The sequence below is a fragment of the Macaca mulatta genome, chromosome 2, assembly GCF_049350105.2.
Source record: "Macaca mulatta isolate MMU2019108-1 chromosome 2, T2T-MMU8v2.0, whole genome shotgun sequence".
NCBI lineage: Eukaryota > Metazoa > Chordata > Mammalia > Primates > Cercopithecidae > Macaca > Macaca mulatta.
Genome location: NC_133407.1, coordinates 115856028 through 115985988, shown reverse-complemented (window position 1 = coordinate 115985988; position 129961 = coordinate 115856028). Strand labels below are relative to the sequence as shown.

Genomic DNA, 129961 nt, shown 5'->3' with positions numbered 1-129961 from the left:
AGCTGGGTAATTTAGGACAGCTGCCTCATTGCTGGGGAACAAGTGGAGAGAGGGGACACTCTAGCTCTGTGCTTTCAGCCAAGCCTCCTGCTTGGAGGCCAGCCATGACCAGGGGGCCTTTCTTGTAACCCATTGTCTGGGAAAGACTGTCTAGCCTTAGCTGCCAAGGAGTGCAAGACCCAGCCTGGGAGCTAGGTGGTTCCCACCCCAGGGTTGGAGGAGACCGAAAGCAGGGGGGCAATGACAGGTCCTGGTCCACCCCACCCACGCTGAGACCCTTCTCCTTCCCCAGGTGCCAACAGCTATCACTGAAATGGAGATCTCTGTCAAAAGGGTAAGAGCAGCTGCTACCCTCCTCTTGGACCCCTCTTCTGCCCCTGCTCCACAGCCTCCTCCTCTGCCCCTGCTCCACAGCTTCCTCCTCTTCCCCTGCTCCGCAGCCTCCTCAAGCTCCACTGTAGTCTGGGGAAAGCTGTGCTGAGGCAGGCCTGATTAGCCCCTGCAACAAGTGGCCAGTGGGCATTGGAAGCACCGAGTAAGTGGGGCTGCGTCCAGATAAGGGGATAGCCACAAAGCCCAGTTCCTAAGGGAGGCAAAAGTGTGCCTGAAAACAAAATCCAGATGTTAAGTCCAACAAGGCCACTTTTTAGAGGCCTGCTATATTTGCCAAGTGGCAAAACCCATCTCCCCGTGTTTATCTGCTTCAGTGTATCTTTGTGCAAATACTAACTTTTGTGCAAGGATTGCTTAAAGCAAGGTGCACCTCTAAAGTCAGGGACAAGTCAGGATAAAGGCCCCTGGGATAGAGGGCAAAGGTCAGCAGCTGGGAGGGCCTGGAGAAGTCCCTTAGAGAAAACATCCCAGGTCTTGGTTCTCCTCCATCCCTCTGTGTCCTGGCACAGAATCTGGTATGCAGCAGGTGGGTGATAAACACTTTTTATTTTTTGAATGAATCCAAGAGGTTCTGGAAGACTTCCTGCAAGTGGCAGGGGTCTCAGGAAGCCAAGGGGCTGAGAGCCTGGCTGCGTGTGGGCGAACCCCGGGCTCACCTCAGGCTCTACTTCCGTCCCTCCTCAGCAAATGCTGTATGTGGGCTCTCGGCTGGGTGTGGCCCAGCTGCGGCTGCACCAGTGTGAGACTTACGGCACTGCCTGTGCAGAGTGCTGCCTAGCCCGGGACCCATACTGTGCCTGGGACGGTGCCTCCTGTACCCACTACCGCCCCAGCCTCGGCAAGCGCCGGTTCCGCCGGCAGGACATCCGGCATGGCAACCCTGTCCTGCAGTGCCCGGGCCAGAGCCAGGAAGGTGAGTGGTGGCAGGTGGGAGGGCCCAGGCTGAGCTGGAACTCACCCCTGTGGCTCGGCTCCACCCCTGCAAAGTGTGTTCTCAGAATGGTCTTCTTATGACGGATAGTCCTGTTTCCCTCTCTGTGTAGCTCCTGCTAGTGCATGGAAGCAGAGCCTTTGGACACAGTGGCTGGCTTAGGGATCCATGGATACCTAAGTTCTTGTCATACTAGTGGGGCTTCTGAACTGTGGTGAACTGAAGGTGGTGGCACTGGGATCTGGGTCCCATAGTTCCCAACCTGAGCCAACCTCTGCCTCTCTCCAGAGGAGGCAATGGGACTTGTGGCGGCTACCACGGTCTACGGCACGGAGCACAACAGCACCTTCCTGGAGTGCCTGCCCAAGTCTCCCCAGGCTGCTGTCCGCTGGCTCTTGCAGAGGCCAGGGGATGAGGGGCCTGACCAGGTGAGTGAGAAGACCCCTGCCTCCAGCCTCCATGTCCTGAGGTCACTTCCCATCCTGAACCCCAAGACCTGAGCCCTAGAAAGGGGTTCTGGGGAAGCACCTGCCAAGATCAACCTAAGAAAAGTGTGTATTAGGCTCCTGAGGTGCCTAGATGGACGTGCCCTATGTCTGCCTTCTGGGAATGCCCAGGCCAGATGTGGCTGGAATTCCCCCAGTCTGGCAGGTGGGTGGTGGAAGAGAGGGAAGAGGGTCTGGGCTGGCCAGTAAGTCTTCCATATTTACACACATGGCTCATCTTTGAAGGTTTCTCTTCTCCAGGGGTTCTTGGTTCTCTTCTGCCCCAGGCAGGGGAGGGGGCTGTGCCCTGGGCCCAGGACTAGGCTTCAGAACCTCCCTATGCTACACACACACACAGCAGAAGAGAACCTTCTGGGTCCTTAACCACTGGTTCTTGCCCTCCACCTTCAAAGCCTGGCCACACACTTCCTCCCTGGAGTCCAGCTGTCTGCTCAGGCCCTCTCCTCCCCCATCCGGAAAGGTCTCTCAACCCCAGGGATGGTTTAAGTCTGGGGCCTGAGGATGGGCATTGGCTGGGGCAGAGAAGGGGAGGGGCAGGAGTGGATTGATTACAGGAGGGGCTCTCCCTCCAGCCTGGGAACTGGGGGAGGCCAGCCTTGGGCCAGCTGTTGGGCTGGGCACTGAGAAGATTCCCCAGGGGAGGAGGGGAGCAGCAAGATGGTGTTTCACAACACTAGCTGACGGCCCAAGCAATCCACCCTCAACACACAGATGTGCAGACTAAAGCCCACACAGGGTCCAGGCCAGAGGCCAGCTGGGATCAGAACGGCACTCCCGCTTCCCACGCTGTGATGGGCGCTCAGCCCACCCTGGGCTGGGGCTGTTAGCTCGCACCGTCGGGGTGTGAACAGTTCAGACCAGGATGGGAAGGCTGCGTGTGTGTGTGTGTGTGTGTGTGTGTGTGTGTGTGTGTGTGCGCGCGCGCGCGCGCGCGCGCGTGCATGTGCATGTGTGCAGTATAGGGAGGTTCTGAAGCCTAGTCCTGGGCCCAGGGGCACAGCCCCTCCCTTGAGAAAAGCCTGTAGATGGGATGGTACCTCCAGAAGGGCTAAGGGGATAACATCTTAGCCCCTCTGTTCCTTGGGAATGTGTGCCAGGGCCCTCCGAGGCCAAGATTGGTGTCCTCTGACTAAGAGAGAAACTAGCCAGTAAAATCCTTGAGGAGGCCCCTTCCTGGGCTACGGGAAGGTGAGGCCCCACCTGAATTAGCTCGTGGTCTAGAGGAGGCCCACATTGCCAAGCTGCTGGTCCTCTCCTGGGAAGGGGAGAACAGGGCAAGAAGTGGCCAGGCACTGGGCCCCAAGGATGGCAGAAAAGCTGGGGCAGAGAAGCTGATGGTACACTCCCACCTCGCACCACACTCACGCCCTCCCACCCGCCTGGCAGGTGAAGACGGACGAGCGAGTCTTGCACACGGAGCGAGGGCTGCTGTTCCGCAGGCTCAGCCGTTTCGATGCGGGCACATATACCTGCACCACTCTGGAGCATGGCTTCTCCCAGACTGTGGTCCGCCTGGCTCTGGTGGTGATTGTGGCCTCACAGCTGGACAACGTGTTCCCTCCGGAGCCAAAGCCAGAGGAGCCCCCAGCCCGGGGAGGCCTGGCTTCCACCCGACCCAAGGCCTGGTACAAGGACATCCTGCAGCTCATCGGCTTTGCCAACCTGCCCCGGGTAGATGAGTACTGTGAGCGCGTGTGGTGCAGGGGCACCATGGAATGCTCAGGCTCCTTCCGGAGCCGGAGCCGGGGCAAGCAGGCCAAGGGCAAGAGCTGGGCAGGGCTGGAGCTAGGCAAGAAGATGAAGAGCCGGGTGCATGCTGAGCACAATCGGACACCCCGGGAGGTGGAGGCCACGTAGAAGCGGGCAGAGGAGGGGTGGTCAGAATGGGCTGGGGGAGCCCACTAGCAGCCCCCAGCATCTCCCACCCACTGGCTAGGGCAGAGGGGGTCAGGACATCTGTTTACCTCTTAGAGACGGGTGTCTCTGCCCCCACACTGCTACTGGGCCACCTACAGAAAAGACTGGGGTCTGATGGAGGGGTCGGCTGCTTGAGGCCTGTTCCCTGCCCCTCTCTGTGCTCTCAGACCCAGCTGGAGCCAGCACCCTTTGGCCGCTGGCAGCCCCGAGGGATCTGCCATTTGTTCTCAGAGATGGCCTGGCTTCCGGAGCACATTTCCGGGTGTGCCCAGAGGCAAGAGGGTTGGGTGGTTCTTTCCCAGTCTACAGAACAATGGCCATTCTGAGTGACCCTCCGAGTGGGTGTGTGGGTGGGTCTAGGGGGTGTCCCGGTAGCGGGCTCTCAGGGAGCCAGAGGAGGGAGGAAATGGCCTCTAAGCTAGCACCCCGCAAGAAGAGCCTACCTGACCGACTTGGGGAGGGAACATGGAGGTGTTAGGAAGGTGGAGCAACAATGCACCTCCCCTCCTGTCATGCCCTGATATCTTGGTGGCTCTCTGCCACTGCCCACCGCCTCTTCTCCATCTGAGAATCAGAGAGAGGCATAGATAATCTAGAGGCATGGACTGCTAGAGTCCCCAGGGATCTGGGTTGGTCAGGGCTCAGGCTTCACTTTGTAAACCAGGTGGGGGCATCTCACAGCCTGACTTCCTTTCCCCAGGCCAGGGTTGCTGGGATACCTGCCCCTCCTGAGAGGACCCCCTCCCCACTGTCAGGCTCTCCATTCCCACGAGCGGGGAGGGGTGGGTTTTGGGGGATTGTTGTCCCTTGTGTCTGTGGACTAGAGATAGGGTGGGGGAGCTGGGGAAGGGTGCAGGCGGGAAGAGTGGGCTGTCTTTCCCATGGTGATGCAAGCATGCCGCAGCCCTGGAGGCTGGGAATGTGGAGGCTCTGTGAGCCCTGCAGTCCTCAGAATCAGGGCCAGGGATGCAGAAGATTGAGAGGATATGGAGATGGACAGAGGGCAGGAGACCCTTAGGATAGACTGTGGGACCCAGGCAGGAACAGGTGTCCACAAGGACTCAGGATGGCATCAGTTAGCTCAGAAGCCACCTGTAAGACCCCGTGTTTCCATCTCTGGAATCTCTGTTTTATGCTAAATGGATTTAGGAAGACTGTTTTTCTTTTAAGGGGGAAACAAGGTAGAGAAAAAAACGAAGTGTAAGTCCTGCTGATTCTTGGGGGGAAAGATCGGACGGCAAGGATGCATTCTGCCGGGGCATGTAGCGGAGGTGTTTTTGCCATCAGCAGTTTCTCAGGCTGGGGAGCACAGAGCGGAGGAGGAGGACTAAATGAAAAGTTGTTCCCAGCCTGCACAGGAACACGTTCATGATGCACAAAACTGACTGGAAAGAGATAAGACCACCGGGTTTGAGATTCCCTCCATTAAAACAACCAAGACAAAGAAAGGAGGGGAAAAAAAGATAAAAAGCAAGACAGGGTTCCCTGCCCCACTGAAACTCAAACCCAGACTGCCTACCCCTGGCACCTCCAGAGAACTGGGACCTGAAATACCTGCTCCTTTCTCCCCTTTGACCATGTAGTAAATGAACCAGAAGCAGAGATTAACCTATCAACGCCCTGAGAAGCCTTCCAGCCTGCAGTGCTGTCTGCTGGGAGGTCAGCTGGTCAAAGCAGAGGAGGAGAGGAGGAAAGGATAGGGGCTGAAGAGCAGAAGGGAGGGGAGACAGAGGGGATTAAAGAGGGGAGGAGAGAGTGCGGAGCTCCAAGAAAGGGTGTCAGAGCTGCAGCCAGCTCTGCCCTCTACCCTAGGGAGGCCAGAAAGAAACAAACAGCCCTCTGGGCCTTTAGGCTAGACTCTGGCTTGGCAGGCTCCAGGCAGGGTCCTCTGGGAAGTTACTCTAGAAAATGAAGGGAGGAGGAGCACAAGGTCCTCAGCAACGAACACCTGCACTTGGAAAAAGTGGACAGCTTCTGCCAACTGCACCCCACCCATGGTACTGTATGCTACTAACTCCTGGAAACGCCCTGTATGTGCGAGTTCTATTTTTGTATTTGTATGTTGAGATGGGCTTTGTGGTTTCTCTGTTCTCAGAGCATATTTCTTGTAATTACTATTGTTATTTTTATTGTCATGACTGCCCCTGAGCTCTGGTGAGAAAAGCCAAATTTATAAGGAAAGGGATGAAGTTAATATTTGCATCATGTAATTATATCATTACTGTGTATCTGTGTATTGTACTAAATGGACTGATGCCAGCACATGAGCTGAAAATGAAGAGCCCTCCCATCCATTGCATGAGAAAGAAGGTCACCCTGAGTGACCTCTGTTTCATGATTTCCCAAACAGGTTTTAGAGCTGGAAAAGGACTTAAAGAAAGAGACTGGGTGGTGCTTTCTAGAAAGGAGGAAGATGGGTATCAGGGGAAGGAAGGAGTTAGAGGGCTTTGTCTATGAAGCCGAGATTGCTCATTAAATGAGGAACATCCTGGCCTGTGGGCTTGTAAGACTGACCTTCTTGGGACTTCAGGAGGATCTTGAACCAAAAGAGAAAAAAAAACATTGGCAAAGGGCAGCTGGGCACGTAGGCAGCTCTGCTCCTTTTTCATAATAACACTTGACATTTGTCACAGTGACACTTGGCATGGTTCCTGCCTTCATCCCAAGCCACATACCAATGGATATTAAGTCCTCATGGCTGGGGGACTGGGGCTGTGCTGTGGGGGCTGTGGCTTCTGGAAAGGAGGGGAGGCCCCGAACATCTGACCTATTGGGCACACTGCAGGAGGTCCGTCTGGGCATGGCTCCCACTCCCCAGTGACAACAACACCCCAGCCCAAAGAGCAGACTCCACTGCTGCTGGAGGAAGATTGAAGGGTCGTAACCCTACCTTCCCAGGGAGACTTCCCTGGGCCTCTTGCTTGAGCAGGCCCCTCAATCCATGCTGTAGACTAGGGGTCTTAACAGGTCAGTCATAAGTCTCATCTTGCAGCCCGGGCCCTGGAGCTGGCCTTTCCTTTTGTTCCTTGCGCCCTCCACAATCACTTAGGCCTGACAGAGCCTGAAACCCTGTCACCCCACCCCAGGAAGCATCATCACCTCTGACTGAGAAGTGTCACCAGGGCACCCACCTGGCACAGTGTGCTGGGCTGGGAGGGGTGTGTGAAGGCGGGCTCCAGAGCCCCCTTCTTCCCTCATGCACCACTCTCCCCAGGGTGGCCCGGAAGAACCCTCTGGACCAGACCCCTCCCTGGTCCACACCACCTCCCCCTCCCATCTCGAGCCCTATTTCCTGCCTCAGTGATTTCAGCCTCTCTCTAGTCTTGTCAAAGCTCTTTCCTCCGCGTCTAAAGCTTCCTCTGTTCTTGGGGCCTCTGTTCCATGACTTCCCAAACAGGTTTAGAGCTGGAAAGGTGCTTAGAGAATGAGACTAGCCCAGTGGTTCCAAGAGATAACTATAATCCCATGGGACCCTCCACGATCTCGTGGTCCCCATGTTCTGCCCCTTTGGCCCTGACAGAGCTGAAATGCTGCCTGCTGGCTTGCCCTGTGAAGGCCCTGAGAAGTCCTGTGATGATCTCTTGCTAATGTGCATGCCTACTATGTGCTATGTGCTTTTCCAAAACATTTGGTTCTCTCTTTTTTCCCATGGAGCAGCTAACATCTCATGTTTCTAACATTTTGAAGAACATATTTTGGAAAAATGTTGATTAGGTTAATTCCCTCCCTTAACATGTGAGCTTGATTAATTAGTAATTGCCTTCCCAGCCTGTAGGCTCTGGAAGCCCCAGCCTTCTGCTGAAATAGCCACATCTTGGTTCCCTATGACCCTTGCCGGAGTAGACTCTGCTACCCCAGGACAGGGCTGCCAAGTGGCCAATCTGCTGCCCTTTGGGCCTGGACTGTGCTCTGTTCCTGGCTCTCGTCCTCCCATACCCAGCCTACTTCTGGCTCCTCCTGTGTCTGGCATGGTCCTCTGTGGAGGGCTAGCATTCACCCCTAGACTGTGGCTGTCCTGCCATCCAACAGAATCGTTTCTAAGAAGGTAGGGGGCAGGGAGGAGTCAGAATAAGAGGAAAACAGCAGTTTCCACTTTCTCAAGTGACTCCTGGGCTTTTCTTTCATTGGCTAAGCTCGGGGTCAGGCCCTAGACAGCCCTCGAATCCCTTGCTTGGAAGAGTGGTCAGGTAGCAGCCCCCAGGAACCTGGTGTACCTCCCGCCAGCCTGTCCTCTTCATGGGCTGGCAGGGGGTCCAGCTGCAGCTCCAGCCAGGTGGGCCCCAGAAGACTGGCTCACATGCCTCTGGAAATCCAGCAAACAGAGGCGCCCCTGGCCAACCACATCTTAGAGCTAGGAGGTAGTTGCTCAGAAATAGCCCAGTTTCCATCCCAGTTAAGGTCCCATCCCAGCCTCACGTAAGTCTTGGATTGCAGTGGGTTCTACAAGAAGGAAGTTCAACATACACCAAGAAGAAATTCCCAGGGTCTTCTAAGACTTTAAACTTGGAGAGAGGGACAGTGGGTAGGGCTAGGTTTGGACACAATATCTGAAAAGGTTGCCAGGCACGATGGCTCACACCTGCAATCCCAGCACTTTCGGAGGCTGAGGCGAGTGGATCAGCTGAGGTCAGGAGTTCGAGACCAGCCTGGCCAACATGGTGAAACCCCTTCTCTACTAAAAATACAAAAATTAGCTGGTGGCACACACCTGTAATCCCAGCTACTCAGGAGACTGAGGCACAAGAATAATTTGTACCCAGGAGGTAGAGGTTGCAGTGAGCCAAGATAGTGCCACTGCACTCCAGCCTGGGCAACAAAGCAAGACTCTGTCTCAAAAAATAAATAAATAAATAAATAAAAATCTGATAAGGTGCCTGGGAATTGTTGGGCCCCACCCTGGCTCTCCTTCCATACTCAGCCATCCCTCGGGTGTACAGGAGACAAGGCAAGGCAGCTGTGGCCCTGTGCCCATTCTCACTGCCCAGTCCCTGGCCGCCTTTGCTGTGGGTACCACTACTGGGCCCCTCTCCCTTAGAGACTGCGTCCTAATGAAGCCTTTCACTTTCCTTGCTGGATTTCCATTAAGGAAACTCCTGGTTCCTCATGAAGCCTTTAAAAAAATCACCCTCCACTGAGGACGAGGGCTGCTGCAAAGTCTCCAGGGAGGCCATGTAAGGGATATGGGGCTGTCTTTGGGCCAGGCCTCCAGTGGCTAGCTAACAGCCTGCATGCAGGGACACTGCTGATGGGAGGACTCAGCTGACCAGTCTTGACCTCTTTACCCCAGAGAGGATGATGACCAGAGTACCCCCTAATCCACCCAAAAGGGCCTGTTTCACTGCTGTGAGGAATGACCAGGGCAAGGAGACAGTTGCAGGCTGATAGGATTCCAAAGTAACTCAACAGAGGCCTGGAACAGAGTCCAGGTGTCTATCACCAAATGGAGGGGACTGGACTCAGGACACATGAAGCCCAGATTGATGGAGGGCGAGGCAGGCTCTGCTCTCACAGATGAAGGCATAGGGGAATGACGTGGTACACCAGCCACTTGCTCTGTGGACATGATCTCATCTGTTCACCCCCCTACTCCTGCCCCCAGCTGATAAGAATCTGGTGATGTTTCCTGTAGTCCAAGGGTCTCAGACAATGGTGTGAACGGCTGGCCCTACTGGAAAGGACATTGTTCAGGGAAGAAAAAACAACACACCAGCACAAAGCCAGGGCAGGACCTGTCGAAATGTAAGGGGCTGTTTACAAACCCATGATTTCTAAGGGGAAGAACACAATGGAGAATTGTTTTGGCAAGGCTGGTGTCTCCTCCAGTATGCTCCCGGGGGCTGGAGATGGCTTTGATGGTCCAGACAGGTCTCAGATGCTCTGAAAAGGATGGACACTAATGGCGCAGATGCCTTCCTGTTTATTAGGGGTATGTGCAGGGCAGGGTCAAGAAGCCAGTTTACACCAAAGACTAGGGGAAGGGGCTCCTGGGGCTTACCCCATCCATCTGGACCTCATGCTGTCAAATTGCTCAGGGATCCCAGGATTAGAGCAGGTTTGCTAGGGAGAAGTGAGGGCACAGGTTTTTTGTTTTGGGGAAAAAAATCAGTTCTTCAGTTTTTCTGTCGTTTTTTGGAAAAATGTACAAGCCATGACACCTTTGCAAATAGCCAGCTTCTTTGAAATGGAGCTTCCTGGCTTAGTCACTAGGGAGACTTCTTTTTGAGACGGAGTCTCGCTCTGTCCGCCAGGCTGGAGTGCAGTGGTGCGATCTCGGTTCATTGCAAGCTCCGCCTCCCGAGTTTACGCCATTCTCCTGCCTCAGCCTCCTGAGTAGCTGGGACTACAGGCGCCCGCCACCGCGCCCGGCTAATTTTTTGTATTTGTAGTAGAGATGGGGTTTCACATTGGTCTCGATCTCCTGACCTTGTGATCTGCCCGCCTCGGCCTCCCAAAGTGCTGGGATTACAGGCGTGAGCCACCGCACCCGGCTCACTAGGGAGACTTCTCACACCTGGGGGCCCCCATGATGCTGTGACTGGGGGCACCTGGGAAACTGATGCAGTCTCCCTGGGGTCAGGGCCAGTGGAGGTGCTGCTTCTCACAGCATCCTCCCACCCCACCCATAGAGGCTAGAGCCTTTGAGCCATCACCCAGAGATCCTGATGTCAGTGAGTGTGCATTCGGGTGGACACGGACCTGTGCATGTGTGCACTTGGGAGGAGGGTGGGGCAGAAAAGGAATAGAATCATATCCCACATTCCCCTTGGGACTGGCAGTCGCCATTTTTGGTGGAGGAGAGGGCAGCGGGATGCCTCTCAGTGAGTAACTGGGAGACATTTTTGGTGGGTCAGGAGAGCCACTTTGGATCTGGAGGGACTATGAAGGAGGTCTTGTCTGAGGATTTGACCTGTGAGGGGGAACCGTCATTAGTAGCTTTCAAACTCATCTCTAATCCCAACAGGAACGTGCCTCATGAATAAATTCAAACAGATGTGTTTAGAACAATTGAAGTGCAATAAGTCTCAAGCAATCCTGAAACAGAAGCAAGATTTTCATAAGCCATTCCCAGCCTTCCAGGTCTGGGGTTGGGGCGGGGTGGGTCATAATCATCTTCATCAACATGCTAACACTGCCCTCTGGTGTTTGGCAGCAAAACACAGGCTTATGAATACGGGGTACGGAGCATCCATCAATTCTGTAGACATTAAACTGCCTCTGAACGTGGAGTCCTGGGCCAGGCATCATGAGGGGAAGAAAGGTTAATAAGACAGACAGGTCCCTGCTGATAAGGAGCTTCTGATCTAGCAGGAGAGACAGACCCACAACTGTAGGACAGACAGAGAATGACATGGGCTATAACAGGGGTACAAATAGAGCCAGTAAGAGTGCCTAGAGATGAAGAAGTAGCCCTTAGGCTGTGTTTAACAGGCTGAAGATGGATGCCAGGATTCTCCAGGCTGAGAACCCCAGGCCCAGGGCCCAGTATTCTGAGGCAGCCAGAGCAGAACGCCTGTGGGTGGGGTGTCCTGGGAGATGCAGCTATGGAAGGCCCTATTTGTAGAAGGTCTTGAATGCCAATCTCAGCAGGGCCATCCTGAGCAAAGAGTTAGCAGATGTTTTGTGGCAATTGGCAGAAGGGAAAAGGGTGGATGTGTCAGAGAAGCAAGTGGACACAGGAAACCATGCAGACAGAAGACTTTTGCTGCCCATCCTATGAGGCACCAAAGTCTGAGCTGAGCACTGACAATGGGAAGGAGAGGAAGGCAAACATTTGAAAAACAGTCAAACTGACAAAAAAGAGGTTGGCTGAGCAGAGAGGGAAGCCGAAGGAAATTGTGAGGTTTCTGGCCTTAGTTTATGGTTCCTGTAAAGGTAACGATTAGAGGAAGGGGAGCAGGTGCTTTGGGAAAGTTTTATTTAACATCTATTTCTACTATCCATAAGTGAACTAATTTGTCCCAGCTCCTAAGTTATGAAACAGTAATTAATTCTAATAAGACACATCAGTTATGAAAATAGGTATTAAAAATTTTAAACATGTGTTTGTAATGAAACAGGCATTTAAAAGAAGATGAGCTTGGGGCATCTTGTAGTGCCAGAAAGTAAAAAAGTGCTCAAAAACAAAACCAAACCAAACACACAGTGATGGGGATGTGTGAAAAGGTCACATGAACACCCAATGGCGAATGCAATTTGAGCAACAAAATAAAGTATTATTACATTGTAACCCAAAGTATCAAGTACATGTCTAGGAGTCCATACTAAATGATTGAACAGGCTGTGCACGGTGGCTCACGCCTGTAATCCCAGCATTTTGGGAGGCCGAGGCGGGTGGATCACCTGAGGTCAGGAGTTCGAGACCAGCCTGACCAACATGGTGAAACCCTCTCTCTACTAAAAATACAAAATTAGCCGGGCATGGTGGCTGGAGCATGCCTGTAATCCCAGCTACTTGGAAGGCTGAGGCAGGAGAATCACTTGAACCCGGCAGGCGGAGGTTGCAGTGAGCTAAGATTGCGCCACTGCTCTCCACCCTGGGCAACAAGAGCAAAACTCCGTTTCACAAACAAACAAACAAACAAACAAAAAGATTGACTAAATAAATGAACAGGAGAGAATAGGTAAATCTCCCATGCAGAACCATTCCAAATAATTTATGTAGATACTCCATCCTCAAGGAGTTGCATAAAAATCCCTACTTAACTGTAGGCTCCACATAGTGACTTCCCTTTGGAAGGTGTAGTATGAAAAGAGGAAAAGCCCGGGCACAGTGGCTCACACCTGTAATCCCAGAACTTTGGTAGGCTGAGGTGGGTGGATCTCAAGGTCAGGAGTTCGAGACCAGCCTGGCCAACATAGTGAAACCCCATCTCTACTAAAAAATAATTAGCTGGTGTGGTGGTGCACATCTGTAATCCCAGCTACTTAGAGACTGAGGCAGGAGAATTGCTTGAACCCGGGAGGCAAAGGTTGCAGTGAACCAAGATTGTACCACTGCATTCCGGCCTGGGCAACAGAGTACAACTCCATCTCAAAAAAATAAAAAAAATAAAAAATAAAAAAAAAAGAAAGAAAGAAAAGAAAAGGGGGGAAAAGGGTAACTTTACAGTGGAGAAATCTGACAAAACCTTCCTCAGCCAAATGATCAAAGTCAACCTCAGTAGTGACAGGTCATGTTGATACTATGTAACTTTGATATGATGTGATGAAAATGACACTTCATCCGTATCTTCCTCCCCAAAACCCATAACCCCAGTCTAATCATGAGAAAAACATCAGAACAATCCCAGTTGAGAGACACTCTGCAAAATACTTGACCAGTACTCCTCAGAACTGTCAAGGTCTTCAGAATCAAGGAAAGTCTGCCACTGTGTCACAACCAAGAGGAACCTAAGGAGATATGACACCATGCAATGTGGTATCCTGGAACAGAAAAGACAAGAAAATCTGAATAAAATTTGGGCTTTAGTCAATAATGATGTATCAATATTAATTCTTTAATTGTGACAAATTTGCTGTACTAATGTGTTAATAGTAGGAGAAAGTAGGTTTGGGATATATGGGACTCTATATTATCTTTACAATTTTTCTGTAAGTCTAAAACTATTCTAAACTAAAAGCCTATTTAAGAAAGAAGCTGGCTGGGTGTGGTGGCTTACGCCTGTAATCTCAGCACTTTATGAGGCCAAGGTGGGCAGATCCCTTGAGCCCAGGAGTTCAGGACCAGCCTTGGCAACATGGTGAAACCTCATCTCTAAAAAAAAATTTAAAAAATTAGCCAGGCATGGTGGTGCGTGCCTGTAGTCTCAGCTACTTGGAAGGCTGAGGTGGGAGGATTACCTGAGCCCAGGGAGGTAGGGGCAGTGAGCCATGATCATGCCACTGCAGAGAGTGAGACCCTGTCTCAAAAAAAAAAAAAAAAAAAAAAAAAAAAAAAAAAAAAGGGCTGGGCATGGTGGCTCATGCCTGTAATCCCAGCATTTTGGGATGCTGAGGCAAGCAGATCATGAGGTCAGGAGTTCGAGACCAGCCTGACCAACTTGGTGAAACCCTGTCTCTGCTAAAAATACAAAATTAGCCTGGCATAGTGGCATGTGCCTGTAATCCCAGCTACTCAGGAGGCTGAGGAAGGAGAATCGCTTGAACCCGAGAGGCAGAGATTGCAGTGAGCCGAGATTATGCCACTGCACACTAGCCTGGGCAACAGAGTGAGACTCCCTCTCAAACAAAAAAAAAAAGAAAGAAAGAAAAAGAAAAAAAAGCAAAAAGAGGCCGGGCACGGTGGCGGGCGCGGTGGCTCACACTTGTAATCTCAGCACTTTGGGCGGCCGAGGTGGGCGGATCACGAGGTCAACAGACTGTCTCAAAAAAAAAAAAAAAAAAAAAGAAAAAAAGGGAAAAAAGAAGTAAACCAGTTATTTGGTGGAGAATGACTGATTAGGCCCAGATGAAGAATAGAACATTTCAAAGTTGGACTTTCCAGCCTATAAAAATAGGCTATTAACATCAGTGGAGACTAAAAACACAAAGAGTAAGAAATGTTAATAGGTGTGTGTGTGTGTGTGCATGCACTGTTCTGTTAGCTAAGCAAGTACCCACAACGCCAACTGTACACAGAGGTAGGGGCAGCTGACATCTGGGTGACAAAAACTACCCCCTTCCAAGCTCCCCTTCCGCCCACTGAATCTGAAGTTGAGAGGGCACTGTTAGGGGCCATTACTCTCAGTTTAGATAGTGTTTCTCACACTTGAGTATACAAATAGACTCCTTAAGAAAATATATTAATACTACCACAGATCCCTAAGAATTTGCCTAGTGACCCAAGTTACAGAAACTCTAGGTTTAGAACTAAAGTCTTAATCTAGGGAGCATCTTTCAGTTATGAATTGTCACTGCAAGAGTTGAATCTTTAGAATGGGTTAAATATTGTGTTTTATATGAAAGCTCACAATTAAAAAATGTTCCTGTTACTTGTAGAGCTCTGACAAAATTTCCCTGGATAGCCAGATAAGCAAGGATAGGATTGAGTGGTCAAACCCAAGAGAAAGGAAATGAAGAAAAAGGGCATAATTGTGGGGAGCCCTAGGAGGACAGCTGTGCAGGAACTCTAGGAGCAGCCAGCCCAGGAGCAGGTGGCTCTGGGAGGCAGGTCTTCAGGAAAAGAAGTGCAGCTGATAGTGATCTGATGCCTGGCCTATGAGGAAAACTGCATTTTGAGACATTTTGTTGATCATTTGCAACATTTGAGAAGAATGAGCAATAGGTATATACCAAAAAAGCAGCAGTTATTACTGTCAGAAAAAAAAACTGTACAAAAGAAGAAAAGTATAGTGTACTGCTTGGCTCAGTGTGAACAGTATTTCTAGCATCATAATAATATAAACACTGAAAGTTAACGAAAATTGTGATACAATTATCTGAGGCGAATGAAGATGGGAAGATTATGTTTTTTTAATTTAATTTTTTTTTGAGACAATCTTGCTCTGTTGCCCAGGCTGGAGTGTAGTGGCGCGATCTCGACTCACTGCAACCTCTGCCACCCAGGCTCAAGCAATTCTCCTGCCTCAGCCTCCCGAGTAGCTGGGATTATAGGCACCCACCACTATGCCCAGCTAATTTTTGTATTTTTAGTAGAGATGGGGTTTCACCATATTGGCAAAGCTGGTATTGAACTCCTGACCTTAAGTGATCTGCCTGCCTCGGCCTCCCAAAGTGCTGGGATTAACGGGCATGAGCCACCATGCCCAGTCAAAAATGAGAAGATTGTAAAAGTGCTAACTCTTTATGTAACATAATAGAAAGTCAATAATGTCTAAGATTAATAAATTAAGAAACAGCTTTAAAAAATGGGAAGTAGTTGCCTTTAGAGAGTAGGAATGGAAGTAGGGAAGGGTAAATCAAAACTGTTTTTCATTATAATCCTTTTAGTACTATTAGACTTTTAAAAGTCTGTGTTACTTTGCGTGTATACTTTGATAATAACAGAAAGACACAGCCAGCCTCCATTTGATTTCAAGTGAATTTGCTCAAATCTGAAGACACTCATTGCATACACACCTTGGATATAAGTCTTCAGGGTCTACAACGTTTGGAATGAGAACATCGTCTTCCTCTGTTAGTGGCGATGATACAGTGGCAAGATGTTGAGAACTATCTGGTTCTGAATTCTCCCCACTAACCAAATCCCATGAAATCATTAAAAATATAAAAATGTAAGATAGGCTTTGTTCAATTTCTCGCTAGGCCTTCTGCCAGATTCCCATCCTAGTTGTCTTGCCTGTTTTTGTTTGAGATGGAGTCTTGCTCTGTCACCCAGGCTGGAGTGCAGTGGCACAATCTCCGCTCACTGCAACCTCCACCTCCCTGATTCAAGTGATTCTCCTGCCTCAGCCTCCCAAGTATCTGGGATTACAGGCGCCTGCCACCATGCCCAGCAAATTTTTGTATTTTCAGTAAAGATGGGGTTTCACCATGTTGGCTAGGCTGGTCTCGAACTCCTGACCTCAAGTGATCTGTCTGCCTTGGCCTCCCAAAGTGCTGGGATTACAGGCATGAGCCAGTGCGCCCGGCCACCTTGCCTAATTTGAATGTCCTGGCATGCAAATTCATAGTTAAACTCTGGACGGAAATGCTCAAACCACCAGGCAGTGAGGGTTTGACTGGGCTCACTCATGCTGTGGAAGTATGCTGAAGCCCACACCAGTCTGGAAAGAATGGAGTCCCTTATGCCCCATGTATAAGCATGGCAGTCCCTGACTTGTTTGAGTCCAGGGCCCCAAGCCTTGCAACAAGGGCCTATTCTCCATCCAGTGTGGACTGCTATGCTGGCTCACCTCCCTAAAGAGAACCTGTGTACTTATTATTTGCACAATGATTGATGAAGATTCTCTGCCCCTATAATGCCAATTTCTGTATAAACAGGTTTCCTTCCCTCCAAAGAAACATGTCTATATTCTAAGCTAAAAGTTCTACATTAATTCCCTGAATTTTACGGATTAGGAGGGTGAGTTTTCTTATTCTTGTACTCTACCCCCTAGAATCTTTACTACCCACGCAAATTTCAGAATGAATTTATAAGGAGACACCAATGGAGAGAACACCTTTATTGCAAAACAACAAACATGGGTGAAGAAGAGGCATGTGAAAACCAGATTAAGGTGGAAGAATCTTGGTGGGAGGAGAGGAGGAGAAAGCAGAGGCACTCTTGTAGCCATAAACTCATTTCCTTGTTGGCATCTGGGCTGCTCCCTCCTCATGCTCCCCTGAGACTTCTCTTTGCTTGGCTCATAGACTCACTGCTGGTCCTGCTTCCTTGTCTCACAGTCCCAGAGTGTTCCCTCCCCAAACCGGATGGAGGAGCACAGCTTCATACCCTATTGTGCGGGATAGCAGCTACTCAGAAGGTGTTACTTGGATTTTTTGCAGCTGTTAGTGATTCTGACACCCTTGGACCTCCAGGAGTGGCTCCTCCTGCCACGAGAGGACTCTGGCTTTTCTAATAAGGAAGGTTCTGGCCAATCTGTCCAAGAAAGGCCCGGATTCTCTTCCAGGGTGTTGTCTCTGCAGAAATGCTCCTCAGGGTGGAAGGTGCTGCTGCAGCAAGGGATGTCCCCTGAGTTTTCAGGTATGTAGTCTGTGGTGAGAGAAAGGCAGGAGAGGAAAACTCAAGCTTCTGCTTCTCCCAGGCACAGGTCCTTAAGTTCCTCTCTAGCCACTTTCCTTCCAAAGTCAAAGGCATTAACTATTAATCCCTCTCTGGTGGGATGCCTTCCTCCTTCCCCAGGCACCACAAGTCCCTACAGCCCGCTCCTTGCTCTGAGGCTGGCCCATCCCTCCAGCCTCACCTGTGGCTGCAGCAGGTGAACACTCCTCACACTCCCATTTCTTACTGTTGGATCTAAGAGAGGAGCAGTCCCTGTGGGTTCCGTGGGATCCGCATGTATCACACAGAATGAGGCACCACCTCCTACAGGAAGAGCCCAGGAAGGATTGTGGAGACATACAGAACACTAACTGCCATTCTTGGATGTTTGCTATGGGCCAGGCATTTTTTACGGCACATTTTACCCACCATGAATGTATAGCTCAGAGGGGATGAGTGCTGATCCCGGGAGCCTGCCATCAGTCATAACCCCTTGAAAGGTAGATTAGGAAAGGAATTGGCTCTGAATGTCTCTCCACTGGGCACAAGGTGAGTGGATCTTGCAGGGGAGACCTGTTCACTTGCACACAAGTGAGTCAGGGGCTGGTCAAGAATGAGACTTAGCAATTGTGTTTATCCTAAGGTCTGCATACAAGAGTGAATTTCTTACTTCTAGTAACTGTGCCAAGGTCTAACTCTAAGATAGCACTGATGAGAGCTCTTTCTAGCCAGAATCCTTCTCCTACCCTTCATCCTCAAAGCTGTCTCTGCCTTGTTCATACAGACAGATGGGGGCATCACAGTGCTGATAGCGCTGATATAAGTCTGAGAAAGCCCCTGGCTCGAGTTCCCAGGCAGCATCTCTGCAGTGGGAGAAAAAACAGTGAATAAGAACATAACGGGTTGGTGAAACTTTTGTCAATCAGGGAGGAATTAGGAAGAACCCCGAGCTAAGCACAGTAAGAGTTCAGTAGGCTGCCCGAACACTTCCAACAAGGCTGGTCAAGTGGCCTGGCAGTGGGAGAGGGTTGAAGCAGGATGAATGGAACATGCATGCGGGTTCCTTAGTTCCACTGTGGAATCCAAGAACTCAACCACCCAGGGAATTCTGATTCCCCAAATGCCCTTTTTATCAACAAGCATCCGCTTCCCCCACAAACTTCTTTCCCCTCCCTTGTTTTGATAATTGAAAAGCACTCCCTCCTCCCCTTCCTTCTTCACTATCAGTGCCTCTGCTGCTCTCATTCTCTGAACTATCCTCTCACTCACCTCCTCTCTAGAAATCTAGGCAACCCTCTCCCTGGCTCAGTTTCTGCTCTGGGGTTCCCACTACCTGTCTGGAATATGAATTCCCATTCTCAGCATTTCTTGAGGAAATTCTTTTCGATTGTTACACTGTGGACATTTGAAGAAATGCTTTGCTGATGTGTGGGCATATTTCTGTAAGAGAAACAGGTAAGAGCTTTGTGTTTATAAAAACCCTTTGACTACCTTCTTTCCCCTCCCACCCTCACCCCCACAAAGAGGATGTTGCTAAGAGAGTTTGACTGACGGTACAGGAAAAGGAGTTTGGGTGGGCTAGGGTGAGGACTGCAAATCCAGGTGTCAGACCTGGGACCAAAATACTTTCAAGAGAATTCCCAGGAGTGCCTCAGCCGTCATCTCTGGCCATGGGGCTCGGCAGTACTAAGTAGGGGTCAGGTACCTGGATACACATTTGCCTTTTCTTTCATCCCAGGAAGTGAGGCTGACAGGGAGGCTCCTCAGCGCATTCTGGGATGAGCCCATTTGCTCTAGCAATGCCGAAGATTTTGCTTATTCTAAATCTTATGTGTGAGGTCCTATAGGTCAGGAATGACCACAGACTGGACTGACTTTCTTCTAACTGCCTGAAACCAGCCCTGAATACAGGCCTCCAGCATGGAGCACCAAAGCTGAGGCACGCCTGAGGCACGCCCAGGGTGCTCTGGTTCCAGGCAGAGAACCAGGGCAATGGTGGAAGGGCCCCAGGGCAGAAAAAGCCCCACCTGTATGCACTTGCGGTGGTAGATGGCTTGACTACAACATGGGCTCTGGATGTTCTCAACACTCTGTTGGGATAGGTCTTCACAACACAAGATGCAACTTTCCTCCCCCATATTCCCATGTTGGATGTTCTGTGCTGGGCGATGTTTGTCACAAAATGATCTGTGGCAGGTAAACAGACTTGGTTTCTGGTTTGTCATCGATGCAGTTTCCCAATGGCCCACTCTAGGAGGGGCAGCCAGCCACCCAGGTTGGTGCCCAGTGAACCTCCACACTCATGGGGAAGAGGAGAGGCAGGGTGAAGAACAGCCACATGCCTTCTCATGGCTGCTCGCCTACTGAGCAAAGTTCCCAGAACTGTCTCCATAGCCTCTTGTTCCTGAAAGCCCCACTTAGTGCTGAGCAACTGTTTAAGTACCCCAGCTGTTTGTAATTTAAGGAGGGGGCAGGAAGCAAGAAGAAACCCCTGTGAAATCTCCAAGTCAAGACACTGTTTCTTATTACTGAATGGAGGGACAGATTCACTGGTGAATCAAAACAGGCCTGCTTGTGAGAACTAGACTCTGATTTCATTAGTGGCTGAAAAACAAGTTGCAAAAAGGAAGCCGGACTTTTCCCCTTCCTCACTCACTTGTACTCTCCAAAAAATTGTGAAAGGCAACCCTTTTCTTGGCCACAAGGCAGATGGAAGTTTCTGATGCACTGATCCTTCTGGCAGTTGATAGCAGCTCCCTTTTTCTTGCACACAAAGCAGATCTGCAAATGAGTTCCCAGACAGTGCTCAGGACCCCAAGAAAGGCAAATAGACACAGTGTGGGACATTTTTCTATTAAATGGAAGTTTTGTGAAATAATAGCCATTCCCTTTCCTCGGTGGTCCTGAATGCTCTGGGGCACCTGGAAGCTGAGCTTCAAGCAGCACTGAGTTCTTCCCTGTTTTCTCAAGATGTTTCTCCCTCTTCTCACTTAGGACACCATACCCCAGAGGAATATGGGACTTAAGGACTAGTTGGAAAATCCAAGAGTCCTTTGATGTCTAAACTAGGAAGTGGGGAAGAGAATAGAAACAGGAATGATGGGTGAGGTATGAAAAGAGGCCTACCCCAAGGTCCTCACTTCAGGGGATTCTAACCTTCCTAGAAGCCCGAGCTGCCTCCTTTTTGATATCTTCAGGCAGGAATCCATGGAAACCTCTGTTGGACTGGCCCCTCTGAGGCAGCTTACTAGATAAGATCTGGGGGGCAGTAGAACCAGGCTGTTAATATTGATCAGTGAAACAGTGCAGTGAGGGTGAGGAGAAAGACAGGGTAAGAGAGCTAAAGAATAGAGATTGGGCTGAGCGCGGTGGCTTACGCCTGAAATGCCAGCACTTTGGGAGGCCGGGGCGGGCGGATCACAAGGTCAGGAGATGGAGACCATCCTGGCTAACACGGTGAAACCCTGTCTCTACTAAAAATACAAAAAAAATTAGCTGGGCGTGTTGTCACGCGCCTGTAGTCCCAGCTACTCTGGAGGCTGAGGCAGGAGAATGGCGTGAAACCAGGAGGGCGGAGCTTGCAGTGAGCCGAGATCGGGCCTCTGCACACCAGCCTGGGCGACAGAGCAAGACTCCATCTCAAAACAAAAAAAAGAATAGAGCTTGGTGTGGAATATATATGCACTGACAGGGTAATTTATTTAGTGAAAGCTTACATAGCACCAACCATGTGTTGAGTAGTCTAGGCGGTTTCAAATACTAACTCATTGAATCCTCCCAACAGCCCTAGGAGGTAGGTACTATTATTGTCTTTATTTTATAGGAGAGATGATGCGACTTGCTCAAGGCCACAGGACTCTGGAACCTGGACTCTTACTTTTGCTCTAGGCTGCCTCTCATTTACTGAGGGCTGCTATTGTGTGCTGGCACTTTGGGGGAAACATTTCCTTTGTATTTACTTATTTTATGCTTACAATCCTTGGCCAGGCACGGTGGCTCACGCCTGTAATTCTAGCACTTTGGGAAGCTGAGGCAGGCAGACCATCTGAGGTCAGGAGTTTGAGACCAGCCTGGCCAATATGGTGAAACCCTTTCTCTACTAAAAATACAAAAACCAGGGCATGGTGGTGCGCATGGTGGTGCGCACCTGTAATCCCAGCTAGTCTGAGGCAGGAGAATCACTTGAACCTGGGAGGCGGAGGTTGCACTGAGCCAAGATTGTACCACTATACTCTAGCCTGGGCAACAGAGTGAGACTCCGTCTCAAAAAAAAAAAAAAAAAAAAAAATCCGGCCGGGCGAGGTGGCTCAAGCCTGTAATCCCAGCACTTTGGGAGGCCGAGACGGGCGGATCACGAGGTCAGGAGATCGAGACCATCCTGGCTAACACAGTGAAACCCCGTCTCTACTAAAAATACAAAAACTTAGCCGGGTGAGGTGGCAGGCGCCTGTAGTCCCAGCTACTCGGGAGGCTGAGGCAGGAGAATGGCGTGAACCCGGGAGGCGGAGCTTGCAGTGAGCTGAGATCCGGCCACTGCACTCCAGCCTGGGTGACAGAGCGAGACTCTGTCTCAAAAAAAAAAAAAAAAAAAAAAAAAATCCTGTAATGGCAGATGCTATTATGACCCTTATCTTACAGAGGAGGCCACTGAGGTGCAGTGTGGCAAGTGACACTGCCCGCCGGGGTTATAGGGCAAGGAGGAACAGAGCTGGCTATTCACACCCAGGCCCATGGAATCCACACTCTTACCCTTCCTGCTGCATCACCTCTTTTTTTTTTTTTTTGAGACGGAGTCTCGCTGTGTCGCCCAGGCTGGAGTACAGTGGCGCGATCTCAGCTCACTGCAAGCTCCACCTCCCGGGTTCATGCCATTCTTCCGCCTCAGCCTCCGAGTAGCTGGAACTACAGGCGCCCGCCACCTCGCCCGGCTAGTTTTTTGTATTTTTAGTAGAGACGGGGTTTCACCATGTTAGCCAGGATGGTCTCGATCTCCTGACCTCGTGATCCACCCACCTCGGCCTCCCAAAGTGCTGGGATTACAGGCTTGAGCCACCGCGCCCGGCCTGCATCACCTCTTAGTAAATACTCTTCTTAGAGTAATACAGGAAGAAAAACAGGGTTTTAATATCTCTTGATGTTGTCATTCTGTTGTCATTCATTCTAGTCAAATGATAGGGGAAGGAATTGGACTTTTGAAACATATATTTTAAAACTAATTATCCCAGGGCTTTGGGATAATATGAGTGATTTGTTTTCTTTATACTTTTAAGTATCATTCATGTTTTCTGCAATAAGCATGTATTGATTCTATAAACAGAAAAATCAATAGTGAAAGATCAGAAACAATCTAAATGTCCTTTAATTGGGATTTGTTCTGATACTTTTTGGCATACCTATAGCATGAAATACTAATTAGCTACTAAAAAGAAAAAAACTAAACCTATATGTTTTATATAGAAAGATGTCCGAGATATATATGATGGAAAAAAGCCAAGATACAAAGCACTCTGTATAATGTTTAATTTTTATGTAAAAAATGTATATGCTTGTAAATGCATCAAAATTACAACTAAGCCCTGACACCTGATAGGACTTCCAAGAAAGGAAAATCACAGACCAATCTTTCTCATGAGCACAGATATAAAAATCAAACAAAACAGATGCAAACTGAATCCAGCACTGTATAAAAAGGACAATACATCATGACCAAGTAGGGTTTATACCAAGAATGCAAGATTAGTTTAACATTAGAGCATTTAGTTGATGTAACAAACTACATTAACAAAATTAAAGAGAAAAATCAAGATAATCTCAATAAATACAGGAAAAGTGACAAAATTCAACACCCATTCATGATACTCTGGGCAAACTATATATGAATAAAAGGGATCTTCAACCTGATAAAAACATCTATAAAAAAACCCACAGCTAACATACTTTTATAGTGAAAAATTAGATGCTGTCTCCTGATGTTGGGAACAAGACAAAGATAACAACTCACACCACTCCTATTCAACATTAGGTTGAAGGTCCTAGCCAATACAACAAGGCAAGAAGAAATAAAAGGCAAAGATTGAGAGGAAGAAGTAGAACTGTCTTTATTCACACATGACGTGGTTATGTGCATAGGGAATCCTGTGTACACAAGGCATTTACAACAAAATAAAAACAACTAACCAAACTGAATTTAACAAGATTATAGGATACAAATCAATATACAAAAATAAAATGCATTTCTATATGCCAGCAATAAACTTAAAAATGAAATAAAAATACTATTTACGATAGCATAACCACAAAATATTTAGGAATACATTTAACAAAAGATGTACAAGACTTCATCACTAAAACTACAAAATATTGCTGAGATATATTTTAAAAGACCCAAATAAATGGAGAAATATACCATGTCCATGGATTGGAAGGTTCAATATTATTTGTCAATTCTTCACAAATTGACCTATAAATTCAATGCAATCCCAATCACAATCCCAGTAGATGTTTTTTTAAAGAAAAATTCACAAGCTTAATATAAACTTTATAAAGAAAGGACCTGATAGTCAAAACAATCTTGGAAAAGATTATAGAACTTAACAATACTGAATTTCAAGACACTACAAAGCCACAATAATGAAGATAGTGGGGATTGGTGTAAGAATAGATACACAGATAAATGACATAAACAGATCATCCAGATCCACAGACTGATTTTGACAAAGGCACCAAGGTAGTTCTATGGGTAGGCAAAGATTTCTTGTGACACACAAAAAGCACTGACCATAAAAGAAGAAATGGATAAACTGGGCTCCATTACAATCATTGTTCTTTGAAAGACACCATTAAGAAAATGAAAAGGCAAGCCAAAGACTAGGAAGAAAATAGTCTTAATACATACATTTGAAAAAGAATTTGTATCCGAAATATGTAAGCAATTCTTACAACTCAATAATAAAACCACTCAATTTTTTTTTTTTTTTTTGAGCCGGAGTCTCGCACTGTCACCCAGGCTGGAGTGCGGTGGCGTGATCTCAGCTCACTGCAAGCTCTACTTCCCTGCTTCATGCCATTCTCCTGCCTCAGCCTCCGGAGTAGCTGGGACCACAGGCACCTGCCACCATGCCCGGCTAATTTTTTGTATTTTTAGTAGAGACGGGATTTCACCGTGTTAGCCAGGATGGTCTCGATCTCCTGACCTCAGGATCCACCCGCCTTGGCCTCCCAAAATGCTGGGATTACAGGCATGAGCCACCATGCCCAGCCCGGCCCACATATTTTCTTTTGTTAAGTATCTGTACAAATATTTTTGCCCATTTAAAACATTGAGTGGTGGCCAGGCGCGGTGGCTCATGCCTGTAATCCCAGAACTTTGGGAGGCCAAGGTGGGTGGATCACGAGGTCAAGAGATCAAGACCATCCTGGTTAACACAGTGAAACCCCATCTCTACTAAAAATACAAAAATTAGCCACGTGTGGTGGCGGGCGCCTGTAGTCCCAGCTACTTGGGAGGCTGAGGCAGGAGAATTGCTCCAACCCAGAAGGCGGAGGTTGCAGTGAGCTGAGACCGTACCACTGCACTCCAGCCTGGGCGACAGAGCAAGACTCCATCTCAAAAAAAAAAAAAGAAAATATGTGAATGGCCAATAAGCACATGAAAAGAAGCCTTAGTTATCAGAAAAATGGAAATTAAAACCACAATGAAATACCAATACACACCTAGAATGGCTAAAATTAAAAACACTGACAAAACAAAGTTTTGGCAAGAATACTGTGCAACTGGAATTCTTTTTTTTTTTTGAGACAAAGTCTGGCTCTGTAGCCCAGGCTGGAGTGCAGTAGCACGATCTCGGCTCACTGCAGCCTCCGCCTCCCGGGTTCACACCATTATCCTGCTTCAGCCAGTAGCTGGGACTACAGGCGCCGCCATCACGCCTGGCTAATTTTTTTTGTATTTTTAGTAGAGACGGGATTTCACCGTGTTCACCAGGATGGTCTCGATCTCCTGACCTTGTGATCCACCCGCCTAGGCCTCCCAAAGTGCTGGGATTACAGGCGTGAGCCACCGCACCCGGCCACAACTGGAATTCTTATAAATTGCTGGTAGGAGTGTAAACTGGTACAACCACTTTGGACAGTGATGTGGCAACCTCACATAAAGTTAAATATCTAATTAGCATACAACTAATAATTCCACTTCTAGGCATTTGCACAAAAGCAGTGAAAGCACATGTTCACAAAAAGACTTGTACACAAACGCTTAAAGTAGCTTTATTCATAATGGTCCTCAAATGGAAACAATTCACATGTTCATCAACAGGTGAACAGATAAGCAAATGGTAACTTATTCATGCAACCGAATACTACCAGGTAATAAAAAGGCACAAGCAACGAATACATGTAACAATATGGATGAATCTCCAAAACACCGTGTTGGGAGAAAAAAGCCAGATACAAAAGATTATAAACTGTATGATTTCATTTATATCAAGTAAAAGAATAGCCAAAAATAATCCATGGATCAGAACAGTGATTACATCTAGTAGGATTGACTGGAAAAGGAGGCAGGAGTGAACTTTCTGGGATGATGAAAATGTTACTTATTTTGATTGGGGTGGTGGTTATGTGGGGACATACATTTATAAAAACTTATCAAACTGTGTCCTTAAAATTAGTGAATTTTATTTAAGACCAGCCTGGCTAACATGGTGAAACCCATCTCTACCAAAAATACAAAAATAGTCAGGCGTGGTGGCAGGTGCCTGTAATCCCAGCTACTTGGGAGGCTGGGGCAGGAGAATCACTTGAACCCGGGAGGCAGAAGTTGCAGTGAGCCGGGATTGCGCCACTGTACTCCAGCCTGGGCGAGAGAGTGAGACTCCATTCTCAAAAAAAGAAAAAAATTGGTGAATTTTACAGTATGGAAGTCATACCTAATAAAAAAGAATATTAAGAAAAAACAATTAGAAAGATGTTACAACTTTGATAGCATTTGTTTCTGAGGAGAGGGAGAAGGATTGGAAACATTGTTTAGGGAAGAGACTTTTTTACTGAACTTACTTTATACTGTCAGGATTTTATACCAGACACATATATTTTTGTTTTTTTGAGGCAGGGTCTTCCTCTATCACCCAGGCTGGAGTGTGGTAGTGTGATCACCGCTCACTGCAGCGTCCACCTCCAGCGCTCAAGTGATCCTCTTGCCTCAGCCTCTGGAGTTGCTAGGACTACAGGTGTTTGCCACCCTGCCCAACTTTTTTTTTTTTTTTAATTTTTTTTGTAGAGACACGTTTGCCCAGTCTCAAACTCCTGGGTTCAAGAGATCCTCCTGCCTTGGCCTCCCAAAGTGCTGGGATTACAGGCGTGAGCCACTGCGCCCAGCCTAAAAATAGATTTTAAAAGAAAAAAGCTATTAAGAAAAACAAAAAAACAAGTCTGTGGATCTGAGGATGGATGTAACAGAGAACAGTCAGTACATCAAAAGCCATAGGATATTCAAAGCAAAGGAGGTCTCATACTCACAAGACAGAAATAATGCACGCTGATATTGTCTTTCTGAAGAAATTCCCCTAATTTTTCGGGATCCCCAGGTTCTTGAAGGCATAGCCAGCAAACTGGAAGAAAGGACACTCAGAATTTGGCTCAAGTTGACCATTAAGAATGGAAGGGAAGGGTGAGAATGTAATCATTCCTCTAAGTCAGGAAGGAGTAGAATACTAGGAAAAGGGTCACTTTGGCAAGAAGGCAGGTTGGGAGGAGGTCTTATTTGGTATCAATTAGGCTGTCACATAATTCTGGTTACAATGAACAAGTTGGCCACAACTGCTCACTTCACTTTTTTTGTTTTGTTTTATTCTAAAGTGACTTGAATAACTTGTTTCTTGAACTTCAAACATGGTAATTTAAAATGACAGTTCCTGAGTCCTCAAGATCTTAAGAGAATCTGGGAAAGAACTAGGGCTGGGAGAAAGAGAAGCAGCAAGTGTACTGCCCCACACAGGTGGCCTTCTTTGCTGAGGGCTGGAGGCAGTGGCTGAACACAAGCTCCAGTCTTTCTTACCAGGCCCTGAAGACGGTTTCCTCTGGGTTACCCTCCTAGTCTTGGCAGATTTCCTATACAAGAGAAATAAGAAGCACGAGGTGTTCTTTGAGGACCTTGTTGATAACCTTTTTAACATTTCCCTTTTTTTTTTTTTGAGACGGAGTCTCGCTGTGTCGCCCAGGCTAGAGTGCAGTGGCCGGATCTCAGCTCACTGCAAGCTCCGCCTCCCGGGTTTACGCCATTCTCCTGCCTCAGCCTCCCGAGTAGCTGGGACTACAGGCGCCTGCCACCTCGCCCGGCTAGTTTTTTGTATTTTTTAGTAGAGACGGGGTTTCACCGTGTTAGCCAGGATGGTCTCGATCTCCTGACCTCGTGATCCACCCGTCTCGGCCTCCCAAAGTGCTGGGATTACAGGCTTGAGCCACCGCGCCCAGCCAACATTTCCCTTAAAATGCCATTCATGGGTCTGATGAAGGACCAAAATATCTAAAGCCTAAGACATCAGCTTATTTTCCTATTTCATATATATATATAAATATGTATATATATATATATATATTTTTTTTTTTTTTTTCTTGAGACAGAGTCTGGCTCTGTTGCCCAGGCTGGAGTGCAGTAGCACGATCTCAGCTTACTGCAACCTCCGCCTCCTGGGTTCAAGCAATTCTCCTGCCTCAGCCTCCCGAGGAGCTGGGATTACAGGCACCTGCCACCACGCCCAGCTAATTTCTGTATTTTCAGTAGAGACGGGGTTTCACCATGTTGACCAGGCTGGTCTAGAACTCCTGACCTCAGGTGATCCACCCGCCTCGGCCTCCCAAAGTGCTGACATTACAGGCGTGAGCCACTGTACCCGGCCATATTTCGTATTTTTTTTAAAGTGCAAAACATACTCTCACTGAGTTATTTGAGGGCAGGAACCAGACTGTAAGCATCTCTCTCTCCCCAGTGCCTGTTCTGCCTATGTTGCAATTAATGCAAGAGTAAACCCCCTTTTACTTTTTTTTGTTGTTGTTGTTGAGACAGAGTCTCGCTTTGTCGCCCAGACTGGAGTGCAGTGGCCGGATCTCAGCTCACTGCAAGCTCCGCCTCCCGGGTTCACGCCATTCTCCTGCCTCAGCCTCCCGAGTAGCTGGGACTACAGACGCCCGCCACCTCGTCCGGCTAGGTTTTTGTATTTTTTAGTAGAGACGGGGTTTCACCGTGTTAGCCAGGATGGTCTCGATCTCCTGACCTTGTGATCCGCCCGTCTCGGCCTCCCAAAGTGCTGGGATTACAGGCTTGAGCCACCGCGCCCGGCCCCCCTTTTACTTTTTTACTGTTTCTTCTGCCAACTATTCTGAATCTCAGGTGGTACCAGCTTTACAAAGCATACTAAAATGAACCAAAATTGATAAAAGTATTTCCCGTTGTGAGGCACTATGCTTAGCACTTTACATGTATTGGCTCAATTAATCTACAGTAGCTCAATGAATCTACAGAACACTCTAAATACCATTATTATGTACATTTTCCAGATGAGGAAACTGAGATATAAAGAAACGAAGTGACTTCTGTCACAGTTGTTAGCAAGTGGCAGAGCTAGGATATGAATCTGGGTAGTAAGGTTCCAGAGTCAGCATTTTGCTACTAGGGACAGCACTGATAAGACAGGTATGACAGCTCCCAGCTCCCAGTGTATGCTTCCACACTGTCCAACCCCAACCCCCAAGACTATGACAAAGGGGGCAAAAAGTGCAACCTATACCACAGGCCATTGGACAGTTTCTCCCAAACTCTCTATGTCAACTCCTTCTACCTCAATCTTTGGCGTTCCTTCTTTTCTTTTAGAGTCTTCATTCGCTGCTGTCTCTTTCTCCTATCTTGAATTCTTCTATATTATTTTGAGGACAACACAGGCTCTTCCAGCTATAAATATAAATGGGGTTTGGTAAGCAATTTAATTCTGTATTTGGTTATCAAGTTCCCCAGGGTCAAGGCAATGGTGCACTTCACCTCCCAACCCATGTGATGGAATAAAAGGGACTGTTCTAGGTACTTGACGTGTTAAGTCACAAAAACGCCATGCAATAGGTACCATTATTATCCCCATTTTCAAGATGAGGGGACTGAGACACAGGTTTAAGTATCCTGCCCAAGGTAAGAGTTAGTAAGTGATATAGGTAGGATTTGAACTCAAGTAGCCTGGCTCCAGAGGCCAACACTAACTCTCATGTTATACTGCTATCACACAGTAGCAAAAGAACTTAGAACCATTACTTGACCTAGCTAAATGGTTCTTTGTGCCTACAAAAGCACACATGAAGTAGCACTCAGGAAAAAAAGGCTCCTTTTGCACCTAAGTATGGGTGCCTTAATTCTACCCAGTAAAAGCTAGATAAGGTAGCTTTTTCCTAGGCAAAGGAGCCTGTGAGATTCGGGCTGCCTAAAAGCAAGAACTCCCTCTAGTGAGAGACAAGAGGTAACACTGACAAATCTAGGCTCTATCATTATTTATTTTTTATTTTTTATTTTTTTTTGAGACAGGGTCTCTCATTGTTGCCCAGGCTGGAGTGCAGTGGGTGAGTGCGGGAAAGTGCCACTTTCCTAGGCTCAGATGATCCTCCTGACTCAGCCTCCCAAATAGCTGGGACCACAGGTGCCATGCCACCGCACCAGCTAATTTTTTTGCAGAAACGGGATTTTGCCATGTTGCCCAGGATGGTCTCCAACTCCTGGGCTCCAGCGATCCTCTCGCCTCAGCCTCCCAAAGTGCTGGGATTACAGGTATGAGCCACCAGGCCTGGCCTCTCCTATCAATTCTTTTCACCTAGGCTCAGGTGGCCACTGAGATATGGTTTGTTCCCAACTTTTGTCTCCATCTGAGCCGAGTACAATAGCCAAAGTGCAGAAGGTACCTTGTCTATTTCCAATATCAGCCAACTCCGGCTGTTACCTGTTTTCATTAGTAAACAAACTGTAAAACAAATGTACAGTTTCACCGGTTAAGGGGGAGATCCCTGAAAGTGAAGGGGAACTAAAGAAAGAAAATCCACTGCTGTGAAGAAAGGACTGTCTAGTCAGGGGAGAGGAGAAGGACAGCATTTCTTAGAAGGAGCGCTGGGTGAATCAGGTCACTCCAGAGACACTCCAGTATCCATGGCCTCCGATCACCACTGGAGATCGGGAATATCTTCAGGGACTGTATTCTGCATGAATAAGGACGACTGAGAAAATTACTGTTCAAGAAACCAAAGCCATCCTGCCCTCCCCTTCTTTGTGCTTGTTCTGTCTCCTCCTCTAATCCATGAGTTGCAGAAGCAATCACATCTGATGGCTTCTTCCTCAAGGAAAACATTGGACAGGCTGGAAGAGGAGAGAGAAGAGCATGTCCTGACCTTGCTATTCCCACAGGGGTCCATGTGAGCGGACTACGGAGCAGTTCCCAGTTACTGGGGCTACCCCGACCATCCAGCAATAGAAATAAAACCTTGAAACTTCAGTTCTTTGCATCGCTGGGCCAAGACGTTCCTTGAGTAGGATTCTGTGCACACACTGCTAGTTACAAGACGTTACGATCATCTGAAGGGGGGCGTTGCAAATACGGCTTCCACGAGCTGCCAGGCAGTGGCCTCCTAAACCGGCGGACGCTCCTCGAAACGCTTATCAAGTTGTTTCACTGGACAGGTGCTGGGTAAATGCTTGTTGAGAAAATAAAAAATAAATAAACGCGTTCGACTCGCCGCGGCAAGAATGATTTATTTGTAAAATACGTGTCGGTGTGATCACAACCGTTCCCGAGGTTCACAGCCGGAGAAGGGGCTCAAGGAGCATCCCGCGGATGCCAGACCAGGCTCATGTCGCGCCTGCCGGACGGCTAGTGCAGGGCCGGGCCGAGGTCGCCTCCGCCGCTCCTCCTCGCGGTAGCTCACCGGCCGCCGCTCCCGGCCAGAGCCACCCTCCCAGCTGTCTCTGAGGGCGCCGCTGTACCGGAGCTTTAGTCGTTGACACAGGCCGTGGTAGCTACCTCTGGGCGGCCGCCCTGCGCGGTGACTGCGCCGGCGAAGACGGCGAGATTGCAAACGGGGGCGGGTCACGCGGACTGTGACCCTCGGGAACCGCGGCAACGCCTACCGTTGGTAGAAAGGGACCGCTAACGGCCGCGCGCTAACGGCCGCGCGCCCGCCCCGCCCCTCCTTCCGCGCCTCAGCGCCCACACCACCCGCCCCCGCCCCTTCCCCTCGCCGCCCCCGCCCCTTCCCCTCGCCGCCCCCGCCCCTTCCCCTCGCCGCCCCCGCCCCTTCCCCTCGCCGCCCCCGCCCCTTCCCCTCGCCGCCCCCGCCCCTTCCCCTCGCCGCCCTCGCCCCTTCCCCTCGCCGCCCCCGCCCCTTCCCCTCTCCCGCGCCTAGCCCCGCCCATCTCCTCCTTTTCCCTAGCCTGCCCCGCCCCTCCTCTCGCACCACCCGCGCCCAGCACTTCCCGGCCCCGCCTTTTCCCTTCGCCCGCCCTCGCCCCTCCTCTCCCTCCACCCGGGCCTAGTACTGCCCGGCCCCGCCCCTTGCCCTCGCCGGTCCCGCCCCTCCTCTCGAGCCTCAGCGCTCAGCATCGCCCGGCCCCCCTCTTCCCCTCGCCCGCCTCGCCCCGCCCCTCCCCTTCGCCTCCGTCCCTCTGCGCGTGCGCGTTCGCCTTCGAGCGCGTGCCCGCGTCTGAAGTCCGGCCGGCGGAAGACGAGCCCAGAGGCGGAGCAGGGCCGTCGCGCCTTGGTGACGTCGTGCCGCCGGCGCGGGCGGGTGACGCGGCTGGGCCCGTTGTCTGTGTGTGGGGCTGAGGCGCCCCGGGGGCAGTGGGGGCTCCCGGTGGGGGCAGCGGTGGGGCGGGAGGGCCTGGACATGGCGCTGAGGGGCCGCCCCGCGGGAAGATGAATAAGGGCTGGCTGGAGCTGGAGAGCGACCCGGGTGAGGAGGGGACCGGGAGGGCCAGGGGCTGGGGAGGCCGGATGGGCCCGGAACGCGCCTGCCTGACCATCACCCCCTCCTCTTGTCGCCCCACCCAGGCCTCTTCACCTTGCTGGTGGAAGATTTCGGTAAGAGCCTCTTCTGCCTGCCTAACCGGGGATGTGGGGGCCCACCCCTGCGCCCTCACTCACCAGAGTCTGTCCTTCCCTACTGCTTTCCTTTCCTCATCGCAGGTGTCAAAGGGGTGCAAGTGGAGGAGATCTACGACCTTCAGAGCAAATGCCAGGGGTAAGTGGCTGTACACCAGGGCTATCCCTTACACCCAGAGTGCTGGGGAAGGTCCCAGAGAACAGGCCCCTTAGGGAAGGCAGTGCCAGGAACCCTACGTTATAAAATCTGACATAAAGAAGCAGCCTTGCTCTCTGAGTGCCCGCCTCCTGATCAAACTGATACTTTCTTTTCTCCCAATCTTTCCTTAGCGCTTCCCTTTTTGTAGCAGCCCGCTCCCTACCCCTAACCATCCTTTGGTTCAGCTGCTTTCTTGGCCTTGCAGCAGGAATACCCAGGGCACACAGTGCCTTTTGTGCGGTTGTGTAATGTATTAATTTCAGTGTGTCCATGTGTGCCTGGCTTTAATCCTGACACAAAGTCATCCTGTATTGATTGGTTGGGGTGACAAGGCCCCTCCTGGGTGCCCACACTTAGGATCTTGTCCCAGTGGGCCTGCAGAATAGAGATGTAGGAGAGTAGCAATAGTAGCAACAGTAACTGAACCAAGAAGTCTGCTTTAATTTCCTGGAACAAAAGAGACTGGTGTAGGTGTTCATTTGCTTTCCTGACTTCATTGGGGCCCACAAGTGAGAATTAGTGCCTCAGTTCCTCATCAGAGTTTTTGTTCTTGTCTTACTTTGTGTTCTTTGTCCCATCCTTGACCCTCAGTTCCAGCTTTTCTTCTCTTACCCTGAACCATAGACTTCATAAGGAGACTGGGTGGACTCCCGGAGCATCACAGCCAGAAGCTTATGCTTAGCTCTGCCTGTGGCAGGCCTTTGGTGTATGAGAGCACAAGGCCACTTCAGACACAGTATTGGGAAGAAGCCAGGGGAGAGGTGGGATCACAGCAAGGACACCTGAGTGATGACGCAGTGCAAAGGCTTAGTGGGAGAAATAAGGGAATGCTGATTGCCTTCTCCCCTTTGGCTGATTTGGCTCTGCTTCTTACTTCCCCCAGCCCTGTATATGGATTTATCTTCCTGTTCAAATGGATCGAAGAGCGCCGGTCCCGGCGAAAGGTCTCTACCTTGGTGGATGATACGTCCGTGATTGATGATGATATTGTGAATAACATGTTCTTTGCCCACCAGGTCTGCTGGACTCTGTGCTTTGTTTGGAGGTTGGGATGCTGCCATTTTTTTGCTTGGGAAGTGGAAATGGAGGAAGACAGAAGGAGGAGATAGGCAGATTCTAGGGGCGGTGGCTACAGAAACCCTCGCAGAAGGAACTGAGCTCTAATTCATTAAAGGGAACAGCTTCAGAGTAGGGGGGTGTGTGAGTCCACTCTCTGTGTCCTCAGATACCCAGTGCGTATTTGGTAGGTGCTTGTTAAATAAATAAACATTAGGCAAAGATGGAGCTGAGAAGGGGAGTTGTCCAGATATGACTGACCTGCTTTGGATCCCCATTCTTGATGTATGTGGGCTTGTGGTTTGCAGTGAGGGGTACTGTGTATGGGTGACTATTCTTGATTTCACAGCTGATACCCAACTCTTGTGCGACTCATGCCTTGCTGAGCGTGCTCCTGAACTGCAGCAACGTGGACCTGGGACCCACCCTGAGTCGCATGAAGGACTTCACCAAGGGCTTCAGCCCTGAGGTAGGCTGCAGTGCCTTCATCCTGGCTCACAGCCAACTGGGCAGATCTGACCCTGAGGGCCACTGGGAATGCTACCACATGATACTGGGTACTATTAGGCTGGGTATTTTTTTGGTTCTTTTTCAAATGATCATTTATATTACATTAGACTCTTAAATAAATTGTGTAAGGCCATTGTTTTTAGGCACAGTTGTGGGGAAAGGAGACAGGCTTAGGGAAGGAGGAGACTTTCCTTAAGTCACACCATGTCAGAATCTTCTCTGTCAGGACTTTTCCTCTCAGGCCATGTTGCTTCCTAGTATCCACGAATTACCATGCAAGGCCAGCACAGTCCATCTCTTTGGGACTCCAGAGCTCTTTTCTGCCCTGACAAACCTTTTAAGAAAGTTCATCTGGAATGCCTCCAGGCTGCTCTCTGAAGCTTTGCCTTCCAACCATAGTCCTACCTGAGGAGAAATTATTCTGATACAGCCTTATTTTCTTCCCCGTAGAGCAAAGGATATGCGATTGGCAATGCCCCGGAGTTGGCCAAGGCACATAATAGCCATGCCAGGTGTGTGGGAGCTGTGGGAGCTGATGTGGGGTGCGAGTAGGGGGAGTATCATTTTTTGGGTCTTGACTCTGTCCTTCCCCAGGCCCGAGCCACGCCACCTCCCTGAGAAGCAGAATGGCCTTAGTGCAGTGCGGACCATGGAGGCGTTCCACTTTGTCAGCTATGTGCCTATCACAGGCCGGCTCTTTGAGCTGGATGGGCTGAAGGTCTACCCCATTGACCATGGTAGGCACCATGAGCTGGAGGCCCATTGGGTGTCTCTGCCTACCTCCTAGGGAGCTGGGGCTCAGGGCCCTCTGGTATGTGGGACCCAGTGGCAGGGGTTGTGGGTACCGACACCTGGCCCTGGCTGGGGTTTCACTCTGCACCATATTGCCTGACCAGCTCCTGACTTCCTGGCTCAACTGCTCTCCCATGTCTTCCTTCCCACTGCTGGCCTGCCCAAACTCAGGGTTTCCTTCTCGCTGATTCCTTGTCTTGGTCTCCACCAGGGCCCTGGGGGGAGGATGAGGAGTGGACAGACAAGGCCCGGCGGGTCATCATGGAGCGTATTGGCCTCGCCACTGCAGGGTAAGGGCCCTGCACCTGCCCTGTTCTACCTTCTGGAGCTGTACCTACTTTGGGAGGGACAGAGAGTATCCAGGTGATTTGTAAATTGCAAGGCCATATGGTGAATCTGGCAAGATCAGGCTTAGATCATGGGCTCTCAACTCCTTGTCCTATTTCCTGCCTGGGCTGCCTGTGGCCTGCTCCTCGTTGGGCTGAGGGAGGGGCAGGCCTTGGTGGAGCCTTAGGCAGCCCAGGTCTGCTAGTTCACTTCCTGATAGGCCCCTCATACAGTTTGTTGGAAGGTACCAGCTCAGGTGCCTGGTGTGTATGGCTAGTCGCTGCCTGCCTGTTGGGGTGGGGCCTATACCTACAGCTGCAGGTGTGACTGCAGGGAGCCCTGCCAGGATATCTGCCTCAACCTGATGGCGGGGCCGGGGCAGGAGCTGCTCTCACGGCTGCGGCTGTGACTGCAGGGAGCCCTACCACGACATCCGCTTCAACCTGATGGCAGTGGTGCCCGATCGCAGGATCAAGTATGAGGCCAGGTTGCATGTGCTGAAGGTGAACCGTCAGACAGTACTAGAGGCTTTGCAGCAGGTAGGTGCCCTTTCTCCCTGGCCCCTGCCCAGCCCAACCCTCCCTGCATTCCTCCTCCCTTCCCCCACAACATTTGTCTCTGATTCCCGAACACACTCTTTTGTAGATCTGGGTTTCAGCTAACCACATCTTTTCTTTGCTCCCTTTATGGGAAAGGTGGGACTTGGAGTGGGGAGGGAGAATAGCTTCTAAAAGGAAGTTTGCATTTGGGTGTTTTATTTCCCTGTGAGTGAATGGGTAGAGCCAAGGCCATTATTCCTTTAGGTCCTCAGCCCTTAGCTGTTCAAGGTAGAAGCCCGGGTCTACCCTTCCTCCTCTGAGCCTTGGATTCTGTTGTTAGCTGATAAGAGTAACACAGCCGGAGCTGATTCAGACCCACAAGTCTCAAGAGTCACAGCTGCCTGAGGAGTCCAAGTCAGCCAGCAACAAGTCCCCGCTGGTGCTGGAAGCAAACAGGGCCCCTGCAGCCACTGAGGGCACCCACACAGGTACTAGGGGGTTTGGGACCTCTTGTGGGCCTCAGAGCCACCCCCTAATGTCTGACCTGGGAGGCCTAAGCCGGGCAAGTCTTTTTCTGGGGATGTCCTTGGGCAGTGTTCTTCCCCTGGCAGAAGGTAGAGGGAGAGCAGTCCTTCCCTAAAGAAAGGCACCTGTAGGCCGGGCGCGGTGGCTCAAGCCTGTAATCCCAGCACTTTGGGAGGCCGAGATGGGCGGATCACGAGGTCGAGAGATCGAGACCATCCTGGCTAACATGGTGAAACCCCATCTCTACTAAAAAATACAAAAAACTAGCCGGGCGAGGTGGCGGGCGCCTGTAGTCCCAGCTACTCGGGAGGCTGAGGCAGGAGAATGGCGTAAACCCAGGAGGTGGAGCTTGCAGTGAGCTGAGATCCGGCCACTGCACTCCAGCCTGGGTGACAGAGCGAGACTCCGTCTCAAAAAAAAAAGAAGAAAAAAAAAAGGCACCTGTAAAGGGCTGCTATTACCACAGGCCCCTGGGCCCTTCTGTGTAACGTACACTCCCTTTCTAGTTTTCTCTAGAGGCATTTTTTTTTCTGCCTCTTTTTTTTTTCCATCTCATTCTTTTCCCTGTCTCATTGCGGGATCATGACTTAGAGCTTGCTGACTTCCATTCCACCGGCTGGCTCGGCTGTTCTTCCCTGGGAAGTGCTGTTCCACAGGGCTGGGGAGACCGTGAGCTTTTCTTGGAGATCCTACTGGAGGTCCTGCCTGTGTTCTTGCCCTGTCTCAGATGGTGCAGAGGAGGCGGCTGGTTCATGCACACAAGCCCCATCCCATAGCCCTCCCAGCAAACCCAAGCTGGTGGTGAAGCCTCCAGGCAGTAGCCTCAACGGTGTTCCCCCCAACCCCACTCCCATTGTCCAGCGGCTGCCAGCCTTTCTAGACAATCACAACTATGCCAAGTCCCCCATGCAGGTAAGCTGGGAGCACCCTTGCAGGATTCTCTACTTGATTCTCTTGAGAGGCTGCAACAGGCAATTTCCCCATGTGGTTCCTTGGTGTTCACCCTTGGCATGGCTGGGTCAAGCTGCCTGGGCCTGGGATGCTAGATTCCTCTGCCTGATACAAAAAGGCCTCACAACAGGAGGGGCTTAGGGAGGCAGGGAGAATTCCTTTGAATTTAATCTATTTACGTGACTGTGGGATTAAATGTTTAGGTCACGTTCCTTGGTACAACTTTATGGGTTGGGTTTTACTGGCAAAATAAAGGCTTGTGTTTCAGGGCACTCTGTTTCTCTTAGAACCCCTCCGTGGGTTTCTATGCAGTGTAAGTGGGTGGCAGCCACCCCACAAGCCAAGGACAAGCCGTGGAACACCTGGAGGGGTTCCGCTGACTCAGTCTGGAAAACCATGTTTGGCTTTCTCTCTGGCTGTGAGTGTCTAGGCTCAGCCTGGGCTGAGCAGTGCTTGTTTGTAACTGCCCTGGTCTTTGTCCCAGGAGGAAGAAGACCTGGCGGCCGGTGTGGGCCGCAGCCGAGTTCCAGTCCGCCCACCCCAGCAGTACTCAGATGATGAGGATGACTATGAGGATGACGAGGAGGATGACGTGCAGAATACCAACTCTGCCATTAGGTCAGCCCCAGCTTTCTTTCTTTTTTTTTTTTTTTTTTTTTTGAGACAGAGTCTTGCTCTGTCGCCCAGGCTGGGGTGCAGTGGCCGGATCTCAGCTCACTGCAAGCTCCGCCTCCCGGGTTTAGACCATTCTCCTGCCTCAGCCTCCTGAGTAGCTGGGACTACAGGCGCCCGCCACCTCGCCCGGCTAGTTTTTTGTATTTTTTAGTAGTGACGGGGTTTCACCGTGTTAGCCAGGATGGTCTCGATCTCCTGACCTCGTGATCCGCCCGTCTCGGCCTCCCAAAGTGCTGGGATTACAGGCTTGAGCCACCGCGCCCGGCCAAGCCCCAGCTTTCTAAGGCTACCAGGCTCTGGGTGCTTCAGATCTCATTCTGAATATCTCAGTCTGTGTCTGAGAATGCCCTGCAGCAGATAATGTTGAGCACCTGCAAAATTTGGGGCCCTGGGGGAGGCTGGCACGATGGGGCTGACCCCAAGTGTCCAGGAAGTTTTTGGTGGACTGGGGGGTAAGCATATAAGCATAGATCATGTCCTGTTGGAAGTGGCCTTTTAGCCAGGCCTTGAAGGATTGGTTGCAGGGATGGAGATGTGGGTGGTGGGGAGGCAGCTTTGCTGGAACACAGGGCATTGGCAAAAGGCCAGGAGTGAGATGGCTGGAATAGAGGAAGTGTCTTTTGAGGACACTTGGCTGCAGCTGACAGAACTTGATGCCAGGCTTAGCAAGGCTAGTTCGAGCTGCTTAGACCAAGTATAAGGAGTTTTAGGGTCAGCCCCTGGAGGTCAGGATGTGTTTAAGCCATTCTGGGTACTGCTGGGTATGGTCACCTGGCCCGTTCCCTTGCTTCACATCTTCTCCGGCCCCACAGGTATAAGCGGAAGGGAACAGGGAAGCCAGGGGCATTGAGCGGTTCAGCTGATGGGCAACTGTCAGTGCTGCAGCCCAACACCATCAACGTCTTGGCTGAGAAGCTCAAAGAGTCCCAGAAGGACCTGTCAATTCCTCTGTCCATCAAGACTAGCAGCGGGGCTGGGAGTCCGGCTGTGGCAGTGCCCACACACTCGCAGCCCTCGCCCACCCCCAGCAATGAGAGTACGGACACGGCCTCTGAGATCGGCAGTGCTTTCAACTCGCCACTGCGCTCGCCCATCCGCTCGGCCAACCCGACACGGCCCTCCAGCCCTGTCACCTCCCACATCTCCAAGGTGCTTTTTGGAGAGGATGACAGCCTGCTGCGTGTTGACTGCATACGCTACAACCGTGCTGTCCGTGATCTGGGTCCTGTCATCAGCACAGGCCTGCTGCACCTGGCTGAGGATGGGGTGCTGAGTCCCCTGGCGCTGACAGGTGGGCCTTGGACTGGCTCACTGGCCACTTGGTGCACCCAGGAGGGAGAAGGGAAGTGGCCAAGTGACCACAAAGTGTCCTGCACTCTAATGATTTTCTTGTGACCTCTCTTCCCAGAGGGTGGGAAGGGTTCCTCGCCCTCCATCAGACCAATCCAAGGCAGCCAGGGGTCCAGCAGCCCAGTGGAGAAGGAGGTCGTGGAAGCCACGGACAGCAGAGAGAAGACAGGGCTGGTGAGGCCTGGCGAGCCCTCGAGTGGGGAGAAGTACTCACCCAAGGTGAGCCTCCTTTGTGGCTTTCTCCTTTAATCCTGGAGGAGGGTAGGGCCTGAGCTCCTCCTGCCCGGGTGCCAAGTTCTTGATGGGAACTTTGGTGTGAAGATTGGCTGGAGCCATGTGCCAGGAAGACTTTCTGGGTTGGGTGGTGGCAGGGGCCTCTGTAGGCATGGACTCGCTGCTCATCCTTGCCTCTAGCTGCCTATTGCTCGTGGGGCTTTGTTGCTGGCCAGCCCCCATCAGAGGTGCAATGCTGGGTTTTGGCAGGAGCTGCTGGCACTGCTAAAGTGTGTGGAGGCTGAGATTGCAAACTATGAGGCGTGCCTCAAGGAAGAGGTAGAGAAGAGGAAGAAGTTCAAGGTGGGTGATCTCTCCAGTTGCCTGATCTGGCCTCTCCCAAGGTCCGCGGTGGCTGCTCTGGCAAGATTGGCTCCAGTGCTCTCAGCCTTCTCCTCTCCTACAGATTGATGACCAGAGAAGGACCCACAACTACGATGAGTTCATCTGCACCTTTATCTCCATGCTGGCTCAGGAAGGTGAGGCGATGTGCTGCTGGCTTAACTGGAATGCCCTGCCGAGGGCCATGTCCTTCAGCTTCCCTCCCCTGGCCTCTCCTGAGGCTTGAGCAGACCTTGGGGCACAGGGAGGGCCATGAGAGCCTTAGCTCCTGGCCTGAGGCAGCCAGCACCTGCTCAAGGGTCTCTGCCTCTCCATAGGCATGCTGGCCAACCTAGTGGAGCAGAACATCTCCGTGCGGCGGCGCCAAGGGGTCAGCATCGGCCGGCTCCACAAGCAGCGGAAGCCTGACCGACGGAAACGCTCTCGCCCCTATAAGGCCAAGCGCCAGTGAGGACTGCTGGCCCCGACTCTGCAGCCCACTCTTGCCGTGTGGCCCTCACCAGGGTCCTTCCCTGCCCCACTTCCCCTTTTCCAAGTATTACTGAATAGTCCCAGCCAGAGTGTCCAGGCCCTGGGAATGGGAGGAACCAGGCCACATTCCTTCCATCGTGCCCTGAGGCCTGCCACAGGGCAGATCAGCCCCATAGTGCTCAGGAGGCAGCATCTGGAGTTGGGGCACAGCCAGGTACTGCAGCTTCCTCCACAGCCGGCTGTGGAGCAGCAGGACCTGGCCCTTCTGCCTGGGCAGCGGAATATATATTTTACCTATCAGAGACATCTATTTTTCTGGGCTCCAACCCAGCATGCCACCATGTTGACATAGGTTCCTACCTGACTATGCTTTCTCTCCTAGGAGCTGTCCTGGTGGGCCCAGGTCCTTATATCATGCCAGGGTCCCAACTACAGGGTCCCAGCTGGGGGCCTGGGTGGGCCTTGGGCCCTGCTGCTCTAGCCCCAGCCACCAGCCTGTCCCTGTCGTAAGGAAGCCAGGCCTTCTCTCTTCGTTCCTCTTAGGAGAGTGCCAAACTCAGGGACCCAGCACTGGGCTGGGTTGGGAGTAGGGTGTCCCAGTGGGGTTGGGGTGAGCAGGCTGCTGGGATCCCATGGCCTGAGCAGAGCATGTGGGAACTGTTCCGTGGCCTGTGAACTGTCTTCCTTGTTCTAGCCAGGCTGTTCAAGACTGCTCTCCACAGCAAGGTTCTGGGGCTCTTCGCCTTCAGTGTTGTGGCCCTAGATATGGGCCTAAATTGGGCTCTAGGTCTCTGTCCCTGGAGCTTGGGGCTCAGAGGAGCCTCTGTCCAGCCCCTCAGTATTACCATGTCTCCCTCTCAGGGGTAGCAGAGACAGGGTTGCTTATAGGAAGCTGGCACCCTCAGCTCTCCCTGCTACTCCAGCTTCCTCAGCTTCTGCAAGGCACTCAGGGTGGGGACAGCAGGATCAAGACAACCAGTTGGAGCCCCTGTGTTCCAGAGGGCCTGATGCCAAGGGGTAATGGGCCCAGCAGTGCCTCTGGAGTCCAGGCCCCAACACAGCCCCATGGCCTCTGCCAGATGGTTTTGAAAAAGGTGATCCAAGCAGGCCCCTTTATCTGTACATAGTGACTGAGTGGGGGGTGCCGGCAAGTGTGGCAGCTGCCTCTGGGCTGAGCACAGCCTGACCCCTCTAGCCCCTGTAAATACTGGATCAATGAATAAAACTCTCCTAAGAATCTCCTGAGAAATGAACCCTCCTGTGGTTGCTGGCCTGAGATGTGGAAGCTGGGCTATGTGTGTGTGGTGGCAGGGGGGCCTTACTAGACCTCGTGTGCTCAGGGCCCTGGGACCAGAAAGGTAAAAGTATATGATCTTTGAGCGTCCAACTGTCTTGGGCCAGAGATCCTTGGGATCCTAGGCCTGGGATTTGGACCTGAGCTGAGGAGGGCTTCAGGTGGACTGTAGACAGGGTGTACTTTCTGGGGAGAGGGCCATGGCTTTCACCAAATCTGTGGCTTTGCAACCTGGAGAGGTGCTGGGACTCTGGGTCAAAGAGGCAGGGCTGCCTCTAATCTTGCCTGGTGTGTTCTCCCTGGGAGGGCGCTGGGCATCTCTTCCTTGTTGCGTTTGGACAGGTAAAGCAGGTCAAAGCTGCTACCTCTGTCCCGCTCTCCTCTGCCAACTGCATCATCTGCTGAGGCTGCTGCAGCCCCTCACTACCCCACTGGCAATGAATCCTGCAGAGGGGTCCTCATGCAAGCAGCTAAGGCACAGCTGGACTGCTTAGAAAATTCAGCTTTAATGGCCTCAGCCCTTCTGTCTCAGTCTAGTAGTCCAGGGCACAGATGAGGGCCACACCACGCTTTATCCAGTGTCGCTGGGGCTGATGGGTGGGGATCTCCACAGCGATGACATAGTTGGTGGAGTGTCCTGTGGTTGATAGTGTTCCTGGAATGGGCAAGGAGGGGGACGGGTTAGGTCATGCCCTATTACTACTAGAGCAGGGATAGCGTAGGGGCAGGGCAGTGGGCAGGCTAAGCTGAGGACAGGGAGGGGGCCCTGACCCAAGAGGAAGCCTGCCTGGTGAGGGGGTCTGGCCAGGGTTCAAGCTTGCCCAGGGTTACTGTATTGGGGACTGAAGATAGGGATGGCAGAGTTGATGCCACTTTTCATTCTCCAATGGACCCAGTCCAGACAAGCTCCTGCTCTGGGCCTCAGTTACCCCTCTGAACTCCCAATGACAGCCTGGGGCTTGTAGGCTCTTGGGGCCCAAGGTGGGCCTGCTGAGGGAGGCATGTAGGATAGGAGCTCAGGGGTGCTCCCCACAGCCAGATGGCAGGCCTTGGGCATTAACCTGCCTGCTGCTTGCTGGCCTGGCCCAAATCTCTGTTGTCCTTCCTTGTTCAGCTAACCTGGATCAGTCTGACTGGCTTGGGCTGGGCCGGGCTGGGTTAGTCCTGGCCCCCCCCCCCCCATAGTGTAGGCTCCCACCCCAGGCCTCATACCAGCACGAGTCAGTGTCTTGTAGATGGGGCACAGGTAAAAGTCCTGGTCCTGAGCCATGCGGTTGGGTGTTGGCAAGAGCCAGATAACGGCCATCTCTGTGTACAGCTCCTTGGGCTGAGACTCGGCCAGCTGGAAGGCCTCTGGATCCCAGCGGGCACCTTCCAGGAATAATCCATGGATATAGCACCCTACTTGGGGTCTTTGTGTTAACTCCGATGGTGTCTCAAGCATCACCTGTGGGTAGACACAGACACACCCCCCACACACAACAATACCCAGAATCTGGGTTAGGAGGCACAAAACTCCCTTCTGAGCTCTGCCTAATGCTGCCTGCCTGCCCATCATCATGTACCTACCACGTTAGCCCACGGCCTGTGGTCTGTGCCCTGCCTCTGTGGATTTCTGATGGACCCAGGCCAGACCCGTTCCTGGGACTCATGGCCTCTTCTGGCTTGGGTCTTTCCATGCCCTGGCTTAGGGAGCCCCCAACTGCCAACCAACCGTGGCCTCAGAGCCTCTCCTCCTTGGGCTGTACCCTAGCCTGTCACCTGACCCGGCCCTGGCTGTGCCCAGACCTTGAAATCAAAGGAGATGGTGTCGATGGAGATGACAAATTTGCGGGCAAAATTCTGCAGAGTGCCTGTTAAGAAAGCCTGGGGGAAGAAGAAGCCACTGATCCAGAAGACAGCTGGGATGCCACCTTGGATCCAGGCCTGCAGGAAGTCCAGGCGTTGCAGCAGGTCCATGACCCATGAGGACAGAGGCTTGAGCGATGGGTAGGCCTTGGCACTCCAGAGCTGAGGCACAGTATTGTTGTACAGGCTGGCAGCCATCAGCTCCAGCTGCGAGGACATCACCACCAGCCCCTTGAGTGCCTTGAGTAGGTCTTGCAGTGTCTGTGTGATCACCTGCAGCAGCCGATTGTACCTGTGAGGCCAATGGCAAGAGAATAGGTAGTGGGCTGGGGTCGCGTGGCAGTAGCTCAAGGCCCCAGCTCAAGGCCACAGACTGAAAAGTAGCGTGGCCCCAGCTCAAGGCCACAGACTGAAAAGCAATGGCAAAATACAGAGACTAAGAGCAGAGAACTGGGTCAGGTGGCCTGGGTACAAATCCCAGCTCTGGCCCTTAGCAAATGTGTGAACTTGGACTGGGATAGCTTACTGAATATTTTGGGGGCACAGTTTACTCGTCTACAAAATGTGAATAATAAAAATATGGCTGAGTTGGCCAGGCGCGGTGGCTAACGCCTATAATCCCAGCACTTTGGGAGGCTGAGGCAGGTGGATCATGAGGTCAGGAGATGGAGACCATCCTGGCCAACATGGTGAAACCCCGTCTCTATTAAAATACAAAAATTAGCTGGGTGTGGTGGTGCACGCCTGTAGTCCCAGCTACTCAGGAGGCTGAGGCAGGAGAATCGCTTGAACCCGGGAGGTGGAGGTTTCAGTGAACTGAGATCACACCACTGCTGGCAACAGACAGAGACTCTGTCTCAACAACAAAAATGGCTGAGTTAGAGGTGTAGCACTTGGCATGGCACCTGGCCCATAGTAACTCCTGTTGTTATTTCTCTACAGTCCAGTGGCCGCTGACTTGGGGCGGGGGTGTGGCGAGGTGATTACCTAATGACCTCTTGTACTAGCACTGTGTTCATTGATTCCTCATACAGCACTGGGTACTTGGCCATCACCCATTGCAAGTTGATAGGCTCAGGCACCTTGAGCAGAATGTTTTGGGTGACATCCTCCACTATCTGCAGGGGCAAAGGAACACGGGGGTCAAGGCTGGCCCCCCTTATCCCCTGTGTGATTCCACGTACACAGAGCTCCTTCCCACAGGGGAGTGGGCAGGATGGTGGACCCAGCCCGTCCAGCCCTTGGGCCCCTTCCTCTGACACCACCCACCTCCTCCCGGCCCCGGCCGCCTGCAGAAGATGATTTGGGTTGCAGCTGGATGATGGTGCCCAGGAGAGCGAACGTCTCGTTCTGGGCAAAGGTGATGTTGGCATTGTCATGCAGGCCAAAGATCTCAGGCATATCATTGAGTGGGAGGCTCTTGATGTAGGAGAGGTAGCCCTAGGAGGGAGGAGGCCAACATGGAAGCCCCTGGCTTGCTCCACCCCAGCCTTCAGAGTTACCCTCCAATGGAGCACATCCCCACTTGTCATATCCCCCACTTGTCACTCCTGCTTATAACCCTTATGCATGTCCCTGCCTTCGGACTCCAGGCCTCTGAGGCACTGTGTGGCATGGCCCTTGCTTCCCTCCCAGCCCCCTTGTTACTGCCATCCATTCCCTGCCCCTCTATTCAGTGGCCCAAATTTGTCAGGCTCCTTCCTGCCACAGGCCTTTTGCACTGATGACCCACACAACCCAGCCCTGGCTCATGGCTTCTCCCCACACATCTTAGGGGAAGCGTCATTTCTGTGGCAGCCCTCCCTGACTGTGGAGTCTGAGCCTTGTTACCATCTTGGAGGAGCTGCCCCAAGCCTCCACTGAGTAATTCTACCCAGGAAGTGGCTGACCAGGAGTTCACTCACAGAGGCGAGCCCCATTGGGCAGGGACTGACTCCCTCGCCAAGGCTGTCTTCGTGGGATGGATTGATTGATGAAAAGAACGCTGATGGAGGGTGGGGGCTGCGTCTCCTCCCACCCAGCACCAAGGTGCTCATGGTACCCTAGAACCCCAGCCTAGCAGGCCCCTCCTGTGTAGCCCTTTGGGCTGGACTCACGTGGAGGTCATAGGTGGGTGGGATCTGGTGGTAGATGCCCGAGGCACTGTAGCTGTGCTCAGGGGAGAGCACGTCAGGGTTGTAGAAGTCCTCCAGGATGTTCATGATGCAGCGCCGGTCCCAGTCATCAGTGACACGGCCCCCGTAATTGATCTCCCCTGCCGTGTACTTGAGGACCTATGGGGTGGGTGGGTGAGGGCTCCCCTAAGTGCCCAGTCCCCCAAGTCCCAGTCTGCCCCAGGCCCACCTTGTAGGGGATGTCATCATATTCGTCCAGGAACATCTTGAGCTGGCTGATGCAGATGCGCAGGTCTCCGTCCGTGAACTCATAGGGGATGTTGAAGCCCAGGGGCCCAAACTTACGGCGCTCCAGGGCATTCCCATGGAACAAGCACAGAGACAGCAACAGAGACTTGAACTCCATCACCTGGGGGAGGTGGGAGGCAGCGGAGGTGAGGAGCCGGGACAGGGGCCAGGTATGATGGGCCTGTGTGCCCAAGTGTGCCTCACCTTGTGGCAGGAGTTGAGGAAGTCTTCACTAAGGCTATTGTAGGACTTCAGCAGGTTGGCCTTGACACCGCGTGGCGGCTCAATGGTCATCTTGGAGCCGTTCTGCAGGATGGACACTGGGAACTTGTTGCTGGGCAGGCTGGTGAGCCAGAGGCGGAAGTCCCTGTGTACCTGATGGCCATGGCTCCACGTGAGCATTGAGATCCATGCCTGGTGGCCATCCTGACACCAGGCTGCCTCCTGCTCAGGGACCCTGAGGTGGGTCAGACGCGGCTGCACAGACAACTGGTTAAAAATTGGGCTTTTGGCTGGGCGCAGTGGCTCACGTGTGTAATCCCAGCACTTTGGGAGGCCAAGACAGGCGAATCACTAGGTCAGGAGTTCGAGAACAGCCTGGCTAACATGGTGAAACCCTGTCTCCACTAAAAACACAAAAAATTAGCTGGACGTAGTGGTGGGCGCCTGTAATCCTAGCTACTCAGGAGGCTGAGGCAGAAGAATCACTTGAACCTGGGAGGTGAAGGTTGCAGTGAACCGAGATCGCACCACTGCACTCCAGCCCTGGTGGCAGAGTGAGACTCCATCTAAAAAAAGAAAAAGGGTCTTTGGCAAGTCCCAGGTCACAGTCTGTGCTGGGTGTCCCTGGGCAAGTCACATCACCACTTGTACAGGTAACTGGGGGTGGGGGTGGATTGAGAGGATTAAGGACGTCAATGCGTGGCACATGTCAGTTGCCGAGCACATGCGGCAGAGTGCTTTGCATGATTCTCTTATTTCTGCCTCGTTAGTCCCTGATGGATGCAGAGGAGGCCCCAGTGGGCCTGTGATGGGCAGGGCAACACACCTTGTCGGGGTTGATGTGCTCAATGAGGCGTTCTAGGGCTGGCATCCAGCTTGGTGCCAGGTGGCAGTTCTGGAAGAAGACCCACTTGCCCCTCTCTATGGAGCTGCGCATCATGGCTTCTGCCCGAGGGCCCTGCAGGGGCAGGAGCACTGAGCAGGGGGGCAGCTAGCCCATCCCCCAGCCCACTCCCTTCCTCCCTGCCTAGCCCTGACCTGCCCCTGGCCCAAGGAGATGGCAGAGAGCTTTTTGGAGAACTTCATTTCTTCGGCAAACTTGTAGAGGTCGGCAGCAGGGTCTGTGCCGGGTGACAGCACAAAGATGAGGGGCGTGGTGGAGTTGGAGTCTTTGAACACCACTGACAGGTTGGCTGTCTGCAAGGGCAGGGGGAGATGCTGAGACCACCTGGGGCTGCAGAGCGATCAGGGCAAGGGAGGGGGATCTGGGGTTCTCAGAGTGGTCCCCAGTGGCTTCCTGGTGGGGGCTGGAACCTCTCAGAGCCTTTAGGGAGCAAGCAGGGGTCCTGGCCTGGCCAAATAGTCTATCCAGATGCAGCCAGGGCCCTAGGACCCAGGGCGGGGACGAGCTCAAGGTGCCAGTCCTGCCAGGGTGCCAGCACTTGCCTGGGGCTCAATGAAGCGTGGTTCCAGGTTGGTGGCCACAAAGTCCTGCATGGCGTTGGTAACCTTATCCCCGCGCAGGCAGCGGAGGACTAGCAGCTTCTGGAACTGGTCTAGGTACTTGTCCCAGATGCCAGGCAAAGGCTCCCTGCAATAGTAGCCCACACCTCCCTGAGAGCCAGCCTGTTGGAAGGAGGTTGGTGGCCCTAGGGATTCGGCTGGCTGGACAGCTGGGGAGAGTGGGCTATCCCAGGGATACAGCACTGGGGGCACAGAGGAGATGTGGCCACAGCTGCTGGGCAACCCTGGGTGGCCCCCTAGAGAAGGCTCTCAGACAAGACTTTCCTAGGGACTCGTCCCCTCGATGGGCTCATCCTGCCATATTCTGGGGTCCAGCTAACCGGTGGGGCTCAAGGCTGTCGAAGATGACCCGGAATTCTGAGAGGTGCTTCACGAAGTCGGAAGAGAAGGAGGAAAAGTTTGGCAGGTTCGAGAGTGCTAGGATGTCTCGCCAGGCCCGGTCTGACAGCCAGTCCGGTGCTGGATTCTCAGTCATGATCTGGATGGAGCCCCCGGACAGGAGGTAGTGCCACTCACTCTGGCAGGGGACAGGAGGAGGCTCATGCTCAGGCCCTCAGCTCTTCCTGCTCTGGGCACCCCCACCCAGTAGTGTCTCTCCAACCACCCTCACCTGGAGAAACTGAGTCTCCCTTGGGGGTGGTAGTCAAACAGGTCTGGGTTAGTGTTCCCACCCTGCCTTTTCCTGACTGTGTGCCTTTAGGGCAAGAGATGTGACTTCTCTGGGCCTCTGCCTTCTCATTTGGGAGTAGAAAGAATCAGAAGGTTGACTGCTTCCCAGGCCAGAGTCCTGTGCCAGGCATGCAGTTAGGGCTCTGGCAGTGGTGGCTGTCACTCTCACTGTCTCGGCAGGGCTTTCCACTGCACCACGAAATGCGTGGGGCTTCATGAGAGTGTGAGTTCCTGGCCAAGCAGGTGTGGGAGGCTCAGGACAGTCTGTCCCTGGGGACAGTCTTCGTGCTCACCAGCACACTCAAGGCTCGAGAAGGCCTGTGCTCACAGCATTGGCCTTCTTGAACCTTGAGCCATTGGTTGGAGCACAATTAACCCAGGGTCTTCTGGCTGTTTTTATTTATTTATTTTGAGACAGAGTCTTGCTCTGTCTTCTAGGCTGGAGTGCAGTGGCACGATCTCAGCCCACTGCAACCTCCACCTTCTGGGTTCAAGCGATCCTCCTGCCTCAGCCTCCTGAGTAGCTGGGATTACAGGCATGCACCACCACACTCAGCTAATTTTTGTATTTTTAGTAGAGACCAGGGTGGTCTTGAACTCCTGGCCTCAAGTGATACACCTACCTAAGTCTCCCAAAGTGCTGGGATTGCAGGTGTGAGTCACCGTGCCCAGCCCTGGCTGTTTTAAATCAAGGAATTATGTTTCCTCTGCCCCTTTGCTCTTGTGGCGCCCTCATGCCTGGCTTTCCCTTTCCTTCCAGCCTATTCTCAGGCCCTGCCACAGGGCCACCCCTCAGGCAGTCTGTCCTTGGCATCTCTGCCAGCACCTGGTTGATTTTGCCTTCGTTCATCATGATGCGAACACACAGCAGGAAGGCAAACATCAGCTTGTGCTTCTCAAAGAGACTGCGGCAGACGTTGCTGTAGAGGCTGTAGGTCAGGTAGCGGTTGATGTTGGAGATGCGCTTCTTCAGGTTGTCTGTGGAGTGGAGAAGTGATGGCAGCACGGAGAGGTGAGAGGAAGGAAGAGCCCCGGCGTCCAGCCCAGCCTAGCCAGTCTCCCCAGCAGCCACAGGGGCAGCCTGGGCTTCCCCTTGGGCACTTGGTGTTCCCAGTGAAGGGGCTCTGAGGAGGGTAGGAGTGCTGTGTGCATTCTTATGTATTGTGAGTCTAAGAGGAGAGTGTATGCCAGTGAACACAGTTGTGAGTCTGTGTGTGCCCCACAGTGGAAATGTGTCCACATGGGTCATATCTGTGCAGGGTGGGAGCCTGGCATGCCGGTGCTACCTGCTCTCTCTGAATTGGCGATGCCCGAGAGGAAGATATTGAGAAACCACTCGAGGGAGTACTGGTACATGGGGTCCACGTTGGCCAGGTCAGACACACAGAAGAAGAGGATCTGGGTGCGGACAGCCACGGGTATGTACTCCATGCGTGTCAGGTCGATGTCCTTCTCCGTCTGCTCTGCAATCCTGACCTTGGCCTGTGGGTGCAGTGGGTGGGGGGAGGGGTCAAAGAGCAGAAGGCAGAGGGTTTGGGGGGCAGGCCTAGGGCAGACAGGGAGAAGTGGGGGGCAGGCCCGGGGCACGCCCAGGGCAGGTAGGGGGGCAGGCAGCGGCTGACCTGGATCTCAGCAGCTTTCATCTTGGAGGCTTCCAGCACCTTGATGAGTTCCATGTCATCTACAGGGTTGCCCTCGGAAGAGCTGAGCCGGTACAGGATCTGGTCCTCAATGTCCTTCAGCTCCTGGCGCATCTTGGCATTACTGATAATCAGCTGGTTCTTGGCCTCCTCCAGGTCGGGTCGCTCCTCTGCCACTACCTGGCCCAGTAGCTGGTCCTCTAGGCCACTGCCGGGGGGAGGGGACACCAAGTCTGTACTACCTGGTGGGCGCCAGAGGGCCAGCTGTGAACCTGCTCACTTATCCACCTGTGCTTCTAGGGCTCCAAGAGCCTAGCATCCTTGCCAGTGTTGTCCTAGGAGGCCTAGCCTCCATCTCAGGCTTCAGGGCTAGTGCAGAGCCTGCCTTCAAAGATACCAGTTCTCAGTGAGACCTTGCGGGGCAGCCTGTAATCCTAGAAGGGGCTGAGCAGTTGGATGTGTGAATGGCTGGGGTCTCAGGACAATACCTCCTTGGCAGGAGGGGCTGTGATACCCGGAGCAAGCCTTCAGGGTGTTTTTGCCCCCTGCTTTGTGGAGAGGTTCACACTGACCACTGAAATGGAGGCCTTAGCACAAAGCAGGCCTGTGGGCTGTGGGCTGTGTGTGGATGGCCCGTGAAAACCACAGTGCCTGGGCTTGTGACAGCAAAGGTAAGAAGCAGGGTATTTGGGTTCAGGGAGCCAGAGTGTGCCCGACTCAGGGCTCTGGGGCAGCTCTGAGGATGAGGGCACAGGGCCTGGTGAGGGCTCAGCAGGAGAGAAGGGGTCCCTGAAGGAGGTGAGGCTGGTGCTAGACACAGAGGCTGGGGACCTTGGCCAGGGATCTGATGAGGTGGGGATGAAGGTTCTTAGGTGGAAACAGTGGTGGGTAGGAGGAGCTGGTGGAAGGGCTAGAAAGGCTTGCAATGTGAGTGCCTGGGGGGAAACTGGTGGAGACTTTGAGTGGGGGAAAGTCCCACTGACTCCCGACCTGGGGGTGGGAGAGGGGCAGCTGGGCAGGCAGAGTCAGAGCTGATGCTTGGGGGTTCCCAGGGGTGGGGGCTTACCTGGGCGACAGGGTGAAGTTGATAAGGGTGAGTTTGGTAGAGATCTCGGGCGTGTAGTGTGGGTTGGGCAGCTTGGTGGTGATGTACATCCTGAAGTCCTCATGGTAGGGGATCACCGTGTCCCCCAGCTTCAGCACCGTGTTTCCCTGCTGCTTGTACGTCTGTGGCAGGTGGGACTGGTGGGTACTATGGCCTAAGCATCACCAGTGGGGCAGGGGGAGGGGACTGCCCTGTCCAGGCCTACAGCCACCCTGCCATCACCACTGCAGACTCACCTGCTTGAGCAGCACAGGCTCCAGGGCCGGGTCCAGCTCCTCGCCCACATTCTCCAGGAGACATGGTTTTCCAAAGCGGATGGCGTTCTCCATGCTGCGCAGGAAGTCACGGTCACTCAACTTGAACACGTCTAGCCCATTGTCCTTCTCCTGTAAGGAAAGGGTGAAAGAAGAGGTTGCAGGGACTGACAGCCAGCCTGAGGCTCTGCTGCTCACCATTACCCTTGCTATGCCTGGCTGGGGTGGGGTGGTGGTGCCTGGTGGGTGGGCTCACCATGTTCTTGATCCATTTGTTGGCCTGGCTCTGAGGGTCAATGAAGTGGGTCCAGCGCTGGGAAAACTGGTTGATGACCCCGTTCTCCACTGAAAGTGTGTCGTTGGGGAGGCCAGCGATCTGTGGAGAGCCAGGCACTGGACTAGGTCAGGGCTTTCCTGCAAGCAGGGTCACTGGGGGCATCAGCATCTCCCAGCCTCGTGCTTTGGCTATGGACTTCCCTCTCCTTACTGCATCCCCTTGGAGGTTGCGGGCAGGTAACAATGTGGGCAAGGCCTCACCCCAGGACTCCTGCCTCTCCCCCACTCCTGGGCTGGATACCTAACCATGGCACAGCCCCTGAGAGAGCACAGGCCCAAGGACACTGATGGCCCCAGATGGACAGAGAAATCCACAGACAGAAATGCCCTCCTTCACTGTGCCTTTCTGTCCTCTTGCCTACTGAGTGCTCGCTTGGTGAGACCATCTTCATGGAGCCCATACCCCACTGACCCTCCTGACCTCTGCCCACGCCTGGCCTCTGCCTATGGCCTCTTGGTTCCCTCTCTTTGCCAACTCTCCCTGCCCTTCGGAGTCTTGCTCAGACACTTCCTTTAGGAAACCTTTTCTTTTCTTTTTTGGCAATGGCAAGATCTTGGCTCACTGGAGCCTCCACCTCCTGGGTTCAGGTGATCCTCCCATCTCAGTCTCCCCAGTAGCTGGGACTACAGGTATGTACCACCATGCCTGGCTAATTTTTGAATTTTTAGTAGAGACAGGGTTTTGCCATGTTGCCCAGACTAGTCTCGAACTTCTGGGCTCAAGCAATCCACCTGCCTTGGCCTCCCAAAGTGCTGGGATTACACTGCATCCGACCAGACAACCCTTCTAAATCCGACTGTGGATGCTGCTTCTCAACCTCCACCCAACCCATTTTTTTTTTTTTTTTTTTTTTTTTGAGACAGAGTCTCGCTCTGTCACTCAGGCTGGAGTGAAGTGGCACAATCTTTGCTCACTGCAACCTCCACCTCTTGGGTTCAAGCCAATTCTCCTGCCTCAGCCTCCCGAGTAGCTGGGATTATAGGCTTGTGCCCCCACACCTGGCTAATTTTTATATTTTTAGTAGAGACGGGTTTTCACCGTGTTGGCCAAGCTGGTCTCGAACTCCTCACCTCAGGTGATCCACCCACCTTGGCCTCCCAAAATGCTGGGATTACAAGCGTGAGCCACCATGCCCGGCCCATCACACTCTTAAAAGTACCCCTAATCCCTCTCCCCACATTTAGCTGTGCCACACTCAGTCCAGCTTTCTTCTCCTCTCCTACCCACCACCCTCTTGCTGGACAGGAGGGTTCAGCAGAGGCAGCTCCGAGCCAGGCCCTGGAAAGCAGGGTAGGAAGGAGGCAGAAGGCTCCTGGCCCAGCCTGGACCACACCACAGGCCCTGCCTGGGCATTCCTGCCCCTGGGGTGGGCACCTGCCACGAGCGGATCTTCACAGGGTTCCCCAGCGTCCCGATTAGCGTGGGCTCGGAGGTGTGTGGGACGTTGTGGCTCCTGAGCTGCTTGACCCAGCTGTCGTAGAGCACTGTGCGGTACTGGCCCTGGGGAGATGCCAGACTCAGGACCACTCCACCATGACACCCACAGAGACCTCCCAACTCCCACTAAGCCACAGTCCTTGGCAGTTACAGAGACCTGAGCTCAGACATGGAGCCAGATACCTGCATTCTAATCCCACTTTGGGTGAATTTCTTGGCCTCCACAAACCTCAGCCCTTCATCTGTGAAATGCTAACGATGCCCGCCTGTAGTGGCGGCTATGAGGATTAAAGGGGACACAGATGGCATGTTTAGAATAGTGCCTGGCACGCAGCAAGTGCAGAAGTGTGAGCTCTTCTATGTTCCCACTAGGTGGCTTTTCTGGCTGTTTTGTACATTGCTGTATTCCCAGTGCTTTACAGTGCCTGGCTCAGAGAGGGAGCCTGCTAGGTGCTTGTTGAATGACTGAGTGAGGGGAGAGCCACCTGCAGGCTGCCTGTCATTGGAGGCGAGGCCTCAAGGAGGAAGGGTCTCTTTGGGAAGGCGAGGCTGGTCAGAGACACAGGTGGGGACTTCTTACCGTGAAGGGGCCCAGGTAGGCCACAAAGCCGGCGGCCACCAGGACATCGCCAGAGATGTTGTTGAGCATGTACTGAAGGTTCTCCACCGTCTCCTGCCAGCGCACCTTCTCATCCGACAGCCCGTTGATGAGCTGGAGGGGCAGCCCCGTGGCGTGGGCTCTGGGAGGCTGGGCTAGGGGCCTGGGGCTGACCTACCCGCTGTAGCACCTGGGGTTGCCAGGGAGGGGGTGTGGACAGCCACCCCAAGACCCACCCTCGCCCTGGTCCCTTCTGGCCCCTGTCTGGGCCAGGCCCACCCGCAGGCCTTGCAGGAGAAGGGTGCATACCTTGCCAGCGCGGCCCAGCCGCTGCTCACACTGCTCACACTTCAGCTCCAGCTCCTCCTTCTTGGTAATGCATTCCCGGTACTTAGCCTGCATTGTGGCGATGCCGTCCTCCACCTCACGAAGGCGCTGTTTTGCCTCATCCAGGATCCGCTGTGTCACCCCCAGGTCGTCCTGGGCCTCCCGCAGGGCTTGCTGTGGGGCAAAGGGCGCAGGGTTAGCTCGCCAAGTACCCCGGGGAGGGGAGCATACCCCCACCAACTCCACTCAGCCCTCACCCGCTTGGGCTCCACGGCCTTGGCCACGAAGTGGTACTTGTGCATGGCGCGCACCCACTGGCAGATGGAGGTGCAAGCCTTGGACACCTTGGCAATGGCGGCTGGCTGGAACTCTTCATTATCGATGTACGGCTGGATGGCTTTGATTACCACGTCCCCAATGTTGTCCTGAGGTGGGAAGCCTGGGCCTCAAGAGGTTGCTTCTCAAAGGTGACAGGGGAAGGGCTCTGCTGGGAGGGGGGGCCTGCCGAGGGACGCCCTGACTTTTATGCCCTGTGCAGGCCTCAGTATAGATTCTTTCTCCTTAAGGAACAACATAGCCCAGAAAGGCTGGCCAGAAAGGAATCTTTGGTCCCCAGGATTTTAGATCATATGATTAGGGAGGTCTTCCTTGGTATACTGTGGCAGTCTCGAGAGCCCATAACACACAAGACCTCACTTAAAAGCTCATTTAGAGGCAAGGGCTACTTTCTGAAAGCAAGCCCATCAGCAGGTATTGGGATGAGTGAGTGGTTCTGAGGCCCACCAGGCTCATGTTCAACCTCAAGAGCTGACGCCATCCCCTGGGGCTCTTGTCCCACCCAGGGAGAGTCCAGCCCTGTAATTCATAATAGGCCCAGGTATTTGCATTGCTCATGAGCTCCCAGAGGTCAGAGCGTGGGCCCCGGGGAGCCTAAGCACCAGCCTTGAGCACTCCTGACTTGGGCGCTTCTCTCAGAGGGACTTGATTAGGCCTGTGGGGCCTCTAGTTTCCTGTCTGATGGAAGAGGAGAAGGAGGGGTGGGATAGCCCATAAGGAGTCCAGATGCTGCTGAAATGGGTGTGGGATGTGCCCAGGGCCTGATACTGACACACAGTGGATGGTGGCCTGTGTGGGACAGGCAGCTACCCCCTAGCTAATTTCTGGGCTGCAGAGCTAAGGGGCTATGAGCTCCAGGCTACTTAACCATGGCACAGCCCCCGAGAGAGCACATGCCCAAGGATACTGATGGCCCCAGATGGACAGAGAAACCCAGAGACAGACAGGGAAGCTGGGCCCCAGGTGCTGAGGCTGAGGGAGAGAGGGAATGACTGGGCAGATGGTGAAGGTCTTGGCCAAGGCCTGGGGGTTGCTGGGAAGAAAGGGCATGAAAGAGAATCCCCAGGCTGTGGAGACTTGGAATGACCATGGGTGACTTCCTATACGGCACAGGAGCCTGTCCAGGTCCCAATTTCCTCAATACCTTTCTGTGGGTGGGTCTGTCACCCTCAGACTGAGAACTCCTTGGGGCCGGGCTCTGGTTCCAGCCATCTGCGTGGCCCTCAGGCCCTTGTGTGGTGCTGGTGGTGGGGAGGTGGACAGAGAGAGACGGGACAGAGGCCACTGCACATGCAGATGCTGTGGTGGGGCAGGCTCCTCTCCAGCTTCACTGTCCTGCCGGGCAGGCCTTGTCCTCACTTGCTGGCTGGCCAGGGTGCCTGGCATGCTTACCTTGTCAAACTTGAAAAGGCTCTCGAGGAAGCGGCCCGGGTCCTGCAGCAGCCCCTTGCCAGGCTCCCAGTAGTCATCCACCTTGGTGCCTGGCTTTTCTCCAGGCACCTTCTTGGGCTTGATGCCTTTCATGATGCACACAGCTTCTATGACCAGCTTCACGCCTGGGGGTGGCCGCTGCATGGCACGTACCTGCAGGCCCAGCCACCAAGTGGGGAAGACTCAGACCCAGTGGGCACCCCTGGGCAGGGACCCTGACAGAAAGGTTGGCCCTACCAACCAAGTCCCTACTACCACAGGACACGGGCAGATCCAGAGATCCACCGAGGTTGGCCTCAGCCCACAGTTCCTCCTGCTCCTCAACCCAGGTACCCATACTCCTACCTGGGCCCTGGGGGCTGGAACGAGGAGGGCGGGGCAGGCAGCTGGGTCCCAGGGGATGTGCAGAAGGAGGGCCTGAGGACAGAAGCATATGAGAGGGAATGCCAGGAGATGCCCTGCTGCCCACCTCAGTCACGTCGTTCTTGTTGAGGTTGCGCAGGCTGGCCAGTGCCGCATCCAGGGCCGGCAACGCCTCGTCCAGGTCCTTCTGAGCATCATCGGCAATAGCTTGTGCCTTCTTGGCCTTCTCGTTGGCTTTGATCTCCTCTGTCTGCACTGAATTCCGGGTCTCCTCGGCGATGGCCGTATCCACCTGGGAATGGGAGACACAGGGCTGTCCTCTTCCCTTTTCTCTTCTCTGCATCTCAGTCTCCTCAGATGGAAGGAAACGAGTGTTGGGGTGCCCTGTTCTCCAAGGGCCCTCCAGCTGTGATAGGCCAGAGAGGCCTGGGAATATCAGGAGTCCCTTCCACCTCCTGAGTGCTCACCACAGACCTGACGTGTGGCTGGGGGCCTTACAAGTTTGGATATCAGTGCCCCACAGGCAGGGCCCCCTAAGCCTGCAGGCACCTTCACGCAAGACAGAGAAAGACCTTCCTCCTGCCTTTCTTCCAGCTTCTATCTGCTGGGAAATTTTGCAATGCACTGACTTTGCTGAGCAGGATACTTGACTATTCCTTCCAGAAAGTTGTCATAAGGAATACACAAACTGCAAGGTCTGCTGTGAGGATCGGGCCCTCCAACGCGGGGCCCTGTGCTGGGCAGACTCCGGGTTGTGGTTATTGGAATCGTTTGGATTCCTCTGCCTTGCTCCTCACCGACCCCCTGCCCAGTGCAGTGCCTGGCACAGAAGAGCTACCAGGCAAACATTCCATGACTAAATGGATGACTACTGATTGAGGAAGCTGGGGCACAAGGAGGCCAGATGACTTGCGGGGGCCAAGCAGCTAGCAAGCCTGTGCCTGTGTGAGGGTGCTGAGCTTCCTCAGAGTCAGGCATCAGGGAGGGGCTCAGGAGCACCCCAACCTTGATCTGCTCCATGGTGAGCATGGTGTCCTTGGCAGCCTCCTCCAGCAGGGGGTGCATACTCTCCAGGTCCTCCTGCATCTTGGCTACGTCCTCAGAAGTGCGCAGCAGCTGGGGGTCGGGGCACAGAGAGGAAAACAGGTGTGGCAGGGGACAGAGAGAGCACAGGGCCTGCTGGGCCACCCTCATTCATGAGAGAAAGGCTGTGGCTGGCAGGTTCAGTGGCCCCCAAGTTGCCCAGACAACCCCAGAGGAAGGGCATCAGTCCCCCAAGTATCTGTGGGGTGCCCTGCTCTGGCCTGGCCCTTGACTGGCAACTTTTGTGCTTTTGACGAGGGGGGAAGCCACCCACTTCAACAATGTGGGCTGCAGTTTGAAAGGCCGAGCGCGGTGTCACCCTGGAGTTAGGGCTGAGTCAGCAGGTAGCCTGCAGGCAGCTGGCCTTGTCCACGGGGACTCGCCTGGGCCCACCTTGTCGAGGCCGCTCTTCATGCGGTTCTTGGCAGTTTTCAGCTCCAGTTTCTTCTGCCCGATGAGGATGGAGAAAATATGAAGCAGCTCCAAGTAGCTCTTGGGGGTCACATAGTTGTGGCGGGTCAGCTCTGCCAGGTACTCGATGCACTTCTTGGACACTGACTGGTGGATGTACACACAAACCTGGATCTGGGGGAGTGAGACCATGGATGCCGGCCTGGTAGAGGCCCCAAGAAAGACAGGGAGTGGGTGCCCACAGCCACTGCAGCCTGGGCCGAGGAGGGCGCCACAGCAGGAACCTCCATGCCTCTCACACTCACTCTGTGAGCCTCACGACCTCCAGGTCAAGGTCACCTTTTGTGCAGATGAAAAACCCCAGGCCCAGGGAAGTCCAGAGGTTAGTTCAAATTCACATAGCTATCAAGGGCAGGGCTGGCTTTGAACTTGGACCTAGGTTTCTCCCAGCTCTTGGCCCAGTGGTCTTGTCACAGCCCCCATGACCTGCCTGTCTCTGAGAGCCCTGAGGAACCCCTCAGGGCTGGATCTAGGGGGAGAGAGGGCCCAAGGCCTCAGCACAGCTGGGCAGGGAAATGTTGGGACTGTCACGGTCTCAGGTTGGACCAGGCAAATCTACATCCCCATCTGTGGTCTCTGGAGTTCTATCAGGGGGTTCTTGAAGGAAGCACCATGAAGCCCTCAGGGAATAAGGGAAACAGTACCCATGCAGCTGTGTTCCCAGCACTCTAATCACTGTGATGACCTGTGGCACTGCCCATTTACAGATGAGGAAACGGAGGCTTAGACAGGAAGCACAGCCTGACCAAAAGCTTACCCTCTGTGGTGGGCCAGGGAATCTCACCCAGACCTTGGTGACCCTGAGCCCATGCCTCAAACTAAACAGTTCTCCCCAAGGGCCTGAGCTTCACCAAGACACCCACCAGTCCTTGGATTTCTTCCTGGGAGGATTCCAGTTCTGGGATCTCATTGAGGAACATGGTGGCTACAGACTTCAGGGCCTCTGCCGGCCACTCGTTAAACCAGTCGATGGTACAGCAGTTGACCAGGGAAGGAAACTGCCTCAGACGAGCTCGGAAGACCTCTCCGATGGGGCTGGAAAGCCAGAAATCCAAATGAGGTCCAGAGACACTGACCAGTGCCCCCAGGAGCCCAGGACCCAGGGTCCTTGCACAGCCCTGTGGCATGGCAGCCAGGACAGAGCAGCACAACAGCCTGGGCCCAACGACATGATGGCCAGGCCCAGGGCTGCGTCTCCTCATCTCAGGCTCCAGCGCGTGGTGTCCAGTGTCCCTGGGGCCAAGCCCTGTACACACCCAGCTCCGCTGCCCCGGCGCAGCCTGGTGACGGCTGCCTGTACCTCATGCACAGCACCATGTGGATGTTACTGCGCACACGTCCAGTGTAAGCAGCCATGAGGTTGGCCTTGGTGGGCTGCAGGCCCTGCTCCTGGACATAGGGCCGCATGGTGCTGACGATCTGGTCCTGCTCATCCACGGTATAGAGGTTGGGAATGTCACCGGAGTTTAGGACGTTGTTGATATCCTCCAGGAAGGATTCGTTCTTGATCTGGGGAGGAGTGAAGGGTTGGGGAGCTAAGCCCCTGCAAGTTGGACTTCATGACCATAGTTTTGTTGGACCTTCACAACAGCTCCATTTGACAGACTGCACCACTAAGGCTCAGAGAAGCCCAGAGTCACACAAGTGACCTCATAAGAGACTAGCCCGTATTCATAGTCTAGGATTTGCCCCCGTACAGAAGCTATGAAAACCACCGGGTTGCAGCAGGACCCTGGGTCCTCAGTGGGGGATTTGGCATCTTCCTCTTCACCCCTCTCCATGCCTCAGTTTACTCACAAGAGGAAACCATTGCCACGGGCAGAGATAGGTCCTTGCCCATCTCATACAGCCTGGGCCCGGCTTGTGTTAGATGGCATCCTCCCTTTCCTGACTCACACAGTGGCTGCCTTGAAGGGAGTTCTGGGGTTAGGACAGGGCTGTGAGCAGAGGGGCCTTTGTCCAGGGTGGGGCACGTTCGGGGGCTTCAGCCTGGGCCCCTGGGCCCAACCCTGACCACCAGCCAGGTGGAAGCCTGTTCTGTCTTGTGACCCTAGACAACCTCTCAGAGATCTAGGGAGAAACCTCATGTCACTCCAAGAGGGAACAGGGAAGCCATGGGTCTCCAGCACTTTGGGGACAAGCCCTGTGGTCCTTGAGGTGGGATGCCATTGGCCAGTGAGTGGGGTGCTATGCTACCAGGGCTTGCTTTACCCTTGGGGTATGAGTGATGATCTATGCCCCACCTTAGCTCTGAGAGGTTGGGTTTGGTCTCATGCTCTCAACTTGCCCATCTGTGGCCCCACCTGGTCCTGGCGGTTTCTTCTGAGATCTGCCCTGACTGACAGTGAGCTGGGCATGAAGGACTGACCACCTTCTGGGATGCTATGCTCAGATGGGGTTGTGTCCAGCCCCCCGAGCCCTGCCCTCTGCTGTGGCAGTGGCACCTGGGTGTCCGAGAACAGGAAGGTGATGGGTAGGTTCTGAAGGCCCGCCTTGAGCAGGACCTTCTTGACATCCTCGCGCCACTCGGGCATGCCGTAGTTCTTGGATAGTTCAATCTGGAAGCACTCGTACTCGGCCCTGGAGGCAGAAGTTTGGGTTGAAGCATGCTAGGGGCTTGGGGCCAGGCGCTGAAAGGTGGTGGGTGGCCACACCCTACCCCGACCACCTGGAGTTCTGCTCCCATCCTGAGCAGACCTGCAGGCCCTTCAGGCCCTGAACCCGCTTTTTTGCCTCTAGACCTTTGCCCAAGCTGTTCCCTCGGTCCAAACGCCCTTCCCTTCCATCCTCCCAGCTCTGATTCTAAGAGCAGCCCTGGCCACCTCCCCTAGTAATCCCACTGGGATGCCTGCTCTACACTTCCCTCCCCACAGCACCACAGAGCATTGCTGCTGCCTCTCTCTGCAGCCCAGGTCCTGCTACTAGTCTTTCCAGAAGCCTGTGGGCTGTGCGGGTCTGCTTCAAGGCTGCCTGAGGCCTCTACCACTGTACAAAAGCATGGGTTAAACCGAGCAGCCAGCCCGCCCCGGCCACCCACTGCCCAGCATGCCTCGGAGGCCCTCACATGTGCGAGGCGAGCCGTGTGAGGGAGCTGCGGCCACTGCCACCCACACCCAGCAGGAGTGCATTGCCCAGCGCCTGGCGCAGGGTGCGGCTGATGCGGCAGATGTGGCTCATGGCGTCCATGAAAAGGACCAGCTTCAGCTTGGCCGTGTTGATCTGGTTGTAGTCCTCTATGTACTCCTCAATCACCTGCATCATCTGCGCACCAAGGTGAGGATGGCGAAGGCGGGGCTTCTCTTACTGTAAGGTCTCCCCGCTCCCCCGCACCCACCTGCTTTCTTCTCTGTCCTGACCGAGAAGCATGGGTGCCTTGACCACCCTGTGACCTGGCCAGCTGCATGTTTCCCCTGCAGGCTCGAGCCCAAGCTGAACATTCCCAGACACTGATAAACTTGCTTAGGTTGTTGCTCTAAACACTGAGGGATTGGCCTAGTGCGGTGGCTCATGCCTATAATCCCAGCACTGTGGGAAGCCAAGGCGGGAGGATCACTCGAGCCCAGGAGTTCAAGACCAGCCTGGGCAACATGGCAAAACTCTGCCTCTACCAAAAAAATATATATATAAAAATTAACTGGGCATGTTGGTGCATGCCTGTGGTCCCAGCTACTTGGGAGGCTGAGGTGGGACAACTGATAGAGCCCATGAGGTGGAGGCTGCAGTAAGCCAAGTTTGTGCCACTGCCCTCCAGCCTGGGTGATGGAGCAAGACTCAGTCACACACACACACACAAACAAAAACAAAAACAAAACCCACTGAGGGATCAAGCATATTGTTAAACACATAGAAGCTAGCCCCAGCCCACCCAAATTCCTTCAGTCCTCATGTGAACTCCATAACTCATATGACTCCTTCGTTGCAGACGTACCATACTGAGCTAGAACATCTCTGCTCTCCCCCATAAGTGAGTTCCCCTAATAAATGCTCTGGACTGATTACCCTGGAATTTAATGCTTCTTTCTTTGGAATCTCAACCAGTCCAATCTAGGGATGGCTTGGGGGCAGTCCCTTGTAGGAACTTGCTTTCTGCCACTTTTGGGGTGACTCCAGCCATGGGCTCAGGCGATCAGAGCACCGTGTACTGGGGCCCTCCCTGATGGGGAGCTCACCTGCCACAGCGTACCCTGCTCCTCCTGTGCATGGTGGGGATGCTGGGCCTTAAGAAGCCAGGCCCCCCTGCACGAGGCCTCACCCAGGGACACATGGAGGCCTGAGAGGTGAGTCAGAGCCCTGCCTGCTCCTTCTGGGGCTCACCAGGGTGTGCTGACCCTGGGACCCTGGTGGGAGCTCTGGGAACTAGGAAAGGATGCATATAGAGAGAAACAGAACCATGGCCCCAGGCCCCCCAACCCAGCCCTCTGTGGAGGGATGATTGCCCCTATGTCTAGAGCCCATCTCAGCTGGACCACAGGCTGGTTCTCAGAGATAAGCAAAGAAACTGGTACCCAGAGAAAGCAAGGGCATGCTGGGAGTCTCCTGGAGCTGGCCTTCTCATCCCGAATCCTGGCCCCCTGGTTACAGTGTGGTGGTCTGTTAGTAGTGACTGCAGGGGGCCTGGGCCCCAGGGAGGCAGATTGAAGAAGACCCCACCAGGGGTAGGGTGCCTGCCTGGACCCCTCACCTTACTCTCACTGGTGATGAGCTCGTAGGACTTGACATCGGAGCCTGGTGACATGAAGTCCCCATAAAGAATGGGCTGGAAGGGGCACACCTTGTTAAAGGTCACCTCCCACTGCTCCATGCAGCGCTTGAGGAGCTGGTCGAACCAGCTGCGGTCCTCCTCATTCACCAGTCGGTCCCGGAACACGCGGCAGTTCTCATGATACCACAGTCGCAGCAGCTGCACTTGGTCCTGTGGTAGCCCCAGCATCGGTGCCTGTCCTTGGCCCCCGAGCCCTCAGCTATCTCTCAAAGCACTAGGCGAGGGAGGGTGGACCCCAGTTCCTGGGGCCCTGACTGGAGCCTGGCTCCCCTACCACGGCCCAGGCACAATGTGCGGGGGCTGCTGGCCAGTGCGACTGCTGGCTGGCTGAGGATGCAGTGGACTGCACAGTGCTGCCTGGCCTCCTCATGCCTCAGCTCCAAGTCCAGCTGGCCAAGTGCCTCCTGGGTGTCTGGCTCTGCTAGTTTGTCACAAGCACCTCACTTCCACCATTTAGCCCCCTGTGGCTCCCCTAACCCCAAGCCTGTGAGCGATGCTTGATTCTCCTAATACCTTCCCAACACCCCACATCTAACCACCCACCAAGCCACACTGACATGACCCACAAATCTCCTCGGAACCTGCCCCTCTCTCCATCTCTGCTGCCGCCTCTGTCCCAGCTTCCTTGCATCTCCCTGGGTGGCAGAACTGCCCTCCGGAAGCTCCCAGCCTTTTCTGTAGACTTTGTTGGCTATAAACATGGCTACAAGGCCAGGGCCAGCTTCTGTCCTGCTCACCCCATCTCCTTAGCCTGGGCTACACATACACTGGCCGCTCAGTCCCATTCCAAAGTGCAGGTCTGTCCCCCGCCCACCCACACAGCTCCTCATTAGAACAAATTTAAGCTCCATGCTGCCCCCCCACCGTGTCTAGTGCCTGGCCCCATCCCTGCCACTGCTCCTGACACCTGGCTCCCTACTACACTTCCCCCTCCTTCCACCTGAGTGTTTTTGGTTCCCAGAGGGCACCCTGCTCACTGTCCCTCAAGCGTTCTCACATGCAGGGCCCACACCAGAAGCCCTCTTTCTCCCTCATCTTGCCCTGGCTCTCTCATGTGATCCCTGTCTCAGCCACCATTCCAGGTGTGGGTTCAACCCACAAGACTGGGCTCAGCTGCACCAAGGCTAGGCTCTGGGGGGCCTGGCATCCCCATGTTCCAGGGCCTGTTTGGGCAGGAAGGCCTGAGATTGGTGGGGCTGGGGAGGATGGGGAGAGCAGTGTGGGCATTGGGGAGGGTGCCTGCCCGGTCCTCACCTCGACCTTGGCTGGATCAGCCATGAGCATGCCTTGGAAGACTTTGGAGAGGTCCCTCAGGTTGAAGGTGTAGTGGGACTTGGCTGGAGTGGGCAGCAGCTGGGAGGTGATGGTGGCATACACCATGATGGTGGCTTCCACAAGGGGCTCCGTGAAGTGGGCAATGTGGGGGGCCCCGGCTGGGGGAATAGGAGAGTGGCCTGGGTCACATGCCAGGAGCTCCCTCTGTTGCCTCTGCAGGTCCTGACGTCCTTGCCTTTGCTGTGCCCCCCACTAAGCCCCTTCCCCAGCCTTCAGGCTTGGATTCCACGTACCCTTTGGCTCCGTCTTGGATGTCCCCAGTGTGGGGGAGGTGAAGAATCTCCTGCTCTGCACCCCCTATATCTTTATGCCAACATGGCCTGTCGGAGCACTGGGACTCATCATGGAATTGGGGGTGCTCGTGTGGTCAGTGCTGGGCGGGGCCATTACTGCCTTGTCCTACGGGGGCTGTGCCCAGACCTGAACATTCCATCTCTGAGCCACATGTGGGGAGGGTCTCATGGTCCACATAGGCCTCAAGATGCCTAAGAGTGGGTGTGGGGAGGCCTGGAGCACACCCCCGACCTTGAGGGCTCACCACCCACTTCAGGGCTGCCCACTTCTCAACCTGCATTTTCACCACTCACACACCTATCGGCCTGTTCTTTGAAAACTATCCAATTCTGTGCTGGGAACTCAAATTCTGTCAGTGGAAACTTGGTGAGAAGTAGAAAAAATGGAAAGAAAGGGCAGGAGAGGGGCTTGTCTGTTGACACAGGAACTGGGCACAGAGTGACCCAAACAGACATACTCCTCGCTCTCAAGCTGACATTCTTGTCGGGAGGCCGACAATGAGTGGATTAGCAAGTAACAAAGACAGCAAACAGGTGTCAAGGGCTACGGGCAGCCCCGCAGCAGGAAAGGGGCCTGGGGATGGCCAGAGTTGGGCTTGGGGGCGATTTTACAGCAACGCTGGGGGAGGCCTCACTGAGGAAGGGGATGTCAAGCAAAGAAGTGAGATGCAAACTCGCACATAACTGGAGAAAAATTGTCCCAGGCAGAGGGAAAAGCAAGGGCAAAGGCCTAGAGGTGGGAGCAGGCCTGGCATGTTAAGGACCAGCAATGAGGGGGTGAGCAGGAGGCGGTGAGATCAGAGGACGAGGTGGGGCGAACTGAGGATGGCTTTCCCTACCGCTGTCAGGACCCGGGCTCTTGCCTGGATGCGATGGGTGAGAGAGGAGGAATGTGGCCTGATGGAATGATTTCATGGGTCCCTGTGCCCTTAAGCAGAAGATAGACCTTAGGCAGGAGAAGGCAGCTGCCAGGAGACCATGGCAGGGCTGCAGCACTGGCCAGGTGGGCGAGGACAGGGTGGTGAGCAGTGGCTGATCGGGATGGATTCTTAAGGGAGAACCTATGGGAACTCCTGACAGGTGAGCTGTGGGGCGAGGGAAGGGGGCATGGAGGATGGTGCCAAGACTCCATCTTGCCTGGAGCACCTGGAAGGATGGAGCTGCCAAAGCCTGAGATGAGAAGAGTGCAGGGACCAGGGCACTTAGGAGTTTGGCTCTAGACAGGTTCGGGGAGATGCGGAGCCAGGTGTTGAGGGGAGAGGTCTGGGCTGAGGATGTAGACTTGGGAGTTGCCAGCACAAAGATGGATTTCCCCGTCAGAGGCGGGATGGGACTGTCTGAGGAGAGTGTGGTTGGAGGGAGAAGAGGGAGGAGAGTGTGGTTGGAGGGAGAAGAGGCTGGAGACCAAGCCCAGTCCATCTGAGAATGGGCAGCCAGGGATGGGGGAGGCCTGAGAGAAGCCTGCAGCAGGAAGGGGATGTCTGCTGGCCAGCACTACTGACCCCCGGGAAGGCGAGGACAAGGGCTGACCGCTGGTCTGGCCACAGAAGGCCACTGGTGACAAGAGCACTCTCAGAGGGTGAGGCGGGCATTCACAGGAAAGTGGGAGGGGAGGGCGGGTACAGGGGGAAGAGGCAATGCTTTGGAGGAGTTTTGCTATCAAGGTGAGCAGAGAGGTAGAGTGATGGGCTGGGGCAGGTGGGAAGGGGGCCCAGAGAGGCTGTTTTGCATTTGGTGGTTAAGATGGAGAATGGGGCCTGTTTGTGGAAGGCCCAATGGTGAAGGAAGCACTGGTGTTGGTGGGGAAGAGGGGAGCCGCATTCCCAGGCAGGCCCAGGAGGAGGCTGGGCTTTGCCGTGGAGCAGCAGTCCGTTCCCAGCCACAGGAAGGAAGGCAGGGCGCAGGTAAGCAGATGGGTGCAGACCCAAAAGGCAGCTGTCTCCCAACAGCCTCTTTCAGCTGAAGGCAGGGGGAGGAGGCAGGCCTGGGCAAGGACAGGGGCTGCAGTGGTCAGCTGCCTTGCCGCGACGACGGGCAGATTCATCACAATGTCTGCCCCACAGACATCCCGGCTTTCCTGCGCACACCTGCTCCCTGGAGTTCTGATTCTTCACATAGGGTGGGAGTTTGTTGGATTCCCTTATTCATGCATTCATTTTGCATTTAATTTGCGTCTATCATCAGCTGGACACTAACGCAGGCATGGAAGGGCTGGCTGACTCTAAGAATGGGTGAATGAGCCTGTGGGGCAGCCAGTGCCTGTGTCAACCTTTGCTCTGGCACCCAGTGGCCCAAGGTCCCCGCATGAACCTGGGGATGGTTCACCACGGCGCCTGGTCCCAGTCTCAACATATCCAACCAGAGCCCAGAGCTCCTCCTGGAACCAGTGCCCCCTTCCCACCCAGGCCCTCCTGGGCCTCCGCCCAGGCCCACACTTACGCACAGGCTCCCGGTAGCTTTTCTCTCCAAGGAGTCCATCTAGAGGATGGAGGGAGAGACACGGGGCTCGGGGTTAGGTGGACATCTTGCTGTTCACCCTGGCCAGGTGAAATGGTAGGGGAAACAGCATCTTGGGGTAAGCTTTTCCCCAAACTCCATAAAGGCTCAGAGACACTCCATCCATCCTATCTTGTGGCTTCTCCCGATTTACAAAAGTAACATGCCTCCCCCAGAGTTTCTGGGCAAGTACTAATGTATACATATGTATGTATGTGAGTGAGTGCATATCTATGTGTATCATACATCCAGCAATCACCACGTGCCAGGCTTCATGCTAGGTACTCTACATGCAATATCATATTTAACCCTCACAACCTGGAATGGTAGGTACAGATGAAGAAACAGGCTCAGAGAGATTCATGAGCTGCCAAAGGTCACACAGCTGAGTGAGAGGTGAAGCCGGGGTTGCGGTCATGGTTTGGCCACTCCACCCTTTCTGGTGGCCACCCAGCTGTCCTTGGTCTGGCCTCCCTGGCCTGGGCTTCTGCCTTTGTCCATGCTCACCCCCACCAATACTCACTCATCCAGTTGCCCAGGATGGTAGAGAAGATGCGTTTCTTGCTGACCTCGTCCATCTCAGCGAAAGACAGGTAGTTAAAGTGACGCATCAGCCGTGGGGTGATGGTGTTCCTGCCTCCACCGGGGGGGCCCATGGCACAGACGAAGTTGATGTCCACTAAGTTCTTGAAGGCGCCTGGAGTAGGGGCAGGAAGTCAGGAAGGGCCCTGGCCAGGGCTGCATTCATTATGACCTTTGTGGCCCCTTCGCCATACAAAAATTCAAAATTATACTTTAGAACAGTATTGGAATAAAGACAAATACATCAATATTACACATGAAAATTTTTCTTTGCCCTAAAAATTCATCCTCCTCCCCTTTAATTTTTTTTACAAAGTTTAAAAGTACTTTTTTATTGCAGACATTTTCATATACAACGTTAGTGAAATTGAGCCCCTCCCCCGGCATGGTGAACACATACTTCAACCTTATAAAAACATTCAAGTAACCCTGGACATTTTCATGTCACTCTCTTTTTTAGTACCTGGGGATTGGCTTTGGCTAGATTTTCTATTTTAACCCATGCTTCTTCCTGTACTTTCATTTTTAGCTTCTCTTTTAGTTCTTCTGCTTTGAACTGTTGTGTACAGTCATCAAATAGCTTTTGGTTCATCTCCATGAACAGCTTCAGGGCGTTGTATAGCAAGCCATGTATTATCTTGTTGCAATGGGTCTTTGAGTTGCGGTACAAGGAAGGAAACACGATGGGCAGAATCTTTGCGGCGTTGTCACTGATTAAACTCATGATGTATTCATTATTCCAGTAATAGAGAGCTCGCTCTGCCACCTAGAAGTGTGGGCTGGAGACACATTTGGCCAACTGCCGGAAGAGGGGCTCCATAGTCTTCACAAATTCTGATGGTTCAATGACATCTAAAATCGCTTCTAATTCATTTAAGAACATTACTTCTTTTGGACTGTGAGTCTTTGGCCAGTATTTGAGAAGTGCCATCACAACAGGTTCTGTGAGGGTGTTGTCCTTTTCTAAAAACTGCACTACACAGTATGCCAGCGGGGGGTGGTAGACACTCAGAGATCTCACTTTGTGCAAAGGTAGTAACACCTTCAATAAGAAAATCTTGTGTTCTTTTAGTGGTAAGGCAAATCCATTAATTATACTTCCCAATATTTCCAGTAACTCTGCTATGCCATTATGATGCTCTGTTTCATAAATAAACCTATAAAATAGATTATCTGTTTTCTGATGTAAGCTCTCAAGCCTAGGAATTTCCCATAGATTCTGTGAAGGGTGGTTTTAAGAAAATCTCTCTCCTGAGGATCTTCACTGTCAAAGAGCTCTAAAAGCTGCAATACAAACTTCTGAGCAATGTATTTCTTTGCTATATTAGGTTGGAAATCTGGAGACTCTAAAAATATTAAGAAAAATTCATAAACAAGTGTAGATGAGGCCAGGCTGCTTCTAACATCGGTTCATCTTCCTCTGGGTCAAATTCTGCTCCCCTAGGATTAGAGGAAGGTGGGAATGTTCGAAACGTGTTAACTGCAAACATATGGACTACTTCTGGGTAAATAGGCTCTGTGATCACATTCCGATTATGGGTGATATATTCTACCATTTCACTTCAAGCAGCTCGTGTTACTTCCTTCCACTTTAGGTCACTTAGTGGATCAGAAACAAAGTCAAAAGAGGACGCAACACTGACGTAACCTTGGGATAAAAAGCTTCTCTTGATCAGCAGGAGGAACATCTTTTAAGTTTTTGAAGTTCTCTATTATTGCTTGCACTAAACCTTGAAGAATTGTGCCATTTGTCTTTCTTCACTATGGGCTGAGAGACGGGTACTTTTATTTTAGCAGACACTGTAGATGGGACAGCAACAAGGATGTTTTCCTGACGGAAATTTGCTCTGATTCTACTATGTCTTGTCCTTCTTTTGAACTTATTCCACTCTTCTCTGCTTTTGGTGATTCTTTCTCCTTCTTGTTTTTATTCGGCATGGCTGGAGTGGGCCGCCGCCGCCACTGCCCCTGCCGCCGCCTGGGGACTGAGTCGTTTGCTTGCTCTCGCTTCACCTTTTTCAGGCTCCCAGAGACTGCGGCAGCCATGGCGGCGGCGTCTCTCCGCCCCTCCCCCCGCCGGCCCCCCGTTAATTTTAAGATAAATTACAACATTTTTGTGGGTGCCTTAAAGTAGTGTAGGCCTTTAGTGCTGCGCCTCCTGTGCTCTTGCACAGCACGCCCAGCCCTTGCCCTGCCAGCCAGGCCAGCCACACTCACCGATGATCTTGCGGTCGTACCAGCCGCCGTGGTCCATCCACTGGCGCAACAGCTCGATGGGTGGCTGTGCGCCGTAGGTCTCCAGGGCCGGCATGTTCAGGTCATCGATGAAGAAGATAAAGCTGCGCCCCAGAGGTGGTCCAAACACACCCTTCCGCCTGAGGGGAGAGGCTGTGTGAGCCCAGCACCCACAGGCACCAGGTCCTCTGAGAATCCAGGGGCAACGGGGTGGCAGCTCTCCCTTTGGGAAGCCCTTGCTAAATTTCAGCCTCCTCCAAATTGCTAGATGTCTTGACCCACCCTCATCCTTGTTCTGACTGTCCTGGGACAGCTGGGACAGGCTGACTTGAGTCTGAGCTCCCTCAAAGTGAGTCTCACCTCGCAGGCAGATGGACAACAGGCTTCTCACAGACAGACCCAGGGCCCTGCCCAAGGGCCCAGCCAGGGCGAGCACCCACCCGCTGACCAGCTTTGTAGGAATTTTTGATAGAGGGAAGGCTCTGGAGCAGTCTGTGAGGGAACCCTGGGCCCCTTGAGGGGCTGCCAGTTCCCCCTTGGAGGTTTCTGGCAAACCCAGGAGCATAATTTGGTGGAGAGGTGGGACAGCAGCTGGGTCGGCCAGACCAGGGGGACGCAGGGGTGAGGAAGGAGGGAGGGGTGCCCTGCCTCTTGTCCAGTTTGCTGTCAATGACGTCCTGGGTCTGGTTGGCTGAAGTGCGGGCTGAGAAGGTGAGGAAGTGGCTGACATACTCCAGTGCCAGGTTCTTAAGGAGCTTGTCAGAGATGGTGAGTGTCTTCCCCGTGCCTGTCGGCCCAATGCACAGCACCTGGCAGAGCAGGAATGGCACAGAAGGAGCATGCAGTGGGCCTGGTGCACAGGAGGAGCTGCCCCTGCATCAGTGTGGGAGGCTGGTCAAACCCCAGTGTAGGCCTTGGGGACGGTGGAGGCAGGGCCTGGGGATGCTCACAGGCTTCTTGTTGGTGAGCAGCATGTCCAGCAAATGGGACATCTGCACGGTGTCCATGGTGGGCACAATGATGTTGCAGTAGTTGGTGTCTGGTACCATGGTGAATGGAGCTGAGGAGTCCATCCACTTCACCCAGGCAACCTGGAATCACAGGTGGCTCGGCGGTGGGCCTGGAACCCCTTCCTGCCCCACTCCTGGCTGCGGCCCCATGGCCAAGTGCAGAAGGGCCAGGAGCTGCACGGCTGGGCTTTGGCAAGAGGGTCCAGGGGCAGGGTTGCTTCCGGCGGAAACAGAAAGTCCAGTGCCCTGCTTTCTGCATGGGGAGGGTAACTCCCAGCACAAACAGCCAAGAATGGGGACTGAGCACAACTGCATAGGAGGGCTCTCCCTGCCCAGTTTGGGGGCTCCCTAAGGACTGCCAGGCCCTGAGTCTCTGCAGAAAGGAGATGCTCCGAGAATTGAACAGCCCAGAATGCAAAGGTGTTTGCTGTTTAGTTTCAGGCTACCCAAGAAATGTGGGGACCAGAACCATGGGTGCTGGTAGCTGGAAGCTGAGAGGCCACTGGGTCCAGTTTTCCCATCACCGTCCCTGCCTGCACAAATCCCTTCACTCACAGCAGCCCTGACCCAGCTTGCAGACGTCCCCTGAAGGGGGGATCACTACAGCCAGCCAAACCAATGCATCCCACTGGGCACAGTCCTAACTGTTAGACCCAAATGCGCCCTGGGAGCCCCCAGCAGGACCCTGCACAGTAATGGACAGGTCTCTGCAGACACCTTTCCACCTCTGTCCTCCTGGGCTGGGGTCTTGACCTTGGGATGAGGGTGGGCTCCTGGAGCCCTTGCTAGCTGATAGCAGCGATGAGGACACTAAAGCAGGCTTCAAGAGCTTGCCCCCCACCCCTGGGGAGCCCAGTCTCGGGGAAAATGGGGCTTTTAAGTGGAACTGAGGTGGGCAGTCCCTGGGCTCCGCATCAATGTGGAAGAGGCAGTGTGTATGGCTGGAAAGGGAGGTACTGGAACGTCTCCCCTCTCAGCCCAGCCCTAGGTTCAAGTACAGTTCTGCCACATCTGGAAAACAAGCACAACAGTAACCACTCTACAGGGCCATGAGGATTCATGGGATGATGTAAATAACCCCCGCCTGAGACCTGGTGGCCGTCAATGTGACCGCTCCCTGTGTGGCCATAATTCATTGTGGGAACAGCAGCCACCCTCCCTGTGCAGTCTCTGGGGAGGACCTGTGGCCACCTGCTTGTATTCCTCCTCTTCATCCTCATTGTCATTGGTGCCACTGATGCCCGCATCCTCCAGCCTGTAATCGAACACCAGCCCCTCTTCTGGGAAGAGCAGAGTCAGCTGCCAGGAACCAGGAGGAGAAGCAGGCTGTGAGGCCCAGTAGGGCTGAGGCTCCTGGTCCCTGGGGGCTGCCTGCTCTCACCTGTTCGTTCTCCATCTTGAGCCTTAGCCAGTGGCTAAAGCTGGTGCGGCCATTGCTGTCCCCAGTGGCACCCACACTCCAGATCAGGGAGAAGATGAACCAGGGCTCAATCAACTCTGCGACGCGACTCAGCTTTTCAGAGGGTATTTTCTTGAGGCCCTGGGGATGAAGGGAACAGTATCAGGCTGAGACAGGAATAGTATCAAGCGGCCTGAGGAAGTGGAGCAGGGGCATGTCTTGACCTCTGCCACACAGCTTTGTTTCTCTACAGCCAATTGGACAGGTGGTCTTGTGACCCATGTTGCACCAATCCAATTCTCTCTTTCAGGCCCCAGAGAGCAAGGAGAACAGTATGGGGAGAGGGACCAGTACCTCTCTAGGCAGAAAGGGCTTGAAGAAGCAGTCCAGCAGCTTGAGGAGGCTCATGGTCAGGTTGCAGTTGGTTGAGGCGATCACCTCCTTCACTGAGGACCGAACGAAGGAGATGGATTCCTGCAGGGAACAGGCACCCGGTTCTCATGGCTAGCAGCCACAGTGCCCTGCCGGGGTCAGGCATACCCATGGCCTCACTCACCTCCAGGAAGCTGACAAAGAGGGCCTTGAAATGCTCCTCGTAGGGCTTCAGCAAGGGGGGCAGCTTTTTCAGCCAGCACTCGATGAAAGGCATGAGCCCCAGGATGCTGGGCTCCAGGTACACCATGCCACAGCGGGAGACCGTAGCTGGTGAAGCCACCGCCAGGTCTTGTACCTCGAACATCATGGTCATTGCCTGGTGCCAAGACGAACCACATGAATGGGCTGGCTGCCAGTCCCCAGGCCTGGAGAAAGGGCTGCAGGGCTGCAGGGAGGGGCTGCACATCCTGTAAGTGGGCGATGTGGGCAGGCTGTGGGGCAGGGGCAGTGCTGGGTGGGATGCAGGAACCGCTGGGTCCTCAGCTGATAATGTGGCTCTCCCTGGAGCCCTGAGGAGGACCCCAAGCCAGGAGATTCCTGGAGTTCGCTGACCAGACTGGGGTGAGGACATTTTGGGGTCCCTGGAGGCCTGGGGACATCTGATGGGAACTGTGTATTTTGCTCCAGAGCGCCCCCCCCAACCCCTGTGCACATAGACACAGGTCCACATTGACTGCCAGCTATTTGCTTTTAGAAGGATTCAAGAGCTGAACTCAGTGTAGACCTGTGAGTTGCTCTTGTGCCCAGGCCATATCCCTGTTTCTCTGACAACTGCTCCTCACACACCAGGCAGGTCCCCATGGTGGTCTGTGCCAGGCATCTCCCAGACCCCGGGCACACTGCCAGGACCAGATGCATACCTGACCCCACCTGACCCTACTGAGGCAACATGACTGAAAGTGGGCCTGGGAGGCAAGAGGCAGCATCAACCAGGGAGCAGTGGGACAGGCATCCTGGTGGACTCAGAACACAACAGAAAGAGGGTCTGTATAAAGGGTGCTCTGAACAACTGTGGGACACCCTGAGGTGTGGGAGCTCAGGCCAGGGAGGGGCACTAGGAGCTGAGCCTAAGCTCCTGCTAGCAGGAGGGCTCTTGCTGAGTCACGGTGACAGCCTGAGATGCACCCATGGCCTTGAAAGGGGTGAGGGGGCAGAGTTTGGCCAGCATGGTGCAGCCTCCAGGCCCACCCAGCCTTGGAGGAGAGTGGGCAGGTGGACAGGTGGGTGCACCTCCGTGAGCTTGATGATCTCCCCAGAGCTGAGGCACAGCTTCTTGTTGTCATCCAGCACCGTGTTCATGTTCTCAATCCAGACGGCGTCCACCGGCCCATCGAACATGTACCACTTCTTGTTGGTGTCGGAGGCGATGGCCCCAGCCCGGATGAGCGAGGAGAAAATCCCGTCTGTCCTGCAGCGCCAGGGAGGAGAGGGCTGGAGACATCAGGGAGGCTGTGCTTCGAGCACAGCTGGCTCCCAGGGAAGCCTGGCCCCCAGGTGGGCGGGCTCTGCTTTACATTTTCCTTCAATCTCTTTGTCCTTTTAAAAAGTATAATAGGAAAAGTGGGAATTTTTGGTGTCACATGGTGTAATGAAGACATGGGCTTATGTACCCGCCCTGCTGAAGCCCCATTAAAGGTGAAATCCCAACAGGAAAAAGGGACAGGGGAGGAGGCAACAGCAGAGATGGAGGCAGCGCAGCTCTGGAAGACAATGGACAGAGATGGAGGAGGGTAAATGACAGAGCAGAGAAAGCAGCGTGGTGAGAAGTGGCCAGGTCCTGCTTCAGAACCCAGGGGCCTCAGACCTCAGAGGCAGCACACACCAGGGAAGGGGCTGGTAGGGCTAACAAAGATGCTGTGCTTGGTCCAGCCTTAGGCTCTGGAACTTTCTCCTAGGTGTCTATATATGCACATCCTTGTAAAATCCAGTTTCAGCAAAGAACCCTGCTAAGTCAGTTTAGCCAGAACCCTTGATATCTGATCACTCTTGAGGCTCCTTCCCTACACTACCCCCAGGTGATGTCTGGTTACCCTGAGGCCTGCCTTCAGTTGGAATCCTGTTAGGTTGGTTCAGCCAGAATCCCCCTCACCACTGATGTTTCCTCTGGATTTTCCACCCACTGATGCTCACCCTGCCCCTTGACTATAGATTCTCACTGACCCATGCTGTATTCAGAGCCTGGTCTCTCCCCTTAACTACAAGGCCCCAGTGCAGTGGTCTCTGTGCCTGCCATGCTCCTGAATACGTTCTTCCTCAGCATGCTTTAACAAGTATCATTGAGGGCCGGGTGTGGTGGCTCACACCTGTAATTCCAGCACTTTGGGAAGCCGAGGTAGGCAGATCACCTGGGGTAGGGAGTTGGAGGCCAGCCTGACCAACATGGTGAAATCCTGTCTCTACTAAAAATACAAAATTAGCCGGGCGTGGTGGCACATGCCTATAATCCCAGCTACTCGGGAGGCTGAGGCAGAATGGCTTGAACCCAGGAGGCGGAGGTTGCAGTGAGCCGAGATGGCGCCATTGCACTTCAGCCTGGGCAACAAGAGCGAAACTGAGTCTCAAAAAAAAAAAAAAAAGTTTCATTGAATAATTTTTTTTTTTTTAACAGGGGACCTTTTTCTGGTCTGACCCCCAGCCCCCCCACCTACCTACATAAGAAACTGGAGTGGATATGGGGGAGAATCTTCATCAGAAATGGGGGAAGCAGTACAGGTTCATGTTGTGGAAGGTGGGCGACTGTCCCTTCCCAGTGACCATCCCCTACAGGGCTCCCAGAACACTGGAGCCAAGCAGACACCCCCAGCAGAGAACTGGAGACTCTTGTCTGGAGAAACAGAATAGCCTTAGAGAAAGGCCCCTCAGGTTCTGATGTCTCAGCAGTCTCCATCCAGCTGCCCTTCTCCCATCTCAGTGCACTTCCCCTAAAATGCACACCCCGGCCTGGGAGCGGGGGCCCGGAGAGGGCTCACTAGCTTCTCTCAGGTCATAACAATGGCCAGATACTGCAGAGGCACTGAGCATGTTAAGTCATTCTTGCCTTACCATGAGCATGGTGCCATTATTGTCCCCCACTTTACAGACGAGGGAACCATGGCCTGGGGGGTGAGGAGAATCACTCAGCAAGGAAGTAGAATGGAGAATAGAATCCCAGACGCTGGACTGCAGAACCTGGCCTTCCACTGGGCTAATGGAGGGAGGGGTGTCTGCGGCCAACAGCCTCCAGAGGTCTGGGAGCAGGGCATCACTGGTGGGACTTGGGGGTCACTCACCACTCGTGGGTGAGGAGGTCAAACTCCCCGTACAGCTGGCCCATCGTGATGGACTTGGGGTTGAGCACGTAGTAGTTGACAGCCTCGTACATGCCACCACTGATGGATGGCTGCCCTTTCAGTGATGTCATGGCAGCTGCCAGGACTCTGTAACACTGGGAGACGGATCGCCTGAGAGTGAGGCTCCCAGAGAGCAGGGCTGGAGTGGGCTGGGGACCACGGGGCGGGGAGGGGTATTCTATGCCAAGGGGCATAAATGGAGGCCAACCCCTGTTGAAGCCACACCCCCTGCAGGCCCACTGTCTGGACACTGGCTGCCAAGCTTGGCTCTGCTTACAGTACTCTTGCCGGAGCCTGTGGGCCCGACGAGCATGAGGCCGTGTCGCACCACCGTGGTCTCGTAGAGCTGGATGCACTTGGTCAGGAAGCCTGGGGACATGGCATGGGGCCCAAGGGTCAGAGCATGGGCTTGGGTCCTGGCCACACCACTAGCTTGTGTGACCTTGGGTGAGTCACTGCACTTCCTGAGCCCCAATTTCCTCATCTATAAAATGAGGACGGTGGTAGCACCTACATCATAGGCAAGGGCAGGTGAAGCCTAAGCACAGAACTTGGCACAGAGTAGAAACTCTGTAAATGCCAGCCATTCTTCCCACTGTGACCACCATTCCTTCACAGCCGTTGGTCAGGTGGTCAGCCTTCACCAGCTTGCTCAGTGTCAGCTGTCACAGGCCCCAACTTCAGCCCTGGCCTGCTGAGAGCACCACCTCAATTAAGTGCTGACTCCTATGAGCAAACTTCCTAGAGACAAGATCCTAGGGTCAGTCAGGAGCTATAGAGACAGCTGCCAGCAGGCAGAGACCAGGTCCACGGGGTAGGGAATAAATGCCTCCCTTTGGCCCAAGAAGGGTGGTCTCTGCCAAAGGGATAGGGCCCAATTAGCCAGGGATGGCGAAGGTGACCTAAGGCTGTGAGGGAGAGAAGAGCTTGAGGCTTCATTCAACAAGCCTGCTGGGGTCGGGGGTGCAGGAGGTGACCAGAGGAGGAAGCATTAGAGCCGCATGTGGAATTGAAGCACAATGGAAGGCACCTGGGAGAGGCCTTGCAGGGCTGAGCAGGAGCACATCAACTGCCCGGGGCCCCAAGGAGGGCCCTGAGTGGCCAGGGTGACCGGCCATGGCTTCCCAGAGGAGCTCCCCCTGCAGCCCCACCAGAGGACCTGCTGGAGGGGGTGGCCAGCTAGGGATGAACTGAGACCCTCATCCTACTATGAGGAGTGAAGGTTTGGGATGAGAGGGAGTCTATTTGAGGGCAGTGTGTCCCACAGCCCTCCCAGACATGTGGTGGCCTTTGCAACAAGTCAGTGAAGGAAGGACCCAAATGTTCTTTTTTAGCGCGATGACGCCAGGGGTGTCACTCAACAAGGAACATGGGCAAGTCCCGCTAGTGGGGTGGAGCCAAGAGGCCTCTGGAAGAGGTGAATGGTGGCTGTGGTGAAGTGGCCTGGGGTGCAAAGAACATGGCCTTGAAGCTCCAGTCACACCCCAGTGAGGTCCAGGCCCTGATGAAGCAAGGCCCAAGAGAAGCCTGGGGCTCTCAGCCCACACGGGAAGGAGGGCCCGGGAAGGGGACAATGCCTGCTTCCCCACCACCAGGAAGGTTTTGGTGGAGACTGGGCCAGGACATCTGCCCTACCCTGGATTGCTCGGCTGAGAGCCTGGGCCTGCAGCACACTTGGCCAGGTGTGAGGGCCCCAGGGGCTGGACTGTCCTGTCTCTGTCTCCCTGACCTGGACTCCAAGGTGGCCAGGGCCAGCCCTTCAACGAACACTCAGGGCCCAAGGCTCACCCTCCACGTCCTTGAGGTTGCTCTTCCTGCAGGCCTCGCGGATGGCCTCGTCCAGGATGCCATAGTCCGTGTCCTCCTCCTTGATGGTGGGAAACAGGTCGGACACGATCCCAGAGAAGAGCTTGAGGTCCTCCTGCAGGAACTTGGGTACATTCACGTCACGGATGGCCCGGAGGCAGATCAGCTCCTGCAGCAGGTGCCAGCCGAGCCTTCAGGGCGGTGGGCCAGCTGCCCTCCAGCTGCCCAGGAGCCCTCCCAGAGTTCCACTCCTGGAGCACTGCTGGGTGGAGCTCACCTCATTCATGCTGGGGTTTTCTCGCTTGAGGTTCCCAGCAGCCGAGATCACAGTCTTCACGGCTCTCATCCCGAAGTCATAGTGATCCTGTCACCATACAGAAGGAGGCATGGGTGAGCACTGTCCCTCTCCGAGGCTTCTGCCTGGAACACTCTGCCTCCCACCTGGCAGCTGGCCAGTTCTCATCACCAGCTCACAGCACTTCCCTTGCAGACCTGCTGGGACCACCTACATGCCCAGCCTGGGCAGATGCCCCTTCTTTGGGCTCCCCAGACACCCTGTACTTTACTGTCCCGATAGCCCCCTCCTTTATCCGATACCCATCCTGCATCCTTTGATCACTGTCCCAGCACATGGCCAGGGGCAGGAAGGCACTCTAGCTGTGCTGGAAAAGCGAATGAAGGAGTTTCCCATCTGTGCAACAATCAACTTGGCCTTGATGGCCCTTGAGCTTCCTTCTAACATTCTCCCATAACATCTCTCCAGACCCATCTTTTTGGTCACACCACAGTGGTTTTTTCCCTAGCCTGTTTCTCTTCATTACACAGTAAGTGTGTTGGAAATAGTTAAATTAATCATTCTGCCCCATGGTGCCCAGCCAAGAGGGCTCCATATAGACCCAATCCATAGACTAGCATATGTTCCAGAAATCTTGGACTTGGAGCTGCATGAAGACGCTGGGCTTGACTTTGGGTCATTTCTACTTGGGAAGGGTTGAGTGCATTTCCAAAACCATGTGGGATAGTTGCTCTGATTGGGGGTGTGGAGCATTTTGGAAAGAAGGGTATGTGGGAGCGCCGGCACCTAGGAGTGCACCGTGATGAACTGCCGCTGCTTTTCCTGGTAACAGGCTGCATCTTTTCTAGCTCATAGATTTTGGTGGACTGCATCTGGCCAAAGATAGTACTGATTACCCCTGACCACAGTCATTGGTGTTCATGGATGAGCAGGTGACCCAGAGAAGGCCCACTGGGGTGACACCAGGGATATTTTTCTGAAATCATGATGGAAAACAAAGTTGCTAGCATGTCAGCCCAGAGGTGGGACTCGTCTCTGCTGCTGCAAAGTGGGGGCCTGCCTGGGAACCAAGCTGAACAGGAAAGCTCATCCACCAGCACTGGTGCCTGGGCCGCCCCATCTGTCCTTAGAATCTGGGCTCAGCACGCTGAGTGGAAGGATGGTGGTGCTGGGAGGCTCGGAGGGCCTGGTGTCCTGTTCTGGTCCCCACGAGGCCCAAGTGCACTTGCTTCCCAGCCTGGAGTTCTGAAGCTCTTGGTGCCCTAATGATCGAGGCTCTTGCACCTGAACTAGCCAGATGGGCCTCTGTTCCTGGCTCCTGCTCCAGCGCTGCTGTGTACTGCATGAGCCTGGCCAGACCTTTAGCTACCTAGGACCTCAATGTCCTCAACTGACAAATGGGCATGTAACTCCTATCTCCAAGGATTGCTGGGAGAAGCCCACAAGGTAATGCCTGTAAAGCACCGGGCATAGAGCCTGGCCCTCAGCAGGTGCCCTGGAGGCTGGCAGCAGGCAGAAGTTCTCAGACCCTGGAACCCCATCAGGGCAGGACCGCACCTGGGAGCTGAGCTGCTCAGAAGACAGCTTGAAGGTGGTTGTGATCTTCTTAGCCAGCACACTGGCCTCATTAAAACCAAAGGAATAGAGGGAGATCTCAGCGATCATGGCGTAATCTGGAACCATCATGGCCACGGGTCGGAAGAGCGCCTGGGGCACACGGTGCACATGTGAATAGCAGACAGAGCTCACTCCCAGAGCACCCTCAGCTTCACCCGGCCCTCCTCCCCAACGCACTGGGACTCTCTGCTGCACCAAGCCTGCCACAGCTGAGGCTTCCACTCCCCTGAGGCTGGCAGCTCTGCCATTAGAGTGGATCCTTTGTGTTGATCCAAACCTGCCCCCACATGACTCCCAGGAGATGCCCCTCTTGGCTCCTGCTTTCCTATTTCTCCTGAAGGCCCAGGGTGAACGGTCTCATAAGATTCCCCCTCCACACCACATCCCTAGGCAGCCTGACTTCTCCCATGAGAAGCACCCTGAGAACAAGTTTGAGGCCCTGAGGCCTCCCCTCCATGGCTAGGGGACTGCCACAGGGAATCACAGTCCCTGGAGTCCAAGCAATTGTGTCCTTGCATAAGTGACTTAGCCTCTCTGAACTCAGGCCAGAGCTCTGGTGCTTCCTGGGCCACTCTGGGCCTACACTTGCCTTCAGATTGTCAGGCAGCTCCGTGCGGCCAGCGTAGCCTGGGTTCATGGTGATAAACACCGCGCAGGATGGCACCAGTGGGATCTCCACACCCTCAAACATGAAGCGTTCCACCTGCAGCAGGGAGAAGCTGACTTGCCTGGGACTAGGGTGCCCAGCCTTGTCCCCTCCTCTGAGTGGGCCCCTTGTCCCCTGGTGATGCCCCTGTCCTGGCTGTAGCTGGTAGGCCAGGCCTGGACCCCTGACCATGGGTTGGACCCTGTCTCAGGATCTGGCCTGAAACCTCAGGCCCCAGTGGCTGGCTGCCCATGGCCTCCCAACTCCTGGCTTCAGGCCCTTGGAGGTCTCCACATCTCCTGCTTCCCACTCACTCCACCCTCAATTCCCCAGCCCCAAGCAAGCTTAGCCTGACTAGGGGAGTTGAGGAGGAGGTAACTGCCAGCCTCTCAGCTCTTGTCTCCAGAACAAGGTTCCTGGCTGCCCTGCACGTGGCTAGAGAGAGGACTAATGCCTGGGGCTTTCCATAAAGGTCAGGATGTAACGAGGAGGGGACTCCTTCATCCCCCGCAGCTTGGCCTGGGAGCTGCCCACAGACTGGGCTGAGGGTGTGCCCCCTGGGACAAGAGAGGCTGGACCCAGGGGGGACCCTAGCGCCTGGTTTCTCAGCCTGCAATGGGGAGCAGTATGGTGGCACGAGTGTGGCAGATCCAAGGGAGTAGAGCGGCGCCCCCAGGCTTACCCGCTGCTGCTGCGCCTTCTGGATGGTGGTGATCTGCTGCGCCACCACAGACAGCACCTCAATGTCGATGCGATTGAACTCGTCGAAGCAGGCCCAGGCCCCGGCACTGAGTGAGGCCAGAACATCGGATGGGGCACATGTGTTCAGAGCCCAACCTGGGCACCTCCCTCTGAGGGCCCCCTCCAACTCCACTCAGGAGGAAGCCCTCAGGGACAATCTCCATCAGCTCAGTCTTCAACCCACTGCCACTCCCCACCCCACTGCCCCTGGGACCAAACCCTGATGCCTATTAACCCCTTCTGTCCCCTCCACCATCCTTTGAGGCCCCTCTCAGGCAATGTCCTCACCTAGCCCTCCCCAAGGAGAGTTTGGCTGTTCTACCCCATCCTGTGCCACCCTCAGGCCCAGCCTCACCTGGCCAGCCCCTTGAAGAACTTGCCCATGGCCATGAAGTCAAGCTGGTCAGAGCAGTTGAACACAACGGTCTGTATGGCCAAGGCCTTGCCGAGGTCTTTGGTGGTCTCAGTTTTGCCTGTGCCAGCCGGGCCAGCTGGGGCACCCCCAAACTTGAGGTGCAGGGCCCCGGTCAGTGTCAGGTAGCACCTGCAGGAGAGTGAGGAGGTGGGCTCGGGCTGCACATAGCCTAGACACTCCCCCTTTCCTTGGAATTTCCTGTGGGCTGGGGCCTCTAGCCCCGTTCCCCTCTGGGGGGCCTGGGTGTGCCCAGCCCGGCTCCAGGGTCAGGACTGGGGCCTGTGGACACCTGCCCAGCGTGTTCCTTGTCCCACTTCACTGCCCTGCCCAACTTTGCCCAGGGACCCCTGGGGATGGCCAACATGTGGCCACACTTGACTTCCCTCACTCAAAACACAGCTTGAAAATCCAGCTGGTGCTAGACACAGGCAGCAAGATGACGTGACTGACTGAGGTAGGAGAGAACTATTAGAAAAGGGCTCACCCATGATGTCTCTCAGCTCAGTTCCTCTGGCACATTAAAGGAGGAATTGACGGATAAAAACAGGAAAGTGCATACCCATTAGATGCTCACTGAGTGCCACACGTGTGCTGAGAGCTCTACATGTATCAGCTCATGAAGTTCTCATTACCACCCTGAGGAGGCCTCAGAGGAAACTCAGGCACAGAGGGGTCAAGTCACCTGCCCGAAGTCATTCTGCTTGTGACGGGCAGAACTGAGATCTGAGCCCAAAGCCCTTGGTTTTAACCCTGCTCTGCTCTGATGGACTAGATCACCCCAGAGTGGCCATGGTCCCTGGACTCCTGGGCCAGAGAGAACTGGAGGGAGGGTGGGAAGGAGCAAGAAGGGAACGCTCACCTGTCGGTGAGGGGCGTGATCACCAGCCTCCCACTGTTGCCCAGGTACTCGTAGCCATAGATGAACTCAGCATTCACAGCACGGATATACAGGTCATTATTTGTCCAGTAGTACCTGGTGGTGCAGGGAGATGGGGGCCTGGCTATGGGGCTGTGGGCCACTGGGCAGGATATATAGTCAAGGAGAGAGGGTTCTTTTTGGGACTGAGGGCATCAAGGCACACATGCCCAGCTTGTCCCAGAGCCTCGAGGACAGGGACCAGCTTATTGCTAACTGACTTTCCTCTTTTCCCCTGCCCCTTCCTGGCAGCTGCTCTGGCCCTGGGGGCGCCCCCCACATCCTCACCTCAGCTGTGAGATCCACTCGAAGTCATTCACGCTGACCACATTCTCCTGGATTAGCTTGCTCACCACATCCTTGGCGTGGACCTCAATGACGATTAGTGCTGACAGCACTGCCCGCTGCATACGGGACAGCTTCCCTCGCACCAGGGCCACCAGATCACTGAGCTGCAGGAGTGGGGGGCACTGTCAAAATCAGGGTACCACGAGGAGGCTCACCCTCCCCTTTCATAGAGGGTGGGCTTCCACCACGAACGGTCCCTTTATCCCGGGGGGCTCTGATGGTCCGAGTTGGGAGGGAAGCAGGGACCAGGCTGGGGGAAGAAGGAAGTAGAATGGAGACACATGCCTGGTGTCTGCCTCCCTGCAGCATGTGGTGCTGTCTGAGCCCTCAATGCCGGGAGGGGGGGCCTGGCAAGGTGCCGGAGCACAGGGCAAGGGGTACCTGCGGTACTGTGCAGGAGGGACCAGGCGCATGGCTCCCTCACTGACCCTTGGGGAGGCGGCATCGCCTCAGGCCCATCCTTCCTGTGGGTGGCTGGTTGTAAGACACTTCAAGGGTGTCTGACCTCTCCTTTAGACCCAACCCTGGGCCTCTTCCAGGCTCAATATAGGAAAAAGCTCCTGGACTGGACTGGGACTGGGCCCTCCTGTGCCATGTTGGGGTTGGAGGGGGACAGACAGGGGTCCTCTTGACTCCAACCTGCTGGCAGAGCTGGGGGAACAGCCGGCTTCTGAGGTCGCTGGCCTCCAGAGCCTCTGCCACCTCCATGGTCCAGTAGGTCTGGCACCCAGCGATGGTCACCTGGCCAGGCCAGTTCAGAACCCACTGGGTCCTGAGCATCTGGGAAGACAACATGGGCAGGCTGACCTGGACAGCTGCAGCCCCAATCCCGTTCTCTCTTCTTCCTCTGAATGCTGTCTATGCTCTGGCCTTTCAGACTTGACTCCAGTTGTTGATGCCACCAGTCCCTCTAGAGCAGGGAAGCCCTTATGCTCTGGGCTTCTCGGGGTGGCAGAGATATCTCTGAACTGGCTCTGCAGGCTGGGGAGTCACCTAGAGCCCAGCTGCAGGTCACGGTCATAGGGCTGAGAGAAAGACTACAGGAGAGGGCCCAGCCTGGAGCCTGGCACCCAGTGAGTGCTGGGAACGGAATAGCCGTCCCGATGATCATTAGGAGTGAGTCTCACTTTATGGAGTGTGTACAGAAAGGAAAGACTTCAGAGTCCCTCCTGAGCCCCCAGGGCCCTCATGGCTGCAGCCTGAGGACGAGGCCGGCTGGAGCAGGAGAGCACTGAGAGGAAACAGAGGGGCGCAGGGGCGGAAGACTGTATGGGCTGCCGGAGGCTCACCGTGGGGTAGGCCCTGATGGCCCTCTCAATGATGTCGTGCACACTGGCCTTCATGCTGCGCTCTACCTCCTGCAGCCAGTCCTCCACGTTGCTAGAGGGGTAGATGGAGAAGGACAACTGCACCTCCTCCCCCTCGGCCGAGTACATGTGCGTGATCTCCAGGTCCTCCTGGAACAGCAGCTGCGAGCAGTGGGGGAGCAGAAGTGGGGTCACCTCTGGTATGCCCAGATGCCCTGGCCACCACAGCCCCAGCGCTGAACCTGCCCGGTGCCCTCCACCTCAGGAAGAGAGCCCTGACTTCGCGTCCCCCCGCGAGTCTATCTTGGCTGGGCCTTCCCAGGCTGGATGGCCTGCCTTCTCCCCAGCAGTGTTCAGGCCCCAGCCCAGGCCTGGCATGAAGCAGGCTTTGGGGAAGGAGGCTGACTGCCCTGCATGTCCCCAGCCTCCCAAATAGATAAGGGAAGACAAAGCAGGTCACAGGCCTCTGGCCTCATGGGTTTTGCAGTGTGCTGGGGAGACAGGGAGCCCCTGGTGAGTTGGAAATCCAGGGCTCCCAGCCCTGAACTGGAGATTCTGCAGTTGACCTTCCTCCCACAGGCCCCGGGGGTGTCTCCAAAGACCAGGAATGTCATTTGCCACGTTTCCTGCTAAAAGGGCTCATCACAAAAGGAGAGAGGTTCTCCCTGGGAAGATGCCCCATGCTCCTGGCCCTGAGCCCCGGGCCCTGCTGCCCACCCGGGCGATGTTCTCGAAGCACTTGCGCAGGTGTGGCTGGACGGCCGTGGGGTCCTTCGTCTGCGACAAGATCTCTAGTAGTTCGTCATCTGACAGGAAGTAGAATCTGCCAGGGGAACAGGGGTGAGGAATCGGGTCGTGCAGGCTCCCTGGGCCCCAGCTGCCCCAGCACTACGGACATCCCCACACCCTAGCCTGAGCAGGGCCCTGGACGCCTCAGCCTCATGGGCAGGCAGTGGTGGAGTGGGCATGGGCCAAGTGGCGCCCACCTGGGGAAGGCACTCCGCTTGGTCTCCAGATACTCGCTGAGGCCCTTCTGCACCAGGTCCAGAATCTTGTTGCAATCCCGCAGGCTGTCCAGCATCCTCAGGTCGGAACACACATTGATCACCTGCAGGACCCAGGCCATGCACAGAAACGGGCGGTGAGCATGGTCCAGGTAGCAAGGCAGGCTCGTCCCAGAGCACCCTCACCAGCCAGAGCTCCTCAGCAGGGACTGGTGAGGAAGATGCAGAAAAATTCTGCCTGAGCCAGTGGCTGCATCCATCAGCCCCACAGAAAAAATTCTATGGTCAAACAAGTTAGAGTTAAACAAAGCTAAAGAGTTTGCTTTGCTGCAGGACTTGTCAGGGCTTCTAAAATGCTAATATGGGCCGGGCACGGTGGCTTACACCTGTAATCCCAGCGCTTTGGGAGGCTGAGGCGGGTGGATTACCTGAGGTCAGGAGTTCGAGACCAGCCTGACCAACATGGTGAGATCCCGACTCTACTAAAAAAAAAAAAAAAAAAAAAAAATCAGCTGGGCGTGGTGGCACATGCCTGTAGTCCCAGCTACTCGGGAGGCTGAGGCAGGAGAATGGCGTGAACCCGGGAGGCGGAGCTTGCAGTGAGCCGAGATTGCGCCACTGCACTCCAGCCTGGGCGACAGAGCAAGACTCCGTCTCAAAAAAAAAAAAAAGACCAAATCCTCAGTAAGCCAGCTACCAGCTTTTTCTGTGTAGGGAGGGAAGAAACTAGGAAGCTACGTGACCAGGGCCCTTGGGCATCCCAGCTGCCCCTCCCACCCCCGTTGAGCTTGCCTCCCGGTTCTCATAGGCATTCTTCATGATCTTCTTCCAGATCCGCTCCATGGTCTGGTAGCGCTTGCTCTCCACAGGCAGCTGCCGGTTGATGTCCTCAGAGCTAAAGATGGGCTCCAGGTAGAGCCAGGACCGCTGACAGTTCAGCCACTCCTCCAGAACCTCCTGGGGAGGGGAGGGGCAGGGAGGGGTGTGATATGGACTGTCAGGGTCCAAGCTGGGGTTTGTCCCAATGACTGAGACATTTCACCCCACCAGCATGTTGGGCAGAGCACTGGACACCAGAGCCAGTGTCTACAGGGAGATTTCTAGATGGTGCTGTCATCTGTGATACTCCAGGGAACAAAGAGGATACAGGGATGCCTGCCCTCCAGAGAAGTCCCACATCCCCACAGGACACCCAAGCCTCCAAAGGAGCTGGGGGAGCTGCTCTTCCGAAGGAAGGAACACACCCACGCCAGCAAAGCCTGCAGTGATAGGAAAGACTTGGAGCCTGGGAGACAAACCAGCCTCCTTCCTGGAAGGACTTCTGGGTCCATGACCCCAGGATTCTCTGAGATCCAATGGGTCTTGAGTGTGAGAGTCCTAAAATACTCTCTGAAACATGAGTTCAAGGGTGAGACATCTTCAAAATGAGCCATTTCCCCCTTCTGCCTCCAAAATCCCAATTCAGGATGTATCTCTTGTCTTCTCGCATCAGCGCAAATTCACACACTCATCCATTTCTTCCTTATGGGATGGGGGTCACAGTCAGCAGTGTCAGCACTGTGCCAGGCCCTGGTGGGCACTAGGGGAAATAGAATGGAACGTGGCCTGGTCCCTTCCCTCGAGGGGCCTACAGCCCACTAGGGAGCCAGTTCTGCCTCTGAATCATGGACCCAGCATGTGTAGTGGACTCCGTAAGAGGCACTGACAATGGCCTCGGTGGGAACCCCTTGAAGGAGGGTGAGGGAGATTTGGCAAGGCTGCTTGGTGCTGGGCCTTGGAGGAGATGGAAGGCGGGCATCGAACTCCAGGTCGAGTGGACAGCGTGAGCAGAGGGAGACCTGGGACAGTGCTGACCAGCTCAGGCCTCTCTGGGTGGTCCAGGCACACAGAGGAGCCCTCCTCACTTGCTTCTGGCCTTCACCGGAGGTCTCTGAACAGCTCCCAGGGAGGCCGGGGGAAAGGATATCACAGTCACACCTGCAGGCTGGCCCTGGGACTGCCCTCCAGGGCTCTGTGGGCAGCCCTTGCCTCTGGCCTTGAGAGCCCAAGACAAGCACAGTCCCTGGTGGCCCAGTCCCTGGTGGCCCAGTCCCCTCAACCAAGGTAGCTCCAAATGAGACGAGAATGGAAGCTCAGGACAGGGTCGGAAAGGGTACTGAGGTGCTCTGGGGCCTTGTGATATCTGGCCCAGAAAGTGTCAGTACTGGAGATCCTGGTTGTACCAAGCTCAGGCAGCCCTGGGGAGGCCGGCTGGCAGTTCTCAGGCCCATCCTCAGCCACATTTTGGGACCGAAATACTGCCCCTACACACCCTTATCTGCCTCATTCAGTAGCTGAACCTCATGGATGGAGAGCCCATCCTAGTTGCCCCCCTCTGAATGCACTGGGGCGGGGTCTGCCAGAGAGCCAGGGCTGTGTGAATAGGGGCAAGGCACTGCGACGCTTTGAACCCCACCCGGAGACCATCAGTGACACCTGTGGGCCGGGCTCTCTGAATTGGGGGAGCAATAAGGGCCGACCTGGGTCAGCTTCAGTTTGTTCTCCCAGGAGTTGATGCGCTGCTCAAAGGGCTTCTTGTAGGGTGAAAATGACATGCTCTGGGTCATGACGATGTGGTCGTCCAGCAGCTGCGAGGCCTCGTCCGGGCTCTTCAGGATGTAGGTGTCTGTCGCCTTGTAGGGCAGTACATTGAACAGGATGGTCGACCACTCCTTCTCCATCTTGTCCAGTGCCTGGGGTGGGGGACAAGCCAGGCTGAGTTCCGGGAGGAGCTGGTCCTGATGCTGTCTGACCAGCCCTGCCCAGGGAAGCAGCAGACAGTACCTGGCCATGACCTCCACATGGCCCCTCTGGCAAATACTCTCGGCTTGTTTGGCAACAAGTCCCATGTGAGCCCTTGTCTGAATTCAGGGCCAAGTCACTCTTTTTTTTTTTTTTTTTTCTGAGGTGGAGTCTTGCTCTGTTACCTAGGCTGGAGTGCAGTGGCACAATCTTGGTTCACAGCAACCTTTGCCTCCCAGATTCAAGCAATTCTCCTGCCTCAGCCTCCCGAGTAGCTGGGATTACAGGCGTGCGCCACCATGCCCAGATAGTTTTTGGGTTTTTATTAGAGACGGAGTTTCACTATGTTAGCCAGGCTGGTCTCAAATTCCTGACCTCAAGTGATCCACCGCCTTGGCCTCCCAAAGTGCTGGGATTATAGGCATGAGCCACTGTGTTCAGCCCATTTCACTCTTACACATGTGCTGCATGTGGTTGTACATACATGTTGGGAGGCAGCTAAGATTAGCAGGAGTGTGGGCGTTGGTCTCACCTCCGGCATTTACTGTGTCACCCTGGCCAGTTGCTGAACTTTTCTGAGCCTTAATTGATGTATATTTGTTTTGTTTTGTTTTGTTTTGAGACAGGGTCTCAGTCTGTCTCCCTGGCTGGAGTGCAGTGGCATAATCACTGCTCACTGCAGCCTTGGCCTCCCAAGAAGCTGGGACCACAAGTATGTGCCACCATGCCTGGCTAATATCTTAATTTTCTGTAGAGATGGGGGTCTCCCTATGTGCCTAGGCTGGTCTCAAACTCCTGGGCTCAAGTGATCCTTCCTCCTCAGCCTCCCAAAGTGTTGGGATTTACAAGCATGTGTCACTGCACCCGGCCTGACTCAATCTGTTAAATTGAGGCTAATGCTATCAGCTCCTTCCCGGGGCTCTTGAGAGGAGTAACTGAAGAATAATAGCAATGGCGGACACTGTCAAGAACTCTATGTGCATTATTAACTCACTTAATAGAATGCATCTCAATCCCTGGGCCTCATGGCCCCAGGGATGGGGCTTATTACTGTCATCCTCCCAAGTGGCTGTGGTTGCCAGAGCAGGAGGCCAGGCTGTCTGGCAGGGCCTGGCTGGGGTGGTTGGGCCCACTGGTGGCTGCCCACCTGCTCGATGGCGTACTCCTTGCCAGCCACCTCGGCCACCTTGCTGATGCTCTCGATATGGTCCTGCAGGTTCATCTCGAGGCAGCGAGCAAAGGTCAGGTTGGCCTTGGGCCTGACGTTGATGTTGATCTGGTTGGACAGTGTCTCCCAGTGCCGGTTCCGCATGCCAGGGTTGCGCAGTCCCTGGATCAGCGGGATGTATGGTTTGAACTCCTCGATGCGGGCCCGGATGTCCAAAGCCACTTCCTGGCAGGCTGCCGGGTAGGACAGAAAGGCATAAGAGGCAGGCGGCAGAGGCAGGGAGGAGGAGATCAGCCGGCTTGTCTCCCTACCTGGCATGTCCTTGAACTGCTTCACGCACTTGTGCATGGTCTTGAAGGCTTCAACCACGTTCTTCTCCAGCTGCTCGGCATCAATGGCAGAGAGGGGGTCATTCATCCAGCTCTCCGACCAGCGCAGCCAGTCAGAGGCTGTGGTCCAAAGGTCCAGGTAGGGCTGGAACTCCTTCACCATCCTGGAGAGCTTGTCATACTGCAGGGACAGGAGGGCAGGGATGGGGCTGTCCTGGGACACTCCCCAGTCTCTCTCCATGCTGCCCCTTCTTGGGCCAGGTCCTCTCCCTCTCCCTTACTCCTGGCTGCTGTCCCTGACCCTGCCGCCACACACCTGGGCCTGGTCTCCCTTCTTCTCTTCCCACCCGAGATCTGGGCTCTGAGCTGTTGCACCAGGCCTGGGCTGACCCTCAGGCCTACTGCCTGGTACCAGGGGCCTCCTCAACCTGAGGGCCAGGGTTGGGCTATCTCCACTCTGCAGCCTGCTGGGTCCTGCCCCCAAATGCCAGAGCCCTGCCCCCTGGCAGCTGCATCTACATGAGATGCTTCCTCAAGCCTGGGAGGATGGGGGAAGGGTGCCTGCAGGAGGCCTACATTGGTGATGGGCAAGCCGAAGATGCGCTCGCGGTTGTTGTAGAGCATGGCCAGCTGCTGGCAGTCCTTCAGCTGCTTCTTAACGCGCCGCACCTCGTTGGCGATCTCGTGTGCTCGCGAAATCTCCACGTGGATGGAAAAGCCAGCTACCACCAGCTGCAGGCCAAGGAGCAATGAATGGGTCAGATGCCCCTGCAGCCCTACTTGTGTCCACGCCTTCCCATGCAAACCCAGGGAACCAGAGGTCCCAGGACATCCACTCCTCTCAGTTCTAAGGAGGTTGTTCTCCTGGAGTGAGCAGGTTCCTCACAGAAAGGCCAGGGGAGACCCAGTGCCCTGACACTGTGCCCACTGCCCAGTGGGCTGCCAAGGACACAACAGAAGAGCTGAGAGCTTTACTACTCTGAATCTTTCTGGAGCTTGCTGCCTAGGCATCTCTTTGGCCTTTGGGTTCATTCTTTCAGCCATTTATTCATTCATCCATCTGCTCGCCCATCACATGTTGACTCAGCACCTCCTGAATGCAAGAAGTGAGGCCAGGCCCTGGAGAACTGTGTGTGCGTGTGGTGGGGGGTGTGTCCAGCACCAAGCCTGCAGCTGTGCCCCACCTGCAGCCCTTCCAGCTTCTCTTGGAAGTTGTTCTGATCCATGATCTGGATTTTGCGGAACTTCTCCTCATCCTCCACATGCTGCTGCTGCACCAGCTCTATCTGCCCAAGGATCTTAGAAGGCCAGTTGCTGGCAATCCATCTGGCCGGGATGGGGGTGGGGATTGGGAGAAATATCGCGGCTGAAGTGGTGGAGTGGCAAGGCCAGGCAGGGGCATCCCACCAGGCACCCAGGCAGCCAGAGAGAAGGGGGATCAGGGGAAATCCAGGCAGCTATGGAGGCCCCTTGGGGCCGGACAGCTGGGAAGTGCAGGTGAGCTGGGAGGCACTACTGCCACCATCAGGGAGGCTGCCCTGCCCACTGGGAGCTGCAGTCTGCATCCAGTGAGATGCAGACCCAAGGTGCCCAGTGCAGTGATGGGGACCAAGGGGAAGTGAGAGGAGTGAGGCTGAGTTCCCCTCTTAAGCCTCAAGGGCCAGAGGGGCCTTTCCTCAGAGGAGGCAAAGCCACAGTTTCTAGCCAGGGCCCTCAGGCCAGCTGCCTTCAGGTCAGACCAACTCCCTTTGCCCAGCTGACATAGGGGATCTGTGGGATGTGGGGATTCCATCTGCAGCCGGCCTAGGGATGCTGACCCTGGGGGAGCTCCCCCTGAGCATCCGGGTGCCCTGTCTGCCAGTGTCTCCCTCTCCTGGGCAGGGCCCTGACGGTCCTGACTCCCCCAACACCTGTGAGGCAGCAATGGGTGTGGGGTCTCTGGCGGCCTCAGTATGGCTTGGTTGGAAAAGGGCACCTAAGGCTGTTTCCCACAAGGCTTTTGATTTGGGTGGGGACAAATGCCCCTCTCCAGGGATTGCCCACCAGGCTGAGCTTTGCCTCTCTCGGTGCTCCCAAGAACCCCAAAGGGCACCAGCCACAAACAGGAAACCCTAGGTCCACAGTAAAATACGTGTGTCAGGCTGGGCGCGGTGGCTCACGCCTGTAATCCTAGCAGTTTGGGAGGGCAAGGCAGGCGGATCACCTGAGGTCAGGAATTCAAGACCGGCCTGGCCAACATGATGAAACCCCGTCTCTACTGAAAATACAAAAATTAGCCAGGCTCGGTGGTGGGCACCTGTAATCCCAGCTACTCAGGAGGCTGAGGCAGGGAGAATCACTTGAACCCGGGAGGCAGAGGTCACAATGAGCTGAGATCGTGCCACTGCACTCCAGCCTGGGTGACAGAGCAAAACCCTGTCTCAAAAAATAAACAAGCAAAATGTGTGCCAGGCCACTGACAGGACAGAGACAGGGTTGGGGAGCCACTGAGGCCAAGAGGCCCAAATGAATTCCCTCTGCCCCACTGGCCACCTGGCCCTGGCTGCTCTCGGCCCATGTGTGGAGCCCTGGCCTCTGGAATCTCAGTGGGGCGTTTCTGGGGAGACTGTACAGACTGTGGCAGCCGGGGCATTTGGGAGCCTCTGCAGCTCAGCAGCTCCCCTCACGTTCCAACCTGCACCTGGCATGGGGGTCAAGCTCCCACTCACTTGTCATTGAAGTCATCTGAGCTGAGGTTGTAGAGGAATTCATCCATGACCTGGTAGTCATCCATGACCTTCACAATCCGCTCCTGCACAGACAGGTGGTAATGAGACTGCATGTGTGCCAGGGAGGGGTGGGTAATCGGAACCTGGCTCCCCAGAGAGACGGGTGCTAGAGAGGGGCTGCTCTCAGATCGGGAGGCCTGGGCCGGGAGAGGAGGCCCAGGGTGCAAGGGCAGCATCAGGCTCAGGGTTCCAACAGCCATGGCCACCACACCTCCAGCTTCCATCCCCCGACCCCCAGACAGCAGAGCTCTGAAGCCCCGCTCACAACCCCCTAAACCCCATCTGTCCTCTGTCCAACTACCTCACCCTCAGCCTCCTGGGTCCTGACCTCCCAGTCCGTGCCTGACCCAGCCCTCGGACTCTTAACACCAGCCCTGTGCCTCCCTGGCCCCAGTGCCCATGTGCCTGCCTCACCTCCAGGCCCACCAGCCTCTCCGGGATGCCCTTCATCCACTCTCGCAGCTCAGCCAACTCCTCAATGCTGTTGGGTTTCTCATAGATCTTGCGGCTGATGCTGCGGAACTCATCGCAGATCTGGCAGTGGGAGGAGGCGCTGGGGAGGGCAGCGTGCTGCTCCCTTGCCTTCCCTCGCCTGCTCCTCCTCCTCGGTCTCCCGCATCTCCCAACAGGTAACTGTCCCCTCCCCCAAAACATCTTGCGGCGCTTTCCAAGAGGGGTGCTCTTGGTGGGCTCCCTGGGTTGCTGAGGACTGTCAGTGGGGCAAGGGCGTGACTCGGCACACCTCACCCTCTCAGCCTCCTCCAGCCCTATCAACACACGCAGGGCTTCTGAGGCCTGTGCTCGAATCCCCTAGCTCCATGAAACAAGTCCGTCAAGGGCTTGTTTCCTTCGTGAGGCTTCCCAGGCCTCTACAAGTCTGGGGAAGGAGGTGGAAATCCCCATTTCCTGGGACCTCCCATATGGGACAACTCCCCGCAGACAGGCAGGGATGGGGCAGGGTGATTTCCAGCTCCTTCCCTTGGCCTGGGCGTCCGCAGACACCCCAGACCCTGCCTGGGGACATACCGCCATGTATGTGAGGGTCCGTGTGTGCTGCTGTGGTCACTGAGGTGGGGCAGGTGGGCACTTACACTGTCCACTTCCTTGTGCAGGTTCTTGGCAAGGATGTCCAGCATGGAAGTGGCCAGGGCCTTGCGCTTCTTGGACAGGCTCTGCTTGACGTTGTCAGTGTTGATGTAGAAAGGCCCAATGATGATGCTGCTGGGCAGTGAGCTGTCCAGGATCTCCTTCTCCTGCAAGTGGGTGAGCACCACCTCCCGCACCTCCTGGGCCAACAGGCCCTGCGTCTGGTAGGCTCTGAGGACAGCAAGCACACGGGAGGGGGCAGAGGACGGTGAGCAGAGTGGGCAGGGGATACACATGCACAGACACACGGACACGCTCCAGCGCGCATGGGCACACGTACGCACTTGAGGAAGGAGGCGATGTCATTGTTGTTCAGCTCCAGGTATTTTCGGTACTCCTTGGCATAGGCCTGCAGTGGGATCATGGCCTTGGACACAGCACTGGCAATGGTGGCCCGTAGCTCTTCCACCAGTGGCTCATGAAGGCCCACTGACTCCAGCAGGGGGTCACCGCTGATGAAGATGTCCTCCATCACCAGCTGCGGAGGGAAGGCATGGGGCAGGGCAGACCTGGATGAGCCAGGGGGTGAATGGGCAGAGGGGAGATGGGGAGTCCTCCCGAGGAGCAAGCAGGGGCAGGATGTGGCCTGAAGCCTAGTGGGCAGCAGGGTGCCAAACACAGAGAGCGGGGATGCAGGGGGAGGAGGGAGTTTGCTGTGCTGTCTCTTTACAAGGCCAGAAGCCCCTGTGAGGCCCACCAAGGGGCAGCATCTTCCTCTGCCTGGGCATGACTCTGCCTGGGCCTGACTCAGCCCAGGACCAAGGGAAGGTGCAGAAAAGACAACCGGGTGATGAAGGCTCTGACTGACCAGCAAGGGAGACAAGAAGGGCTAGGGTTACAGGGGCTCTTGGGCCTGGAAGTGGGCTGTGTGCAGCTGGGTGTGTGTGCAGTGGCAGTGACTGGTGGGGACTTTGGACAGAGGGTCTGTATGTGGAAGCCAGCCCGTGTCCACCTCTGGAGATGAAGAGAGAGGCCAAGAGCTGGGTGGGATCAAGAGCATGGAGTCTGCATCAGATCTGGCTGTAGCAGCAGAGGTCCAGCAAGCCCAGGGTTCAGATCGCAGTTCCGACACTTGGCAGCTATGCAAACTTAGGTTAACTATCACACTTCTCCAAGCCTCACCTACAAAATCTGACACTAGCAGCTACACAATCTTAGGCTATTACACTTCTCCAAGCCCCACCTACAGAATGCGAGGGTTAATAGGTCACAGTGCAGCTTGTGATGAGCATTAAATGGGATACTTGAGAGTTACAGGGCTGAGCGTGCTGCCTGCCCGACAGGAGGCCTGTGATACAGCTGAACTGCAGCAGTACCCCGAGCTCAGGGAGCCATCAGCAGCCAGGGCAGCAGGTGCATGGGGCCTGCTCAGGCTGCAGCATGTACCTTCTCCAGCTGGGGCACAGCATGGGTGGCCAGGATGCCCTTGTCAAAGAGGTTCAGCAGAGATGTCTCAAACTGCTCCAGTGGGGTGCTATAGTGCACCCCGGAGCTGTCCAGCACCAGGTCCACAATGAACAGGGGATTCTTCCGGGGCCTGCAGGCAATAGCGGGTTGACTGTGGGCAAAGGCCTAGGAGGCCTGCGTGCAGGGGCGGCCCTCTGTCCTTCTTGCCAGCGCTATGACTCTCAAGCCTCTTCATGCACAATACTTGCCTTCTCCTTCCTCCCAGACACCTCCAGGTTATCAGACAGGAAGACCCAGGCCAACCAAATAGGTTCCTCTGCTCCTAACATGCCCCGAGGTCCACAAGCGCCACAAGAGAGGGAGGCTCCCAACCCCTGTGCTGAGGTTGCCAGGGCCTAGGCATTGTGACCCCCACACTCTCCCTGGGAGCCCATCTTCCTTGGCTTCGCATCTCCGTTACGCAGCAAGAACCAAGCCTGGATCCCAGCTGGGGCCCTCTGATGGTTTCTAACTGTACTTAGAATAAATCCAGCCCCCAGCTCAGACTTCAGGAGGCCCCGTGAGATCTGGCCTGGTCCCTGCAAGCTCTCCCACTCCATCCTGAGCAGCCCTCCCTCCCCTCACCCATTCCAGCCACACTGGCCAGCCTTTCCTTCCTCAACTGTGCCAGGCTCATCCTCCCCTTGGTGCCTCCGCCCATGCTGATCTCTCCGCCTGTACCTGCCTCCACCTTGCATCACCTCACAACTTGTTTCTTCTTAACATCTCAGGTCTTGGCACAGATGCCTGACCCCCTGGCACAGGCCCACCCCCAGTGTCCACCATGGCCCCTGCCAAAACCGGCAATGACTGTGTGTATTTATTTATCTGCTTGCTGCCTGTCTTTCCCATGAGACCAGGGACTGGGCCTCTCTTGTTCCCCTAGAACCATGCCTGGTTCACAGCAAGTGCTCAAAGAATATTTCTGCACTGAGTAACTCAATGATCGAGTAAATGAAGGTCACCAGAAGCAATGCAAGCCAGGGTTGGTGGGACATTGTCCAGCAGACTGCAGGGAGCTCAGCTCTGGCTCTCCCTAATGCCTGGGACCTGGCACGGATGGGCACCCTGGCCCTGGTCCTCGACCCTGCTCCATCCCAACCACTGGGGCCTAGCAAGGAACAGTTCTGGTGTCAAGAGGTGCCTCCGCCCAGCTGGGCCCCACCTGTAGGGGCTGTTAATTAAGTCGTCACCCCAGACCATGTCATCGGTGCAGTTAAGTACGCTGCAGCAGGCGTCACTGATGAACTGTGAGAAGCTGGCAAGTGAGTCCTGCACCAGGAAGCGCAGCGTGTCCTGCAGCATGTACTTCACCATCTCCATCAGCTTGCGCAGCTTGGACATGAGGTACACTTCCCAGTTGGTCTCGTAGAGGTTGTACCAGCCCTTGCTCATGTCGCGCAGGCTGCTGCGCATGGCCACCTTCAGCGAGCTGATCCAGCTGTCCTTGAGGAACATCTGCACCTGGAGTGGCCACAGGCATCATCACATGGCCACCCTGGGGACCCACCACCTATAGCTGCACTTAAGGACTCTACCACCAGGGCGCTTGGGGTGGCTCAGGGCTCATCTGACTGCAGAGGGATGTCCCCTACCCCAACTTATTGCCAAACCCTGCCAACCAACAGCCTCATGTGACCCTGGGGGCTCAGGGCTGCTGGGCGGGGAAGGAGGGAAGAAAGGAGGGATGGAGGGAGGACAGGGCAGCAGAAGTGGGACTTTCCCTCCAGGCATGAGAGAGACAGAGACCCAGAGAATGAGATGAGAGAAGCAGAGAGACAGAGAACAAGACTAAAATGGGCCGAGAGGGAAAGACACAGAGAATGAGGCAGAGACACAGACAGAGACAGAGTGGAGTGCGGAGGGGGTGCACCCCCACCTCCCTCATACCCTAATCCACAGGTCAACATGGGGGTGCCTGAGGTTCCTGCTCCCCCTTCTAAGACAAGGGATCTGCTTCAGAGGCAACCAGAGTTGGGATGGAAAAGGTTTGGAAAGAAAGCCTGCCCTGGTTTTCCCTTCTCTCCAAGAGAGCCTCCAATAAGGTCTCCAATAAGGTCTAGGAAGAGGCTGAGGCTAGGTTTTGAGAAAAGCAGGGGCTCACAGCCTCACCACGTGGCCCATTGACCCTGGCCTTCTGCTGCGGCTCAGAACTGTGCCTGCCAGCTCCAAGGGTCTGCCCTGCGCTTGCCCCTCTGTGCCCTTGATGCCCACAAACCTGGGAGAAGGTCTGTGACTGGATCTGCTCAAACTCCTCCAGTCGGCTGTACTTGGAGAGGTTCGAGTGGAACAGGGACATGGTGGTCACCTTGTTGCACTCGGCCCTCACCTTGCTGAGGGCCGTGATGACCTCTGGCCGTGTGAGCAGGGACACGAAAGTGAAGTCCTCCTTCTGCTCCCGGAAGTGGTACTTGGGGACACTCACCAGCCCTGTAGGGGTAGGGGCCAAGGGCCAGGATCAGACCCTACCTGGCCAAACCAGGGGACAGGACAGATTCACAGGGTGCTTGATGGAGGGCTATGACTCCTGCCTTCTCCCTGAAGAGTGACTGGAGTTCCCAGAGCCCCGCCTTTCCTTAGTTTGCCGGAGTGGTGCTGCAGCTTTTCAGTGAGGTGCCTACTCTGAGAATGGGTAAAAGAATTCCTTCCAGGACCCCCTAGTCACAGGCTCCTCTGAGAAGTAGATGAGAACTGAGAACCCTCTCCTCATCCACTCCTGCCCGTGCTGCACACAAGCTCAAGGTCTGTCCACAGCCTGCCCTGGGGCACCAAGGAAGGAAAGGGTAGGTACCAGGACCTCTCGGAATGCCCACTGTCCATACCCCAGCCTGCGTCCTGAGTACATGACAAGCAGGAAGCTGAGTCTAGGAAGGTTGGCAGGTGAGTTGAAAGCAAGGAGGGTTCTCGGGCCCCGGGGTCCTGCTCTGAGACTCGGTCTCCTCTCTTGCTACTGGAGGAAGAAGGACTATCCTCTAGGTCAGATCAGCAGAGCCCCTTCCATCTACTGCTGCAGCATCATTTCCTAGTACACATTCACCTTGCAACTTCTGTGCTATTCCCACTAATATGTTCAAAAACAGCCTTCTTCCCCTTCCCCCCATCCAGAGCCCTCCAGGCAGCAGGGACAAGTGAGACAAGTGCTGGGGACAGGGAGTGTCGGGCTGATGATGTCCACAGTGGCAGGGCAGATGATCCTGGAGGGGAAGGTGGGAGGGGGCTCTGGCCAGGTGGATGGCCATGGGGCCCGTCTTGGTCCAGTGACCCTCACCTTGCTCAGGCACCTGCTCCTCCTCCTTCTTGGGGAGGGTCACGTAGGAGAAGGTCTGGGGCTTGGAAGAGACAATGTGGTCAAAGTTGATTTTGTTCATGCTGCGCTCATAGTCCAGGCTCACTTCTCTGGCGAGACTGCTGAGGTGCTCTAGAACCCTGCCCATGGAGATGAGAGATGGGGGAATCAGGGGCTCCACACCCTGTGAACTCCAGCCGGGGGCCAGGCTCTCCTCTGGCATGGACCTGGGGACACGCACTTAGGGCTTCCCTTCTGGATTCATGGGCATACCCCTGCCCGGCCCTGAGCCACTAACATCCAAGTGTGCCTCCCCTGCTTCTTTCATGCCCCTTGTCCCCATTTTCTGTCCCCCATTTTCTGCCCCTGGTCCCCATTTTCTGTCCCCCATTTTCTGCCCCTTGTCCCCATTTTCTGTCCCCCATTTTCTGCCCCTTGTCCCCATTTTCTGTTGTCAGTCTCTGGGAGCCAAGGCAGGCCCCAAAGCAGTGGGACGGGGTGTAGGAAGTCCTGGGCCTGGAAGCCTCAGAGAACTGCCACTCACTGCCTGCACCTCCCCCACCCGCTGCCCCATGGCTCAGTGAAATATGCCTGCCACTGAGCTCCTTTGCTTTCACTGAGCAATCACAGCAGCACCTGGAAGGTGCTGAGAACTCAGGATGTGCAAGACCATGACTGGGCCTGAGGGTAGGTGACCCCTGCACTTCACCCTGAAACTGGGCTCCGAGATCGGAAATCAGCAGACCTGGCGTGAGCGTGCACACCATCTACACCGTCCTCACACAGGCAGACCCCTTGGAGGCCATTTCACTCACTTGCTCGCTCGCTCACTCACTCGCTCACTCACTCCTCAGCACATGTTGCCTATGCCCCTGTGTTCCGGCACCTGGCTTGCTCAGGCCTTATCTGAGCCAGCCGGCGTCTCCGTCCTTTGTGGACAGCCCTTTCTGTTCCTTGAGTTGGTCTCTTCCATTGATCTCTCCCTCCCTCCCGCCTCTGCCACCCCTGAACAGTCCCATCAGCCCTGGTAATGGCACCACAAGGGAATCTCAGTTTCCTGCAGCCCACACTTGCACCAGAGCTGCGGGATGTTGGAGAACTTCACAGGCAGGGGACTGGTCTCACCTTCAACACACCCTCAACCTGACCTAGAAATCCATTCACTCCCTCGGAACCTGGAAAAGAGTCTTTCTCACCTTCTCTGCCAACTCACAGACATGCCCTCCCTCACTGGGTGAAGTCCATCGAATTTCATGTGGAACTCAGAAGCCATTGGACAGAAATGACCCCATTTCCACACCCCGGAATCTCCCTGCCTTCTGCCAGGGTAGAAAACATGCCCTGCTCACAGGAAGAGCCCAGCAAGCTTCCCTTCATGGGAGCCCCTCTTTTCAGCCACCTCAGTCTCTTTGCCTTCCCTCCCACGCCCTCCCAGGGGTCCCCACACACTCCGGTGTGTCCCACATTAGAAGCCGCCCCTTGACTTCCTTCCCTCCCTTGACTTTATCTCTTTGTGTTTCTTTATGGAAAAACTGGTGTGCTCACTTCTTCCCATCCTCATCTCTCCTCTTGCTGCCCCTGAGACTGCTCCAGGCTCTGCCTCATCTCACTGGACTCTCAGAGACTTGGCACAGTGGCTCCCTCCTACTCTGCTGCACCGCTGTCCTCGTGGAGCTTCTGGGACACCCTTCCCCTGGATCTTCCTCACCTCCCTGACTTCTAAACACTGCCTGTGCCAGGGGTCCTGAGACCTCTCGTCTTCCCCAGCTACACCTCCCACCAGGTGAACTCCTCTAGCCTTGGACTCTGAACACCACCTATTCTATTCAGCCAGAACCCTCACACCTATCTGCAGTTCTCTCCCCTCATTTATCCACCAGCCCACTCAACACTGACACTGGAAGCCTCACAACATGTCAGAACTAGCACGTCGGAAAGCAAGCTCTTCATTTCTGTCTATGACCGTCACTTGCTTGCCCCCAACCCCCACTAGCCTCCTTGTCTCTGAACAGCAGTGCACACACCCTGCTAATCAAAGCCCTAGGGAGGGGGTCCCTGGTCTCTTCCCGCTACTGGATGTGCAACACCATGACCGGGCCCGAGGGTGGGTGACCCCTGCACCTGATCCTGAAATTGGGCTTTGAGATTGGAAATCCCTAGATCTGGGGTGAGCTTGCATTTAGTCCATTAGCAGCTCTCATTGGCTCCACCTCTGAGGAAACCTCAAATATATCTCTTTCTCCCCTGCTACTCAGCTACTATTCTGGTTCAAGCCACCGTCATGGTCTCTGGCCCTGATTATGGCATTAATCTCCTCGTTGATCTCCCTGCTTCTATTCTTGCCCCCTTACAACTCATTCTCCACTGGACTTGGAAAAAGATATCTTAAATATGTAAATGATCAAGCCACTCCTCTGCTCACCACCACCCATGGCTTGCACAGACTGTCAGCCTGTGGCCGCATCTCTGCCCCTGCATGTGGTCCAGCCTCTCCGACCAACATCTCTCTCTCTGCATCCCAGCCACAGTAACCCTGTCCTGCTCCTCAAGTACCACAAACTTGTCCCTACCTCAGCCTCAGGACTGCTGTTCCTTCTGCCAGAATCCTCTTCTTCCCTTATTTTTTTAAACCTCAACTCAAATGTTATCACCACTATGAGGAAGGCTTTCCCTGACCGCCTAATATAAAGAAGCCCTTCTGAGACACCTCTATTCCCTTCTCTCACTTGGTCTTCACAGCACTTATCAGAACCCTAAATCACCCAGAGTTTTCATTGTCTGTCTTTCTGGCCAGGCGGAGAGTCCCCAGGGTGCAGGCTGTTTGCTGGAAATGTTCACTGCTATGTCCCCAGTGCCTGACACAAGACGGGTACTTCCATACATGGCTGCTTGCTGGCCTGACATCCACTCCCTCCCTTCTTCCTCAGTTTTGTTCTAGAATTCCATCCTTCCTCACTTGACTCAGGGGAAGATGACTACAGCCCCAGCTCCAGGGGTACATCTCAGCTAGTCCAAGCCAATCGTGGTGGAACTTACCCCGACTGCAGTTGGTTTAGGAGTGGGAGCATGTCCCAATTATGATCAACCACTGATGCAGAGATATGAAAGTCAAGCCCTCTGCAGTGAGCTAAGATTGCTCCACTGCACTCTAGCCTGGGGGACAGAGCAAGACCCTGTCTCAAAAAAAAAAAAAAAAAAAGTCAAGCCCTCTTGTTCTGGCTCCCTCCAGGACAAATTCGGTGGTGCCATGCTTGCTCCAGAGTTTCCCACAGGAACTAGACTTCTCAAACCATATTTCACCAGCTGCTTCTTCTATTATACCCCCTGCTTCCTTCACTTCCTTGTAGATTTCTCCTGAGAGGATTTCATCAATCACTTGCACAAGAATCCCCAAATCAGGGTCTGCTTCTAGGGAATCCAATTGAAGACAACCCTTGTTGTGGTCATGAAACTGCTGCTGCCATCTCGCCTGAAGATGAAGCCAGCATACACTGCAGACAGAGCCCTGATGCACCAACCTTGGGGTGGCCTGCATTGGTTTTCCTGCTACAGGTACAGGAATGCACTTCCCTACTGTCTAAGCCAATCTGAGATCAGCATCTTTTATACTTAAAGCCAAAAACATTATAAACTGAATAAAATTCAAGAAACAGAATTCTGGACAGCCAAGGTAAGGTGGCTACATTGATTCAAATTTCCCAACACACCCTAGGAAGGAAGGAAGGGAGGGAAGGAAAGAAGGAAGGAAGGAAAGAAGAAAAAGCTAACATTACCAAAACCCACACCTTTAGCACAACTAGAATAAGCAGAATGCCTAGATTTCAAATTATCTTTAAATTAAATACATAAACATCTATCTCCAGTGAGCTCTCTCTCACACTCTTGCTACAAGTTTTCACAGAGAACAAGGGTAGTCTAAGAAAAACTGCAGAAAAGGGAAATAGTGGTAACCCCAAGATAGATCTAAAATCCTACCAGAGGTTGGGCGCAGTGGCTCACGCCTGTAATCCCAGCACTTTGGGAGGCTGAGGTAGGTGGATCACCTGAGGTCAGGAGTTCAAGAACAGCCTGGCCAACATGGTGAAACCCTGTCTCTACTAAAAATACAAAAATTAGCCAGGCGTGGTGGTGAGCGACTGTAGTCCCAGCTACTCGAGAGGCTGAGGCAGGAGAATCATTTGAACAGAGACGGCAGAGGTTGCAGTAAGACGAGATCGCACCACTGCACTCCAGGCTGGGTGACAGAGGAAGACTTCATCTCAATAAATAAATAAATAAATAAATAAATAAATAAATAAATAAAATAAAATAAAATCCCACCAGAAAGAGAAAGTAACCCCGGCTGCGCACAGTGGCTAATGCCTGTAATCACAGCACTTTGGGAGGCCGATGTGGGTGGATGAATTGAGCCCAGGAATTCGAGACCAGCCTGGGCAACAAAGTGAGACCCCCATCTCTACAAAAAATTAAAAAAATAGCGGGTGTGGTGGCACATGCCTGTAGTCCCAGCTACCAGGGAGGCTGAGGCAGGAGGATTACTTGAGCCCAAGAGTTTGAGGTTGCAGTTAGCTGTGATTGCGCCACGGCACTCCAGCCTGAGTGAAAGAGAGAGACCGTATCTCAAAAAAAGAGAAAGTGACCCTAACTGTAAAAATACTGGAAAAAATCCCAGGTAAATCAGAGCACTTACTACAAGGAAGGGACTTAAGGACATGCAATTCAAGGCAGTATTCTTTGAAAGGCATGACTTACGGGACAGGAGGTAGAAGGAAAGGGGTCCTTTGCAGACTGGAGGGTAAGGGAAAAGAAGCAAAAGTGAAATTTTGAGTTCTGCAAGATAAGAGGACAAAAACGTTGGAGGACCCACATCCCTCTCCCCAGCACATATGTACACACACACACACACACACACACACACACACACACACACGAACACGGCATTCTAAAAAAAAAAAAAAAAAAAACTAGTGTGCAATACTGACAGAGGAGGGCGCCTTTGAACTAGAAAGCTTGCAAATCACTCCAAATCCTGAAATGAACAGGTGAAAGCTGACTACATTTGCTTCTATAAGAAAAAGAGAGCATCTTTTAGCTTTGTTTGTACGTTTGAGAAGATGAGAGCATCTTAACTGATAAAATTCCCATCACCCTTAAAAAAAATAAACAAGGACCAAGCAGAAGAAAACTGTAACACAACACTTCAGCTAAATAGCCTTAAACAAGTGTTTGGGCATCTGAAAAACCACCTTGAATCAGAAATTCAAAAATAAAACATATAAATGGACAAATGTCGGTAAGAAAAGAGACTTCCTTAAGCTCAAGGAAAAAGTAGAAAATAAAATTATCTTGGGGAGGAAGGTGCCCAAGAGAAAATAGAGTCAAATCAAAGCATAATGAAGTAAACTGAAGAAAGGCAGGATATAACCAAAAGAATAAAAATGAGAGAAAATAAAGGAAGTAAAAGAAAGAAAATAAAAATTTAAAAAATAAATAAAATTAGAAAGAAATAACTAAAAAGGGCCAGAAACTGGTTGAATTAAAAGATAGGCAAAGAAGCAGCAATATATAAAAAGATACATATATATATATAAAGATATAGATACATAATGGAATCTTTGATGAAGAAAAACAAAAGAATGGAACAGAACCAAGATTTAAAACTGCAATTCAAGGGAATTTTTTTTTTAGACGGAGTCTGGCTCTGTCACCCAGGCTGGAGTGCGGTGGTGCAATCTTTGTTCAATGCAAGCTCCACCTCCCAGGTTCAAGCGATTCTCCTGTCTCAGCCTCCCGAGTAGCTGCCACCTCGCCTGGCTAGTTTTTTGTATTTTTTTAGTAGAGACGGGGTTTCACCGTGTTAGCCAGGATGGTCTCGATCTCCTGACTTCGTGATCCGCCCATCTCGGCCTCCCAAAGTGCTGGGATTACAGGCTTGAGCCACCGCGCCCGGCCTGGCCTCAGACTTCTTAAAAGCAACACACAGGCAAGGCAACCAAAGTGGAGTATTTTTTTAAAACTCATAGAATAAAAGCTGTGAACTAAGAATTTTATATCTGATCAAGCTGTCCTTCATGTTTTAAATGTGTGAGAACTCAAGGAACTCTATACCCTTGAGCCCTTCATGAGGAATCTACTAGAAAAGGAACTTTATATAACCAAGAGATGGTGGGAGACTTCAGGAAAAAAGACTGATACGTTTAATAGAGTTTATTGTAAGTTGAAGACTAAAAGGTGGAGATGAGTGTGGAGGAAAGTAATAATATTTTAACGGTTAAAATATGAAGTAGAGTATGGGCATGGAGGCTCATGCCTGTAATCCCAGCACTTTGGGAGGCCGAGGCAGGTGGATCATTTGAGGTCAGGAGTTCGAAAACAGCCTGGCCAACATGATGACCTTCTTTACTAAAAATACAAAAAATAGCCAGGCATGGTGGTAGGCTCCTGTAATCCCAGCTACTCAGGAGTCTGAGGCAGGAGAATAGCTTGAGCCCGGGAGGCAGAGGTTGCAGTGAGCAGAGATGGCACCATTACACTCCATCCTGGGTGACAGAACGAGACTCCGTCTCAAAAATAAATAAATAGATTAATTAATTAATTAAGTAGAGCTGAGCATGGTGACTCACTCCTATAATCCCAACACTTTGGGAGGCTGAGGTGAGCAGATTGCTTGAGCCCAAGAGTTTGAGACCAGCCTGGGCAACAAAGGGAGACCCCGTCTCTACAAAAATACAAAAATTTACCAAGCGTGGTAGCTCACACCTGTGGTCCCAGCTACTCAGGAGGCTGAAGTATGAGGATAGCTTGAGCACAGAAGGTCAAGGCTGAAGTGAGCTATGATTGTGCTACTGCACTGTGGTATGGGTGACAGAGCAAGACCCTGTCTCAAAACAAAACAAACAACAATGAAACAGGCCAGATACTAAAGGGTTAAGTAGGAAAGCAGGGGATAATGGAGACTATAAAAGAAACCACTAGGGCGAGCACAGTGGCTCACGCCCGTAATCCCAGCACTTTGGGAGGACAAGGTGGGCGGATCATGAGGTCAGGAAATCAAGACCATCCTGGCTAACACAGTGAAACTCTGTCTCTACTAAAAATACAAAATATTAGCCAGGCATGGTGGCAGGCGCCGGTAGTCCCAGCTACTTGGGAGGCTGAGGCAGGAGAATGGTGTGAACCCGGGAGGTGCAGCTTGCAGTGAGCTAAGATTGCGCCACTGCACTCCAGCCTGGGTGACACAGCGAGACTCCATCTCAAAAAACAACAACAACAAAATAAAAACCACTAAAATAAAGGTACAACCCTTCCTAGACACCAAAAGAAATTTTTAAAATAGAAGAACTAAGAAAACATATCATGTAGAGAAAGAAACACAGCATTGTATTACAATACACATAATGATTATAACATGAAGTAATATGACTGAGTTGAGGTCAAACCTATTAGCCATACCAATAAATGTGAATGGGCTTAACTTATTACAGGAAAAATATTTTAAATTTGGGTCACAAATAAAACTCAGACTATATGCTGAAAGTAAGAAATTGATCTAAAATGAATTAGTTCAGAAAGGCTCAAAATAGAGGGATTTATCAGGCAAATGGAAACAATAAAATTTCAGGTTGCTATGTTGATATCAAACAAAGTAAAATGCAGATCCAAAAGCATTAGAACTCCACCAAAAGCCTCCTGGAACTGATAAACAACTTCAGTAAAGTTTCGGGAAACAAAATCAATGTACAAAAATCAGGAGCATTGCCACACACCAATAATGTTCAAGGTAAGAGCCAAATCAAGAACACAATCCCATTTACAATTGCCACAAAAAAAATACCTAGGAATACCTTTAACCAAGGAGGTAAAAGATCTGTAGAAGAACCACAAAACACTGCTAAAAGAAATCAGAGATGACACAAACAAATGGAAAAACACTCCGTGCTGATGGACTGGAAGAATCAATACTGTTAATATGGCCACACTGTCTAAAGCAATCTACAGATTCCCATCAAACTACCAAGTCATTTTTCACAGAACTAGGAAAAAATTAGCTGAAAATTCATATGAAACCTAAAAAGAGCCTGCATAGCCAAAGCAAACCTAAGCAAAAAGAACAAAGCTGGAGGCATCGCCTTATCTTCAAACTGTACTACAAGGCTACAGTAACCAAAACACCATACTGTTTTGGTTACAAAACAGTATGTTACAAAAACAGACACATAGGCCAATGTAACAGAATAGAGAGCCCAGAAATAAAGCCACACACCTATAGCCATCTGATCTTCAACAAAGTTGACAAAAATAGGCAATGGGGAATGTGTTGCGGCAAGTCAGGGACCCCGAACAGAGGGAATGGGTGAAGCCAGGGCAGAAGAACATAAATTGTGAAGATTTCATGGACATTTATTAGTTCCCCAAATTAATACTTTTATAATTTCTTATGTCTGTCTTTACTGCAATCTCTGAACATAAATTATGAAGATTTCATGGACATTTATCACTTCCTCAGTCAATACTCTTATAATTTCCTATGCCTGTCTTTACTTTAATCTCTTAATCCCATCATCTTCGTAAGCTGAGGATGTATGAAGCCTCAGGACCCTGTGATGATTGCATTATCTGTACAAATTGCTTGTAAAACATGTGTGTTCGAACAATATGAAATCTGGGCACCCTGAAAAGGAACAGGATAACAGCGATTTTCAGGGAACAAGAGAGATAACCATAAGGTCTGACTGCCAGCGGAGCCAAGCAGAACAGAGTCATATTTTTCTTACTGCAGAAAGCAAATAGGAGAAATATCACTGAATTCCTTTCCCAGCAAGGAATAACCCTGGGAAAGGAATGCATTCCCAGGGGAGGTCTGTGGACAGCTGCTCTGGGAGTGTCTGCTTTAAGCAGTTGAAGATAAGGGATAAAATACGCCCTGGTCTCCGGCAGTGCCCTCAGGCTTGCTAGGATTAGGAAATTCCAGCCTGGCGAATTCTAGTCAGACTGGTTGTCTGCTCTTGAACCCTGTTTCCTGTTAAGATGTTTATCAATGACAATGCATGCCCAGCAGGACATGGAACCTCCTCAGTAATTCTAATTTCACCCTGGCCTTGTGATCTTGCTCTGCCTCTCTGCCCTTGTGATCTTTTATTGCCCTTTCAAGCATGTGATTTTTGTGACTTACTCCCTGTTCATACCCCCCTCCCCTTTTGAAATCCCTAATAAAAACTTGCTGGTTTTGTGGCTCAAGGGACATCACAGAACCTGCCGATATGTGATGTCATTCCTGGAGGTTGAGCTGTAAAATTTCTTTCTTTGTACTCTTTCTCTTTATTTCTCAGACTGGCTGACACTTAGGGAAAATAGAAAAGAACCTATGTTGAAATACTGGGGGCTGGTTCCCCCGATAGGAAAGCACTTCCTATTCAATAAATGGTGCTGGGATAGCTGGCTAGCCATATGCAGAAGATTGAAACTGGACCCTTACCTTTCACCATAAACAAAAATTAACTCAAGATGGATTAAAGATTTAAGTTGTTTCTTTCTTTCCTTCCTTCCTTCCTTCCTTCCTTCCTTCCTTCCTTCCTTCCTTCCTTCCTTCCTTCCTTTCTTTCTTTCTTTCTTTCTTTCTTTCTTTCTTTCTTTCTTTCTTTCTTTCTTTCTTTCTTTCTTTCTTTCTTTCTTTCTTTTTCTGAGACAGCATCTCGCTCTGTCACCCAGGTTGGAGTGCAGTGGTACCAGCGCGTCTCACTGCAATCTCCACTTCCTAGGTTCAAGTGATCCTCCCACCTCAGCCTCCCAAGGAGCTAGGACAACAGGTGCGCCCCACCATGCCTAGCTAATTTTTTTGTGGTTTTTGGTAGAGATGAGGTTTCACCATGTTGTCCAGGCTGATCTTGAACTCCTGAGCTCAAACCATCCACCTGGCTCAACCTCCTAAAGTGCTGAGATTACAGGTGTCAGCCATCTCGTTCAGCCAGGATTAAATATTTAAATGTCAGACCTCAAACCATAAGAATCCTAGAAGAAAACCTAGGAATCACCATTCTGGACATTGGCCTTGGGAAAGAATTTATGACTAAGTCCTCAAAAGCAATTGCAACAAAAACAAAAATTGAAGAGTGGGACCTAATTAAAGAGCTTTTACACAGCAAAAGAAACTATCAACAAAGTAGACAGACAACCTGCAGAATTGGAGAAAATATTCACAAACTATGCATCTGACAAAGGTCTAATATCCAGAATCCATAAGGAACTTAAGCAATTGAACAAAGAAAAAATGAATAATCCCATTTAAAAAATGGGAAAAGGGAGCTGGGCACAGTGGCTCATGCCTGTAATCCCAGCACTTTCGGAGGCCAAGGCGGGCAGATCACTTGAGGTCAGGAGTTCGAGACCCACCTGACCAACATGGAGAAACCCCGTCTCTACTAAAAATACAAAATTAGTCAGGTGTGGTGGCACATGCCTATAATCCCAGCTACTCGGGAGGCTGAGGCAGGAGAATCGCTTGAACCCAGGAGACGGAGGTTGCGGTGAGCCGAGATTGTGCCATTGAACTCCAGCCTGGGCAACAAGAACAAAACTCCACCTCGAAAAAACAAAAAAAAAGGAAAAAGGGTCAGGTGTGGTGGCTCATACCTGTAATCCCAGCACTTTGGGAGGCTGACACAGGCAGATCACCTGAGGTCAGGAGTTCAAAACCAACCTGGCCAACATGGGAAAACCCCATCTCTACTAAATATACAAAAATTAGCCAAGTGTGGTAGCACACACCTGTAATTCCAGCTACTCAGGGAGACTAAGGCATGAGAATCGCTTGAACCCAGGAGGTGGAGTTGAGTGTCAAGGGGAAAAAAAAAAAAAAAGAAATACTAGGTTTCAGAATTTGTGGACTACCTTTTTTTTTTTTTGAGACGGAGTGTGGCTCTGTCACCAGACTGGAGTGTAGTGGCGCAATCTCAGCTCACTGCAACCTCTGCCTCCTGGGTTCAAGCAATTCTCCTGCCTCAGCCTCCCAAGTAGCTGGGACTACAGGCGCCTGCCACCATGCCCAGATAATTTTGCATTTTTAGTAGAGACGGGGTTTCACCATGTTAGCCAGAATGGTCTCTTGACCTCGTGATCCACCTGCCTCGGCCTCCCAAAGTGCTGGGATTACAGGCGTGAGCCACCGTGCCCAGCCCCTTTGTGGACTACTTTTAAAGCAATTATCAGAAGAAAGTTCATAGCCTTAAACACATTTGTCAATAAGAATGAAATGAATTAAATTCCTAATACATGCAGGCACACACACACACATACACACACACACATACACCCAACACACGAACTATTCAACAGAACAGGTAAGCCCAAAGATGGCACAAGGAAGGAAATAAAGATAAAAGTAGAAATTCAAAAAAGAGATATAGAAAAGCAATTACATTAATAAACCTAAATCCTCTTTTTTAAATTAACAAACCGGGCCTGGTGCAGTGGTTCACACCTGTAATCCCAGCACTTTGGGAGGCCAAAGCAGGTGGATCACCTGAGGTCAGGAGTTTGAGACCAGCCTGGCCAATATGGTGAAACTCCATCTCTACTAAAACTACAAAAAATTGGCGAGGTGTGGTGGCGGGTACCTGTAATCCCAGCTACTCAGGAGGTTGAGGCAGGAGAATCTCTTGAACCCGGGAGGTGGAGGTTGCAGTGAGCCGAGATTGCGCCATTGCACTCCAGCCTGGGTAACAAGAGCGAAATTCCGTCTCGAAAAAAAAAAACACAAACAACAACAACAACAACAACAAACTGAACAAATGGCCGGGCGCGGTGGCTCACGCCTGTAATCCCAGCACTTTGGGAGGCCGAGGCGGGCGGATCACAAGGTCAGGAGATCGAGACCACGGTGAAACCCCGTCTCTACTAAAAATACAAAAAATTAGCCGGGCGCGGTGGCGGGCGCCTGTAGTCCCAGCTACTCAGGAGGCTGAGGCAGGAGAATGGCGTGAACCCAGGAGGCGGAGCTTGCAATGAGCCGAGATCGCGCCACTGCACTCCAGCCTGGGCGACAGAGCGAGACTCCGTCTCAAAAAACAAAAAAAAAAAAACTGAACAAACTACTAAGTAACTTAATAAAGCAAAAACAGGAAGAGAGCATAACTTTACAAAATAATAGGTAATGAGGAGTAAACATTGAACCAGAAAAAAAAATTGAAAATAAAAAACAACTTTGCAGAATTCTATGCAAATGTATTTCAAAACGGATATAAGATGGATAATTTTCTAGAGAAACAATGTATATGAAAATGACTCCATTAGAAGTAGAAAGTTTAAAATAGACCAATTTCTTTCTTTCTTTCTTTTTTTCTTTTTTTTGAGACAGAGTCTCCCTCTATCACCCAGGCTGGAGTGCAGCAGCACCATCTCGGGTCACTGCAACCTCCGCCTCCTGGGTTCAAACGATTCTTGTGCCTCAGCCTCCTGAGTAGCTGGGGCTACAGGTGTGTGCACCACGCCAAGCTAATTTTTGTATTTTTAGTAGAGACGGGGTTTTACTATGTTGGCCAGGCTGGTCTCGAACTCCTGACCTCAGGTGATCTGCCCGCCTCTGCTTCCCAAAGTGATAGGATTACAACTGTGAGCCACCACGCCCGGCCAGTCAAATGATTTTTTTTTTTTTTTTTTTTTTGAGACGGAGTCTCGCTCTGTCGCCCAGGCTGGAGTGCAGTGGCGCAATCTCGGCTCACTGCAAGCTCCGCCTCCCGGGTTCACGCCATTCTCCTGCCTCAGCCTCCCGAGTAGCTGGGACTACAGGTGCCCGCCCCTGCGCCCGGCTAATTTTTTTCTATTTTTAGTAGAGACGGGGTTTCACCATGGTCTCGATCTCCTGACCTTGTGATCCGCCCACCTCGGCCTCCCAAAGTGCTGGGATTACAGGCGTGAGCCACCACGCCCGGCCATCAAATGATTTTTAACAAGGATGCCAAGACAATTGAATGTGCAAAAGAACATCTGTAGCATGCTACCCTTCACCTAAGAAAGTGGGGAGTATAAGAAAACATACATATATCTGAAATATACATGTTTCTACTCATTTGTGCAATAAAAAACACAGAAAGGATAAACCAGAAACTATCAATATTGGTTACCTGTGGGCATGTGGTAGGAACACAATGGAAAAGATGGGGAATGTGGACAGGATGTGGAGGTGGAGAGTAACAGATCTCTGAGTATAGCTTTTTGAGTAATAGCTATTTTGAGTAGTATACAAACAGTCATGTGCTACATAATGACATTTTGGTTACAAATTGCATATATGATGGTGGTTCCATAAGATTATAATGGAGCTGAAAAATTCCCATTGCTTAGTGACATCATAGCCATCGTAATGTCAAAACACAACAAATTACTCAAGTGTTTGCGGTGATGCTAGTGTAAACAAACCTACTGCAGCCAGTCATATAAAAGCATAGCTCATACAGTTATGTATAGAACATAAGTGATAATGATAATAAATGACTGTGTTACTGGTTTATTTACTATACCATACTATACTATACTATACTTTTTAATTGTTATTTTAGAGTGTATTCCTTCTACCTTTTTTTTTTTTAAGTTAACTGTAAAACAGCCTCAGGCAGGTCCTTCAGAAAGTATCCCATAATCATAGGAGATGACAGCTCCATGTGTCATCTGTCCCTGAAGATTACTGTCTCATTACTGTCCCTGAAGACCTTCTAGTGGGATAAGATGTAGAGCTGGAAGATAGTGATATTGATGACCCAGGCCCTGTGCAGGCCTGAGCTAATGTGTGTTCTTGTGTCTTTGTTTTTAACAAAAATGTTTAAAAAGCAAAAAACAAACAAACAAACAAAACCACATTTTTTAAAAGCTTATAGAATAAGGATTTAAGAAAAAAAAATATGTATATATATATATTTTTGAAACGGAGTCTCACTCTGTCCCCCAGGCTGGAGTGCAGTGGTGCGATCTTGTCTCACTGTAACTTCCACCTCCAGGGTTTAAGAGATTCTTCTGCCCCAGCCTCCTAGGTAGCTGGGATTACAGGCACCCACGACCACACCTGGCTAATTTTTGTATTTTTAGTAGAGACAGGGCTTCACTATATTGGACAGGCTGGTCTCGAACTCCTGACCTCAAGTGATCCACCCGCCTCTGCCTCCCAAAGTGCTGGGATTACAGGCATGAGCCACCGTGTCCAACCTTAAAGAAAATATGTTAATACAAAAGAGTCAAAAAGTTTTTTTTAATTAAAAGTTTATAAAATAGAAAAGTTAAAGTAAGCTAAAATTAATTAATTAATTAATTAATTTTGAGACAGTCCCACTCTGTCACCCATGCTGGAGTGCAGTGGAGCCATCTCAGCTCACTGCAACCTCTGCCTCCCAGGTTCAAGCAACTCTGGTGCCTCAGCCTCCCAAGTAGCTGGTATTATAGTCATGTGCCACCATGCTCAGCTAATTTTTGTATTTTTTTAAGTAGAGATGGCGTTTTGCCATGTTGGCCAGGCTAGTCTTGAACTCCTGGCCTCAATCAATCCACCCACCTTGGCCTCCCAAAGTGCTGGGATTACAGACCTAAGCTATCATGCCTGGTCCTAAGGTGTGTTGGGTTAATTTATTATTGAAGAAAGAAAATGTTAAAATAAATTTAGTGTAGCCTAAGTGTATATAGTATTTATAAAGTCCACAGTAGTGTATAATAATATCCTAGGTCTTCACATTCACTCACCACTCACTCACTGACTCAACCAGAGCAACTTCCAGCCCTGCAAAGTCCATTCATGGTAAGTGCCCTACATAGATGTTTTATCTTGTATACTGTATTTTTACTGTACCTTTTCTATGTTTAGATACACGAATATTTGCCATTGTGTTACAGTTGCCTGCAATATTCAGTAATCACACCCTGTATAGTTTTGTGGCCTAGGAGCACTAGGCTGTACCATATATCCTGGGTGTGCAGCCAGCTATATCATCAAGGTCTGTGTCAGTACACACTATGATGTTTGCACAACGATGAAATCACCTAATGACACATTTCTCAGAACACGTCCCCATCATTAAGTGATGCATGACTGTAAATATACAGATGTTCCACTACTTACAGTGGGGCTACATTCCAAGTAAACCTGTCATAAGTTTAAAATGCACTTGATACACCTAAGCTACTGAACACCATAGTTTAGCCTAATCTACCTTAAATGTGCTCAGATCACTCACATTAGCCTACAGTTGGGCAAAATTATGTAACACAAAGTCTATTTTATAATAAAGTGTTTAAAATCTCTTGAAATGAATACTGTACTGAAAATGAAAAAAAGATCAGTTGCATGGATGCTTGAAGTACAGTTTCTACTGAATGCATATCACTTTCACACCATCATAAAGTTGAAAAATGATAAGTCGGCTGGGTGTGGTGGTTCACACCTGTAATCCCTTTGGGAGGCTGAGACTGGGGATTACCTGAGGTCAGGAGCTCGAGACCAGCTTGGCCAAAATGGTGAAACCTCGTCCCTACTAAAAATACAAAAATTAGCCAGGCATGGTGGCGGGTGCCTTTAATCCCAGCTACCTAGGAGGCTGAGGCAGGGAATCTCTTGAACCCAGGAGGCAGAGGTTGCAGCGATCCAAGATCGAGCCACTGTACTCTAGCCTGGGAGACAAGAATCAAACTCCGTTTCAAAATAAATAAATAAATAAATAGAAAGAAAGAAAGAAAAATGGTAAGTCAAACTATCATAAATTGGGGACCATCTGTATATATATTTCCCAGATCTGTCTGCTATGGAAGTCTCAAAATAATGATATCCCAGTAGCAATGAGCACATCTAATGTCCAGATCTTGGCTTCTAAATATCATTCCTCAACTAAAAGGAACTTCCAGCCAGGCATGATGGCTCACGCCTATAATCCTAACACTTTGTGAAGCCAAGGTGGGAGATTTACTTGAGCCTAGGCATTCAAGACCAGCCTAGGCAACACAGGGATATCTGTCTCTACAAAAAATAAACAGAATTAACCAGAGGTTGTGGTACATGCCTAAGTCCCAGCTACTCAGGAGTCTGAGGTGGGAGGCTTGCTTGAGCACAGGAAACTGAGGCTACCATGAGCCAAGATGGCCCCACTGCACTCTGGGCACTCCAGCCTGGGTGACAGAGTAAGAACTTGTCTCAAAAAATAAACTAAAATAATAAAAGGAGCTTCCTTGGAGAAACAGCTGGTTTCAGGACTGGACCTGGGAAAATACACAATGAGCCTGGAAATTCTTGCTGTGCCAGAAAGTAAAGTTATCTTAGGGGCACGTTGCTAATAAACCATCATCCAAGGGTTTTGAAGAATAATGGAAACATGGTAAAACGACATAGGAATTAACTTGAAAAGTCTCCCACTGGACACATCTGGGACAATTTGAGCATCGAAATTTTTAAAAAGTAGTCAATTGTAACCCTTTGAATAAAATAAGAATCCAAGAGTGCATATGGATAATGAGGGATCTGGAGATGGACAAAAAGTTGTTTGGGGCCCCAACAAGTCCACAGGGCAATAGGCAGGACAGTCTCAAACAGACGAGCCCTGAGGGAGCTCCACCCTAGAGTAGCACCAACGTCCTAGGGGAAGGTTCCCTGGAGAAGGAGATGCCCAGAATGGGGAAGGCCGAGCGGGGACTCACGAGGGGCCTTTGCGCATCCGAGGCGTGCTCAGGGCCCACTGCTTGATCTTGCTCAGGCTCTGTTCACTGATGACACGCTGGCCGTCAGAGGGCATGCAGTCCACATACAGGTTGTAGAGCAGCAGCGCCTCCGTGTTCTTGCGCAGGGCGTTGGCCTGGACCACACGTTGTGCGAACACACAAGGGTCCTCAGCACAGAAGAGAAGCTGGATCCGTGGCACCCAGTACTGACAGACCTGAAGGGGTGGCCTTCCTGGGGGCCAGGTGGGAGGGAGAAGGGGACACACAGTCAGGCTTCTGGGCTGAAGCACTAAGTTCCAGCCGGCTGTGCCGCGGATGCCCTGTGGCCCTGAACAAATTGTTTCCCTCTTCTGACCCCCTGTTGCATCTGTGAAATGGGCATGACGACACTCCCTGCCCAGCCCATCTCGCAAGGTATCATGGACGGATGTGAAAGCACATAGACAAGGCTGGGATGCGGTGGCTGACGCCTGTAATCCCAGCACTTTGGGAGGCCGAGGGGGGAGGATTTCTTGAGGCCAGGAGTTCGAGACCAACCTGGCCACCATGGTAAAACCCTGTCTTTACTAAAAATACAAAAAAGTAGCCGGGTGTGGTGGTGGGCGCTTGTAATCCCAGCTACTTGGGAGACTGAGGCACAAGAGTCGCTTGAACCCGGGAGGAAGAGGTTACAGTGAGCCAAGATTGCACCACCGCCCTTCAACCTGGGTGACAGAGCCAGATTCCGTCTCAAAAATAAAAATAAAAAAGAAAAGAAAGTATTTAGACAAGCAGTTATACAGGCATGGCTGTTCAAGTGCCCATCCCTTGATCCCACACCCAGGGCAGGCATTACTTATTGATGAGACTTGGGCTCAGAGCTGACATGCCAAATAATGGCCACTTGTCCTTTCTGGGGTCTCTTGAGTGATGAGTCCTCTGGTCCTTACCAGTCAGTGCGTTGGGCAAACAGAGCAAAGTAGAATCCAGAACTGATCTGGCAGTGCCCTGGGTGGGGTTGGCCTCAGTCATGGGCCGGTCAGGCCCAAGCTGGGGGTCTGCCTGGGGCAGCAGCAGCAGCTCGTACCTTCAGGGGTGACCCCTGCATTCAGGATGGGCCTCCCCATCTCATCTCGCACCAGGCCTTTCTCGTCTGTCTTGTGCACCAGGTATAGCTTCTTCTCCTCATCGTAGTCCAGGACGCCGACCTCGCACCATTCGTACTTCAGCTTCTGACTCTTGGGGTCCTCTGAAACAGGAGAGGAAACCCCACCAGTGCCACCTGCCATGGGGGCAGGAAGGGGCCTCTGAGTGCTGGCAGCAGCGCTGGGAATGGGTCTCAGAGATCACCAGTCTGGCGTCTCTCCCGCCGAGATGCCCCCATCTGCTCCAGCAGAGCCAGGACCCTGCTTCCTCCCAGCCGAGCTGGCCTCTGAGGAACCCAGGCTGCAGGAGAGCCAGAAAGACCAGGCTTCTCTGCCCTGGTGCTCAGCACAACCTGCACCAGGGCAGAGAGAAACACAGGCCAATAGGAGGCTGGGACAGGCAGCACGAAAGCCCCAAGTTAAGGGAGACCTGCTGAGAACCCATTTGTAAAGGTCATGAATGAGTTGGACCCCCTTCAAGGTGACCAAGACCAGGGTGAAGCCCTCCTCACAGGCTGCCCCTGGCTGCTCAGTCCCTGGGCCCCTCATCTGAGAACAGGGCATGGCAGGGCAGGACAGGGCAGGAGCCGCTCTTTGGTCAGGATGGGCCTCCCACTGGTTCCCTGGGCTGAAAGCCTGTGCCCACTTCTCTAGCTTACCTCCTGCCGCTGCCCCTCACACATTTCTCTCCAGCCACACTGGATATCTGGCTATTGCCGTGAGTTTCAACCTTGTTCCCATGGCAGAGCCTCTGCACTGGTTGTGCCCTCGGCTTGGAACTCTCTCCACTCAGGTTACCTCATTGCTGGTTGTTCCCTTCACCAAGAAGAAGCCTCTGTGCCTAAAATAGCACCCCTGTCCCAGGCACTCTCTGACTTGTTACCCCATTCTATCCCTCACAGTGCCGAAAGTCACACTACTTACGCATCAGCTCCTGGTTCACAGCTGACCTGCTCACACTAGTGTCAGCTCACTAAGGGCAGGAGCGACTTTGTCCCGTCTCAGTCACAGCTGTGTCCCTGGGCCTAGAATGAAAACTAGTACCTTGCAGGTGTTCGATAAATTTTTGCAGAAGGAAGATGCACACACATGGTGCCCAGTAGAGCAGCCACAATGCATAGTGGCTTAAAAACAAACTGAGGCCAGGCGCGGTGGTTCAAGCCTATAATCCCTGCACTCTGGGAGGCAGAGGTGGGCGGATTGCACTCAGGAGTTCGAGACTACCTTGGGCAACATGGTGAAACCCCGTCTCCACAAAAATACAAAAAATTAGCTGGGAGTAGTGGTGTGTGCCCGAAGTCCCAGCTACCTGGGAGGCTGAGGCACAAAAATTGTTTAAACCTGGGACATGGAGGTTGCAGTGAGCCGAGATAAAAGCTGTTTGTTTTGTTTTGTTTTGTTTGTTTTTGTTTTTTTGAGATGGAGTCTCGCTCTGTTGCCCATGCTGGAGTGCAGTGGTACAATCTCCACTTACTGCAACCTCCGCCTCCCAGGTTCAAGCAATTCTCTGCCTCAGCCTCCCAAGTAGGTGGGATTACAGGTGCACGCCACCATGGCCAGCTAATTTTTGTATTTTTAGTAGCGACTGGGTTTCACCATGTTGTTCAGGCTGGTCTTGAACTCCTGACCTCACAATCTGCCCACCTCAGCTTCCTAAAGTACTGGGATTACAGGCATGAGCCACCACGCTTGGCCCCCTGTTTTTTTGTTTTGTTTTGTTTTGTTTTGTTTTGTTTGAGTTCTACAGACTGGGTTGAGGAAGGAAGGGCTGGAATTCTCAGGAAATGCTCCCCACCTGTTGACACCAGCTAGATGAGTAAAGAATGGATAAAGAAGGCCTATAGCTCACCTATTTTGCTTCTCTGTTTTGCTTTTCCCTTCCCTTCCTAGTAGGTTCCCTTTCTGAAAATGCTGGCCTTATCTCTGCTCAACTCAGATGAAAATATGTCACTGGAAGCTCCCAGCAGAAAACAAGAGGTCCCCGGCAGAGCCCCTCCCTGCTCACCCGTCCTCCCACCCATGCCACCACCCCAGTCTCCCAGCAGAGCACCTCGGTGGAGCCTGGTACTTGGTGCATTTAAGGTTAATGCAGTCCCAAACCTTCTGGTTTTATCACCAGGAATTGGTGATCTGGGAACAATTGAGTTAAATTATTTTTGTAATTAAGTCCAAAGTAAAGAGAACATTCTGGGCTTCTTGTCTAGTTCAGAGAAATTGATTCCAGCATTAATGTGTTTATAAAATGAAACATAAATTTACAGCCTGCTCAATGGACTGGTTGTGCAGTCTTAAAACCAGTCATGGCTCTTACAATCCTGCTTCCCACCTGGAGCTGGCCTACTGGGTCCACTTCCCACTCACAGCATCTTGTCCACCCACCAGGTGGGGAGCAGAGCAGCCTTCAGCCCTGCACAGGGGAACAGCCACCTCCAACTTCCCAAATGATGACCCAGACCTTCCTAGGATGCTGCATCGAGACCCAGCCGTGCAGGCCAAGACAGCAGCCATGGATGCCCACCTGGCATTGCTTTCCACAGCAGGAAACGGGAGAACCTTCACAGCCACTGGGGCAGGCCTGAGGCCAAAGGAGCAGCCAGGGGCACTCCCTGGGCAGATACAGGCAAGGCTAAGACAAGGCAAACCTGTGTGGCATCAAGTGGGCATGGTGAGGTGTGACAGTGGTTGTTGATGGGTGACAGTAGGCGAGTGTGTTTCTGTGTGGTGAAAAAGTGTACATGAGAGTGGTTGTTGGGGGTGTGCGTGACAGTGAGTGTGTTTGTCAATGTGTGTGACGATGGGGATGTGTGTTTGTGAGCAAGTGTGTGATGGTATGTGTTGTGCACACAGAAGTGAAAGCTGAGGGGCCACGGTTAGAGCTGCAACAATGGGGCTTCTGGGTGGAGGGATGGAGAGTGGAACTGTGCCCCTCGTGCATGTTTCAACATTCCCAATGAGCATGTACACATTTTACTACCAATAAATCAAACATTTTTCAAAACACTAGGCACTATCCAGCTGTCCCTTTTCCAGCCCTGGTCCCTGCATTTCCTGCCTCTGTGAGGCCAGCTCCTAGGCCTGTCTCCCAGCTGAGAGGTCTTGAAAGACCCCTCGCCTTCGGTGGCTGCCAGGTCCCAGGGGAGCCCAGAATCTGTGACAGGGCTGCTACTGGAATGAGATAGTGCCCTCACTCCAGACTGGCCTTGCTCACCATGCCCCAGGAAGTCATCAGTGGGCAGGAGGGCTTTTCCTGGGACAGGTTTCCTGTCCAGAGACCCTGGCTCCAAACCCATGTTGATCCACTCTCTGGGAGTCCGGCAGTCAAAGTCCTCATTGTCAAATACCTGGAAGAAAGCAGACCAACGTTGGGAGGAAGCAGCTCCTCTAGTGGGGCCCAGGTGGGACTGGGTGTGCCAAAGGATGGGGCGCCTAAGTAATCCCCTCCCCAGGTGAGAGAGCAGCAGGCTGGGACTGGGGGTTGACCCTCTCCACTGGGGGCTAGGGGCTGACCCACTCCACTGCTGCTCCCAGGGGTGCACAGCATCTGGTTGGGTGTTTGAAACCCTGGATCCCCATCCAGCCAAGCCACCTGAGGCTCAGGCAGAAGGGTGTCCAGGGACCCAGAGCAGGCGGTAGGTTCTTTCTCCCACTGCCCAGGGCCACCTAGCTCAGGCTCAAGGGAAGAGGTGGCCCTTGGGTTTTTCTGGGGACCCTACTACAACTTGGAAATGATGAGATTCGGGGCTGTTAGGAGGCAGCCCTTAGCTAGACTCAGCTTTACCTCCTTACAGGGACCACCAGGCGAGAGACACTCAGGGCCGCAGAGAGGAAGGGAGGGGAGGTGGGTGAACGCCAGAGCCAGACCATGCTCCCTCTTTCTCCTCCCTGGATTCATTTCCTGATTCATACCCCGAGGGGGTGGCACTGATTCCCTCTTCCATCCCTGCTCTTCCCGTTTCAGTGAGCCCAGAAGCAGCTCTCTACCCTGAGGTGGGCCCTGGTCAAGGAGGACTACTCCACAGTCCAGCTGGGCCACATCTAGATTGCCCATGGGTGGCATGGAGGCCAAGGCCAGGCATACAGTCTACCCAGGGAAGAAGCAAAGACTCAGCATTCCGGGGGGCTGGGGGCCCCTCCTGCTGCATCTAAGATGCTCAAAGTGCCTGGGATGGGTTCCTATTGGTGACCTGCCCTGTTTGACAAGAGAGTGCTGGTGACTGGTGTGGGAATCCCCTTTCAGATCTGACTCCTGAGCTTCCACTGGGGTCCTGCACCTCTGCTCCCTGTCCCTCAACCATCTGTGGAAGCCCGGCTCACCTTCAGTGGGAGGTAGATGGGGAAGAGTGGGTCATGGCCCTGCTCGATGGTTTGGGGGTGCTGGGGGTCCAGGTGCCTAGGCATGAGCTTGTTGGAGTCGATGCCCTGGCTGAACAGCAACTGCTCAATGTCCAGGCTCAGGTACTGCTGTTTCCTCCTGGTCAAGGGCAGGGACGGGACCTCAGGATGGCTTGGCTTGTGTGATGTGGTTCCATGGGTGTCCACAAGGGCTTACGGGGTTGTGGGGACAGGGGTGTGGCCGAGAGACCCCTCTGGAGCCCTCCGCCCCTCTGAGACTCATCAGGAAGTCGTGTGGTGGCTGGGGCTGGTGTCCTGGGCTCCAATTGTCCTTCTGTCCTGCCCCGCAGTCCCATTCACTGACCTCAACACCACCTTCCCCAATTCCAAAACATGTAAATTGTTCCTATTAAGACACCAAAGGGCTAGAAGATTCGATCTAAACACTTGTGCACTGCTATGAGGATTGTCACCTGGTGATCTGCAGTTCCTCACCCCCTGAGACAGGTGGATGCCATCTCCCGGACAGTCTCCCCACAGCCCACCCAGCCGTACCTCTCGATCTCAATCTTGCGAGGACGCTGGCCTGGCAGCACCTGGAAAGGCACCTGCACCTTGGGCTCATAGGCCTGCAGCGGGAAGTCAGTCTGGGCGAGCAGCCGGGTGGTGGACCCAATGCACTGCTGCTCCACGCGCTCCTGGAAGTCCTCAGGAACCTCGAAGGTTCCGACTGCAGGTAGAAGCAGGGGCAGGGGCTTTGGGGCTCAGGCCAGCACCCAACAACCAGCCTCCACCCCATAAAACAAATCATCTATCAGGCAGTATGCTTTGGAGTGTGGGAAGCTCAGAGCTTGCCAGTGGCTGGGAGAAAGGTATGGCACCAGGTGCCCTGGGGCTATGAGCCTGGAGGGATGGTGGCTTCCAGAAGGTCTGTCCTGGCCCTGCTCTCCCTGTCCAGAGCCAGCATGCTTGACCACTCCTTTCCATACCACCCATGACTCCAGCACCAGGGGCCATTGCTCAAGCCAGGTGTTGAGTTCAACAAGGGCAAGGGTTACCACTAGACAGGAAGATGAAATGGGATGGGCTCCTCCCACACCTACTGCAGAGGCCCCTCAGCATATTAGAGTCTGATATTCATTCCCTGAGGCTATTGCCAGCTTGAGGCATCCTGGATACTGTGGGTGGCTCCACCATTCTGGCCCTGCAGGACCCTCAAATCACAAAATGACTGCCCCTACTTAGATGAGCAGGGTATACAGAGGCTTCCATTCCATACCTAGGGGAAGGGGAGTTGGTGGGGAGAGATCCATTGATAGGATGACCATCCATCTCAGTTTGCCCGTGACACCAGATGGTCAATGGAGAAGAAAGTCCCAGGCAAAGTCCGAGACCACAGAGGTGGGGAGAGGGGAGTGGGCACTTGCTTCAGGAGGGGATGACCACATTTCCCAGGGCCTGGCTGCGCTCTGGGCAGTCTCCTGATGGTCCCCTCTATTTTCTGGTTGGAAGAAGGGTCCAGAGTCCCAGGGGCCCTGGTGACCCCTTCCTTGGGCCTTACTGCCTCCCTGGGACCAAGAGGTGGTTGTGCTGCAGGAGGGCCCACCTTAGGAGTGTCATCTGGGGTCCCACAGAGGCCTCCAGAGGTGGGGCCTGGGCAGTGTCCAAGGCTCAGTGGAGCCTCCACTATTAGCTGGAGTCTGCTCTCACCAGGTTGCTGAGTAGTCAAGGGACCCCACCAAAAAGGCCCAGATCTCAGGGCTGCCAAGAAGGTTCTTTTCAGAGCCCTAATCACCAGTTCTTGAGGCTGCGTGACACCACTCCACCCCCAGGACCCACTCAGTGGCCAAGAAGGAGCCAGGGTGAAGAGACCCACACCTGGCCTCCAGACCCTGCTGTGTCCGTGCGCCGGGGGAGGCTACCCCAGCCCTCGGGCAGCAGAGTGAATGTCCACAACTGGCTGCTGAGAGCCCTGACTGACACTACCCTGTGCCGCTGGGGCCTACTTTTTCTCATGTGGGCAGAGCTGCCATCTGCCGATCACCCCCTGCCCACCCTGCCATGAGTGGCAGGAGCACCATTCCCAATACCCTCAGTGCTGAGATCTGTGGTTGGTAGCCATTTTCTGGGTCACAGATACTTGTGATACTGTTGGAAACAATAGGCCAGACCCTCAGGTAAGTGCACAAATGTACATGCTCATGGTGTTTTCTAAGGCCTGTGGGCTCCGAGAGGACTGGTCTGGATGGTGACAGCAAGGAGCCAGGTCTTTCCTGGGGGTGGGGAGGAGGGGTGGACAGGGGGAGCCACAGGGCATCTGGGCCTGATCCAAGGGGACATCCTGTCTGCCAGAGGAGAGGGGCAAACTCTGGCCAGGTGGGAGGCCACCTGTGCAGTTCCTCACCACCACTCAGGGCTTCTCCTGGAGCCCCTGTACTCCCCTCTGCCACTGGGGAAGGCCCCACACCCTGCAGACCTGTCCCAGTCCTCGCCACCCCAGCCATGCTCTGAGACTCTCCATGAGCCTGAGAGGAGAAGCCCCCTTTCCTCCTTCAGCAAGGATCTCCCAGGCATCTATCTGAGCCAGGCCCTGTTCTAGGTGCTGGGGCCACAGCAGGGAGCAACTCAGACAGTCCTGGCCTTTTCAGGGCCCACATTCCAGAGGAGGCAGAAAATACACCCATATGCCCTTCTGACCTCAGCCAGGGAAAGAAAGCTGTGGCTCTGACCCCCGGCAGCCCAGCCCAGCCCAGCTCAGTGTCAAGGTCACGGCTCCACTAACAGTAATGACTCGGCAGCTATGGCTGACTGAGCACTCACCATGAGTGGGCGCTTGTGAAGCACCCTGTTTCTTATTATCCCCACTCCACAGTTAAGGAAGCTGAGGCCCACAGCCAAGAAAAGGTTGTCTCCCTGAGGCCAAAAGCCTGCTTGGAAATACCTACTGGAACCCACTCACACAGCCCTCCTGAGCACTGACCTCTTGGGGTGAACTTGTCGAGGTCAGCCTGCCGCAGGAGGTTCTGGCTCATTCGGGGGCCACGACACACCTCCTGAAACCAAACCGCGGAGCCCTGAGTATGTGTCAACATCCCAGGGACAGGCAGGACCCGGGAGGGACCATGAGGCCAGGCGCCTCCCTTGAGGTCCACCAGGGAGCACTCCAGGAGCACAGGAGTGGGCAGAACCAGTGAGTACGCACAATTTCCCATTCAAAGGCCACAGTGGGCAACAAGTGTGGCCACCCAGGACATCCTGACCCCGCCCCATTCTGGTCCAGCCCAGCTCCCCTCGTTGCTCTGAGAACACTCCACAGTGCATCCTGGGGCTGAGCCATGAAGCAGATACTGCAAGGCCAGCAGGTATCTCTGTACGTACTTCCTCTCCCAAGGGCCACTGGCACTGCAGGTGTAATGCATATCAGGGGGTCCTCACCCTGTCTTTCTTGGCCCCTCCCTGGCCTAAAGCCTAGGACTGCTTGGGACATACAGGACTCTGAATTCTCTCCTTGTCATTCCCTCCCTCTCCTCTTTCCCCTGCCCCCAGCCTCCTCCCTCACATTCTAGCCTTCTTCACACAGCCGCGCCCTCTCTCACGGACCCCAAGTCTTTGTACCTGTTGTCTCCCCTGCCTGGAACACGCTCCCAGGCCCCACTCTTACATCCTGTCTCTTAGATCTCAGCAGTATATCACCTCTTCTGTGGAACTTCCCAACCAGAGCCAGGGGAGGGGGTCATCCCTACCAAAGCCACTGCCCCATGACAACGACAATAGGGACATGGGCGTCTCATCCCTGCTGCATCTCCAGGGCTCCATCCAGGGCCTGGCACACAGCAGGAGCTCAGTAATGAGTTGTCGAATGAATGGACAGATGGATGGGTGGTGAGAAAAATGGATGGAAGGATGGATGAGGGCAGAATAGAGGGTAGATGGATAGAAAGACAGACAGATAGGTTGATAGACAGCTAAATGAACAGATGGACTGACTGATGGGGAGAAGGATGAAAGGATGGGTGAACGGAGCCCAGAGGAAGGGCTGAGGCTTGGTAGGGGATGGCTGCCATACTCACTCCAAGTTGATCTAAGGTTCCAGGGCTGAGGATGTCAGAGTAGTACCCACGCTGCTTCATCAGCGGGTACTTCTTATCATTGCCTGTCAGGGGTGACTTCCGGGGCTGCCCCAAGTCTGAGAGTGTGGGTGGGGCCGGGGGCAGGGATAAATGTGGGAGCTTGGGGTCAAGGGCTGGAGGATTCCCCAATCCATAGTCTGATCCTGGAAGAATCTTCTCCGGGTTATACTCTAGGCCCCTGTGGGTCCCCGCTTGGACTCCAGGAGCACCGCTGCACTCTGGGCCTTGAGGGGTCCTTCCTGGGCTACAACCTTTACTGTTAGGCTGCTCCATGCTGCTTCTCAGAGAGATGCCCCAGCCGAAGCTCCTAGGAGAAGATCCCAACATCAGTCCGCCCTTGCCAGCCTCTGTCTCAGCCCCCAGACACATGGATGCCTAGATTGCCTGTCTGCCACAAGCCCCAGCCCATGACCCATGGGTAACAGAAGAGCAAGGAGGAGGGAGTGGTCTCCTTCTAATCTGGACAGGCATACAGTACCCCAAGTCCCACCAGGAGACAGTGGGGCCTGCCCTGGACACTGCATGTGAGAAATGAGCCTACCCAGAGTTAAGGCTGAGTGAGGAGAAGCACTGCAGATGCCCCCAACCCATGCATGTGACTGCTTTGTCCACCCCTCTCCCCTATTTTATAGAGTAAGGCCTGGCTTCTCAGTAGTGGGAGATGGGGAGGGAGGCCCAGAGTTCGCTCACCCAATAAATTTCCCTAAAATGACTTTCAGCCAGAAGCAGCCCTAGCACCTCCAGCCTAGCCCTGCTAGACTTCCCTGCCTTTTCCCAGTGTGGTGCATGAGCCTCCCTAGCACCTGTGAGCGCGGGACCATGCCCTGCGTCCCCTGTGTTTGCCCACTCTACTTCCTCCCATACCCCAGGAGCCAGAGGAATAAATGGCCTCCCCAGCAGGACCCCAATCCTGACCCTCCATAGGCCCACAGATCCCTCTACCAGCCACAAAATAGCATTCACCTACCCTGGCTCTCAGGGTCAGATCAGCTCAGGAAACGTATACCCTCCTGTCTTATGCAAGGGAGTAGCAGATGCCGCCGGGGTGCGTGCACATCCACCACCTGGAGGACAACGGTTTATAGAGTTTTTATTGTGGGAGGAGCAAGCCCTTGAAAAGCCACTGTTGCTTTTGGCTACCTCAAAACTCATCACCATGGAGAATCCTTGGGCAGGAGTACATGACAAGACATTGGACAAGGATATGGTGAAGAAGAGGTTTGTATATAATGCTAGTGCAAAAAATAAAAAGAGGGCCGGGCGCGGTGGCTCAAGGCTGTAATCCCAGCACTTTGGGAGGCCGAGACGGGCGGATCACGAGGTCAGGAGATCGAGACCATCCTGGCTAACACTGTGAAACCCCGTCTCTACTAAGAAATACAAAAAACTAGCCAGGCGAGGTGGCAGGTGCCTGTAGTCCCAGCTACTCCGGAGGCTGAGGCAGGAGAATGGCATAAACCCGGGAGGCGGAGCTTGCAGTGAGCTGAGATCCGGCCACTGCACTCCAGCCTGGGCGACAGAGCGAGACTCTGCCTCAAAAAAAAAAAAAAAAAAAGAGGGTCTACAATTATCTCAATAAAAATTGCAATTAGAAAAAAAGAGGCCGGGGCGGTGGCTCACTCCCATAATCCCAGCACTTTGGGAGGCCAAGGTGGGTGGATCACCTGAGGTCAGGAGTTTGAGACCAGCCTGGCCAACATGGTGAAACCCCATCTCTACTAAAAATACAAAATTAGCCAGGTGTGGTGGCACATGCCTCTAATCCCAGCTACTCGGGAGGCTGAGGCAGGAGAATCACTTGAACCCGGGAGGCAGAGGTTGCAGTAAGCTGAGATCGCGCCATTGCACCCCAACCTGGGTGACAAGAACAAAACTCCATCTCAAAAACAAAACAAAACAAAACAAAACAAAAAAATGGCCAGGCTTGGTGGCTCATGCCTGTAATCCCAGCACTTCGGGAGGCTGACGTGGGCAGATCACTTGACGTCAGGAGTTCGAGACCAGCCTGGCCAACATGGCAAAACCCCATTTCTACTAAAAACACAAAAATTAGCTGGGTGTGGTGGTGCACACTTGTAATCCTAGCTACTCCAGAGGCTGAGGCAGGAGAATCATTTGAACCCTGGAGACAGAGGTTGCAGTGAGCCAAGATCATGCCACTGCATTCCAGCCTAGGCGACAGAGCGAGCTTCTGTCTCAAAAAAGAAAAGAAAAGAAAAGAAATAAAAGGAAAGCATCTTAACAAAAGGAAATAGAGGCTTAGCCCAGGCAAGCCGCCCTTCCCTGGCCCCATCCCATTTTCCCATCCCTTCTGCACACTGAGACAAAGAGCCAAGAGCTTGAAGAACAGGGCACTCTTTTTGCTGGGTGTTTTGTGCTAGTGCAGGCCTCCTGATGGATCGTGGCAGGGGGCCCTTGCCTGCACTGACCTGAGGAGTGGGGTGGGTGGCCAGAGCTGTCTAGAGCAAAACTACCCAGCAGTGCTGAAGCAGCATTCAGCAGCTGAGTCCATTTCTAAGAAGGGGGTGGTGAGTTGTCAGGGCACCTGAGGGCTGAAGAAGGGCAGATGGGGCTCTGGCAGGAAGCCCCAGACACTCAGCCCAAAGGCCGACCTGCCTCCAGCCAGTCTGGCCTGCCAGGCCTCCCCCAGCGGAACTCCGCTCCCTGAATCCAGTCTCTGGCGGCCAGCTGCCTCCCAGGGCAGGTGCTGAAGACAATGCCAAGTCTGGCCCACCTGTCTAACAGTCACCAGCCCTTCCCGGAGCACCCTAAAGAACAGAGGACCCCTTGGGGCTCAGCCTCATCATGCTGCAAACCCATAGATGTTTGTTTCATCTTTGAACAAAATCACCCAACAGAGCAGGGCTTAGAGAGGCCAGGGTCCCAGATCCACAGGAGAGCATTCCATTCCATGACTTCCTCAGCTCTCAGAGAGGCCTGAACATGCTTGGTTTGCTTTACTGGTGCATTATAAGGAGTTATAAGGATCTTTGGAGATAACAGATGTGCAAATGTCCAGGAAACTGCAGGGTTGCTGGGGGCAAAATGAATCCATAATGGGTGAACTTGCTGCCCCGGTAAACTGTTTCTCTCCATGCAAGCTGGCAGTGGGGGGATGCACCGAGGTGTGTCCCAAAGAAGGTGTGGGAGTGAGCTGCAAACTCAGAACCTGTTTCCCCTCCATCCCTCAGCCCTTCACAGTGGCTCCCTTCCAGCCCTGCCCCAACTCTGTGCACCTGTGCATTACCAGTATACTCAGGAGCTAGGACAGACAGAAAGAAAGACCTAATCTGCCTCCTGCCGTGGCCTCATAGGTGACAGCAGTCTCTACCTGGGAATGAGTGTGACTGGCAGGGGGGAGAAGAACATGGCTCCCAGCAAGGCCTCTGCCTCTGGTCATTCTGGGCAGCTCTCCCTGTGTGTTGAAGGTAACTGGCCAGTGAGATGGCAGGCGTGGCCCTGGTGGGCACAGTGTTGGGAATGGTGACTGTTATTGGGGACTTAGACTTATTTTATGCATCATCTCATTTAAACTTCTAAGGTGGGAACTGAGAGTATCCTCATTTCTCAGAGGCAGGAAAACAAAGCTCAGAGAAGTGACCTGCTCAAGATCACACAGCCAGCAAGAGCCACAGTTGAAATCTGAACCCAAGTTCTTCTTTCTCCCCACTCAGATCACCTGGGAGCCTTATTGGCCTGAGCCAGCGGAAGCTTCTGGTTGGATTCACTGACATTCAACCCCACTTGATTCAACCAGTAGCCAAGCACTTGGCTGAATAGACACAGATGAATAGGGGTATTCCAACCTCACAGCAGGTACCACTATTATTGCCAGTTTACAACTGAGGAAACTAGGGCCCAGGAAAGTAAAGAAACTTGCAAAGGTCACACAACCAAACACTGGCAGAACCAGAATGGAAACTGAGGTCTTCACCTCTGGCTGACTCAAAGGTCCATGTTCTAGCACCACAACAGTGTTCTCCAACTGGGTGCTGAGATTCTGCAAAGTGGGTGCCTGTGGGGAGCCACCTAAGCAGGAGGGCTTCTATGCCACCCACCCCTGATTCAATAAGGACCCTGCACCTTTATCCATTTCACACCCCGGGGTTCTGCATAAGCAGACAAATGGATCTGTGACTTTAAGGGATTTTGGAAGCATCTGCCCTTGGGGCTACCAGGCAAACAACACCATGAATGGTTCTTGCTCCTCCAGGCTTGGGGTTCTCTCCACCATTTTGAAGCATTCACCTGATGCAAACTGCCCCCCACAACTGTGTCTTTCCCCTCCAGTGTATGTCTCCCTGTATTATATGCGCACATCTGTCTTTCCTGTCAGCTGCACAAGCATTTTCAAGTAACGTTGATCTCTGGAAACTTGGCACCTAGCACCTAGCATGAGACTGGCATGGGCTTGGCACACAGCTGGTGCCTAGAAAGTACTTGCTGAATGATTGTGTGAACAAATGAACTAATGGATGGGCGAAGTGGAGAAAAGAATGAAATTGACCTCTGTAACAACTCCGGTAGGGATCTGGAGAGGGACTGGGTAGCTGATGGGACTTCCACATGCTCAGCATGGGGATGGGGCCCAAAAACTGGTCTGGTAAGTACAGGACTTAACTGCAAGGCTGTTTAAAGTGCACTTCTAGGCCGGGCGCAGTGGCTCACGCCTGTAATCCAAACATTTGGGAGGCCAAGGCGAGCGGACCACCTGAGGTCAGGAGTTTAAGACCAGATTGGCCAACAGGGTGAAACCCCGTCTCTACAAAAATACAAAAATTAGCCGGCATGATGGCGAGTGCCTGTAATCCCAGCTACTCGGGAGGCTGAGGCGGGAGAATCGCTTGAACCCGGGGGGCGGAGGTTACAGTGAGCCGAGATCGCGCCATTGCACTCCAACTTGGGCGACAGAGCGAGACTCCGTCTCAAAATTAATAAATAAAATAAAGTGCACCTCCCTTCTTTCCCCCTGGCCAAGGCTCAGCAACCAGACTCCTGCGAGACCCCACCCCCCACCCGCCACCCCCGTCCACTAGCCCTCCGCGCCTTTTCGAGGCCTCGCTGCCCGCGCTGGCCTCGCAACCCCTCCGCCTCACCTACCTACCGGCTCCACCGAGCAGTGCGGGGATGCGTCATCCCCGTCTCTAGGGAGGGACGCTAAGCCGTTGCTAAGGGGCGGGGCCATCCGGCACCGCAAGGCGGGAGCTTCCGTCCGCGAACCTCCCCAGCCTGAACCCAAACCTACCCACCAACTCCAGGTCTCGGTTACTTCCGCCCAGGACGCTAGGGCTAAGGTGTTCCAGCACATGCCCCGATCGGCAGGATTAGGGCCGGCCTGGGAGTGTCACTCTTCTAAGTACCATTACCCACCCATCTTCTCTCCTGTGCCCTTTTAGAGTAAGCAGCGAAACAGCTAAATGCAGTGTGAGAACTTTGATTAATTCCTGATTTAAATACATATACATATGTAAATAATTTGGGGAGGAATAATTGGAGAAATTTACGAATTGGAAGTTGGCATTTAAGCCACAGCTGCGGGACAGCTGGTCAGGGCACTGAGGAAAAGGTGGGTTCTGATTCTCCTGGGGCTTGGCTCACACAGCCACACCCTCCCCATTGCACGGTGACTCCACTCTGGCCGCCGCCTCCACTGGGCAGAAGTTGCGCCCGACCCCCGCTCGGCTCAGGCGCCCACCCTCTGATGCCCTTCATCTGCTCTCAGGACCTGGCATGGGTTCAGGTTTTCACCCTCCTGCCCTATTCTGAATATTGAGTTATGTTAATTTTCTTAGATGTGATAATGCTACTGTGGTTGTATCACACTATCCTTAGTTGATGTGGCCTGAAGTGTTTCAAGAAACACATCAGAATGTCCGCTACAATTTCCTTTCAAATAGTTCAGCAAAAATTATATATAGGTAAGCATAGCTAGAGAAAA

General features: G+C 53.2%; 4 protein-coding genes and 1 pseudogene across 31 annotated transcripts in view; 2 read left to right on the top strand and 3 right to left on the bottom strand.

Annotated features, from left to right (window-relative positions):
- SEMA3G (semaphorin 3G) overlaps positions 1–5975 on the top strand; it is an 11328-nt gene extending 5353 nt beyond the window's left edge. For both annotated transcript variants that reach the window (XM_028844195.2, XM_001085769.4), the window contains exons 13-16: positions 293–334; positions 1078–1306; positions 1613–1752; positions 3217–5975. In XM_028844195.2, the coding sequence (XP_028700028.2) occupies positions 293–334; positions 1078–1306; positions 1613–1752; positions 3217–3687 (882 nt within the window). In that variant the 3' untranslated portion in view covers positions 3688–5975. The remainder of the gene's footprint in view (positions 1–292; positions 335–1077; positions 1307–1612; positions 1753–3216) is intronic.
- Positions 5976–16835: 10860 nt separating this feature from the next.
- Positions 16836–31604, bottom strand: PHF7 (PHD finger protein 7). 5 transcript variants are annotated; one of them, XM_028843132.2, is made up of 11 exons: positions 30803–31573; positions 29224–29333; positions 27444–27496; positions 26906–26997; positions 20546–20647; positions 20046–20170; positions 19417–19576; positions 18723–18829; positions 18136–18252; positions 17592–17713; positions 16836–17380 (listed from the first exon to the last, which is right to left on the bottom strand). In XM_028843132.2, the coding sequence occupies exons 2-11, from the start codon at positions 29262–29264 to the stop codon at positions 17154–17156; spliced, it is 1146 nt and encodes a 381-aa protein (XP_028698965.1). In that variant the 5' UTR covers positions 29265–29333; positions 30803–31573; the 3' UTR covers positions 16836–17153. The 5 variants fall into 5 exon arrangements, with proteins under 5 accessions (XP_028698965.1, XP_077846305.1, XP_077846306.1 ...); NM_001258069.1 differs by having other exon boundaries at positions 16839–17380; positions 30895–31604; XM_077990179.1 differs by lacking the exon at positions 20546–20647.
- Positions 31605–32192: 588 nt separating this feature from the next.
- Positions 32193–41767, top strand: BAP1 (BRCA1 associated deubiquitinase 1). 23 transcript variants are annotated; one of them, XM_077990186.1, is made up of 17 exons: positions 32193–32359; positions 32458–32487; positions 32593–32647; positions 33591–33723; positions 34113–34232; positions 34724–34785; positions 34868–35010; positions 35277–35355; positions 35862–35931; positions 36272–36419; positions 37184–37368; positions 37892–38025; positions 38895–39373; positions 39491–39651; positions 39916–40008; positions 40112–40184; positions 40365–41767. In XM_077990186.1, the coding sequence occupies exons 1-17, from the start codon at positions 32323–32325 to the stop codon at positions 40496–40498; spliced, it is 2136 nt and encodes a 711-aa protein (XP_077846312.1). In that variant the 5' UTR covers positions 32193–32322; the 3' UTR covers positions 40499–41767.
- Positions 41768–42299: 532 nt separating this feature from the next.
- Positions 42300–124498, bottom strand: DNAH1 (dynein axonemal heavy chain 1). Its single transcript, XM_015130758.3, has 77 exons — positions 123964–124498; positions 122874–122946; positions 120449–120623; positions 119876–120032; positions 118770–118902; positions 115504–115665; positions 114417–114669; positions 97737–97894; positions 96687–96898; positions 95634–95932; positions 94409–94559; positions 93307–93500; positions 92968–93193; positions 92291–92410; positions 91817–91899; positions 90293–90434; positions 89685–89840; positions 89091–89289; positions 88759–89012; positions 87350–87562; positions 85623–85787; positions 84813–84934; positions 84544–84649; positions 83809–83988; positions 83159–83299; positions 82460–82623; positions 82115–82228; positions 81196–81384; positions 80782–80887; positions 80043–80156; positions 79394–79543; positions 77819–77905; positions 77524–77710; positions 76013–76104; positions 75676–75830; positions 73637–73814; positions 72528–72722; positions 72326–72445; positions 71954–72112; positions 71764–71871; positions 70513–70653; positions 70211–70371; positions 69545–69702; positions 67269–67442; positions 66689–66727; positions 63876–64054; positions 62541–62771; positions 60924–61120; positions 60304–60439; positions 59160–59368; positions 58723–58894; positions 57782–57973; positions 57311–57421; positions 56412–56597; positions 55904–56095; positions 54433–54600; positions 54158–54349; positions 53831–53962; positions 53188–53313; positions 51733–51852; positions 51459–51608; positions 51184–51344; positions 50100–50325; positions 49764–49959; positions 49304–49455; positions 48129–48325; positions 47731–47875; positions 47323–47481; positions 47111–47242; positions 46267–46437; positions 46004–46183; positions 45757–45933; positions 44930–45100; positions 44648–44778; positions 43601–43952; positions 43025–43259; positions 42300–42467 (listed from the first exon to the last, which is right to left on the bottom strand). Exons 1-77 carry the CDS (start codon positions 124390–124392, stop codon positions 42346–42348), a joined length of 12894 nt encoding a protein of 4297 aa, XP_014986244.2. The 5' UTR covers positions 124393–124498; the 3' UTR covers positions 42300–42345.
- Positions 67767–69300, bottom strand: LOC100423939 (serine/threonine-protein phosphatase 2A 56 kDa regulatory subunit gamma isoform pseudogene; annotated as a pseudogene).
- Positions 124499–129961: the final 5463 nt, after the last annotated feature.

Bases quoted from the DNA above. Each gene is read 5' to 3' on its own strand.
- BAP1 (XM_077990181.1), top strand. From the start codon at position 32,323: ATGAATAAGGGCTGGCTGGAGCTGGAGAGCGACCCGG. The intron at 35,356-35,807 runs GTAAGGGCCCTG...CTGTGACTGCAG, and splicing joins ATTGGCCTCGCCACTGCAGG to GGAGCCCTACCACGACATCC. The intron at 38,026-38,894 runs GTCAGCCCCAGC...CCGGCCCCACAG, and splicing joins AATACCAACTCTGCCATTAG to GTATAAGCGGAAGGGAACAG.
- PHF7 (NM_001258069.1), bottom strand. From the start codon at position 29,264: ATGAAGACTCTAAAAGAAAAGAAGGAACGCCAAAGATTGAG. The intron at 27,497-29,223 runs GTAGAAGGAGTT...TCTCTTGTATAG, and splicing joins AAGGAACGCCAAAGATTGAG to GAAATCTGCCAAGACTAGGA. The intron at 20,648-26,905 runs GTGAGTATGAGA...ACTGCCCCCCAG, and splicing joins GCGTGCATTATTTCTGTCTT to ATCTTATCTAGTAAGCTGCC.
- DNAH1 (XM_015130758.3), bottom strand. From the start codon at position 124,392: ATGTGTCTGGGGGCTGAGACAGAGGCTGGCAAGGGCGGACTGATGTTG. The intron at 77,711-77,818 runs GTGAGCTCCACC...CACCTGCTGCAG, and splicing joins AAAACCCCAGCATGAATGAG to GAGCTGATCTGCCTCCGGGC. The intron at 61,121-62,540 runs GTGAGGGGTCCA...CTTGGTGCGCAG, and splicing joins TCATCACCAGTGAGAGTAAG to ATGATGCAGGTGATTGAGGA.